This window comes from Phaethon aethereus (assembly GCF_964289735.1).
Source record: "Phaethon aethereus genome assembly, chromosome: 6".
In the NCBI taxonomy this organism is placed as follows: domain Eukaryota; kingdom Metazoa; phylum Chordata; class Aves; order Phaethontiformes; family Phaethontidae; genus Phaethon; species Phaethon aethereus.
Genome location: NC_138580.1, coordinates 7,748,963 through 7,861,391, shown reverse-complemented (window position 1 = coordinate 7,861,391; position 112,429 = coordinate 7,748,963). Strand labels below are relative to the sequence as shown.

The 112,429-nt window shown below is 39.0% G+C and overlaps 3 protein-coding genes across 4 annotated transcripts; 2 read left to right on the top strand and 1 right to left on the bottom strand.

Annotated features, from left to right (window-relative positions):
- Positions 1-12,373: 12,373 nt before the first annotated feature.
- R3HDM1 (R3H domain containing 1) lies at positions 12,374-65,178 on the top strand (the record flags this gene model as incomplete). Of its 2 annotated transcripts, XM_082001444.1 has the most annotated exons (25): positions 13,337-13,587; positions 21,606-21,647; positions 22,097-22,186; positions 27,672-27,786; positions 30,216-30,294; positions 31,852-31,911; positions 31,993-32,133; positions 34,691-34,799; positions 34,896-34,991; positions 36,367-36,404; positions 36,487-36,537; positions 36,687-36,913; positions 39,569-39,823; positions 43,023-43,177; positions 44,607-44,708; positions 48,350-48,610; positions 49,109-49,229; positions 54,077-54,231; positions 54,788-54,936; positions 56,991-57,094; positions 60,949-61,118; positions 61,338-61,482; positions 62,899-62,981; positions 63,777-63,861; positions 64,811-65,178. In XM_082001444.1, 25 exons carry the CDS (start codon positions 13,417-13,419, stop codon positions 65,176-65,178), a joined length of 3,372 nt encoding a protein of 1,123 aa, XP_081857570.1. The 2 variants fall into 2 exon arrangements, with proteins under 2 accessions (XP_081857571.1, XP_081857570.1); XM_082001445.1 differs by lacking the exons at positions 13,337-13,587; positions 21,606-21,647; positions 22,097-22,186; positions 44,607-44,708 and adding an exon at positions 12,374-12,508.
- A 7,914-nt stretch (positions 65,179-73,092) lies between these two features.
- On the top strand, positions 73,093-89,746 carry UBXN4 (UBX domain protein 4). Its single transcript, XM_082001806.1, has 13 exons — positions 73,093-73,177; positions 80,712-80,814; positions 81,672-81,700; positions 82,513-82,631; positions 83,230-83,395; positions 83,843-83,945; positions 85,503-85,557; positions 85,709-85,873; positions 86,674-86,801; positions 87,318-87,420; positions 87,770-87,901; positions 88,247-88,455; positions 89,196-89,746. The coding sequence occupies exons 1-13, from the start codon at positions 73,096-73,098 to the stop codon at positions 89,332-89,334; spliced, it is 1,533 nt and encodes a 510-aa protein (XP_081857932.1). The 5' UTR covers positions 73,093-73,095; the 3' UTR covers positions 89,335-89,746.
- Positions 89,747-90,777: 1,031 nt separating this feature from the next.
- LCT (lactase) lies at positions 90,778-110,495 on the bottom strand (the record flags this gene model as incomplete). The annotated part of the gene is made up of 17 exons (XM_082001165.1): positions 90,778-90,986; positions 91,696-91,932; positions 92,802-93,025; positions 93,434-93,568; positions 95,371-95,480; positions 95,865-96,067; positions 96,796-96,994; positions 98,076-98,366; positions 98,810-99,078; positions 99,413-100,972; positions 102,263-102,908; positions 103,283-103,970; positions 104,739-104,817; positions 105,431-105,533; positions 106,518-106,601; positions 107,852-107,931; positions 109,832-110,495. The coding sequence occupies 17 exons, from the start codon at positions 110,493-110,495 to the stop codon at positions 90,778-90,780; spliced, it is 5,781 nt and encodes a 1,926-aa protein (XP_081857291.1).
- Positions 110,496-112,429: the final 1,934 nt, after the last annotated feature.

The window sequence follows — 112,429 nt, the reverse complement described above, 5'->3', positions numbered from 1 at the left end:
CATTATATGATTTTTTTTTTTAAAGGGAATTTTCTTCCCTAACATGCTGCCAAAGAAGTCTTTACTGTGATGAATAATGCTCTCATTGCAGACCAGATGAAAGAGAAGAGGTGAAACCTCTGTGAAAATATCAAGGGCCTCCCAGAACTATGCCTTTTTTATGTGTTTTATTAGACTTGTTATAGACTTGTCTGTTGGGAGCTAATTGGGTGTGTTGATGGGGCAACATGTGTGAGATGGTGCAGCATTATCTAGACTTAAAGAACTGTGAAGCGATAGCCTGCAGTAGAACGACAGGAATAGCTGGCATGTGTACTAATGTAAGGAGGTAACTGTTGAGCGGAGAAGAGGGATAGCCAGCAGGTACATTGAACCCATCATGCACAAGGGAAAAATGGAACTTCCATCTTCAGCTAAAGGAAAAAGGCTTACTTTTTTCTTTTTTTATATGATCTTGCTGGTCAGGGATGACAGCTGAGATCCATGGAGCATGTGCCACTGCCATTTGCAGACAGTAACAGTAGAGGCTTTAAACATGGAGCACAGAGGTAGCATAAGAGGTGAATAACAAGCAGAGAAAGGTTTAGACCTGTCACAGACTGTAGCAGTCTCAATACCAAAAGATATTTTTATATATTTTTTTGTTTGTATTTACAAAAAGATATTTTGGTACTGAGACTGCAGTCTGTGACAAGTCTAAATCTTCCTATGGTTGTTCTTTGTAACTTATTATTTCCTATGCTTATTAAAGTATAGAAATGTGTGTTTGTGCATGTATATATACAAGTGTATGTAATTTAAAAAAATTTTTTTTAACCTTGTCACTTAAAAATATAGGGTCCTGATCGCCTGTTGGTCAGGCATTCTAGCCTCCCAAGATAACACTTCCCCCCTCTGGAGCCCCCACATTAAATATACTGCTCCATTTGCGTTCCATCCTTACTTGGTATGCAGGATTCTTCAGAGTGGTCACTAGAGAAGTACAGAGAGGGGATTATTCCGCTGTAGTACTACTGAGCACTGTGGTAATGCTACAGATGGGGTATAGACTCCTGGTCTGGATACAGATTTGGGAATTATGATAATTAGCATGTCATAATAGCTGTCTCTTTTTTTTTTTTTGCCCCTCTCTTGAGAAAACGTTTCTCTTCCTTATCTGGGTTCTGCTAGCAGTTCTGTGCCAGTCTAGAAAATTACCGTGGCATTCATACTGACCATGACAACTGCCTTTATCTGTGAACTAACTTACAGTACAAACGTTTTTGTCCTACTTCTGCATCACACCAAAATTTCTTTGTGTGGTATAAACTTTCATTCTGAGAGTAGTCTGACTGTTAGTGGCGAAAGTGATTAAAATCTGTACAGCCATTTTATAGCACATTCACAGCTTCAGAAGGCTTTTGCATCAGTTGCTTCTGAGTTGCTAATGAGGAGCTCAATCTAGGCTCTGCACATTGTGGTGGCTGCCTGGCTGTCACTGACAGCATGGCGCCCAGCTGTTGATTTTCTGTTGTCTCGGAGGCTTCAGCAAGTGCCTCAACAGACTGCTTCGGCGCGCACCGAGGGGCATCGAGCGATCAGCTCAGCGCGTCTGTGCAGTACGTTCCCTAAAGGCGCGTGCAGAGCCTTGTATCAGATATTATGGAAAGCACGTCTTCAGTAACTGCATAATGAAGCAAAATGCCAATATGATGCAGGTATGTGGGTTCTGAAATAGGGTATTTAAACACTGCCTGAAAGGAGAAGAATAAAATGTCTGTAGACAAATTGCAATCTGCATTTGGTTTTCCTTTCTTCCTCACAAAAGCCGTACTAGGCCTAATCAATTAACAGAGATCATCAGTATCCCTAAATCTTTTCTTTCTTTAAACATTGACTTTTAAAAAGACTTTCTTGTATCATCTTGTTTAATGATGGCATTTTTGCTAATTTTTATTTACTGGATACTCTACTTGTGTACTGGGATTGGAAAACCATTATAAATAGCTCTGCTAAAACAAGACAGTTCCCCTAGGTGGCAAAAATGTGGGAGATGTCTTTTGTTTTTTTAAATGTTACTGTTATCTCCATTCTAATGAGGAACTACAATTAAGATGAAAATTTTTATGAAGATAAGTTTTGAACTGAAAAATAAATTTCATATAAAAATAGCGTGTTTTTTTCCTATGCAGGATGTTGATTACTCTCTTTTGTATTGTGGACCAGATCTCATTTTGTTGTGATAACAAGTAATTTTGGGTGGCTATTAAAAATCATGACACTTGTTTCCATGAAGATCAATGGTCATTTGAATTTTTTTCAAGTTTTTGCACCATCAAAGCACACATTAGAACTGGTATGGCTTTGTTATAATCAGAGCAAAACCACACTGCTAAAGGATTAATGTTTGTTAGGTAGAGTGTTTTAAAATTCTGATTTTTTGTTACATGGTGTTTATTATAAACAGATTTTTAAGCTACCAAATGATGTATGTATGTGTCTTGTCGATGTGATGTAGTATTTTGTGAAGCTATGGAAACAATACATAGGTGAGAGTATTGATAGTGGCCCATGGAAAGTTTTGTTGCATTTCTCTTGTTGTTTTCTTTGGTGTTTTTTATCTTTATTTTGCTTTATGGAGGGAGAGACCATAATGGTATGGTAATTCACCAAGTTAGTGGTTCATTCTTGTAATAACGGGGGAAAGAAAGCGCCTGTTGTATTTGAAGCTTTTGCTTCATAATGTTTTTGAAAACCAAGCCCATTTCATAATCTTCAGTATTTAGGGCCCCAAACAGAACCTTTAATCTGGCCGGGTAACTCTAGGAGTCTGTTCCTAGCATCCCCCATTGAAATTCATGTGTCTGTTTTAGAGATCCTTTGTTTCCTGTTGTTATCGATGGAAATACTGAAGGAAAAATGTAAATTTATATGTTGTAAGAATAAAACCTGAATTCTGTATAAAAAAATTGTTAGTTGCTATATGCAGTTCCGGATAGCTGTTCTCTAAATGAAATGAAGAATTGCATCCTTTAAGAAAGTTTCTATTTGAAGGATATCCACTGAAAATAGTCACAAGCAATGCTTTAGTTTAGTTACTTAAAATATCGGGGGGGTGGGGGGGGGGGAACAATCTTTGACCTTTTGAGGTTTTAGTTTGCTAGTGTATCATCTGAGGGCATGTACTTTATTTGATGTTACATGTTTTCTGCATGTACTTCCTTTGTTACGTATTTTCTGTTTAGTGTTTTGAGTAGCAAGATGATTTTTTTGATGTATCTGAACTGAAAATATTTATGTACTCTTCTATCTTGTTTCTAATATACTAATATTAATGCTGAGCTGAAAAGAATTGTGAAGATACCTTCGGTATCTTGAACTTTATATTTGGTAATGTAAAACAGGTCCTTAAGGTGGGTTTTGTGTCCGTTTTTTAAAGCAACCTTAAACAGCTCAGGCTAGGCTTACACTTTTATTGTGCTATAAAACCTCTATGGCATTTAGATAACCGCATAAAGTGTAAACCAGTTATTTTTTCACAAACTAATTGTTCTATTTCCAACGGACACAGGAAAAGCATATTGTGACTTTCTATTCCATTTTATGGTCTTAACATTAGAAATATATCTTCAGGGAATGATCTAAAGACAGTGATTCTTTTTCAGTTTTTAAGAGTTGTTTTTAATAAGACTACTGAATATTTATATTTGATAGTTTAAAATAGGTAGGTGCTTCAGTTTTGGGTCCTTGGTCTGAGTGGCTTTAGGACTTAAAGGCATTAAATAGATACACAACAGTATTATACAGGGATGCAGAGTTGTGTGCTATGTGGTATTACAGAGTGTGTGTCATGGCATTGTTGGAGGGTTTCTAAATATATAGATGAAAATAAGTGAAAATTTTATGGGAAAAATTATGCAAGATGACAAAAGGATGATGAGTGAGCATCCAATGTAAACACAATAAGAATAAAAAGAGAAGAGTTGGGGATTGCTTGAAAGATTAAATGGCTTGAAGTTGGGGGAGGGTGCTGGTGTGGGAACCTGGCTGCAGAACTGTATGTACATCTGCCGTAGAGCTCCCAGCGTAGAATTGGCTTAAGAGACAGGAGGAGTTTTGTGCTGTCAGTTAGGTTTCTCTGAATGATGTAAGCTAAGCCAACAAAATCTTCCGTCAGCATAGTTGTTTCTACAGAGCTTTTGCTGCTACAGCAATGTCATGTGAGAAGGGCATTCATTTTTCACCTCCCAAGCCAACAGAACTATGCTAGCAAAAACTAAAGATATGTCATGTTTTATTTCATAAGCATTTCTGAATAGTTCTTGCCTCATGCCTGTAGACAAGCATGCTCTTTGAGGGAGGAGGGGCTTAGCCATTCAACATACGTCTTTTCCACTAACCTAATGCTTCGTTGTTTCTGAGGTATGTCATTTTTGAAAGCGTAATACTATAATAGTGTTCAGGCTAAAATGTCTTTTGCCAGTGAGACAATGATACTAAAAATAGCTTTAAGTTTACTGTCTTGAAGTCTGTTTCAGAAATTCTTTCCCTCTCTCTCCCTCTTCAGCTAAAAAAAAAAAGTGAGAACCGATCCTAATGGAGCTACAACATTAGTGTGTAAACCATTTAAGATTATTTTAGTTACCCTAATGAGAGTGGACTAGCCACAAAGTTCTATGTTATTACAATATGCATATGCTAGCCAAGTCGGTTTTCATCCAACACAGATTGTTCAATGCGAGAACTGTAATTTCATCTGTAACCCTGCATCTGTTGAAACATGTGGATTGAACATTCCTGATCTGTCAGGAGGAGTTTTGTTGTTCTTCATGTTGTATAGTTCCCCTAGTCAAAACATGGGTTGTACTGGAGCCTTTTTCTTAGGCAGTATGCTAGTGTGCCAGCCCTTTCCTTTTCCTAAAATGGTTAAATGATATGCTTGCTTTTTTTTTCTTTTAATTAAAAGTGCATATTTTGGCCCCATACAAAAGGATAAAGACACCTGAAGACTGCTAGGTTTAATAGTAAAATGGAAGCACCCTAGCAGAACCCCTTTGTCATGTTACGGTGTAGCAGGGGCTGCATCCTGAGGACTGTTTGATTTGCAGTGAGGAAACCAGGCAAAGTTGTTTACTTCCTTTGATGTATTTTGCTCTGATTGTTCGTATCATGAAAGCGCAAAGTGAAGTCCAAGAAGAGAACTTCTAAGAGAACGATGGTGCTCTGTACAGAATGGAATGGCTGACCCTCCTGAGGAGCCAGTGCTCCAAGTTGCTCTGAAGAAACACTGTGTACTGCCAGTGTTTTTTCAAGCTATCAGTTGAACCTATTTAAAGTTTTCTAGGACAGAATTTTTGAGTTTATGGATAACAAATGCCAACAACAAACTCCTACTGATCTACCTCTGTGACTCAGGGATTCAAAGACTTTTAAAATCTACCATGCAACTTTTATAAAAAGTAGCAGCTGATCTTATTCATTTAACAGAGTGAATAGATATAGGTGCCTGTCGGCTTGTCCATCTTTTGTCTCAAGATTCATCTACAGGCTGTCAGTTAATAGATAACTATTTTTTTTCCCCCAAAAAGTAGAAATTTGCGGCTTCACATAGCTTTATTTTCATTAGGCTGGTGCTGTTGAAGAATGTCCTTCAACTACTAGGGCAGAGTAGATACAAAAGTCACCACTGCAAAAAGAGGGAGGTACAGCTGTTTCTTTGTCCCTCTTGTTGCTTACTTCATACTGGCTAGTGCTCGTATAAACTTCCTGTGCACCACCATAGCTCAGTAGCCCAGCAAAGTCTACCCTAGCAAAAGAGCTTTATGGCTCCCAGTCACTTCTTTTTTGAATCACACTATGGAGAAACTCAGCAGGCACCAGAGCTGATGTGAAGGTAGAGGTGGGACCATGCTTCAACAGCCTGGGGCAGAGGCTACAGGGAGAAGCAGCAGCAGCAAGACCTCCCCTTTTTGACAGCAGCGAGGTCTCTGTTGATTTAGCTGTGTGAGGCATCTGTCTCACTTGCCAAAATTAATAGTTTCTGAGAACTGTGTGACTATAGTGGTCCTCAAGAACTAAGCAGTACCTGGATGCAGTAATTCTCTTTTGGTTATACCCATAGTTTTCGTTAATGTAAGAATGAGATAATTTTGATCAAGATCTTTCTGCTTAAGGCGTAAACGCTTTCCTATTTCATCCTAACAAAGAAACATATGTAGCTTTTTGTGACTGATTGGTTGGGAGAGTTGGTGTGTGTTCTAATCACCCTGAGGTTATGATGGTAATAAAAATATGTTTATATTGTGTTTATATGTTTCCTAAAATAATTGAGGTAAAAAATAGCTGGAAAAGCTCTTGTTCTGGCAAGTCTTTTATAGAAGAGTCTCCAAAGATCTCTTTTCCTAGGGAAGGTGCCACCCTTTCTCAAGAAAAACAAACAAACAAAACCACAAAAACAACAACAAAAAAATCAGTGCTTCCACATCCAAGGAAGGCTTGTATCACCAGTATGCTAGGGTGTTCCTGGCAGGACACTGTTCAGAAGAGACTTTGCTGTACTCATCAATCAGTTCTTCCACTTCAACTGTGGAGGCAGTTGCTGCACAAAGCGTATGGCAGTTATGGTAAGAGGCCAGAGTTTGTTGGTTGCTTTTTTCTCATGTAGCTACTTCTGTAACAGAGTTTTTGAAATAATGTGAATAGTATACAAAGCTCAGGTTTCCCAAAAGAAGAACAGGTGAATTTGTAGATTCCTCTTAAGTAGAAAGTACAGCTTCTGATGAGGACAATACTACTGTAGTCTTCTTGTAGTAAAGGCCATTGTGGTTTCGTGCAGAGCATCTTTTTTGCATTTTTTCCCTTCCTGATACTTCCTCTCTAGGGAAGATTATCCTTAGAATCCTGCTTCAAAGAGGATAGCAATAAGTAAACGCAACGTTGATTCTTCTCAGTTTAATGGAATGCAGCATAAATAGTACAGAAAATAACCTACTGCTCTGATTCCTCTGGGCATGTGTACAGAGGTCTTTCTTCTAAGCAGAGGAATGTCAGCTCTGTGATTCTGAGCTAGGAAAACGAAGAAATAAAATGTAGTGAAAGCAAACCAACAGCAAACATGTATAATTGTAGATATCTTTTATTAGCTGAATATAGTCTGTTCTCAACTCTGTCCCACAGTTTTGAGCACATTCCCATCCTCTTCATATAATTTGATCGTGAAGATGGTTCTTGTAGTTGTGAATGGAGGATTCTTGATTGCTGCTCAGAAATCTTCTGTATTATATCCTGTGTTTGTCTTCCCTAGAATTGCTTTTCTGAATGACATGAAAGACTCTGGAAATGCTTACAGGAAATGTAGAGGTACTAGAGAGAATCAGTTTTCATCTATGTCTTTTCACATTTAGCATATGGAAACTATATAACGAGCGGTAAAAAACTATACAGATTTTTCACATGTATGTAAAAATCTTGGGCAAATACCAGACTTTTTACTGCCTGTCTCTGTGCCTTAATAGTTACTTCGTCCTGCCCTGGCCCAGCTGCTTCTTGGTCCTGTATCTCGCCTGTCTTTCCTGTGGGTGCTGGGATAGACAAATGACTCTGCTGCTGCTTCCTGCTTTAAATTTTAATACATTGATTGGTTTTGCTTTCTTTTCTTTAAACTCCAACAAGATACACAGTACAGCAAGTATAGCTTTCTCTGTACTCTTTCACATGAACTTGGTCTCGTCTCAAGGAGATTACAGATGGATAATTAAGTTCCAGCCTTTAGTGTTCAGATAATAAAGTTAAAGCAACTTGTGAAGAGAAGTACAGCTTTATGTGTAACTAGAACAAATGTTGAGAGTTAAGACTAGGTGCTGCATACAATCGAGATTTCTGAATGACTTGCAACAAGCCTCACTGGGAATTCAGCACTGACCGATTTTGGCTGTTAGGGCAGGGGGTAAACTACTTAAAATCGTAGTAAAAGTGAGGTAGGTGGATATTGTCCACAACAAGGGATACTATTTAGACCTGTGCAAGAATTCTGTTGAAATATCTGGTGAACAGAAGCCTGTTTAAGAAATAAATTTTCATTTTACCTTTCTACTTGAGAGCATGTCTACTTTGTGTGTTGAGTGTAGATTTTTCACCCCCACCCTTCTAATCCAATTTCCTGCCCTCAATTTGATTGATACCAGTTATTTTGACATTTGTTCCTGAGATCTTTTTGACAGCAATGATATCAATAATAGCTTTAACAAAGAGCAAAAAAATCACTGTCTTTTACCTTCTCTTTAAAAGAAAAAGAATCGATTTCTTCAGTCATGGGCAGAGCAAAGCTTCCTATCTCCATCTACATTGCCAACAAGGAGATGGAAGTCTTGATGCCTATTAGAGAAATTGGATTAAGTTGAGTAGATCCTGTTCCCAGAAATATACTCGCTCATTACAGGTCAATTTACTGGGTTTGCATATGACGATTTTCAAGTCAGAATCTGAAAGAAAGGACCCAGTGGTTTTCTATGTATCATGATTCAGGAAGCTTCTGTCATAAAACTCAGGAATGGCTTTGCTTGATATTTTCTTTTTTATCATTTTTCCTCTGGGCTGCGCAAAAGAAAGCAATGAGAGCACAGCACTGACGGTTTTTATGATCATCTGACTGAAAAGCATATGCCTGCATAGTACTAGACTTCCATCCCACAGCTGATAATAACAATTTTCCCTCTGAAAAGTGGCAGATTCAGAATAGTTTCCTCGACAAAGTGGTTACCACTTTTCAGAAAGAGGATTAATAGAATTTAGGACGAATGGTGGTGGTATAGCATTACCAATATGATGAAGGGGAAGAGCATACATTTTGACAGTGTTTAGATAGGAACCGCAATCCCAAAGGTTCAAGAAGATTAAAAATGACATGTGATCTTCCACTTCTACATAAAAGTCCTTGTACTTCCTGTCTGTTAAAATAAGTGCCTGTTGTCACCTGTAAAAGACACTAAAATTGGAAGACTTTTTTCATGAGACCTGTTGCTAGCTGTTTGAAGTTTTAAGTGCAAAACCAAGTAATGTTCTACCCTTAATATTCAGTCCTTTCAACTGTTTGGATAATTTTAGGGCAGGGGTATCATGTCCCTCATATTAAAATCTGCTAACCTGTATTGGTCTATATTGCCATCCAGTCTATGGCTGCTGTTGGGACTTGGTGTAAATCAACTTTACCAGTTTGCTTACTAGAACCTGTTTTCTCTCCAAACAGCAGAGCGAGTCCTAAGATCTGCTGTCTTGCTTTCGTCTCCTTTTTCCTGTCCTGCATAGGACACAAGAAATCAACATCCAAGTATATGGGGAGGTGGAAGAGGGTGGGATTCATAAAGATGGACTGTGATCTGTCCCCCCCCAGTCTGCAGCGCATAAAATTCCTTAAGTCTTTTTTAATCTGATCTGTGCAAGTTTAGAAACTACAACCACATTATCTCAGCTATGAAAAATGTCTGAATTAGAGGAAACTTCAGGGATGGAATGTTATCCAAGCATTAGTAACTTGCTATCGTGGGTCACAAACACAAGGTTTCATTACAAATTTCAATGAATCTATGGTTGTTTTTGCTAAAAAAAAAAAAAAAAAAATCAAGTAAGGAAAGATTAATCTTTCTATTATGTGTGTTTTGCTGTTAGCAAAAGGGTTTATCGTTTACTTGTGGGTATGCATATAATGATTCCAGTTGACTGAAAACAGCTACATTCTATAAAACCAGGCTTTAAATAGAGCTGCAGGTGAAAAATCTGTTCATAACAAGTCATAAGCTGATTTGTAGTTAGGTTTTGTAGAAAATATAAGGACTTTTTTCTTGTGCATCAATTTTCTGGATTGGCATAGGTGAGCAAATATGTTTGCAGTGTGAGTTTTGCTAACTGAGTATGCTGATAGCCATTTTTTTTTAAATGGTGTTGCAAAGGGGCAGGAGCTCTTAGTGAATTTGATATAATTAAAGAAAAAACTTCAAGATGTTGATTACAGTTACGATATTTGTAACTCGTGTAGGGAGTAGTAATTAAATTGAGTGTAATTTCCAAGATTAAATTTGCAACGGGACATAAAATTTTTTTTTTATTCAGCCTCTAATCTTTTTTTTTAACATTTCTCTAAATACAGTACAATCATTTGTCAGTCAACAAAAACAGTCAAGTCTTGTTTACAGTAAAGCTTCTTAATCTGAGCTTCTTCAGAAGTCTTAAATCACCATTTGGATTGTCTGGAAAAACTAACTCAACAACCAAACAGTACTGCATATCGTTTGTTCCATTTCTGTATCATCTTAATTCCAATTTGTTCTTTCATCTGTAATCCTTTCCCTTCCATTAGATTCAGTGAATAGGGTCTTTTACAGGCCTGAATCACAGCCCATCTTTTATCCATCTTTTCCATACTTCTTTGCAGTAAGATTTATTAAGTCAAAATGTCTGTAGCGTCTCATATCTCTTGTCAAATTGTACGTTTCTTCAGATCTAAAAACGTAATTGTAGCCAGGCTTTAATCTCACCTGCAAGGAAAGCTGGAAGTTTTGGGGCCATTCTGCTGCTGGTTTATGCCATGCAGTCCTCTCAGTTGTACTGAGAGAGTAGCTCAGCACAGTGAGGTCTTCTCAGAGTTGTAACTATTTATGATGAATACCTTGGTGCTTAAGAAGTGTTAAAAGCTACACACTGTTGAAGAAATAATTTAAAATTCTTCTTACCCAAATTTCTTTTGCAGTGTTTATTTGGGGGCAAGGGGTACATTATTCTTCATTCTGTATGTGCATGTATCTTCTGAAGTTTTGCTTTGTGCTGTTTTTACAGTTGTTTTCCAGGAGGGGATCAAGAGATTGCAGTATAGTTATGTGTATACAAAACAATTTGCACACAAGCTGGTGATACCGTTGTGGAATGTAGATAATATAAAGTATTTGCTTTCTTTTGTTTCATTGTAAATCCTACTTCCTGTCTTCAGTTCTGTAGGTTTTTCTTGAAACAGGATATGCTTTTCTGTCGTTTAAAGTCAGTGTTGTATTTAGCTAGTTTTCTGTTATGTCATTTTATATTAAACTCTGTAGAATTATTACATTGACAAAACATTAAAACAGATAAAAGGCTGGGCACTATCACAGTCTGACTTTGAAATTTTGCTGTTGCTTTCTAGTGACCTCATACTGCAGAATGCTTAAATGCTTTCAGATTCTTTCAGCTAAGATGCAGCTTATTGGAGACATTAAGATCTTGCACACCTTGTCTTTCCATCCTTTCTTCCTGCATGTAGTGCAACTCTTCGCTTTGAAAGAACAGTTTGGTGCAGGTGCTTCAGCTACATCAATTAAATTATTAAATTAAAATCGTGTTTATAACCATTTGTTTCTTAATTTCACTTCAAATGATTCTGATGTTTTTCACTTGTTTGTTTTCCTGAAACAATTCTAATTATTGTGTTACATGGAAATTAAGTAGTTCAACTGAGGTGACAGAAGGTCCTCTTGATGTTTATTATCATTTGTACTGTTTTTAATAAGCCCCTGACTGATCATGAGAAAAGTCTTTGGAGAACGCAGTACAGAGATCCTTTTCAGCTATTTTATTTCAGTGTATCTTTCACAGGTTTGAAAGATAGTTATTTGTGTTCTTTGCTTTAGGATATTTTTGCTGTGTTCATAGGTTACATTTGGTTTGTTATTAGATGTCTCTTGTTGCCTGCCACTTCAGATGCATGCTTCCCTGTGGGTGGTGATACTTATTTCTCAGGAAAGCAAATCTGAAAAAAAGGGAAGATGGAACATTGTCAGTTTTGTAGAAATTTGTAAATCCTCATTCAAGAGCAATTACTTTGACTAAAATAAAATTGTCTTCTGTAATTCAAGTTGCCTAAAATATGGATTATGTATTGTGCTTGTAGATTATTAACTATGACAGAGAGAAAAATGCTGTTACGCTAAGAGGGATTTGTGAGCCGTCATGGCCTATTACTCCTCCATACCTGCTGGGCTGCTTATTTCAAACTGTCTTTTCAGACTCTTCTGGAAGATACTTGCTTGTTTATAGAAACAGAGTTTTGCTAGGAATGCCAACAAAATGTTTATTATGACTACTTGTTAACTTTGTAATACAGAAATATCTTTGAAGTCTTAACAAAAAACATTACTACTGCTAGGAAAGCAAGTTGAATGAATAGATAGAACAAATGCTGATTTCTTATGTGCTTTTTTTCCTTGAAATGACTGTCTTAAGTTTTTGGGTGTCATCGTGTTCTCTCTCCCCTCCCACCCCAAATAAAAATACCATGTATTTCCTTTGTTGGTTTTTAGGCATTTGAAAGGGATGCTCTTGCTGATTCAAGACAACATAGTTCTGTCCAGGACTCTACACTGGGGATAAGGACATGGGACTCCACCTGCCAGATTCCAGATGGTTCATTACAACTGACATCTTGGTTGACAACTGTGAAAAGGAACTTTGGATTATTTTATTGTATTTTTGTGGGAGACCACAATCCCCAAGCTGTAGGAAGTATCAGGTACTAAGTCAGATACTTACTTAGATGTTTCCATCATGTTATTTGATTGTTATTTATTTGTTTTCTGTGAAGGACTTCAAGCATTCCTTTTACTCTTTGTTTCTTTTAAGAAATGTAAAATTCTTGTTTTTACATCTTGCACTGTAGCTGAGTAATGACAAGAAGTTGTATTTCTTAGGGAAAATTGTGGTGGTTCCGTTATAGCTTTAATCATTAGAGTTATCTTTATATTTAAAATTATTATTATAAGTTATAATTACTGTAAGTGGTTTTTATTATTATCTTAATTACCAAAGCTATCTCTTTCTTTCCTTGTTGCTTTTGAGAGAATGCTTAATTTTATTAAGACTAGTTTTGCTATATATAGTAGGTGAGATGGTTCCTGCATTCAGAACTTGTCCAGTTGTTACTGGCAATGGGGAAACTTAAATTTTAATGAAATTTATGATTCTTTACACACTTGCTGCATTATGATTCATCTATTTACTCTCAACCCTTTTAAAATAAATCTATATGTAATTCCTTTCCTTTCAAATGAGAAAAGCTTCCCTTGTTTCTGTGGGAACCTAGTTTGATTTGGAGAATCTGAATGTTCGGTTGTTTATTTTAAAATACAGAAGGGAAAGTCTGCAAGCATTATCCTGTAGTGTAGCTCTTAGTTCTCATTTGTATAGATGTCTGTTATAAGCCTCTTGATAAAAGTGGTTAAAAAGAAAATGATCGCTCTCTCCCTCTTGATACAAGACAGGAAAAAATATAACTGCAGGGGGAATCCTTTTTGCAGCAAAACCACATTTATTTTGGGTAGCTGTTTAGGTATGTAATTTTTTAAAATTACTCAATGATCCACTTTTTCTTTGTCCTAAAGGTTCCATATTTCTTGTAGAATTTTAAAATAACCTTTTCTAATGAGGATGTCTGATATTCTTACTGTAAAAGATGAAGCTGATGCAATGAAGGGTTCAGAAACTGAATTTAAAGATACAGACCCAGTTGAAAACCTTATAAAATCAGGAATCCAGGAGCAAATTCAAGCTGAAAAGGATGAAAATTGTCCTGATAGCAAAAACAATATGCCGGTAAGAATTATTATTTTATTTTTATTATTTTATTTTTTACTATTATATCATAGTAAATAAGTTTGTGTGTTGTTCTTCTCCTTTTCTCATGATCCTCTTATGTGTTTCCTTGGTACAGGTCAGGGAAGCAAGTAGGATGATTACAGCTTCCTCTCCCCTCCTTTGTACCACTTCTCTGTTTATATTCATCTAAATATGAGAGCCAGTCATTTTTAATTGTTTGAAGTAGATGAGCTGTTTTCATGGGAACCAGACAATTTGTCCATATTAATGTTTTCCTGGGTGCACATCTCAAATTAAATCTTTTCATTGTAGCAGAACAAGGGAAAAACTTGCCACTCAAGCTGTTTGCTGTTGCTGAACCCTGACCGAGTTTCAGAGACCGGGCTGTGTTAAGAGTACACTGTATAGTAATACTGTGGTTTGATCAAAACCCTAAAATGTTGAGTGTTGCTTGTATGAACAAAGCATTACAGCACAGCTCAGCATGTCTGCTCTGAGAAGGGGTGACCAATCTAGGGCTCTTGAGCTATGTGCAGCTTACAGGTGGCTTGGGTGCAACTTCTACAGCAGAGCTGTACTGCATAAGGCTAAAGTAATCAGATGTAGGTAATCCAAATCCCCAGGTGTTAGAGGAATCAAGTCAGCAGAGCTCCTGAGGCCAGTGGGTCTGGGTCCTGCCCTAGCTACCAGCAGAAGGTCCAGCCTCTTTCTCCCAGCGGACCAAGCTGGTGTGCTGTCATCCCATCTTGGCTGCTAGCCAGTACTCCCTGTACTCTCTTCTCCTCCATTCTTCACCGCTTGACAATTTTGGTACATGATTTATTAGGTAGAAAAGCTTAAGCAGTCCTTATGCATGCACTGAAGAGCTAATGCATATAAATTAATGGCCTTTGCAAGATGGGAGATGTACCTATAAAGAAATTGTGGCATCAAATTTAAGTGAGAAAGAGTGAGGGGAAATAGTATGAAAATATCTTGTGTTAAAGGAGAACACACCAATGAGATGGGTTAAGAATATAAATTCTTAAAAGTAGATTTAATACCTCTGAGGTTTAGTTGTGCAGTTAGCACTTATGGTCAAGAATCCTGAAAGATGGGTGTCTCTCACATGGGGTAAACTAGCTAACTCCTGAGGCTGCCCACTTGGTCATTGAAGACTGTAAATGTCTTAGATGAGGTGAGGAGTTAAGGAAAGCAACCGAGATTTTGTGGCACAACCTAGAAAATGGGGCAAATTTCGAAGAGAAAACACAGAAGCTTGTGTTAGACAAAAACTAGTTTTCTACAGGAATTTTGTGTCTGGGTTAATAATAAACAATTTTCTGATAAAAGTCCTGATTGGGATGTGGGGTATGGCAGTATTCTCTCGTGGGTTGTGGAAACAGGACAGTACCTTATTAGATTCTTGTTATTGAGAATTGTGTAAAAAAGTTCTTTTGGGAGTAGTTTTGTTCAAGACTCATAATTCAATATTCCACTGAGTGAAGTAAGCTCGATCTGCTATGTTAAATTTCTTCCAAATAAATCTTGTAGGCCACTGTAATAACAATACAGTCTTACACTTTTAATATCTGCTGGCTTTATTAAGCCTGGCATCAGTGTAAATAGATAATTTTATGGAAGGAAAAATTCTTAAAATGAAATACTTCTATAGCTTATGAGAAATAACTGCTACTGAAAAGCTAGTATATGTTACAAATGAGCTGATATTTTCTTTAATCAATGGAATATCCCAGTAGTGAGCCTTAAAATTTAATTTAAGGTTTATTTATTTTCATACAGTTCAGTAAATTGGAAAAATCTCATTCACATTTTCTCATTCAGCAAATCTCATTCAACGAATTTTAGTGTGGAAAGTTCTATGAGACTCAAATGGCAAATCTGCCTTCCTGAAAACAAGTGTTGCTGTATAGTCAGGCCTAGTCTAGAGAAATTAATCTGTTGGTGCTGTCAACGGCTGTGGCAAGGGGCTTGGTTGCTTGGTTTTGTTATTGTACAGGAGTAGTAGCTGGTGGCTGAAATAATTATCTAGCGTATGCACGATGAACTGAATAACTGTGTAATGAAGGCTGTTTGGAGACAGCTTTCCTGTCGTCTTCATTTAGTGTTGATGTGAGTGTTGTGTCCAGGAGTCTCCATCAGAATCAGGACACTGCTGTTCCAGGAGTAGTATAATTAAAACCTGAGTTTGGAGGCTGAGGATGTTGATTTCCAGAGTAGTAGGAAGACACTCAATTACAAAATTAAACCTTGCTAATGTAAGCCCTTCACAACAATTAAAGTCAGTAAAAGTTAATGTCGGTTGTATTGTGTTAGCTGCTAGTGCAAATATATATGTCATATATTTGAGGCTTTTTCACTGAAAGCATGTTTTATGCTAAAATACAGAACAAAAATTTTGGCCTGTCCATAGTAAACAAAACTTCTGGGAACAGTAGTCAGCAAGTTTTTAATTAATAGATGATTAAGTGGTTTGACTAGCGAAGTTTCATTTGATGCACTATTTCTAAGTGCAGGTTAAATGTTACTGTAGTTATGGGAAAAAGAGGAAAGGATTCTCTGAGAAATGTTAGAAAATATTATCAGAAGCTTATTGGAATTTGTTGTGTTCTCTTGTTTACCAAGTATATCAGAGGATGGGTTGGGGGGTGGGAGTTGTATGGAATTTAGTTCTGGCTTTGCCAACTGGTAGCTAATTGCTTAATGGGTTTCATACCTATTGGCAAACGACAATAATATTCTTGAGTACAGTTACCACTTGATTTCTAACTTCTTTACAGCCAAGTAAGAAACGGGTTATGATCTTTCCTCTGTCCAATCTTACCATGGTTTGAATTAAGGTATGTTTCTGGATCTTCACAGTTCCAGAAGCTGGTGATTGTATTTTGAAATGTAACTGTGGCTCTAAATTCCATATTATTTTGAGATGATGTGCATTAGTAACCTTATTTGCTGTTGCGTACACTGTGGAGGTACAACATGAATGGGAAAAATACCTTGTTAGAGTACCTGGCTAGCACTCCCAATTTCTTTAAGCAGTGTAAGAGTAGTATAAGTGACATAGAGATTATTGGGGAGGATTTTTGAATTGTCGTATTTTGAAGTGACCATCAAGTAACATTTAAATGACACTGAAAATAAGCACTTGTATGAAAAACACTTTTACAGAAGTCATGTGCATGTCAGCACTATGGTAGTTTTTGTGATCAAAAAGTTTTTGGTTCACTAAGTCACTGTTGTCTTCCACCTGTTAATCTTATCGAGGTCAGATGACAACATACTAACTTTGTATTAGCTAGAATACAGGGTCTGAAATTTGTTGCCTTTGTCATTGGGTAGTGGGACAGGTGATACTTCAACCATTATAAGGACTGCTGTTACAAAGTTAACATATCAGCAAATATTGGAAAAAAATTAAACAAACAGCCTGGATTTATCTTACAGGATAGTGCCTTTTATTCACTATTAGGAATATTTTGATTTTTTTAAAAACTGTAACAATTCATGTTGGCTTATATATAATCCAGAAAAGGAGCTTTGTTCCTATTTTACAACCTGTGCATTATGGGGGCTGGGGGGAAGAAGAATGTTAGTCTTAAATACTGTTTTCTCTGCACTGAAAAATAGCCATTAATAAGTAGAAGTAAGATTCTTGAGAAGATGATGATTGCCAAGGCAGTAAAGACTGAGGGAAAGCAAGCTGCATATCACTACATGTCAGGAAAAGCACTTGCAAGCTATGGAGAGGAAAACCAAAGTACGATCAACAGAAAAAGCCTCATGGAAGGATGGAGGCTGATGTGTGAATGCAGGAGTTGTATGCCTCCACTGTATGATATAGGCAAGGCAAATGTTGTATTAGGTGAGTATAATTCTGTTTTGGATTTATGCTAATTAAGCAGATATCCCTGTTCTTTGGAGGAATTAGATTAATTTCTTACTTAGCAACTACACATCTCTTCCTACAAGTTTCTTCCCTCCATACTAGCACAAACCTTTGTTTTCTTTGTTCCGCAGCTTGAGCTCTCTGAAACCTTTCTTTGCCTCTTCCCCAGCTGTTTTGGTCCTGTCAGGGTTTACCTGTCTTTGTTTCCAAAACATGTGACTTAAAACTTTTTAATAGATAAATGATATGGCAGATTCTGTTTAGTTACTTCTGAACTGTTGAAAACACCTCTGTGTCCAATGGTGAAACTATTTTTCCATCAGTCGTTCTCTGCTGTGTCATGGAAAATTGCTGTCACTACTCACTAATACAGGACAGCAAGTAACGATAGACAGTGCTGTTCTTTCCTTCAGTATTACAAAGCTATCTGTAGTTGTTAGGACTGTAGCCCTTAACTGGACTTAAAATGAGGACCTAATTTAGTAGAAAGGTGGAAAACTGAATGTCTTTAGAACGCTCTTTGTTCAGGTTGGTCATGTCACGTCTGTCCTCTGAAATATCCAAACAGTACTTCAGAAATACAATGCCTTCTCACAAAACCTTTCATGCTTCTGAGCTTGCTATCTTGTGCCTGACCTGGTTTTATCCAGCTTCTTTAGACAGCATAGCAGTGATAAAGGAAAGCATGTAACAGCTTCAGATCTTTACTTTGTATTTAATATACGTGATCTGTGGAGGTAATTAGGAAAAAATGAAACAGTCAAATACTCCTACTGAAAACCTGAATATGTAAGATTATTTGTTTGGTAAACTCTATCTTAATTCTCTTTTTATTCTGTAGTTGGAAATGAAGCATAGTAGTTAGTCTTAAAAATTGTTGGCCTTTTTTAAAGACAAAAAAACCTAATAATTATTTTCATTATACAGTTGTTTGGAGTACTTGCTTTTAAACACTGTCTTGAAGTCATGCCCATAATGACCTTAAATGGGGCATAAATATATTTTTAATGTTGTTTTCATTAACATAGTGTTTTCTCAAATCAGTAATTAGTTGTTGAGAGGTGCAAATATAAAGAAACTGCTTAACTTGCACTCACTAAGAATTACGTATTCTAAAGTAGCTATAAATTGTTTTTCAAAAATGGGTAACGTAAAGATGCCCTATAGGAGCAAAGCTTAATAAATGCAGAGAAATTAGGACAGATTCACAGACCTGAAAAAAGAGAAAATGTGCATTAACAGCTACAGCATGCACTGACTACTTATTGTCATGGAATTCCATTGGAAATATAGTTAGCCTCAGTCACCATGGCTTTGCCCTAGAAAGAAACTGTGCCCAATCATCTTCAAGTTTTGTGAGTGCAGTTACCACTGATGTCACAGGACCTTCAGGTTTTATATTTCCAGGTGCAAACCTTACATCATAGGCCTTTTCTCACATTAGCTGTTCCTGCAGTCCAGCCATACCAGATTTATTCCAGTACTTTTACCTGCCAAGTGTGTAGTGCTTATTCTTCATAGTTACAGCTGGATGTGGGATCTTGTATTTCAGGTTTTGACATCCTTAAGGATGCAGGAAAACAAGGAATCCATGCCTATCAATGGATTGTTTTACAAGGCAGGTGTTTCTGGATAACAAGTCTTCATATAATGGGTGGGATGATACTTACCTCATGTGTAACTTTGAGGTTTGAGTCATTACAGTCAAGGGAGAACCTCCCTCCTACAGTAGCCCCCCAATGGTATTGGTGTTGGTTTGGTCCCTAAAAATTGTCAGGTGCTCTTGAGATTGAGCTCCATGGTATTCAAATACCTTAGTTTGCTACCCTGTATACCCTATATTGCTTTGATTAACTAAGTTGCAAACGCTTGTCTTTAAAAAAAAAAAATCTTCAAATGCAGCATAATTGACAGTGTTAGTTGAGTTGGCTTTCCAACCTGGAAACAGAACTGTAATTCTGCAAGTTCTGCAAGCAAAATGGAAGATGAGATACAACACATGTAAAACCCTTAAAGGAATGTAACATCAGACTTGTCCTATTGTGACTGAAATCTGAAAACCATGTTAACTTTAAACATTCTTACAAAGAATTCAGATTTGTTACTAGATCCTCTCAATTTTAGTATCTTAAATTTTGAGACACTTGCTTCACTTCATCTGGCATGAACAAACATACTTAAGTTTTGGCTGCAGTGGGTTCCTGAGACTTCACTGAGGTAAGGTGACGAGGAGATACGTGCTTTGTACAGGTTTTAATTAAATTGAATTTTGATATGGTTCCTGCTTCCCAACAACAATCTCTTCTCTTTTTTTTTTATGTCCTGTAACTCAGTTTGAGGGTTTTCTGGTTTGTCATGTCCCATCCCCCCCACCCCCCGCCAAAACGGTGGATCTGGGGTGGTTGCTTCTATATACTCTTTTCAGTAATATATAGGCTTCAAAGCTTCCAAAATTTTGCGAAAGCTAAACAATTGCCTAAGTGTAGGTTCTTTTGCCTGTTGTTTTGACAGTGAACTGAGGACTCCACTGGCAGTGCTGATTTGATTTTAAGTTTACACTACTTACTTTGAACCCACCTGAGATAATGGATGCTGGAGTAACTGATATGAGGCTAGGAAATCATCCAGTTCTTCAAAGTTTTGTAGCTTGGTATAATAGAAACTTGGCCAGGGATATGCAGAGTGCCAGCTTTCAGTATGCAATGTATGCTTTCAGCATAGCTGACTGAAAGAAAAAAAATATTTTGCAGGGAGCAGCAAAACTCAAAGTCTCCATATTGTTCCAGGTATGAGAACATTTGAACTCTTTGCTGCTCAAAACATCAGCAAGCTTCCTTTTAAAAAACTTGTGATGAGTTCAGTTAGTTTTCAGTGCTGTTATTTAAAATGGTGTTATATAGTGAAATGAGCTGAAAAAAGCTCCCCTTCTGCTGCTCTTCAGCGAAGCAGGCATAACATTCAAAAAAGATATTCGGGACTTGAGGAAAATGAGAGAAAGAGCGCTGCTTCTGCCTTTACTTGCTAGAACCCTTTACTTTAGGTTAGGCATTCCTTTTAGCAACATGTATGTCCTGCTAAGAAATTAAGGCACTTGAGACATCTGTACCTATGAGCCTAGGGCAGGGAGGGCTGTCTTCATGTAGTTCTCAAGTAGAGTTTTTGTTTAGTTTCATTCTGAAAGGGTACCCTTTTCATAAAGGATGAAATACTGTCCATTAAACAACATTTGATATTACATTACTAATGTTACTTTTTCCTTACAAGCATTAGGCCTCTGCTCAGTAAAACCAGTTCTGTTAAATGCTTGTCTATTCATCAGTTTTAGTTCTACAGTGAAACCAGTACTTAACGTTAAGCCACTGTAAGTACTTCTATTTCTGTGTAGCTGTCACAGAAGGTTGAGTTAGTTTTAACTATGCTATGCAATTAAGAAATTGTTAAACGCTTTTGTTGATTCAAATGTACCTTTCAATCATGTATACTGTAGCAAGATTCTGGTAATGATTTTTTTAAAAAAATAAACAATAGCAATATAAGAAGGGATCTGGGAGGAGAAAGAGCATATTAATGCATAGTGAGATTCTAAATTAAAGAAAAAAAATTGACCAGTAGCCCATTTTAAAGTTCACTTTCATAGCTCCTAAGATGAAAGCAAGAAACCATGTGTTTTAACCTGCTTATGATAGCTTATCATCTGTTTCCCTGGTAGAGGCAATGCGGGTTTTTTTTCTTTTTTTCATATAACTTTTCCAGGTAGATTTCAGGAATAGGAAGAAAATCTATAAAAACCATGTCATGTTGCCAAGGGAATTAGGACACAAAAATTTAAAATGTAGAAGCTGCTGAGAAAGTAAACTGCTTGAATCTTACTGAACAAAAATAATGCTTGCTTCCTGTTAAATTCCTGTAATATCTATTGTTGATAAATGAAGAAGAGAAATCAAGGACAAGCACAATGAAAATGGGATAACATATAATCCTTCAGCCAAAAGCACCTGCTGTTCCTTTCACAGATTTGACCATCATGTCAGTAATAACCGTTAAAGCTTTCTCTTATACAGACTTTTGCATTAATAAAATTGTACTATTAAGTTTAATATAAACCTTTTCTGTTGTGCCTATCATTCAGCGGCCAGTGCAGTCTTTTGGACAGACAGCAAAAAGGTCGAAGGTACAGTAGACTTGTGTGCTGGCATGCTAAGGAAGCCCTTCATGCTTGATGAAGCTTTGTTTCTTTGTGAAAAGTGCCTTTAGTTTTATTTTTTGGCATTGAAGCTTTGTTTTATTCTGTTGGATTTTTGTCTTGCCTAGTTGTCTGCTTTTGTGGTTTGCCTTTATATTTTTGGTGGCTTTTTATTGTTATGGAGAGAAACATTTTCCCAAAGATTTTATTTACTTTTTGTTAGATGTGCTCGATTATGCTGATAGTGCCTTCAAAAGCTGCAATTGCTTGGGTATTTTCTTCCAAAAGGAAGTTATTTATTCTATTGAAAATAGTAAAAATGCAGTTTTCAGCTATTTTGTTTTACATATAGAATGAATGGAAAAGTAACGGCTTATGGTATATTTATATAATTTCTTTATAAGCCATAGTTTTTAATTTTACATACTTTCCTTTAGTCAAACACAAAGTTAAAGTTAGTTCGGAGCCTTGCTGTATGTGAAGAATATCCACCACTTCCCACAGCTGAAATATCACAGGACCTCCAGGTAAAAATCATGTTACTGAAGTTTCTGAAACAATTTGAAGTAATTTATTGTTGGAAAGAAACCTTTTGGGTACTCTTTAAATACGCAGGCACCATATGATTTTAATTTTTTTTAATACAGCTTTAATAGAGGTGGTAAGACCACATGAAGAATTTCGTGCTTTTGTTTTTCTGAACTATAATAGTTGATATCTGGTGAACAGGAAGAGGAATTTTGTTAGTGGTTTTAACTTTCTAGTGTTACAGTTCAATTGAAGCAGTCTTAAACTGCTTAAGTGCTGTCTGCTATAAGTAAGACAGAAAAATGATGATTAATATGCAGCATAATTTACTGGCTCTCTATATTTGGAAAACTTAAACAGTTGTAAGTTCTGAAACAGTTGTAATTTCTGGTATTTTAACTGAATTCCTGAATATTAGTTGAAAGTGCTAGTAGTTCTATTTACACATGCCTGAGGTATGTCTGAAGACTAATCTATTAAGATGATATAACACACTTTAAAAAGTTCCTAAGTGCTGGAGAAAATATGTAAAAAATACTTTAGAGAATTTAAAACAACATCTAGCTTGCCTGGCTTTACCTTCATACCAGTCTGTATTTTTAGGGCAAAATACTATTACTAGTTTTAGTTCTATGTATGAATGAGGATCATCAAAATGCTTTTCTTTTTTTTACTCCTAACAGAACTGAAACGATTTGTAGTGGCTTACTCATGAAGCATGTTGGCTTATTTTGCTGTTATTTGAATAGCTTCTAAACTGTCTTTTTGTGAAAAGTCTCACATTTTTTTTAACAAGCAGAAGGAACCAGTGGAATAGCAGTGTGTGAGGGGGTTTTGCTGGGGGAGTGGCAATTCCATTTTGGGGAGGGAGGTTGAGAACCTGTAGGTATTTGTTGTCAACCTGATTAAAATTTTTGTAACACTTACTTTGTGGTTCAATGTTACAAAAAATCTAGGTTGTTTTTTTTCCTTGGGAAAACTGAGAAAAATAGTATTTTTCATGGTCCTTCATTAATATACCAATATTTGAAGAGTTGACTAGAGAAACTTTGAAAGTGGGCCTGCTAATTTGATGAAAATCTAAGTCTTAGATTGGTATAGGCTGCAGAGTAAGAGACTAAAAGACAACAGAAAGGTTAATGCTATTTACAATGATTTACAACCCTTTTGTAGTGTTTTGCATAAGATTAAGAAAATTGACTGTGAGATCTAGTTCAGGCTTAGTTGTTTAGTCTGAAGCAGTAAGGTTTAACTTTTTTAGTCACTGTATCTAATTACAGGAAGAGAGAACTCTAATTTGATGGGCTGTTCATCCTCAGTATATTTCAAACATAAGAGATGTTGGGATTTTAAAAACCTCTGGCACTGTATTTAACCTCTACCATGTATTTAATGGTTTAAAAGCAGACATTTATAATAAGCGTTCTCTGCAGATGGCATCTGTTACCATGTCCTCTGGGACTCTATCCTTAGCTGTGTACTGCAGGGTTGTTCTTGAAAGGAATTATTGCAGTAGTAGAAGAGATGTGAAGGCCGGTTCGAGTTGAATTGTGTGATAATCTAAGTCTGTATGAAAGAAATGCCATAAATCAGATTGTACATTAAGAAACAAAATTAGATCTAGCTGTGAGTTTTCTTTAGAAACAGTAATCTAGAAAAAATGGCTTATGAATCCCAGTAACTATGCAAATGATTGAGGGAACAAATATAATTCTTCCCTGCAGAGTGGAGAAATGCATGTTGAAGAGAAGAGTTAGAAGTATGAATTTGTTACAAGTTCTGATGCTGGAGCGCACATCCTATGGGGCACAGATCTTCCATGACCCTCCCTAACAACTCTGAAACAGGCAGTTTCTTCACTCATTTTGCTTTCTTTCCCAAAGAATCTTTGGGAATAGCATGGAAGAGTTCTTCTGTAAGCACGAGTCAGCTTCTGGCTTCCTCAAGCCCCACACGTTGAAGCATGATGTGTATGCATTAATTGTGCTTGGGATGTGTGGGAGGTCCCAGGGACGAGGTGAAGTGAGAGATTGTCTTGCCCAGCCCTCTCTGCAGCATGACAGTAACCTCTGTGCTTCCCCTTGCTGTAAAAGTCACTGCTCTGTTCTATCAGTGATTGCAACTGAAAAATGGCTTCCAGTTTTGTGTTCATACTTAAAATGAATTTTGAGAGTTAGGAAGAATAAAATTCAGGATAAAGTTGCTGATAATACTTGAAGAATCACAGTTTTTAATGATTGGAAAGTGATAGCCTTGACAGGATGAAAAATATACTTGCCCAACTAGAAATTGGTGTGAGTTCTAGGATAACTGTAGTCTTGCCTGTGACTGTTTTATCAGTCACCCCTTCCACACTCATGTGTACAGCAGCTCTTAGCAAGGTAACGCTCCTAGGCGTATGCAGGTGTTGAAGTCACTTAGCAAGTTACTGCTGCCACCGCTAGCTACTGTTCCTCAGAAGGCTATAATGAAAGAGGTTGGCAGTCCGGAGAAATTGTCTCAAGCAGATCAATTTAGTTTCTGATATACTTGTTCATGTTGTCTCGAGCAATTCCAACATGAAAAAAGATACTGTTCCTTACTGAGAAACTTAGGTAGAAGCTCACAGATTTTAAAGCCTTAATTGTTAAAAAACACTGGCAGCCCTTTACTAAAAGGCACTATGAAAGTACAAGCTTATCAGTTTATTGCAGGAGGAAGAATGTAACTGATTTATTTGATCTTTTATCGTTGTAAATACACTAACTCTTTATTCTCTTGCTGTCCTTTGTCTAAATACTAGGTGCTGGGATTGTTCTGATTCTGTATGCTCTAATATGAAGTATGAACACTAGGCAAGGATAATCCATTTCAGCTCTTAAGGTTTTCATATGAATGATAGTTATTATGGGTAACAAGCAAATAAACCTTTAAAAGATTCAACTTTTTCTTCCTTAGCAAAATAAAACAACCCAAAGGAGGGGAGTGGGGAGAGAAGACCAGGATCTTCAGTGTTAGTTTATTCTGACTTGTGTAAATTCAGGTGGTGGTTGGTTTTAAAGATTGCTGGTAAAAAGCCAAGACCCCAGGACATAAGGGCTTTGAGTAATATTCTCTAATGTTTCCCGACTCTCATGTTTTTCTCAAGTGTTTTAAGCTGGAGGAATTTATTCGCTTTTGATGGGTTTTGGGGGGTTTTGCTTTTTGTGACAATTCTGCTACAATGAGGACCTCAGATAGGTGATACGAGTTACAGTGAGGAGTCTGTTAAATCAGTATGCCAGCAGAGACCCGCTACAACAGGGTGGGATTAAAAGAATTTTAAGGGAATAGAAGTTAAAAGATTTTTCAGTAGCTTTCCTGTCAAGCAGGTCATATTTAATTAAATGCTACAGTTTTTATAGCATTAAGTCAGAAGAAAGTATGCTTTGATATACGGTTCTGTTGTACCACAATTTGAAATAGAATTGGTGGTAGTAGTAGAACTGGCTGTTCAGATGACTATTCCTTTTTTAGCTGTCATTGGGGAAAGAAGTATGAACATGATTACTTGCTGAAATCCTTTGAGTAAACGATTGCTGTATGCTTTCACTTTGGATGGGTTTAGAGTATGTAGTCAATCAATTTTCTAGTGAAGGAAAAATCAGGTTATGAAAGCTTCCTTAATTTACTGATAGTTTTTTAGAGTATTATTCTAAAAGGGAGAATAACATATTGGTGGATCCAAGTTAGAAATAATTTCTTAGTAAACCATAAACCATGTTTCTTTCTTTCTTTTTCAAATAACTGTTATGCAGCTACTAGGTGAACAGTAGGTATAATGCACTTTGTAGTGACAAATAAATTGCTCATTTGAATTATGTTCAGGTTGATGAGGTGAGGAATGCAAACATTTGTTTTGGACTTTCTGTAAGGTTTGTAGCCAAGTGAATTCTCAAGACTAAGAAAGAATCATACAAAAGAGTTCATAATTAATGATTGGTAGTGTGTTTTATCAGACTTGGGTATAGATAATCTCATAAAAGCTGAGAAGTCTTCACACTTGTGATGCAGTTTTGCAGGGTGTGTATGAATTAGTAAGTTTAATGTGGGGGGGAAATCGTAATGAGAGAACTGATGAAACTATGAGCTAATTCATTGTTTTTATTTGAAAAAGTTGTTACTCAAAAAATGCATATTGAAACTAGTTTCAAACCATAACCTCATTAGTATAGGGTTCCCATTGCCCAGCTCTGAAGGGACCAAGGGAGATGTGCTAGGGCAGGGAGGAGCATTACTGCAGGTTGTGCAAGGATGTGTTTGCACATGAAAGAGTCGTTAGCCTTCGTGAATCCTGACTATGTTTAACTCTGGCCAGCTTACGTGAGCAAGATCAAGTCTGTGAAGAAGCTTAGAGCATGTGCCTGGATACGGGTTTGAAGGAAGAGTAAGGACTTGGCATGGGATAGGATTAGGTGCAGGACAGAAGAATGATAGGCAAGAATAGATATGGGGCACGTTCTTTGGGTTGGGAAGAATCAGATGCTCTCAGTTAGGTGGGGTAACAGCATCAAGTCAGTTGGTATCTAGGAAAGCAAAATTGATGTTTGAGTGAGTTAAAGATGGAAGGTAATGGGGGGGGGGGTCTTGCTCTTACAGGACTTTGCCACTCCTCTTCTTGGAGCCATTCAGACACATGGTGTCTCCATTTCCCCCTACCTCCTCTGCTTTTGCTGTCTGAAATGTGTTGTTACTTCACTAACAATCTTGTTAAAAAGTAGAGAGGCATGAAAAACAAATTAGTCTTCCACTATTTCAGGGACTATTATGTCACTATAGTTTCAAAGGGAAGCTCTTTTTTTGCTGTAATTGGGAAACAGGTTTTATGATAGATCACCTACTTGTATAAAAACATGGATTTTTGAGATGATTACACACACAAAAATACACCAGAAGTTAAGAATCTAAGCCTAAGATGATAGCAAGGTTTGTGGATTTTGCCTTGATATCTTGTACTGTAAATATTTCCTTTTTTTTGTGGCTCTGGGAATGCTGGTCTCTTAGATTGAAACATTTGTTGGGGTTTTTTTTTTCTTCTTGGTATAAACCAACTGAAAATTGAAACAAGGTTTTATAGTTTAGAACTGTGAAGAATGGGTGGGGGAAGGCATCACGGATGATGCATCACTTCAAGAATTTATAAGCTGTATAAAATTTATACATCTAAAAATGAATATTTTCATATGTGTATCGAATAAGATACTTTGCATTCATGTTGAAATAGCATTCAGGACCTGGAAGTATGTGTAAACAAAGATGTGTATGGTACTTTCTGCGTCTTCTCTATAGTTTTTGATTTGCTGATAAATAATTTTGTGGTTACATAAAATACATGTTGGATCAGAAAGAATATGAAGGCAATTACTTTCATTGTTACTTCCTTATTTTGCAGGTAATAGAGTACAGAACAGTTCTCCTGCAGGTATTGTTTCAATTTCTGTGATGACTGATTTTTACTTTTCACAGGAGAAAATTCAGATCCAGTTGTCACAGTCTTTTGAAAAAGAAGAAAAGCCTGCAAAAGATGAAACGGAAAAGGAAAAATCCAGTGATAAACTGTCCAGAAAAATGTTATCAAGAGGTTTGCTATCAGTCATTGTGCTTTTAAATGTAGTGTGTAGATAAAGAATATTTAGAGAACACGCAGTTTGCTTCCTGGACATCATTGCATAAACACTGCTTTTCTTTTTAGCAAATGAGGCAAATAGATGAGACATCTTTGAGCTGGAGCAGGAATTGGTCCCAGAGGATACAGTGCTTTCGAGGCTTCATCAAACACATGTACTCCAGCAAATGCTTTTCCTTTCTCGCCTATCTAGCTATGCAGATAAGCGTAAGAGCAATTGTTTTGCCTCAGTTGTGTTTAAGCGTTCTTTGGAAAACTGACTTTACTAGTCAGTAGAAGTTACTATCTTATTCCTAGACTTTGTTGTTACAGGTTTTGTGAAACTTAAGTGAGAATGACAACTACCTTTGTACTTGTTCTGATCTTTATTCAACAGCAGTCAGTGTTCTTGTTTTTTTAATTTCTTTTACTTTTGATAATATCTAGAAGCTTTTTATAAAGTTTTGGAGCAAGGGTAGAACTCCATAAGTAAAAATGACAAGTGTTGTATTTTCACTTTAATACTCCTGCATTCTGGATTGAAGATCTATTCTGTCTGTTGAAAATCTTTGGTTTTTAACCTGGAATAGAACTGCAAAATTGATGACATAAGCCTCTCTCTGTCCATGTTTCCTAATGCCTCCTAAAGGTAGAAGACTTTATGCACTTGGCAAATCATTGTACAGCTCTTGCTTTAAATAAAGGATCCAGTATGTTTATCTGGATAAAGTCCCAGCTGGCAGCCAGGTATTTGTGAAATAAAAAGCACTGGGATGGAGAACTTAACTGCATTTATAAATTTCAGTCTTTGAAATAATGCCTTAAACTAGGATATTCTTTCAGAGCTAACTTGCTCAACTGTTAAAGTACATACCCACCTTCTGAAATAAAAAAACAAAGCAACAAACCCAACCCAAGCCCACCCCTCCCACCCCCCGAAATACCTGACATGTTAGGTAATGATGGGGAGTTAAGAGCAAAGTGACAAAATGCCTAAGGTAGGGGTAGCTGTTTTAAATTCACCCAGCATCTCCTCTGGAGGTTAATTACTTACTAGTTTAGGATGTGCCAAAATAGAAAATGATGGAATTTAAGCATCAGTCTTCTAGTAATTATAACTAAATTATTGCTCACTTGCAAATTAAGAAAATTAAAGTAAGTAATTATTCAATCTTACAGTTGTCTTACCAGGCATACCCTTTTTTTTTCCCCTTCCCATCCTCAGATTCAGAAGTAATTCTAAACCACAAGTGCTCAGACTTGCTTGATTTCATTTATACTCTTTTGCTAATATATGGGCACAACTGACAGGGTAGTGAGCTCTGCAGATAAAGGAACTCATTGTCATTCTTCTTTAGGGAACTAGAGATTCCCTGTCCTCTGGTGGACTCCTGGATTCCCTCCAGGAAAAATTGATCTCATTTTTGACAGTTGGACAGTTTGGTCACCCCGTTTCCCACTACGCCAAGAGGCTGCTCTGCCGGCACTGTTGCTTCTAATGAAAAAGCCTGCATAGATTCCGTCTCCACTAAATTCTACTCTTCTTCTGTGCAGTAGTCCCCTCATTGCTAGTAGAAGCTAATTTGCAATGACTGCTTTACATACTGACCACAAAAAGACCTGGAACAGCTAGGATGTAGGCATATGTTTGAGCCATGCTTAACTTGAGAGTAGGTTAACACGTAAGTAGTTCTTGGAAGAAATTCAGTTCCAAAAATATTGTTAAGACACCTCTAGCTTTTACTTCTAAGACCTAGAACTCTGGAAGCCGCTTATGTAAGGGAAGATTGGTGTTAAATCATTTCTTTCCGTGAGAGATTTTAGAAGACAAAATGTAACTTTGAATACTTTGTTTCACTGAAACCAGAAAGGAGACATAAGGTTGTGAGAATTCTTTTTGAAAACTTTGTTTTGAAAACATTATGTTGTAAAAACAAAGTCCAAGAGAATGAAGATTTTTAATAATACAATAACCTTTTTGGAGGTTGAACTTCTACATTTTTGAATGACAGTATTTCTTTGAGCAGCATACAGTAATTCCGTAGGTTGGCTGCTGGTCCACAGAAGTGTACGCAACAGTGCAATGTAGCGTATTGAGTAATGGGTCACTCAAGGTGATATACTGCTTCAAAATACATAGCAATTTGTTAATAGATTGGCAATGTTACTGAAGCTTTTGTTTCTCTATTAGAGTTGGCATAGGGGGTGGGAAAGACGCTGGGTTTTCTGGGGTTTTTTTGTTGTGAGCCTTTTCCTTGGAAACGGGAACTGTTTAATTTTGGGAATAACATGCTTAATAAATATATAGTATTGATCCATAAATACTGTGTTCAGGAATAATTGTAAAAAAATAGTATTAATGTTCTTTCAAAGTGTAATTTTGCTGTCTTCCCCTCCACCCTTAGATTCCAGCCAAGAATACACAGATTCCACTGGTATCGATCTTCATGAATTTTTAGTAAATACATTAAAAAACAATCCCAGGTAAGCATCAGTAATGTCAAATTTCTGATTTTCTTTCTTGTCTTTGCCTAAGGTGTAACACCACCAGGTTTGGTTTTTTTGATGCGGTTTGTTTTGCCCCCGCCCCATCTCTGACCACTGTATGTCAGTTATTTAGGATGAGATTTTGTTACACGGGCTACCTGAAGCACCGATCCACTGTAATTTGTGTGTTACATGGACAAAGGTTCAGGACGTTGAAATTTAAAAGCTTTTAATGTTTAGTAAGCAAATAATGAGTTCTGCCTGTGTGTAATTCTGTCCCTGAAGGGACTCTCATACCCTGTCTCTAAAACTTGTACTCTTTCAGCATCTGCTTGTTAAGAGAATAAACTACTGCCTTTTACTTTAATCTGCTTTGCACTGAATTTATAAACAAAGGAACTTTTTTTAAGCCATAGTTAGAGATACAGATCTTCACTTCGCACGTGAGAAACCAAATCTGATCTGACTCGAGTCCATCATTTGTTAGAAACAGAGTCAACATGGTTCTGTTTGAGGTTTGCAGTACATTGCTGTCTATCTTCTTTTCCTCAGTGGGGTTTCATGATAGGTCCATGGCTGTACATTAACTCGGTGGAATTGTGCTGCTGTCACAAAAGCTATTCCACTACTGTTTGTTATTCATTAATATTATAGTTATGATTTCCAAGGTGATAATGTATTGGGATTCCATTCGATTGGCAAAAAATGTAAAATGAGCTATAATAAGGGTTCAACACCATTTTGTCCTGTAGAGTAAAATGAGAAAGTACAGACCTCTGCTAGACTCTTTCTTTATTCCTGTTTGAAGTCATCAAGTATCCCAATGAAAGTAAGAAACTGTAGTTGGAAGGTCTGCTGTGGGTTTGCAGGTGCAATAACTGGGAAGCTTAGTTATCTGATGCGCACAGATTATGAACTGTGGGACAGTTAATTTCATTACATGTTAATGGGAACTGGCATAAGCATTTTTAAGACTTCTGGTTTATAGTGTTTCAGCTAATGTTGATTTCTATCACCTTGAGTTTTAGCTTTTTCATTTTCTCTTAATATCTCATCACGTTGCAATGCGTGCCAGCTTTTAACTGCTTGGTTGTTGGTATGTTGTAGTAGTGCCTCCGGTTGTCAATGCTCTGTCACTCTGTGTCTCCATGATCCCATGATGCATTTCACAATCCAGGGGCCAGTTCAGGCCTCTGCAAATCTTGCTACCCATGCTAACCAACAAGAAACAACCTAGTCACTGCTTTTCCTTCTTGAGACTGTCTTCTCGATGACTACTTTCTGTTGAGCCTACTGGGCAGAGATTACTTGGAGGATCTTTGTATTCTGATTTCTAAGATGAGAACAGCATGTTACACTAGGGAGGTTCAATAAAATATATTTTAGTGAAAAATGAATACTTTGTCCTAGAAATACTGCATTTGACACCTTGTGGTCCTATTTACAGTCTACCATCATCCCTCAATCACAGATCTTGTCTGTGTATTCTTAAGGTGACTACAGCTGCAGTTATTGGAGTGTCTCATATGTGAGTTGCTGTGTTTTTATTTTCAGGGACAGAATGATGCTGCTGAAATTAGAACAGGAAATTTTAGATTTCATTGGTAATAATGAGTAAGTACTGTACTCTTATAGGAAAAAAGAATTCAAGAGTGTTCCTGTTTACTTAATAAAGCTACTATTCCTTTCTTCCAGAGTTCCAAGAAAAAAGTTTCCCCCAATGACATCTTACCATAGAATGCTGTTGCACAGGGTAGCTGCTTATTTTGGATTAGAGCACAACGTGGACCAAAGTGGGAAGGCAGTCATAGTAAATAAAACTAGCAGTACAAGAATGTAAGTGTAAAAGTCTTGGAAAAAACGTTTTGATGCATAGATTTAACACCTGGGATATATATTATACAATGATGCTGCATCTGTAGCAGGAGAGGCCTATCTACTCATTGGGGACCATGCGTAAAGGAGAGGTAGTTGCAAGATCTTTACTGTTTGTGTTCCAGTGCTGTGTAACAATGTGATCTGTTTCATGATTAAACTCTTTTGAGGGAAAAGGATGTCATCTGTAAATTAAGATTTTGTTGCTTTTCTTGCAGAGATGCCTTGCTGACTTTGTTTCCATGAAATATGAATTTATGTCAACTATTTACCTGTTAAAGCTTGACACCAGGAAAGTGTACAAAGTACATTCTTTGTTTCTTGGAAAGCAGAACCAGCCCTTAACTTAGAACAGGGTCATTTCTGAGTTGGTGAAGGGAGGGGACAAGACTTGCACAACTTTAGCTTTTGTACTGTAAAAATCTACTGGGAAAATTTAGGCATTGTATTTTTTTTCTGGAATAATGTTGCTTACAGATCTCACATGGCCTTACAAAATAAACATAGCAGGCAAGGCATACATCTCATCCGTGGAAATGTCAACCAGGTTAACAAGTCACGGCATACTACTGTACTGTGGGGGCTGGAGACTTCTTGGAGAAATCACTGGGCAAAGCATATTACAAAAAAAGTAGCACTGGGGCCACAGCAACTCCAAGACCCACGCGTAGCTGATGTTTTCATTCCAAGGACCCAGCTGTTCCCTCTGTCCTCTGCACTTGCTCTGTCTCCTCATTCTCTCTCAGAAAGATAAAGGACTAATGTGTTGGTATATTTACGCTACCTAGTTTCTCGTTTTAGCTTAAAGCATTTGCCTGACACCATTTTTTGTTGTGGTGGTGTTTCTGGTTGTGGGTGGTTTGGTTTTTTTTTTTAAGTACTCTATAATTTGAAGAAGAAAATAGGAGTTTACAGCTCCTGCATCCTAATCTCAGTCTTTATGTACACTCTCCATAGCTTTGGGAGAAAAGAAAATCTAATTATCCACCCTAATTTTATAGTCAGTAGAACTGAAATAATAACACTGCATTGAAATGTCACTTAAGTAAACAGTTTCCTCCTCAAAAGTTTCTAGAAAAATGGATAGAGCCTAAATAGATGTTAAGTAACTTATGTATTCGTATATGTGTTTTTGCTTTGGCTATACATTCTCTATCTAAATTGACTTATAAAACTATAGTTTTCAAATCTGTTGCCTTTGCATCTACCAGCATCTCTAGACTGGAGTTTCAGTCTAGCGCTTCAAGTGTGGAATAAGAACTATTAAAAGATTATTTCTTCATATTAATGTTTTGGGTTTTTTTCCTAGACTATTTAAATAGCTTATGGCCTCTGGAAGCCCCTTACAGGTGTAGTTACTAATTAGCAGGCATTTCATCTAACCTGCAGACATTAAGATTCGTAATGTTTTCAGTATTCTTATTTTAAATCACTTTGGATATAAAATAAGAATTTAGAAAGAAAACCTTGGAGACCTGCTCCATGTTGAATAAAACAAAACTTACCTTTTCCTCATAGGCAGATTCCCGGCTCCATCGCTGATCAGTGATGTTACTGACATCAACAACCCAGTGCATACTGGGACGTCTCAGTGGAGTGGGAAGTTGGTGATTGCAGGGCAGTAAATTCAGGGACCTTTAAAAGAAAGAGGTAAGACAGTCTAAAGGTTCTCTGAAATGCCTGCTAATTATGTTTGGGCATCCAGTAACTATTAGTTAGGATTGGGTGTTTTATAGAAAAAGATCTCCTGACTTTATTCAGATGTCCTGGCTAATGAATAAAGAAACAGAAATAGAAAAGAGTATACATATGTTTTGTCTTCTATTAGGCAAATATTTCCTGGCTGCCTGAGAACTTTTTATGATTGTAGTAGTTTTATTGTCTAGGTACTTGATACCTATTTTCAATAACAAGAGTTTGCAAAATATCTTATTTTCTTTCACAAAGTAGATAAAGTACCAAAGCAACGTATATAATCTGTTGCTTCATCCTCTCACTGTGATCTTGTGAAGTTTCTGCTTGCCTGCAATGTACTGTTCTTCTTCTCTTGCTTATTTCTACATAATTTTATTTTAGAAGTTTGTAAGTGTCGATGCTTTCTCCTCTATCTTCTGTTTTCCCTTGAAATGAATTCTGAGGTATTACAGCTGTAGCAGAAAGCACCTATCTTCATTTCCATGCATGTCCAGTATTCATTGCATGGCACCAGTCTGGCTTCAGGAGCACTTCTGATTCCCCAAGGGCATGTGGTTTGCTTGCCACCTTAATTGGAAATTGAAGCAAAAGCTTTGAAGGAGGAAGAGATTTTTAAAAGCAGGTTTGTCATGCCTCAGGAACAGGACTTGTCAGGGGCACACATCATCTTACATTTATGGTACCTTTTCCATTGCCTGAACAACCAAAATCTATCACTTCAGTTAGAATATTAAATATATTTAAGTATATTTCAGTTTGTTCCACTGTGTATGGTATATGTTTACAGAACCATAAATCTTTTCTTTCCAATGACTTTTCATAGACCTGATCAAAAGTTCTGTGAGCATATAAAGGATGAGAAGAGTGATGATTTCCAGAAGCGGTACATCCTTAAAAGAGATAACTCTAGTTTAGACAAGGATGACAACCAGGTAAATACTTATAGAGTATTTCCTTCCACTTGCTGTATTTGACTGTGTATTTACACTGTTTTCCTGTAGAAGTTGACACTGTATCACTTAATTTAGATGAGGATACGACTAAAAGATGACAGAAGAAGTAAATCCATAGAAGAACGTGAAGAAGAGTATCAGAGAGCTAGAGAAAGAATATTTGCACAAGATGTATGTATCAAAGAAAACCTTACGGCATTTTGTATGAATACTTCATATGTACACATGCAGCACACGTGGTTTTTGTTAAAAGATACTTCTTTCCAGGAAACTTTCTGTATCCGAAGGGGACTGAGCAGCTAGGAATCATTAGTATGGCCTGAGTGAGTTGTAAATGGTATTGAAGTTACTGGGAAATTTTCTGGTTTCTCTAATCACTACTGTATGAAACTCCAGCAACCTTGAAGAATTATTTTGGTGCGTTATCTAGCATTACCTCTTGCAATGCATTATTCTGTCCCTTACTGAAATTTAAGTTGCAGTGTTTTGGTACTGGCAATAATTATTTAAAAAACAAACAAACAAAAAACCCAAAAGCAAAACGTTGTTGGGTTTTTTTTAATCACTTGTGTCTATATCAAACACATCTTATGCCTAGTCACAGTAAAATTATTTGAATTCCCATATGTGAAATATCAGTCAGAAGTCTGGACGTCTGAGTCTCTCTTGACTGGAGTTACCAAGGAGGACAATATTGTAAACTATAATTCAATCACAAGTAGTGATTCTATTTAATTATATTGAGTGAAACAGAACAAATGTGTCTTCAAAAATGAGCATTACTTCTAATAATCCACTTTTTCTGACATTTATCTGTAGCTCTTATACATCCAAAACCAGATTCTTGTTCTGAAGAAAGACCAAGGAGCTCTGAGAAGCTAATTTGTTATATCCAAATATTTTCCAAGAGACTTTTTCTTTTTCCTTCACCTTAGTTATGAACAAATGAATAGGTTTATGGATATAAAACTACCTTTTCCTTTTCCGTACTCATTCACTATGTGTTGTACCCTTAGAAGCTTTGTACCAAATGCTAGAAGTCACAGTCAAGGACAGCATAACTGAAGTTAATAATAGCCTTTTTGATTGTATATTCTGTCTGCTCTTTAGCATATGCGTACTTGTACCCAAAGAACTCGGTACAATTACTGCAGTAGCCAGTGTCATCTTCTACTTCACACGTTCAAGCAGAAGACAAGGCAACTCAGGTGGTGTTAACAGACTTGTGAAGTCACACATCAGCTGGAAGTTACATAAGGCAGCGAAGGCCCAGTGGAAGAATTGTAACTTCAGAAAAATACTGCTATAAACAAAATAGTCAGCATTGTAACTATTCTGATGCGAACTTTTATTTTCTGCAGATAGGCCTTTTCTGTTGTCTTTTTTTCACATAACATGGAAATTATCCACCAAAGAGGTTAAGCTTTCAGGCAGCTTAATATAAAAAGGATGCCGTAAGAGTCAAATGCAACATGTTTTGTTACTGCACCGTAGTAGGGGTCCTAGATGCCATTCATATTAATTTCTACACTTCTTTGCCCCTCAGTCCCTGTGTTCCCAAGAGAATTATTTCACTGATAAAAGGTAAGAAAATTTGCAGTTTAATTCTGTTTCATTTTTCTATTTTCTTAATAAATATTAAGCTATCTTATTAAAATGTCAACAGAATCCAGGAGGAAGAAACTAATAGTACACAACAAAGACGACAGATACTTAGGTATTTGATGCTTTCTTTAAAAAAAAAAAAAAAATCCTAAAGTATTCTGCATGTATTTCACCTTTTCTTTTATTTTTTTTCTTTTCTTTTTTCTTTTCCCTTATTTTGCAATTGATGCTTGTGCTAAAAGTTTAGTTTATAACTTACAGAATCAATAAGGAAACATCAGGGAGATCAGCCAACAGCCATCAGAGCAGTACTGAGAATGAGCTGAAGTATTGTGAACCCCGTCCCTGGAGCAGCACCGACTCTGATAGCTCCATCCGCAATCTGAAGCCAGCTGTAACGAAAGCCAGCAGCTTCAGTGGGATATCAGTTCTGACAAGAGGAGATAGCTCTGGAAGCAGCAAAAGCACAGGCAGGCTGTCTAAGACAGGTATAATAAAATCTGTACAAATACATAGTTACATAGCAGTGAAGTACCTGATGGTTTGATACTTGATGCATATTGCAGATGTGTACATATGTAGAGGCCTCAGTCGTGTAGGCGCTCCATGCATATAACTCCCTCTGGATACAGTGGGTGCTGCATCCATAGAATGACTACAGATCTAGCCTGTAGTGCATGGAGAGCTAGAATTCAGGTAACAAATTAAATGAAGACTTTTTTTAAAATGCATTATAGATGTCTTTAAGCTAAATGCATTTTGTCACATACAAAGGATTTGGAAACATTGACATAAGTACTTCAAAATAAAAAATACAGAATTCAACTCTAGTTTCAGTGTGGCAAAGCTGCATTGTGCAGTCTTAGGGAACTGCACTGCTATCCTGTTAGGTAGGAAGAAAAAAGCATTAAAGCCTATGAATTGTTAGTTATATTTGTTATCTTTCAGTGCCATTGTTAAACTTAAGTAAGCTTCGTAGACATATTAATTTAATTTTTAGATTGCTGAAAAATCAGATCAGTGGAACAAAGTATACCGTTTAATTTTAAAATTCAGAACTGTTGGGGGAAAAGATTTGTTTTATAAGATTCTGGGTTTCAAAGATGTGTTAAGTTGTAATTAATATCAAAACAAAATCTCAAAATAGAGATATAAATCTTCTGTGGGTCAAAAATGAAATTTAGTAAATATTTGTATTCCAAATGCCAATATAATTTGGTCCAATAGATAATCTTGGTTGTGGAGAATTTTGAGGCTTGTAATACATGGGTGGGTTACGGGTGCAGTACATCAGAATTTGAAGTAGAACTGTAAAAAAGCAGAATATTATCGCTTGCCTGTATTATGCTTGGCTTTGATCTTATTTATAAAACTTGTTTCTAATGAAGATGTGTTTAAATTTTTTGCTTTCCCCTAAACCACCACTACCTTATAGGTATATCACCACACTTCTACATCTTAATGCAGTAAACGAGTTACAAATTCTGTTTGTCCACTGTATACTTGTATTAAAAAAAAATATTCCAAGGTTGTTCTGCAGATGCCATAAAATTGTGCCATCATATTTCATTTAGCAGTGTAATACTATTTGGCACAGCTTGAAAAGAAACTACAACCTGACGATAGAGTATCTATAAAATACTTTCTTGGAAACCTTTGTTTTCTAAATTTCAAGAACATAAATGGATTCTTAAAATTTGACTGGAAACTTTATTTTGGCATTTTGAGAGTTAACATTCAAAGTTCAGAATGCCTATCTTGATGGTTGTTGCTTCACTGCAGTTACAGGTTGTGGTGATTTTGCATGTGTTGAGGTTGATTTTGTTCATTTTGATCAAGGATGTACTTGGCTTTAATTATGATGGCTTCAGCCTAATTTCTCTACATAATCTAGAAGTGGATACAGTTGTAAACAAATCTACAGGTCAGGAGAAGATTGTTGTAGGCAGCTGGGATATGCTGTTTTGCACAGTTTAAAATTAATAACTTTGTATTTCACTTCAGCTAGCAATAGAAAATAGGTGAATAGTCAGCATCAGCAAATGCTTCAAGCTATACTATCCTTTAACACACACAAGTGAAAGGGATACAATTAGAAATTTTTATGAAGGACTGCAAAGTACCTTCAAACAGTAGATAAATGTCATCACAGCCCTTTTTGAGTCTTTGCTTTCTCTTCTAGATTGTATAGAGGCTGCTAATGAAGAGTTCTTAAACAACTATATTCTGTCTCCAAGTACTGCAAGTAGCATAGCAAAGACTTAATAAAAAGTATGATAAATGATCTAGGAACAGTGCAGTTCTACAGACCGCTCCATATTGGACTTTTGGATTATTGCTTTTAGCTGCATGCATTGGCTTTCAGAACACTCAGGGTCTGGTTCTCTGCTGCCTTGCAATGTTTACAGTCGTTCATATCTGTAAAATTATTATGGCTTTCAGTCAGCTATTTTATACGCCTTTTGAACTTTGAATTGTTGCATACAACTAGGCTAAAGCTACCATATTACCTGGTATTATTCTGGCTGAATTCTTTATTTCAGTCTGAAAATTGTCAGAGGAGGGCGAAAAAAAAATATTTTGGGGGTTTTTTTAGTATTCTGCGATTTGTCCAGCAGATGAGTCAGAGATCTCTGACATCTAGTAGTAAAAAGAAAATGCAGGCTATGTCTACAGAGCATATGAACTTAGCTAGCGTATCTGAAGGGACACTGGGCCCACTGCATCTGCATTACCCCATGGCATGCACATACACAGTTTGTAGGCTGTGTGTTCATCACTTTAGTGCACCCAATGCGTGTGCCTTATTTTGGAGTAAGTGACCAATCACTTAAATGAATTGTGGGTGAACTGAACATTAGCACATGTGCATGTGTACAGGCATGCATTTTCTGTCCAGAAAATCACAGCTAGATATGAAAGCGTCAGTTTACAGTGCAAAGCAGTGCTGAATTGACCCTTGGTTCACAGAAGGAATCTTGTAATGGTATTCCAGGGGAGATGAAGGGGGAGTTAATTGAAAAGGCCACTGTGTAATAATGTACTTAAACGCTGAGCTTTAAGGGTAAGCATTTACAAGTTTATATTTTAAGTGAGCATGTTTCTGTCTCTAGGTAAAAACAATTTCTCATTACTCTTCCTAGGTTCAGAGTCTTCTAGTAGTGTAGGGTCATCCACGGGTTCTCTTTCTCACACCCAGCAGCCTCTTCCAGTGCCAGCTCTAAGTCAGCCTTCTCATGGCACGCCTGCCGTCTATCCAACTGTCAGCACTAGTAACTCTCTTTCCTTTGATGGTGGCGTAAGCGGGCAAGTGGCACCTACTAGCACTAGCTTCTTTTTGCTTCCCTTGGAAGCGGCAGGCATACCGCCTGGCAGTATTCTGATCAACCCTCAAACAGGTTGGTACATGCTTGTGGATGTTTTTGTTACAATTGAGAACTTGGAGAAAAATGCACGAGTGTTTACATAAGACTGAATGTCAGTATTGTCCTTTCTTTTTCCTTTTTTTTTTTGTGTGGTTGTGTTTGTTCAGTGCACTTAATTTTAAAAGAAAGCATGACTAAGGTAGAAGGAATAAGTAAACTCACTTGATTTTCTATAGTAGAGTTTTAACATATTAAAATTTTAATGAGTGACTTACGTAAAATTTTAATGACTAATGAGCACAAAATATGAAAATCCTAGGATTTATTATCCAGAACGCAGAATAACTTATATTAATTGTTTCGGCTTTTTGGGGGAGAGGGAAAAATCTTTCCTATTGCTACTATAAAACAGTTTCAGTCAGGGGAGAGAGCCTGAAAAAGTTTAAAACAGGATTAAATCAATGTTGGCCTAATTGGCCAATACTGAATTTTTAGTAAGTAGTAGGAAATTGATACTTCATAATGTAGATGCAAGGAGACGTGTAACTGCTTGTCTGGATTAAATGAGGAGTTAGCATTCTGTGGGCAAACGTTTACTTTATTGTAGAAGTTAAGAAATCCCCAAAATTTTAATTTACCTTTTATGCAGCGCATCGTAATCTTTGGAAAATTATTACATTTTAATTTTAAAGATTTATTTTCCTTGTAGGAAAGGAAATCCTTCAGGATATATTTCCCATCATTCTGTAGATGGACTTTATTATGTTTAATATAACTTCATGTGATGTTTTAAACTAAATTTTTTCATAGTGGCATTGTTAAAATGATCAGCTACAAAGTTATTTCTCTTCTGTAACTAAAACGTTTAACATTGAAATAGACTAATTTTTCTTTTTCCTTAATATAAATCAGTTGCTGTTGTATACAAAATTTGAGATTTTTAAAAATTATTAATTCTGCATATTGATGCGCTGCCTAAGGTTTCTCTTGAATGCCTTACTGTATGAACAAATAGTTTAAGCCAACCCTGCTAAACAATTGTTTACAAATGGCTGGCTGTAGTATCTAATTTTCATAGATACCCATAGGATGTGGAGGAGGATGTATCTGCCATCTTACGTCTAGGACAACAGCACTATTGACTTAGTTTTTCTAGTTCTAATGTGACGGTTGTACATCTTATATGTAAATTTTCCATTGTGTGTGTTGACCATCTGAAGACAAATAGGATGATTGGTGGTAAAGTTTTGCCAGAAAAATAAGTCGGTTTAGTGTTTGTAGTCCACACTAAATAGGAAGAATGTTGGCTGTCATTTTTCATAGTGTAAGTTTATAGCATGACCATGCTAAAATCTTTTAGAGTTACTGTACAGCAAAACAGATACTGCAGGCACTGAAATGATACCAGCAGCTTGAAAGTGATTTCATGTAAAACCTGATAGAGTTTTTCCATTTAAAAAATTGCAGGTCTTGAGTAATCTTCATTTCAGTTATGTGCTTGTCCATATTTTGCATGTGATTAGTTTCACTTTCTTCCTCCTGTGCTGTTGGTCATTTTCCCTGTTACACTGATGGGACTCCCATATAGCAACAGGGAAGGGCAGAGAAACAGATGTGACTGTGAAAGTTTTTCATCTGAAAAATTTGCATTGTACTTGCACCCCCCTCAGAGAGGGCAGCAGAATTGTAGGCTTTACCCTGTTTAATATCTGTTAAAATTAGCTAGATTTTCAAATTGTGATTCTTCCTACATTTTATCCATTTCTAATGTATTTAACCAGTCATTAATAGTCTTGCATAACAGAAGATTATGTTAATATCTAATGAGTGTCTGATAGAAGATAAACTTTTGACTTATAACGTACTTGCATCATCATATGCGGTAATTGTTCCTTATTGTTCCAAATGACAGAGTTCAAAAAACATAGATTGGTTTCTCAGCATTTCTGACAGAGGATCTCGTGACCTTAGGTCAGAGTCTTTCTTCTCGGTAGTTGAAGATGGTAATTAGTTCTTATTCAGCCAGTACAGGAAACAAGTTAAGCTCCAGTGATTACCAGAAGGTGGTAGAAGGAAATAAGAAAATCTGTTGCCCTACTTATGTGAACATTCACAATTCTTGAGCATTAAAGAGAAATCCGTTAAGTGAAATTGAATATAGCAAGTCTTCTTAGGCTTCTTGTCTATCTCTTGCATTAATTGCCTCAGTCCTCTCTTCAGTAACTTTTACACTTTTATGTTGGCCAGTTACATTTAAATACAATGGGATGAAGAAGTTTAAGAAGCATTAGTCTGCTTTGACAGGACCCTGGCTAGGGTGCAAAGGCTTTAGTCTCAGATTATAGCTTTCTAGAAAGAAAATAATTATATTGGAAGAGAGAAAAATTTATGTCAGCATTTGGACCTTTAAGCATGAAAATAAGCAAATACAAGACACATGTCATTAAGTGGCTAGGCACAGGTCCTTGCTAGCTAATCTGTTCTTCCTTTGATTTGATTTGTTTTGGTTTTTTCCCAACTAAATAAATTCCCAAGTAAATCACTGTTTGTTGATAATTTACTTCCAAGTAGTTTATTATTTAATTCTTTTTCATAAGTCCACTGCTGTAATATTGAAGTTGCAAATTATTAAATAGGAGAATAATACTACATTATTTCATTTGAAAGCTAAAAGTCAGTTCATCTATGAATAGGGGAAGAGAGTCCGTTTACAGTAATCTCATTAGCAGTTATGGGAGTACCACTGCTGCTACTGCTTTATATATTTTTTTTTTAAATATTTGCCTTTAAGCTGTGTTCTGATTGGTGTTCAAATTGATTCAAGGAGATCCATTTAATTGCCTTCTTTTTAAAAGGTCCTTAAAATAGTATTTTTAGTAGGGTTTTCCTTTATTACTCCCGCCCTTTTCAATCCACTTGATTAAAAATGAGTTTTCAAGATAAGCAGCATATACTTATCTGTGTTCACTAAGTAAAGACTGGGATATCTTTGATTACCTTAAATGTTTTGGTTTTTTTAACTGCATGTAGTTTGTTCAGTGAGGCCTGTTTAGTCATTGCTATTGGCAATTTGGCATAAATCTCATATAAAACAGTATGACTTCACTTATTTTAAAATTTTATTGTTTTATTCGTTTTGCATACTGTAAATACTTTTGTCTTTATTTTCTCCAGACTTAGATGATGCAGCTGGCTGTCATTTGGTTGTGTTTGTTCTCTCTCAACTTTTCAGGTCAGCCATTCCTTAATCCAGACGGCACTCCAGTTGTGTACAATCCTCCTATGCCTCAGCAACCTGTTAGGACCCAAGTGCCTGGACCTCCGCCACAGCCACCTCTTCCCGCACCACCGCAGCAACAGCCAGCAGCTAATCACATCCTCTCACAGGTGCACATGTCAAATACGTGATGCTGATACTCTCGTGTTGCTGTCTGATAACAAGGGATCAGTAGGTTGGTTCTGTTGAAGCCTACGTTAAGAAGTAATAGCTACACAGATATGGGTAACAGGATATGGTAGGCAGCCTCTTCATAAAAATATGGAAAATATTTTAGTATGAAAATGTTATGGTATCAAGAACATACCAAGCCTAGATTGCTCAGGAAGAGCTTCTGCCTTCATCAGTAGTCGCACTGTGTGGTTACCCCTGGCATTAACAGCAATACAGTCAGCAGTCTGGGAAGAGAGTTAGTCCAACTGAAATCTTTGTTTCCTTGTCTTGAGGTTATTTTTCAGACAGATGAATTTTTGGGCTGTACGGCACAAGGAGTACTGGTGGCACAAAAGAGGTAGCTTAGGGCTGGTGGAGTATGAACACCTCTTTAACAGCGCTTTGGCCTATTCTACTCACAAAACTATATGCTGAAGAACGGGATATATTTTACCCATCTCCTCTTGTATGAGAGGAATTTAATAAAATAGGCCAGATAAAAGATGACCTCAGCGCTTGAAGAAGAAAAGAAAAGCAAAGAGTGTGTACTAGCAGGAGAAGGGAGGGTTTTACCTCTTTTTACAGCAGCTATTTCAGGCACTACTGGCTGTAGTCTCCTGTGGTATTTTCAAATTGTTCTTAAATTTTATCAGAAAGTTATTTATAGAAATTCATCTAAACCGTTAACCTTGTTCATTTTCCCTGGCGTAAATCTGCTCAGTATACCTGCGTATGCCGCACTAGAGATGGTCTGTTTTGAAAAAGGCCCATTCGTGCTCATTCTCCCCATCTAGTTTATGGAAGCGTCTATGTAGTATTTGCAGTTGTCTTCACAAATGTTATACTACTACTGTGATTGCCTTCTCAACGGATACTGGAGTTGAACCTGCCTGAAATATTATCAGCAATGCCACCTCTCTGATGTTCAAACCACCACAATCTAGCGAAAATATTTTAGTATTGTTGAATAAGTGAAAGTAATATGGTTTAATCTGTGTTTAGTAGTAAATTCATTCTGTCTTTAGATGCTTTGAAACAACTTGTATTTAGAATTCATGTGTAGTTTTTATTTCATAGTTTCCAAAGAATCTCTCTAACAGAAAGAGTAAATGTTAAATCGAAGCAATTTGACTTACAGCCAATATTACGTATAACAAATAAAAGCAAATGTATTTCTTCTGGTAGACTGAGGTATTGAAAATTGCTTTCGTTTTAATTCTACGTAGTCTTTAGCTTAAACAGAGGATTCTACTCTCTTTCTGATAATGGAGCATAGTTGCTTTTCTGGAGTGTAGTTGCTTTTTTTTCTGTTACAAAAGACTTTGACTTTGTTTTCACTCTCTTACTCTGATGTTAACCATGTTTATAAACCTGTTATTTCTTCAGCCTCTGCGGCCTCTGCAGCCTTCTTCCCAGCCTGTTCAGTACTCTGCAGTCTCTTACCCACCCCCGCTCCTGCCAGTCTCCTCTACACAGCAGTATTCTCTGGTATTATACCTTCTGTTCATCTCCTCTCTGCACGGGTTAATCTTTAGTGGATGCTGACCTTTGCTTGGTTGTTTAAGTGGTGTGTGATACCGGTGTAGTGACTGGCTAGCTTTTCAATCACAGTAAAATACTACCCGAGTCAGGGGAAATAGTTCCTGAGACTTTAATGTGTTTGTCTAGAGTTCAGCAGAAATGTATACAATTAAGGCTATATCTCTATATTTAGATTTGTAAAGGAAGAGCTTTCTAATGATATTGTTTTGTTAGCCAGTCAGTACCTCATTATGTCTCTGGATTAACCTCTTTCCACCCTTTCTTGCTGTTTCTTTCTGCTCCTTTTTCTTCTGCTGAACCCTAATACCTTTTGAGGGATCAGCTCTGCTGTTTTTTTGAGGTTACCTTTTTCTAGCCCCTTTGCCAGAACTCTTAACACTCCTACTTCACTAGCATCCCTTGTTTAATAAATAGATGCTGGAAATGGAATACCTTAGTCTTCTGTGTTTAAAAAAACAAAACAAAACAAACAAAAAACCACACACACAAATTGAAACTGAAACCTAGTAAAGGAGAAGTTATCCAAGGCAGGATCTGAACTAGAGTCCAGGTCAAAAATTGAGGCTTCCCAACTCCCTGTACTGCTCTGATAGTCTACTGGATACATGTTTGTGTAGGGTTCATGTGGCAAGGTTCTGGTAGTGGTGGAGGGGGCTGCAGGGATGAATTCTGAGAGAAGAGACCACAACTCGCCCTGTGTCGGACAGAGCCAATTTCAGGCAGCTCCATGACTGACCATGTGCTGCCCAAAGCTGAGTTGGTCATTGATGCTGGTGGTGTCTCTGTGATAATGTATTTGAGAAAGGGTAAAAAAACCACTGTGCCAGCAGCTGTGAGGGAGGGAAGTGAGAAACAGCTCTACAGACACCAAGGTCAGAAGGAAGAAAGGGAGGAGGTGCTCCAGGTGCTGGAGCAGAGGTTCCTCTGCAGCCTGTGAAGACCATTGTGAAGCAGGTTCTCCATCTGCAGCCCACGGAGGACCATGGTGGAGCAGATATCCACCAGCAGCCCATGTAGGATCCCACACCAGAGCAGGTAGAGATGCCCTGAAGGAAGCTGCAGCCTGTGGAGGGCAGGAGCTGTGGCCCATGGAGAGGAGCCCAGGCTGGAGCAAGTTTTCTGGCTGGGCCTATGACCCCATGGGTGATGCACACTGGCGCAGTCCGTGGTGGAAAGGACCCAGGCTGGAGCAGTTTGTGGAGGACTGTCTCCCATGGGAGGGACCCCACACTGGAGCAGGGGAAAAGTGTGAGGAGGAAGGGGAGGCAGAGGCTAAGTGCTATGAACTGATCACAAATCCCATTCCCTGTCCCCCTGTGATGCTCGGGGGAGGAGATAGAAGAGTTGGGAATGAAGTTGAGCCTGGGAAGAAGTGGGGGAGTTGGGGAAAGCTGGTTTTAGTTTTGTGTTTATTTCTTACTATGCTATTCTGTTATTAATTGGCAATGGATTAAACTTGCACAAGTCAGGTCTGTTTTGCCTGTGATGGTAACTGGTGAGCGATCTCCCTGTCCTTTTCTCGACTCATGGGCTTTTCACCTTAGTTTCTTCTCCTGTATTGTTAAGGATGGGAGAGCGGCTTTGGTCGGCACCTGGCAGCCAGCTGAGGTTAACCCACTGCAATGTTATACAATAGCTATTCTAGTATGTATTCAGGGTTTTTATTTTGTTATTACTTTCAACTTTAATCAGAAATGTCTTCTAATAATACATATTTATCTGAATTCAAGAGCCTACACATAATTAAAACTATATTGTGACTGTTACCTGTATTTTAGGTACACAATTCTAAAAGGAATTGCTCTTCATGGAGGGTGGTGGAATTTTTAGCCATGTTGTTTCTCATGTTATTTTAGAGTTTGAATACATGTGAACTGCAGTCAGGATAACTTACCTCATTAGTAACGAAATGAGGATGGTTAATTAACCAGTGTGAGCGTCCTGTGCGAGTTTAGCATATGACTAAATTGCTGTTAGTAGCAGCTAGTTCAGGTGTCTCTGTGCTATGATTCACAGTCATTGTTAGGCGTACGGTTGTTAAAGCAGAGAATTAAACTCTTTCCAGGTTTGTAACAGTTTCAAAGCATTTCACATTCGGGAAATCAAATACTAAATGTGCTGGCGGTTTCAAAAATTTAGTCCTGCCGATGGTAACTTAGTAAGGTAGTGGAAAAGAATTGATGGCCTTGGTTTATAATCTAAATACAACACATCTGTAGTTGGTACCAGGAAAGTTTGCTTTATGTGTTTATTCGGAGTGCCATCTTTCCATGGTTAATCACGCCTGTACTATACATATCACTGTAGGACAAACTGACCAGATCTGAATTTGCTTATATTGGTACTGTAGCAGAAATAAAAATGTGTAAGGCTTGGGTTTAGCCTTTGGACATTTTTAGACATAATGTCACTATCTCCTTGCTAAACTAGGTATTGTGAAAAGCAGAATGTAAAATCCAATGTAGAAAAGCACTATACTTGCATGAATAGGCATCTTTGTGTAAGAAATGCCAAAGGCAAAATTATATTATTGATCTAATGAGAATAACGCTTTTTAAGATGTAAAGGTATTCTAAATAAAGTTTTAGGTGCAAATTCATACTTCCAGTGGTATCAAGGCTATCTTTGGCCTGAGAACTATTAAATTTAATCATAAAATGTGAAGGCAACTAATCGGTGAAAGACAGAGCTTGCACTTACTCTTTCTTGATTAACTCCTGTCTTCTTCAGGATGATCTAAGGGAAGATCAGGTGGTCTTAAAATATTTTTAATGTTCCTCCATGTTTGGAGAGTCCGCTTCTGAAGATTTGGTTCACATTTCCTGTTCAGCTAAAAAAAAAACCCCAATACTAATGACCACTTCTGATTTCCAGGATGTTGATAATTAGGTACTGGATTGCTTGTAAAGAAAAGGATCTTGGGATTACAGTACTAGAAGTTTCAAATTTGACAGGACTCCTGCAGTGCTCAGTGCAATCAGTATCACAGTTTCAGATGTTAATAAAAGTACAGATAGTAGGTAACCACTAGTCTACATTCCTTGCAACTGTTACTTGATTTCAGGCTAGAAAAAATTAATCCTTGCATGTAGTATAATACCAAGTTAGAGGAATGTACCTTGTTATTCAGGATTAGAGCCTCGTTAACGTAAGCTCTTAAAATCAAAAATTACTCTAACAGTACTAATGCTTTCAGCTACTTTAACTGGGGTTAGAAGTTTTCACTCAAACTTTGGAGTCCAATCAGAAAATGTTGTTGACAGAAATTCTGACTTTATTTTTGACAACTGAATTCTTACAATAAGTAGATAGAGGCAGATGTAATCCACAAGTTGAATATTTGCAGTGAAATGAGTGAAGTGTCTGAATACGGATGTTCTCTCCTGCTGTCAGCCCTGAGGATAATTTACTGCTGTGTTCCATCTTGTTCTGTCCTGTTCTTCTTTGGCTGATGTTGCTAATGTGTGGTAATTTGAGACATGCATATCTGAAACTTACAGAGGTATTTGGCTCTTTTATTCTTGTTTTTTTTTCCCTTGAATGTGCATTTGTGAATGTGATTTTATTTTTTTTTTGAACTCTTGCAGCAAGACAACCTAGGATCACAATTTAGCCATATGAGTCTTGCCCGCCAGCCACCTGCTGACCCAGCTGAACCTCATACGGCCATGTTCCAGTCCACTGTAGTCCTGCAGCCCCCGCAGCAGCCTAGCTATATCCTCGCAGCTGCCCCACCTCCACCACCCTCTGGCCAGCCAGTTTCTGCTCCAGGCTACTCGACATCTAGCCACCCTGTCAACCAGCAAGTACTCCAGCAGCAGGGGTACATGCAGCAACCTGTGCCACAGGTATGATGGCTCTGTTTTCATCCTTCCAAAAGCTTTATTTAAACACTGATCATGCTGTTCTGTTAATGAGCTTTCTATGTGGTGTGGGGCTCCCTGTTAAACTGCAGCTCTGTGCATTTATTTTGGGGTTGGGATTTTTTTCTGGCTTGTGTGCTTTGAAATTAATGACTTCAGTTTACTTGAGGAGGACTAATCATCCAGGTTTTCCTATTTACCTGTAGCTGGTAAAACTCATGTTCTGCATCTTTTCCTAGTGTCTCAGATGTTTCTTTGTAGAAATTGGGAATTGTTACTTCTACAGTGAAAGTAGAAGAAATCGGCTGTTAAAGGGGGAGTTTATGTGGTATAAGTATTTTTTAATTTCTAAACCATTTAACATTAGTTGCACCTTTTAATAAGTTTTGCTTCTTTCTTTTATCATGTGATTCTTTGTGCATGTAGATGCCTGCCTTCTATAAACTTGCAGGTAGTGAATCTCTTGCAATTGTTTATTTTTAGATGCCAGCTTGTTACTGTACCCCCAGTCAGTACCCGCACTCCAGTCAACAGTATCGACCCATTTCTGTCCATTACAACACACAGCAAAACCAGCCACTGGCACAGCCTGGGCAGCAGACAGGTGTGTTGAACGTTTTCTGCATTTCATTAAAACGCCTCCTGTGCATTTTCTCTTGAGTTTGCTTTTTAAACTTACTTTGCTGCGAAAGTTCAAGTAGGAGATACAAAGTGTAACTAACCCAAAGTGGAAAAATTTGAGTCAGTTGTTCGTGAAACTTGAGATTTGAGCCATTACTATGAGTGGCTTGTGCTGTAACTTGAATTATAGGATTTTTTTTTTTTTTAAGTTTAGAACTGAATAATTTAAAAAACTTGGAACTTAGTTACTAACTTTCAAGTAACTTCCAAAGAAAGATGTATTAATGCCTTTAAATGTTGTAACATTGCAGAGATGTACCTTAACTGAAAGATCTAAACAAAAGATACTAATTTTAGATGTTGTGGCATGAAAAGAGTGCTATGCAGAAGCACTCTTAAAACACTCTTAAAACAGTGATACTGTTTTAATTTGTCATTCTGTCCTATGATTAAGATATCTGGGTATTGAATAGACTATATAATGAGACTTGAGTCATTAGAATTAGTTTTCTGCTCCTTCTATCTTTAGTAAAGACTTTTCAACTGTTTCTGAGTTACCTTTCTAGGAATGTTATCAAGCTGTGTTTCTGTCTCCTTTCTATTGTCTATTGTAACTTTAGCTACCACTATTCTGATAAGCTGTACTTAAAAATATTGTTGACTTCTTCAGTAACATTTGACTTCCTGAAACCAATTTACTTCTGAGTAATACCTTGCCTCACAGTCAAAACTTTCCGAAGTAACTAGTGATGTTTGGAGGCAGAGATCCTTAAAAATCAGGCTTCTGTACCATGTCTTAGTTGAGTGTGTTAGACTTGGTGTCCTTTTGAGCTTCCTTCAGGACGAAGGATTTCTTTTTAATTCCTCCCCTCAACCCCAACTATGTGTCGCTCTACAGAAATAGGATGAAAGATCAGCTTTTAAAAATACTAACTGGATTTCTTTATAGCTGTATACTATATACTATGAAGTCGCCTGTAAGAGGGATGGCTCCCTTTTCTGTCAGTCTTCTAGGAAGTTGCTCCAATAGCAGCAACACTTGAAGTTCTTATTCACGGTTCAGTTCATGAATTTACAGGAGATTATTTCATTGCAGAATCATCAAGATGTGATGCCCACTTATGGTAGCGTTGTCAGATCATTTTCAAATACTGTTAGTACCTGTTTACTGCAAAATAGATCACCAACTTTTCACTCTTCAGAAGTGAAAGTATATTGACATTTTTTTCAAAGGAAAACAAATTACGCATTTTTGCAACTTGTTTTATCCACTGGTGTTAAAGATGTGTTATCCAACTGTATTACACAACTTGCTTTCCTTCCTCAGAATTTTTAATACCTAGACTATTTAATAGCAAAAAGTCTGAGGCTCAGCTGGGATTAGTTCCCCATTTACGGGGACACCCTGTGTGAATAGCGCACAAACTCTCTAAATCGGAGAGAGCCTAATGTATGTATGGAGCTAAACAAAACAATCTCAATTTGAAAGCATGGGGTGACGGTGCATCAGCACCAAGATGCAAAGGGAGGAATCGGTTGCTATTAGGTAAGTGTGTTTCTTTCTTGTATGTTCTTAGCTCTTTACGTTTTAACTGAATTTTACTGCCTGTAATGTGGACAGGGTGAAAAGCATCAGCAGCTAAAATCTCCCTCAGTGCCCCAGAAAAAATAAAACAAACAAGCTGTGCAGACAGCTACTTTGATAATGTACCTTATACTTGTAACTCTGACATCAAAGGGATCATGTTTAAGGAGTGAAGGGGTGGTCCAGCTGATAATTCCATTCAATCCGCTTTCATTACTTGGTGTTTACTAATGGTAGAGAGAAGTATTTTACTAGAAACTGTCTAATTCGTGTCTTAACTGAAATTCTCCAAATTGCTACCTAGCCATTGCTGGCTCTCACTGCTTTATAGGCAAATTTGAGTGAGCTTTCTAGAGATGGAAAGTTCCACATCATGTTTTCTGTTCTGTAAACTGCTCATGAGATGGTGTGTTTTGAAATTCTCTCTCTTGTAGATTTAATTTAACCCTTAAGTATTTGTATGTTGAAACGAAAGTTGAAATGAAGCTGCATCCGAAATGGTTGATGCGTATGAGCAATGGCTATTTTTGAGACAAAACACAGCATGATGCTTGGCTAATACAGAAATGAGTCTGGTCTAAAATGAGAATTAACAAATCCTGTATCATGTAAAAACTGTGGGTTTTATTCACCTTATAAAGTGGTTGGTAACTGTGAAATAACTGTCCAAACCAAACTTAGATAAAAGATGACAGCTTCTGAGAGCATGGCAACTGAGGCCACTTTTGGTTTAGTATTACGGAGTGGCCTGACTCTATTTATGAGCTGTTGGATTCGGGGCCGTAACACTGTCTGAGAGGTTTACATTTCTCACAGTGAACCGGTCTCTTTTTCAGCTGCTTCCTGGCTTCTTTTTGAAAAGGGTTTCAGGTGAAATGTTAGGGGGGTTCACTTTTAATAAAAACACTTTGGTTGTCCAAAAGATGTCGGGAGAAGAAAACTCTCGTTAAGAAAAAGGCATTTCAGATTGCCCTGATAATGAGGGCCCGGTTACCATGAGACCTAACTGCAGGTTGATGAACAATCTTATCAGAACTACAATTACTGTAGGAACACCAGCTGAAGTTCAGCTAGCTTCTGCCTCACAAGGGCCAGTGATAAAACTATTACAGCTATATTAATAGCTGTAGTTGTAATAGTTGTAATCAACTCATAGCTTGTTAACCAAGTGATTGTACTTGCTTTTCTGTTCTTGAATAAAGGCTATTTCTTGCTCTTAATGAGTGTTACTCAAAAAATATATTTCTGTATTCTCTAAGTTAATTTTTTGTATATTAACAGAGATTACTTTTTCATGTCAATATTAAGAAACATGCTTCTTTTTTTATCTACTGTTTCAGAGTATTTCTGTGTAATGAGACAATCTGCTATGGCAGGTGTGGGTTTTCTGCTGAGTGCTGCATTTCTGTCAGACCACTCTCTATGCAGAGGTGAAATTGGGACGCTAAAAATAGAGCATTCTTTGGAGCGCTGTGGGGAACCTTCTTGGCAGTCAACTTATATTGTTCCAGGCCTCTCTGCATGCAAAATTGATCATATCTGTCTCTGGAAGTGCCAGAAAAAGCTGAAAAATATTTACAGCCTCATTGCAATTTCTGGGAAATTAAGGGTTTAGATTGCAGATTTATTGATTGTATCTGTCATATACTGCAGCTTTGCATTCTGCTGCTTTTTAGGTGCCATAGATCATTTTGTAGCAAAGTACACTTAAGCATTTTGTTTATTACGGATATGAGACCGATTTTTGTGCATGGTTCAGACTTAAGAGTTATTAAAAATTTTAATTACTAATCCTGATTCAAGTATGCATTGTTATGAAGATTTATATAGTACTCTGAAAATATTTATAGTGTGTTGTGTGTTTCTAATGAATAGCTCTGTTTTGACAAACTGAACCTTCTTCCCTTTAATTTTCTGAAGCAATATTTAGTTATATTAACAGTCTTTTCTAGTCTTCATTGTTGCAATTTCTATAGAGACATCCAGCTGAGACTGTTAATTCAAAATGTTCATTGTACCCTGCATGTATGTAATCCATGAACATTGGTGGGGTTTGCTTACAAAAAAAGTGTTTTGTGTTAACTGAATAACTCTTTTCAAAATAGACCATGCAATTTTTTGAACACAATTTTAAAAAAAATATCCAAATGAGTTTTTGCAGCTATATTTGCTTTATTATAGTTCCACACCAAGGTAGAGAGGATGGGGAAAGTGAAGGTCAGTAGAATGTGAATGTGCCCAAGTTAAATACAGACTTCTCTTGCTGTCAGTGCATCTTGACAAGCCCAGTTTTGTTATTCTGGAGCAATAACTGGCTTTGTCTCAGAAACACTGATGGTCATGGGGGTTTTGCTCATGTGGTAAGTAGCACATACCTACGTAATAGGCAAAAAAGAACTTGTGTTGTGCCTGTGTTTCGATCATGGTAGCAGTTACCTACTATACATTTAAAAACAAGTGGGAGTTAAGGTTGGACCTAATAAATGCACAGATTTCCTGCTGGCACTCATGCTTGCTTTTTGGGACTTTTCGGGTTTGGGGGGGGCTGGGGAGTTAAGCCATTTTTGAAAGATAGCAGAGGATACCAGTTTAAGCAATAATAAATTGTTGTAGAGGCATTGTAGAGGGGTGAATATGAACATCTTTCTTTTTTCCTCCCAAGGTAACTTTGAATATAAAATGTCTTCCACTGTATATGAACATGGCTTTTACCTGGAAGATTTTTCTCGGTTCCCAGTTGTTTTTAGCATTACAGATTTCAGTAGAAATTGCCCTTTTTAAAAAGATTTGCACACATGCCTTACACAGATTTTCAAGGTGCTCTCATCCACAGGGTACCTGAGGTACTAGCAAAATTTAGAATATCTAGTATTTCCAAACTAAAGAACTCAGAATGACGTTGTTCTTCATAACAAAGAATTGGATTTAATATTATATAGCATGCTTTGTTCAAATGCTTTAAGCTTTCACCTGTCAAATTAAGGTGTTAATGCATGTAATTCACTAGAGTGTAAATACTGCAAGTGTGTGAGAGCAGCATTGCAAATAGTATTTCATGCTGGATACAAATGAATAAATCCATTAATTTTAATGTTGGCTTCTTTTTATATGCATGATAAGTTCAACTCCTATGAAGTTGCCAGATGCAAGAAGCCATTGGAAAATGCTACACATGTTTTCACATAGCCAGCTGTGTATAAAATGTGTTCATTATTTCAAAATAAGATTTAAATGTGTAATTTCAGGTTACCAGGTTTTGCCTAACCAGCCGCAAAACTACCAGGGTCTAGTTGGAGTTCAGCAGCCTCAGAATCAAAATCTAGTCGGTGGCCAACACAACAATGTCGGGAATCAAATTCAAGGTGTGATTGTTCCATATCCTTCAGTGCCATCTTATCAGGTGGGTAATTTATGCATAAATTTCCAATCACTCTGGTGTGCTTGAGTAATTTTTTTTTGTTGTTTTAAGTGCATTGACTTTGTAAGTGGTAGAAAGCTGCAGGCAGGTGTCAAAGGTCACTTTGGGGACAGAAACTTAAAAAAAAAACCCCCACAGTTGAAGTGAGAAGAAAATCGGTCACAAGTGTAAACGTTCTGGTCCTGTTGAATGTCAAGTGCTGTGTTAATTGTGATTGAGAGGATGGGGAAGAAAGAGCTTGTAAGATTTCCCCTCACCCCCACCCCACTTTCTGTTGTACAGAAAATCTCTTCTGTTAATTCATGGAGTCCCTTGGCACCAACGTTTTTGGTTTTGGGGAAGAAGATGGAAAGGTTTTTTTTTAATGAAGTGCTATTATTTCAACTACTGTTGTAACTAGTCTTCTGGATTTAGAGAACTCCATCAGATCTTTCAGTTTCTGTTTGTTTAAAAAAATCTTATATAAACTAGATGATGTTCAAGAGGCAGAAGGAAATGCTGTTTGCAGTAGAAAATCTTCATGTGTTCTCAATTTCAGGTTTCGGTGCCTCAAGGTTCCCAAGCAGTGCCCCAGCAGACATATCAACAGCCCGTTATAATTCCCAGCCAGTCAAATCAAGGATTGCCCACGACAGGGATGCCGGTTTACTACAGTGTCATTCCATCAGGTCAACAGAATAATTTGAGGTGAGTTTAGCTCAGTTATTTGATTTCTCAGCAACTAGGCTTGGTTGCCCTGTAGTAACTGACAGGATCTGCTATGGTATTGCATATATTGAAATGTATTTTAAAAGCAGGCTTACAGACACTTTACTATCCATTTATTTTTGTTCTTTGCAATTAACTACAACCACCAGTACTGCTTTAATTGGGACATACTTGTTAGACTGGAAAACATTGTTTCCATATCACTTTCAGTAATACTACAGCTCCACACCTTAAGTTTTCTGCATTTCTGTTCTTACATGTGAAACACCAGTGTGTTGAGTAGCAATGCCTTGTTGCAGTAGCGTTTAAGATGACTCTCTGTATTCACTGGTTTAGTCAAAGATACTACTTTAATAAAGTGTAGAGAAAAGAGAACTTGAATCCCAGGAAAAGACTGACTGACTTCCTTTTTTTGGAGCTTTGTCTGGAAGGAAATTAGCTTACTTTGTCGATGTAGCTAAAGAGGCCTGCTGGAACAAAGCTGTCTAGGAACTTTTTCCTATGACTGGGGGTTTTTTGATGAATAACTTTTTTTTTTTAACCTACCTTAGTAACAGCAAATTGGTCTTACGTGTACAGGCCTCCCTGTGTATACATCTGCGTCACCGCATGGCTTCATCTACTTAAATCTCAATTCTTGTTCTTTGTATCTGAAGGTTCTTTTTATCCTTTTCTTTTGTAGTTATATTTGAGGTTCAATGAAGTCTTAAGTAGCCATAATCCTAGACTTTCTTTAAAGTAAGTTTTGTTACTTCATCTTTTGCACCATTTAGGACGTCCGTCTCTTTTGATCGGGGAAACATTTGTTTGGAATTCAGAGCAGACTAGCAGCTAATGATAGCATCTTGCTTTTATCAAAATAGTTGTGTTGCAGCACTTTGACAAGGAAAGCAGAATACGGTTCTGCAGGAACTGAATAGTCTCAAACCTAGAGGTCACTGCTGAAAACTGTAATGAGTAGACAGACGAGAAGCTGTGTGAAAGCACACATCCTATGCAGATATAAACCCATCTGTTTTATTTTTCACTGAGTTTTGTCTGCTTTAATGGAAGGGAATCTTTTAAGTAAAATTATGTAATTGAACTGTGGGACAAAGAATGGAACAAACTTCTTGCAGCGACATAGGAAAAATGGTAAGTCCAACAGGATTATACCTACTTTTTTCCATGACTTAAAGTAATAAATCTTTTTTCTCGTTCCCTCAGAATGTTTACTTTACCTGTTAGTACAGAAATGAAGTACAAGATTCTATAGGCACCATTCTAATTATGGTCCACCAACCTCATGTTCTTGCTCTGGCAGTATGATCAGTTAGCGGTATGATAGAATTTGCCTGTGTCGGTTACTTACCTGTTTTTGCCCTGAATGCCCTGAAGAATACCTGGAATGAATAAAATTCTATAGTTACCCTTTTCCTACATATTACAAACAAATGAAAGGTTGTTATCTCCTTGAGTCATCTTCCATGACTAGTTACTTTTCCTTTTCCCATGCCCTATTTTGGTAAAGCCATGGAAAGGCAATCATCTCTTCACGCTGTGTTACTTCACACTGAAGCAGATGCGCACTCATTTGGTGTGCCAAATAAGCTGGCTTGGCTGCACGGGGCCAGCCTCCAGCTGAGGGACCGCATCTGAAATCCTCATGGCAGGTTCTGTGATGATCATTTAACTGAGATCTAATTCTGGGTAACTGGGCAAGACAACAAATTGTCTTTTTATTATTATTTTTATGTGTCTTTATAACAATATAGCACTATCGACACAAAAATAGCATATCAAAATAGGTGAATTAGTAGAGCTTCTTAACGTTTGCAGGGCATAAATTTTGCCTAGGAAGAGATGTGAAACTTCAGTCTTCTGAAGAATGAGTAGATTCAGGGGGTAGGTAGGAATATTATTGATTTTAAAATTAACAAAATCTTAGTGACTTGCAGTACATATGGACAGCAGATGCAGCAGTCATGATTAAATAAATGAGTGTAGCATAAATGTCTGTTAGTCATGTTCTTTTTTTATTCTTATTGTTACAGTTCATCAGTAGGGTACTTGCAGCCTCCTGGATCAGAGCAGATACAGTTTCCTAGAACATCATCACCATGCAACTCGCAGCAGCTTCAAGGACAGCAGTGTGCAGGTTGGGGGAATACAGTTTTTATTGAAAGACTTCAAAAATGTCTAGCTATTATTATGCTGGGTGATTGGATATGTGCTATTAAGGGTTTGATTTAGAATTAACTACTGTATTGTATTTCCTTCTGTATTCAGTTTTTGAAGTTATACTGGAGGCAGATTACCTTGACATCTGAATTTGTTTATTGCTGAAAGCTCTGAGCCACTTAGAATTCAACAGTGTACATCATAATGCCTTGCATGTCTGCTTGTGAGTTGAGACAGACACGGGAACTATACGTTCTCAGCAGAATGACTTTCATCTTTTCCTGAATAGCTACATAGGTCCGAAAAATTTGAGAATTGGGTTTACAGTTGATAGAACAAGAGCAAGGTACATTTTGGAAGCAAAATGTCCTTGTACTTGGCTCTTCTACTCAAGAAGCATTCTAGATTTTCTTAAGTTCCTGAGAAGAGGGTGAAAAATGTAAGCGTGCTGGGTTTGGGTAGAGAGGAGAGGTAGCTTTTTGACCTGCTGAAAAGCTAAATTAAATCCTCCAAAGCTGTGTGGGGTGTTTGGTTTTGGGTTTTATGGTAGCCTTATTTACTGCTTTTATTTTTATAGCTTATAGCGACCATTCAAGTCAGAAGCCATCACCTCCTACATTATTGCCATCTTCATCAAAGTCAAAGCCACAACAGGCTGCTTCCATTGTGCACTACAGCATAGTGTCTCCACCCTCATCATGTAAAAGCTCGCCCACTGGTCTTTCCATCATGCAGCCAATGAAAGGTATATTTTATTAGGATTTTCATCTAAGCCATTCTGTCTAGAAGCCTGTTGTAAATTATCAGATTGATTTCATGGCTAACTGCTAGAACAACTGCAACGTGAGTGCCATCTCTGCAAATACTTTTTTCACAATTCTTCATCTGAATTGCTATTATTGTTATTTTAAATGTTACAACTTTGAACTTAAGCAAAACAATAGCCAACTTCATGGCGGCAGCCCGCAGACAGCCTACAGCAGATGAGGCACTTAAATCAGCTTCAGAATGTTTTGATCTACAAAATACTTGGGCAATTTTTAGGAGTATAGATAGCAGCCTCAGCAGTGTGTGAAAATAGCAGTGACACAGAGCTTGTCATGTCCATGAAATGTTTGTAAATGTTAATATGCAAATGCTTAAGGACTCTGACTTTCCAGCCATATAACTGATAGGCTGGTCAGGAAACCAAGAGCACTGGGGTTAGCCTGCAAACAAGAGGTGTTAGAACAATCCTGTGATCATAGCGGTACTGTCCTTATTTTACTAATATGGAATTTGATACGTCAGAGGTTTGGTTGGCCAAAAAGGGGTAATCTCAAATACTGCTATCAGTATTTTGCCAGCAAGTGATAGATAAAACAACCCTAGGTCAGTGACCCAGATTCCACTATAGATGTGGTGTTTCTTACGAACGTTTATCTTTTAAGATACTTTTAGAGCCTGTTTATTAGTAAATAGATAACATGCAGTTAAGTGGTAAGATGGCTGGATTAGCAGTGTACTTCAGTTCGTGGGCAGGTTTGGGTTTTGTTCCCATTTTGCTTCAAGTTTGTTTGGCTTTAATTCGGGAAGACTGTAATTTCAGGATGTCTAAAATCTGTCTTGAACTAGTTTGTTCTTCTACCCTCCTAATCTGTCCTGGTAGTGGTGGTTTTACGCGGTTTTGAAGGCTTGATTCAAACCTCTTAAACTACAATTCAAAGAAACTTGGGGAAGGGGGAAGCCCTCTATGAGGTAGGGAGAACAAATTTTGAGAGAATGAAGAAAAGTGTGCATTTCAGAAATTGGTAGTGAGATGATGAATCAAGGCCACTGAGGTAAGGACAATGAGGACATATGCAGGCAAGCAGCAGAGTTGTGCTTCTTTTCACTTAAAGTTATAGAGGACCAGACTGCAAATCCAAGAAGCCTTTCAAGGATTTCTTTTGGGTTTCCCTTCTCATGGGGTTTGACAGGTGATAAAGTGTCTGCAAACTGACTTACACATTCTGTGGCACTTCATTTTGTCACCATCCTTGTTTAGGAAAAGAATTCCATTTATTTTTATTTACTGAAATGCTGTGGAACTAGAAGTAGCAGAAAGAAAAAGCCTTTCTGGATGTACAAAGTTTTCTTTTGCAGTTTAAAGAGCATTTTCAGATTGTGACACTATTTTTTAGAAATGGTGCTGTAGGTGGTTTCAAAAGACAAGCATGTTTTTGCTGAGTGTTCAGTCCTCACAGAGGTAAGTCAAAAATGTTGTATGCTGCTGCGGAACAGAAAACTGTAATGTTACAAAATAATGAGATGTGTATACGCATCATAATATCTATAAATATGTGTAAAATATTAAAATGAAACCAGTTTTCTTGTGTAAAACATAGTGTGTGTATATAGATATTTGTCTGGTATATCTCAGGTTTACGTATAGGGATTACTTAAGTTTATGGCTTTACCATTTGGCAACTGTTGTGTTATATATTATTCTGATTATGTAGTAGATATCCATAACCAGAGCTGTATTTTATTTTGCTGTGTAACAAAACAGAAATATTCACAGTGTGGCTCTTATAGTGACAGAGCAGGGACTCTGAAATTTATATCCTCTGCTGAAGTTAGCTAGATATCTGATGCTTCCACTTCAATCTGTAACATGTGGGTAGAACTTTTTGTGATTAAAAAGAAATTATAGATGTGAAAACATTGCTAATACTACTTCATTTATTTTTATAAATATCAGTAAATATTTCAGAATACCATTTACAAATGCTAATATAGCTTTAATGTTAAGTGTTCATTATTCTACATTGCTTGGTTTGCTTTTCGAAGGAGTCTGTTTCTTTTTGTGGCACCCAGGGGTAGTGAAAACAATAGCCTGTTTTAAAAAATACAGATTATAAAATGCATTCATCTTGTATCTGACTGCTCCTAAGTCATGCTATGACATGGGTAGTTAATAGAGAAGATTGTAGTCTCTCTCTTTAAAGGTGGATGATTAAATTATGTTTAAACCATGTGTTTTAATCATGGTTTCAGAGAAACGCTGTAAACAGTGGGTAGAGCAGAGAAGGAAATTGCAAACAACCATTTACAAGAAAACAGGATGTTCTATAAATTACCTGGGACAGACCCAGGTCAAAGGGGGAAGACAGCTTCTCTCTCGAGCAGCCTCTCGGCACAGCTCCTTGTGCCAAACCTTGTGGAACAGCATTGACTGTTCAGCTGTTCACCCCTGACAGTGGCATTTCTGTAGCTACCACAGTAGCTAAGCGGTGCAAGATGTGGGGATCCATTTCCAGCCTCTGCCCAGAAAAACAGTCCTATATAGAACTTGCAAATGAGGGTAATCTTGGCTTAGACTAAAGACTGATTCCAGGTCTTTCTGATGTATGCAGTCATATCAGAGAAAACATTTTGCAGCTGTATGTAATGTAAAACTAACTAGGTAACTTCTGTTTTTAAATAAAGCCCATTTTTGCTTAATATTACATTCTTCAACACATTGCTCTGAGAGTAACTACAGTGAACGTTGAATACTTTCAACTACTATTAAAGTAGCATGATTTCTTTCATAAATATTCTCAATAATGAGTTTCAGTAATTCCACTTATCTTTTCTAGTTCTGGGAAGCCCACTCTAAGTTAACTATCGCAGACTTAGCTGATAGTGGGAATATAATTGTATACAAGATACTGCTCTAGTTTTCTAGAACTCAGCAGCTTATTTAGGAAAACATTCGTTATTTCCCTGTTCTGTTTTGTTGGTTTTCTAATTCACCTCTGTTCTGCTAAAATGAAAATTGAAATGTATGACAAACTCACTGTATCCTGCTGATTTCTTGTCTTGTAGCGGTAGCACCACCACCAGGTGGAGGAGTAGTAATGATGCAGCTAAATATACCTAACAGTCCTCAGCCTCGGAACCATTCACCTCCACAATGGAAACAGAATAAATACTACTGTGATCATCAAAGGGGGCAGAAGTCCGCAGAACTTAGCACTTTAGACAGTGCTGCACAGGTATGGGGTTTTTCTTTTGTTTTCCAGGATGACTTACCATTTGCATAAATGGCACCTTTGCATGTTTTTTTCAAAAGTTCTTTTTGGGGAATAAAAACCTGCCCTGATAGTACTTAATATGGCTATTTTACCTTCAGTCTTGGAATGCAGTAGGTGTTGTTTAGCTTGTTCAACTAGGTACTTTTTAAAACACTAACTTGTTGTTTATTCCAGTTGCAGCATAGTCCTCAACTAGGTAGTCCTGTCACCTCACCTGCCCAATCACCAGCACCAGCTCAGCTATCAAACATGAAGAACATCCGTCCCACATTAACACCTCTTTCTATCGTGTCCCAGTTTTCTAGACCTTTTGTCCCTGGACAAGGTATATTTTTAGTTAACTAAAATGTGTGTATGGGGGGTTTTTTTAATGTTTTAAAATACAGGTTACGTGAGGATTTTCTGATGAACTGTGTCTCACTTTTAGTAGTAACACTATTGAAGCAGGACCATCAAAATTACCCACTCAAGCACCATGTAAAATTTCATCTTGCTTCTCTGCACTGTCACCGTATTATCAAAAGCTTTTGATCTTCTTATTACTGCGTGAGCTTCTATAAACCACTAGCTTTCTCGTATGTGAAATTCCCCATTTCAACATTGAATGATGTAATTTAGCTTCAAGTTTTAATCCTAAGTCAACAACTTGACACACACGGTCACAAAGGATATAATTTTAGAGCTACAAAAATAAAATAAATTGGGACACTAGCTGATCTTAACATTAGGTGAGCATGTTAACTTTTGGGGGAAAGGATATAGAAATGCAATATTGAGATGAATGTTCTGCCAAACTTGATGATGCACTGAACACAACCACTGCCTAAGCGAGAATTCTTCATTCCTTTGTAGAAAAACTAGCATGATGGGACTAGAGCCTCTAGCCAGTACTGCTGCTACTTCAACTAGTATTTCAGATAGTACCCACCCAAAGACAGAAAAAATTCCTTGTAGAAGAATTTCAGTCCTCTGCTACCATGTTAACAGAAAAACAGAAAATAGGGAGTTTTCACTGAGATGTGATAGTTGATAAAACTTAAAAACCAAATGATTAAAAAAACCCCACCTTTGTCAGTGAGGAAAGATGTCCTGGTATAGTTCCCAAACACAAAATTAATGGGTCTATTTTACAGAAAGATTGACTTTAAAGCAAAACTTAGAGAAAATTCTGTATGTCGTCTTTATGGGTAAATTATTTTCTTGTCTCTCTTAGTCTTACCTGCTGCATAATCTCTATGTCATTGCTTTGTATTGTTGTTGTTGTAAAAGTTCCAGGTTGCCTGTTGTAAAGTACACCTCTCAATCTTCTGTGATTACTAAAAACTTCTACTCCATTGTCCTTGTGGATCCTTGGAGCAAATAGGAATGTTTTCCCAACTAAATCAGGGATATAACCATGAAACTGATTAAATTAGTACACTGAGAGGAGCTTTAGCCTTATTAAGCTTATTTTGAAATGAGAGGATTTAGATAAGACTGCAAGGAAGAAAAACTTTTTAGTGTGTTTTTCAGTGTAATCCTTACGTGCAAGAAAGCTTGTACCTTTTCACCTTGTCATCAGTACGTAACTGATTTACGTTTATTTAATCATACCAAATCCTATTTTGTTAGCCTAGCCAAATATACTACTTTGTGCATAGTTACTCTGTTTTCTCTTCTGTGTAAGATATACATCGTAAGAGGAACTTGGAGGAAGATTTCATATAACAGAAAAACACTTCTAATTACCTTTCTCTTTAAGGAGATGCCAGATACCCATTGCTTGGCCAACCCCTGCAATACAATCCATCATCTTTGTTACGTGGACAAGTAACAAGCCAACAGGTATTAAAGAGAACAATCTCCTGGCAACCCTGGAAAAAACAATTCAGGACTGCCATTATAACCGCCATGGATAGGGAAATAAAACAGTAATTGAGTGGAAGGTGCTTGCTTTCCAATAACTGTTGTACTTTGTGGTGATATTTCCCATTGTTCTCATTTGTTGTATTTTTTAAAAAAAAAAAGTAAAGAAACAAACGTTTTCCGGAAATTTAGCTTTAGGCACAGCATAGAATATGGATTTTTTTTTTTTAAGCAATTTTCCAGCAGTTCCAGAAATCACAGAGAGAATGTTTGCTAAAAGGATTTTATTTGAATAACAATTTTTTAAAAAATAAAAAATACATGTGGGTGTTTCTGAACAAAGAGTGGGTTTGTTTCTTATAAGAAAAACGAAACCAAAATATTAGTGTTAGTTTTGTCATTATTTAATTCTTGGGACAGACACATGGACCCCCTACCTCTACCTTGCTCAGTTCTACCTGAGATCAGCCAGACGATGTGATGGACCGGGGGGGGTGTTCTTCCAAGAAGACTGAAGGTCTCTTCCCATCTGCTTCCCACCCACCCCCACCCCCCCCCATTTCCTACCTTTCTTCTGAAGCCAAGGATTGAATGTGCCTGACTGCAGGATTGCTAAAATCCAAGACTAAAAGTGGACATGAAAATCTTTTCTGTACCATGGTAGCACAGGTTATTTTCCAGACATTCCTCTGCACTTTCACTGAGCTAACCTAGAAATTTTACGGTAACTGGTGTGTTGTCATTAAAGTACATCATTTATGTCAATCTTTCCAGTGTCAACCTGGAAACAGACATGGAAACAGGGGAAAGAAGCCAGCAAAGAAGGCTGCTTCAGCAGATCTTGGTGCAGGAGAACCAGGTATAGCATTGCTGATTCACACTGCCCTCCAGAAAAATGAATTATGGTGATGAGCTGGGAATGTAACAAGAAAAGGGACAGAATGAAGAGTAGTTGGACAGAAGTGGGCATGGCAAACAGTGGAAATGTAAGGCTAGAGAGGAAGACTCGATTTGGAGATAGGGGAAGAGGAGGTTAAATGAGAGAAGTGTAGTTTTGAAGGCTGGAGAAAAGACCGGGGGAGATGAGGATCGGGGATTGGACAGTACTAAAATGAAAAGCAAGTTTGTCAGTTTACTGGACGTAAGTTCTATTATATTGTTACATTAAATATACGTACCCCTGCTTCCTTTTACTTGCGTGAAATGTGAAATCAAACATAAATGATAAATTAGTTTGTGCTTCTTTCTCCCCCCGCCCAGTATAAATAAGCACATGGATTTGGGGGACATAGTGGGAGATCTACAGATTTCCTTGGAGTTGGTAAAGATGTCATGCAAATAAAACCTGACATCATTTATCTTCATATCTTTACTTGAAAGAATTTTTGTTGCAAGTGTTACCTACTACCAACTCTTTGCAGAAAGTTACAGATTATCAGCTTTTTCTAACAATCTACTGGAGAAGACAGACTAGGTTTTTTTATCACGGTGATGTGTGAAGAGTGAACAGGCAAAGCCAGTGAGATGCTGCAGTGAGTTCTCAAACCTGCTGCAAAATTAGGGGTCAGTTATTTTTCCCTCTCTTTCGAGGGGCCTCTTTGTATTCTCAGCTTTTATATGTACGCTTGTGGCTGTAAGCAGTGCTAAATGTGAAAGCAAAAGGCTCTCTAGAACACCAGAAATGGAATGCCTGTGTATGTGGTATCATCCAGCTGGAGACAGAAGTATGAAATAACTCATTTTGCAATGTGTTTGTTGTATCGTTAAGTACAATGACCAATTTAGATTCAATGTTTTTCTTGTTTCAGTTGTGGGAAAAGTTCTAGAAATCACTGAACTGCCCGAAGGCATAACTCGTACAGAAGCAGAAAAACTATTTGGAGAACTTTTAAAAGTTGGTGCCAAGATTCGGTGGCTAAGGGATTCGCAGTGTCTACAAACACAGCAGCAGCACCATCGTCGTTACTGTGGCAGCGGAGATAGTAGTGTGAACACTGAGCCATCCAAACCTAGTGACTTGGCTTCCACTTACACAGTTCTAGCAACGTTCCCTACAATGTCAGCTGCTCAGAATGCATTGAAGAAACAAAGTAGTACCTCAGTGAACAAGTTCAGGCTGAGAACAAGCAAGAAGCACTACGACTTTCGTGTTCTGGAAAGGGCTAGTTCTCAGTAGCAGTTACATCAGTGGACACTCAGCCTTTACTACTTCCATGTCCTCCTCCTCCTTGATTGGCTTGGTGTTACGGGGTTTCTGTTCTCTTCATAGAGATACCTGGGGTGTTTTGTCATATGACATTAGCCATTGAAGAATAAATAACCCAGTGATCCAGCAAGATGAAGAAAAAAAAATACAGAGTTAATCCCAGACAATAGAAAGGAATCATCTTTGAGACAGGCAGCTTTCTACAAGGAATGCTGTTGAAATGCCCCCTACTTTTATAGTAGTTTTGTTTTATATTTTTGAATTCTTGTATCAGATCCAAAGCTCTATTGTACAGCAGACGTTCATAAAAATCCATATTCAGATTTGTATTTTATAATACCTTTTCACAGCCAGCACACAGCTGTCCATTCCAAGGCAGGAACCTAATTGGTGGAGGGGAAAAGAGAACCATTTTCAAGGAATTATACTAATTTTCTAGCAAACTACCCCAAATCTTCAAGTTAACCTGTTCTTTGTCCCTTGTGTTTTTCTTTTTTAAGGGGGGAAAAAAAAAATTTCTAGTAACTAACTCCTTACATAACTATTTTCTTTTGAGATTCATTCAACCAATGTCAAAAGAAGTTACAAGTGGGTTGTACCCTTGAAGGATTTCTTCTGATCCAACAAGTTTAGTAATTATTTAAAGGGGAATATGAATAGGTTACAAAGAATGTTCACTGAATCACACTTTAATATTTCTTATTTTTAGCAAAAGTGTGGAGAAACTAAAAGGTATCTTCACAAGAGACAAAACGTTTGCACTTTAACTGTGTTCCCACCAGTATGGATCTCTCTCTCTTCCTTTTCACGCTAAGATAATTGTGTTTGGTAAGTGCTGGAAACCTTTTTAATGGTTTAAGTTTTCATCATTTGCAGATGCTCACTGGACGTTAATGATTCATTGCACATAAGTGAAAAACTTTTTTCAATTTGTGTAATTTGCAAGGCTGTACAATGTGTGCTGATACAAGCCTTTTTCAGTTCAAGAAAATAAATGTTTACAAACACAAACCTTTTCAGTGCACTTGTTTAAACTTGCAGGAGTCTTCTGAAACCTGGATGAACACATATTAATGGTTTGGGTCCCTTCAAATGTGAGAAAAGAACCTAAAAATAACACAATACTAGAATTTCTTAAAGAACCACCATCACTGTTCCTCATCTTGAAGCATTTATTTACATTATCCTGTCCTTCATTTTTAAATGTTTTCCTCTCTAAGCAAAAAGAGATATAAACTGATCAGAGACCAGAAGGGACTGGCTGCTGTTTTTTTATTTTTAGCACAGGCATCAGTTTGCTGTGTAGATGAGCAACTACTTGTTCCCTTAAGGCTATCACTTGTAAAAGATGTGTTTGCAGCTTCTGTAAGTGAAACTCAAGGTAAACATTTTTAAAAACACATTTTACAGAGGAAGAAGAATTTAGATGCCTAAACCAGCATTAATTTTCATCTTGTATATAAAAAAATCCTATCCCTGAACAACCAGACATAAACATGTGAAGTGGCAAGAACAGTCCTATGCATGTTCAATTCTTAAATCCTTCTTGTGATGAATCAAAATACTTGGAAGAAAACTGACCTGATAAATGAGGTATATGGGACTTGACTGCAAAATGCTGTAGTGACAGGTATTTACATGACTAAAGGTAAACTTGCACACAGATGCTCCCCTAAAACAGAGGGGAAAATTCAAGCCCGTAGCCAAAAGACAAATCTTATCCCTTTGTGCTTTTCTAAAAGGATGGTACTTCTTGGCATTCAAGTTCTTATGCTACTGCTTGGAACGAATACACTTAACTTGAAGGAGGGGATGTATTTCTTCCTCCTCAGGTTGAATTGCTGTAGTTTACTGCACCCAAAACCAAAGATGAAAAGAACACCAGCTTAAGCAGATTATAACATTTCCCTCCTCTGAACAGCACAGAGAAAACGTTTCTAACGCACACGTTCCGTCACTGCCTCTTGCCAATGTCCGGTGCTAGTTTAAGATTATAGTTTTAATCCTGTAAAGTAGTTAACAGATTAAGGGTCTGTAATGACAGGTGTCACAACCCAGAGGTAGCTGCCTCCTGTGGCTAACATGTTCCAGGACAAGATTTTTCACAGATGTAGAAGAGTAGGCAGTAGTAGCTGAGAGCTTCTGCCTATTCTTAACAACCTAAGAACTATATCAAATCAAACCATTTCCAAAGGATGTTGCGTGACTTGCTTCAATCAATGTCCTTCCCCATAGTAACCAAAGAGAAGAAAATGTAATGAGAGAAGTAAGCATGGGGAACACAGGCAATCCAAACAAAAGGAGGGGAGGGATCCACTGATTAGGAACAAGGCCCAGCAAATATTTAATTCTGATCAAGCATGTTGTAAACTTGAGTGCAAATTGCCCTAGAAGAAAAAATTATAACATTTAATAAGCCAGTTGTATTCTAATGCTGTATCTGATACATGCCTACACTTATTCCAGGCAGGTCACCCTTTCTGAGTCTGTTGTGTTAAGGGCAGTTACATTTTTTTTATCTGGACATGCCAATACAAGCTGCGCAGATACAATTAACAGGACTTTGGAAGCGTCAAAGGCCTCTGATGTCTATAGTGGGCACAAAATTAAAATATTTCTGCTTTACGGGCTTGTTCATTCCTGATTTTGTGCTGTTTCATACTGTCCCTAGTAAGTGAACAGGGTGTAAACGCATCTCGCCAAGGCCATTTGTACCTTCCTGGTTTTTACACTTCTGCCCTTTCAGTTCCTTAAAACACGCAAGCCTAGGGACTGTGCACAAAAGCCCTGGCACTAGATTTATTCCATAGATTTGGATCATGTTGTGGAAAGCAAATAAATGCACTTTATGCCGTGAAGCAGATGTACATAAAACTAGCATTCTCAAGTGTTCTCAACGAATCTTATAGTAAGCTAGTATACTTGAGCTTCATGTCATTTAACATGAAAGCCATTTTTAAGGCAAATAGTGGCAAAAGGAATTAAGTGGGGTCTTAAATTATACTGCAGTAATTTAATATATTTCATTTGGTTGGGAACATATCTTATAACTTTTAAAGCTGAGAAAAATAGAATAACCAGAAAAGCCGAACAAATCTGGCTATTGCCTACTCCACCGTAGGCTTCTAGTTCTGGATTTTAATTTTTAATTAATGCAATTATATTACTGTGTAAAAATGCATCCCTGAACTGTGAACAGATTCAGTGTTATTTTTGATATTACAAGGAAAATTATTCACAATTAAGAAAACAAATTTAAGCCCCATACTCTGGGAACACTCGAAACCACACAGCCATGAGCTTGGATTCAAGTAGATCATAACAGCACACCTGAAAATCTACTCACAGCCTCCACACGGCTGCGAAACTACAGCCTTGGGTGCCTCATGTTGCAGTAAGATTGGATGGGTATAAAGTGAAACATTGGTAATAGGTGTCTTGCATCTTACCCGAGACTCCTCCCTGGGCAGATTTAACCTATTATAATCTAAAATCCTTTTCTTTCATTCACATGCCTAACACTTAGAAGATGACATGACCTGGAAAGTAGCAGAACACTACAAAGAAAGAAATCTAGCGCTGCGGCTGAAGTCTGTAGTGCTTGGGTGTTTCTACCTGCAACCATTCCCAGTCCTACTGGCCTTTCGTAGAACATAAGTTATGTTCGAAGATCCAGGTGGTACAGGATGGTGGTACATAGATGGGAGTTCAGTTTTGTCAAAGCACGAGAATTGTTTAGCTTGATAAATAAGGTACTCCAATACACAACATACCTTTCACAGTAAAACCACTCTTTTGTCTGGCGCTATTCAAATAGCTATACCCATTTCCTATCTAGTAATGCAAGCCATTTCCCTCTCAAGGTGGAAAAAATAGTTACATTCTCATGCTACAACACTCATTTGTGCCTTAAAGCTTACATTTGACATGTCTCTTGTGTTGAGTAAATCTTATACTAACTTGTTTGGATGCCTGAAAGGGAGTCGTAATTAAAACTGCAGCTAACTTGTAAGTATCTATTTTAGCTCCATGACATATTTTTTCCCTAGAAAATTGGTGTGGGCTGTAATTTCCTATATTTAGCCCTGAGACAAAGAATGTTTATATGAAGTTTTGAAGAAAACTGATCAGGCCACTTCTATGTTACAGGTCATGAAAAATGATTGTAGCTGGAATTTTTATATATTGCCATCTGAGAAAGGACTTATTTCAATCCCTTCAGTGTTTCTACAGCTCAGTCCTCATGAAAGTTGATGTGCTGCCTCTATTCCATGTCCTGCTCCTATTCACATTTACAGTGTTTTGGGTTTGAGTATTTTTAGTTATTGATGTCAACAAGTATAAACTTAAAGTGCACAATGTCAATGTGACTTCATTTTGTTGGGTGTCAATCAGAACTCTTAAAAGGGCCTAATTTCTAAAACATTCTGAAAATTAAGTCCCTTTAAGCTCTCTTATTCTGGAACCTGAGAGCAAAGTCAAGATTCACATCTGAAAAGTTCAGATGCAAGGTCCAGCGTAAATGAAGTTGCCTTTTGGCTGACTTGAAAATGTATGCAATTATGTTCTTACCACAACATGGTATCAGCCTCCTTTTTGTTCAATGTCTGCCTTGTGTGTTTAGGCTTGTAGGGCTGGAGTTTGGACCTGATTCTGTTTGGCAGCCCCTTATTAGCAAAGTTTATTTTTTATCCTGCTTGTAACTTTTGCAATGTTTGCCGTTTGTCAAAATTTGCCAGGTTGAAAGTGGATCTTGCTTAAGAGATGATTAAGAAGCATTAGAATTTGGTCCAGGGCAGATACACTTTAATGTTTGCTGCTTTTTTTCATTTTTCAGTCTTAACCGGTAAAGCACACAAGCCTAGTCATTATATGGGATGCATGCAACTGTAATGAATTGTTTCTGCACTTCTGAAGAGAAACTTGAATGTCAGATAATAAGACTAGTGCTGTAAACCAAAGAGCTATATAGGAGAATCTGTATGTTGTTGATAGTTGTATGCTTTTAAAACTGATATAAATTATAAAAATAAACTGAGCTGCTGTGGATAATGCTTAACAGTAAGGTTTATTCTTAATTCAGTTCCCATCTCGCAGTTAAGTGAGAATCTGAATTAGACTTAAGGATTGATGATAATATACCATGCTGACAGTAGTGAAATTTTTCAGACACAGGTGCAACAGAGGTGGAAGGCATGCTGGAAGCTGGCTGCAATATGGACAAGCTTCAACTCTAAGTGACCAGTTACATTTGAGTTCCCGAAATTACTTGACAGCTAGCTTTAAAAAAAAAAAAAAAAGCAGCAATATTGCACATCATACTTGAATCAGAGGTCAGAATCACAGGATCATTAAGGTTGGAAAAGACCTTTAAGATCATTAAGTCCAACCATCAACCCAACACCACCAAAGCCCACTAAACCATATCCTGAAGTGCCACATCTACATGTTTTTTGAACACTTCCAGTGATGGTGCCCACCACCTCCCTGAGCAGCCTGTTCCAATGCTTGACCACTTGAGAGGGAAGACACTGGCACTGTTTCTTTCTAGTATCTTGACTTTTGCACTAAGGTTAATTAGGGAGACTGGTATGGAGCACAGCCTTGCCCTTCTTATGGTTTCCAAATTAGTTACTCGAAGAAAAGAGCATTATTAAGTGTGCTTGTAATAGTCTATCACATTGATTTGTTCATACTAGGAAACACACAGAGCTTGTCTCTATGTTTACTCAAATTTGTTGCCTTTTTACTTGGCTTATACTGATACTTTGATTTGTTAATGAACCATTGATTAATATGAAGCAACAGTGCAATTAAAAAAGTAATTCACTAATATTCTCCTTTTTAATGCAAGTAGATCTGTGCTGTTTTCAGCGGGAGGGGAACTGATCTCTTAAAATTACTGTCTTGCATTGTTTCCCATACTGATCGCTGAATTTGGTTTTGTGTTTTCATTTTAACAAACCAGCTGACATTTCCACAAGAGTAGTAGTTTTAATACACATACACACACAAAATTTGCCTAAGTCAGCCAGAGACTTGGCAGCACACCGAGGAACAGAATTCCAGGTAATGCTTCAGCTATCAAATTATTTTTTCTTATTTCTCAATAACACTTTCTACTTACTAGTTACCCCTCCCTTTTCCTAGGCCTACAAATTGAAGATCTCTGCTGTTTTCCAGTGACACCTGCTCTAAGGGCTCTCAGAGCAATTATAGCAGCAGAGGCACATGCAACAGCAACAACTCAGTGACCCTACAGTTAGAGAATTATACTTTTAAAATTGTAATTATTTGAGAATGCAATATAAATAGTTCCTGGTAATGTAAAAGACTATACCCTCACAAAAGTTACCTACCCAGTCATTAGTAAGCCTTTCCACTTTTATGTTTAAAAAAAATTTCTTCCTTGCTTAAAGCGGTGTAGAAATTTTTGAAACTCGTATTTGCAAAATAATTTCAAAAAATTATGGTGTTCAACACTTCATTCACCCTTCTCATGCAACTTGGCTTCCAACTTAAGAGTTTCAAATGAGGTGCAGTAAATGCAAACTACAGCTGTTGCGAATGCCATGAGAATTAGTGCAACACATCCAAACTCTTCATAGAGCTTAAGATACTAATACACATTACAACCTAACCTCTTCCTCTGTGTGCACGTGCATAACAGAGGTGTCTTTTCGTTCATCTCAAAAAAATGTATAGCTTAATTTAGTAACATCCAAACTTTGGCATTGTTCTTAAGTCTATTTTGTACCACGAAGAAAGAAAATTTTGAAAAAATTTCCATCTCAGCAGGAAAGCTATAGTGTTCTTATGGTTACTTCACTAAGAAACTAGCAGAAGCAGAGTTTATGTGTGCAAAGCTTACCCAGCAAGCAGGATTACTGTGACCCGTTTTCCACAAGCTGCATCTTGAGAAAGGTAAAACAATTTTTGTATATTGCTGTTAACATTGATTTGCCTCTTTTCACTATAGCTTTGTAGGTTTTTTTAGTTGTCATTACCCAGTGACTTTTCCAATTAAACTCCAGGTTACACAAAGTACAACAGTGAAAAGCTTTCCAGGCTGAGAGACGTCAAATGTTTGACAGTTCTCTGCCTCAGCAATAGTTACCCAGAATACATAGCCACAGTCATAACTGTCTTTCAGAAAAACTGACGTGCAGCCTTTTTTCCAAAAATCATCAGAGCACTTGAAAGAAATTGCGCTGGCCTCGTTAACTGTGAAACATCCATCAGACACTGTCCGCCCTCACTGGCTGCACCCCTGCTAAGGCTGTGCAGTGAACGCCCTGCTGTCCCAGTCATGGTCCCTCAGGCTGCCTGGCTCACCAAGCAGCATGGAAGATGTCCTGGCCTCACCTCCTGCCACTCATGGAGGATCTGTCCAAGCTGCACTCTCTACTTTTAACACATTTGGCATGGATTTCTGTCAAACAGGTACCTTCTTCATCATTTTTCCCCTCTGTCGCACCCTTAGGTGGATGCTGGGGCCAGGGTTATCCGTGGCCATCCTGTCCCAACAGTCCCTCACCACAGGCCCTGGGGCGCACGAGGCGCATCCTTGCTGCGTGGGCGCCTTTCTCCTGCAGCAGCCCCGTGCCTGCCTCAGCCGTTTATGCGGCGTCACACAGCTCAGGCGCGAGGCACTGTCCTAGCGGGGCGGCGGCGCTGCCGTGGAAACGCGCCAAGATGGCGCCCGGCCGCGGCGATTCTGCCACCGCCCCCCGCGTGGCCGAGGGCAGGCGCGCGCCACGCGCAGACGCCAATCAGAAGGCGACGCTGGGCCGCGGCCTCCGGCGCACGCGCGGGACCCGCCGTTGGTGCGGCGGCGGCGGCGCATGCGCCTGGCGGCGGCTCGCAGCGCCTGGGGCCGGCGGCACCATGATGTGGTTCGGCGGCTCCATTCCGGCCGCCATCGCCGCCGCCAAGCAGCGGAGCTCGGTCTTCGTTGTCTTCGTGTCAGGTACGGCCCGGCCGAGGTGGGGGGAGGGGCCGGTGCTGGGCGCCGGGCCTTGCCCGCCCCCGCACTGACACAGTGCCTGCGGCTGCGTCGCCGCCTGGGTCGGAGGGGGCCGGGAGTAGCCGCCGCTCGGGCAGGCCGCTGGGCTGCCGGCCGGGACAGCCCCAGGCTCCGGCAGCGCCCGAGTCGAGCGCAGTTGCCCGCCCGCTGCCCCGTGGGGTGCCGCTGCCCGCAGCCTGCCCCGTCGGGGGGGGCCCGTCCCGCCCGCGGCCCTGTCAGCCGGCGCTCCTCGTTCGCTCGCCCCGGGCGGAGCTTGCCGGAGGCTCCACACCGCCTTCGCCAGCTGTTGCTTCCCCGCCTCCCCCTCCCGCCGTGCAGCGATTTCTGCTGTGTCAGTAGGAGTGCCGGCCGCCCGGCCCGCGGTGCCTGGCCTGCTGTACGGGTGCCCCGGCCGTGCCCTTGCTGTGGTGTGTCGTGGCCTTACGTACTGCTCTAGGGCAGTGAAACCAGTTGTTTCGATGTTTGATTTTTCCCTGCGTTATATCCTTGCATAAGCCTGCCTTCAGTTCTTTCTCCTGTGACTTTCTTAAATGTTTATGTGCCGTGTCCTTTTTCTTTGCAGTTACCTATGGTGTTTGTTTTGTAACTGAATGGTAATTGAAGCCTACAGGAACTCACATTGTCTTTGTGTACATTGCCTTTCTGTCTGGAAAAATGAGGATAGGTAAAGGGAAAGGAGGACATTAGACAGGCTCTTTAACTTTCTTCTTGTATTTTTAGCTATGTGCTTATGTTGTTTCTTTTGTTTTTACTATTGCCTTAAGTGCTTGTGGCTTGAAGTTTTTCAGATGCCTCATGAAAAAACACCCATGCTAAACGTGTGGCTAGTGTTGTTCCCTTCAGAATTACTGAACTCTGAGGTTCACTTGGCTGCAAGGAGAAATTAATTTCCAAAGGGAATGTGAAGAGAATAGTAAAGTGCAGTTGTTCCTCTGTTGACACAACTCTTCTTATACTTGAACAGCATTTTCTGCTGGATAGTAAACATACTGCTAGAAGTCAAGCCCTTCTCAGCCCACAACATGCTGTGTTGGGGTAAGGGATGGGGTAGCGCATGCAGGCTTTAAGGCAGCACTTTAAAGCCCATGAATCATGATGGCCAGTGGGTGCTATGGTGTGAAAACATTTTATCATTGGATTTTGTAAATTTTTTTTTTTATTAAACATGCTTTAGTGTGTTTACCTACAGCACCTACCTGATAGCTCTCTGCCTTCATAGTCAATGAGATGATCATAGCACGTGACATAAAACTAATTGGAAAGCCACATGCTAAACAACAAGAAACTTCCTGACATAGATCATTTGCAACACTTGCAACAACCTGTGAAACGTAATGTGCTGTGACTTGTGTAAAGGCTGATCTTTCCCCCGACTCGCTACTCAGGGTTGAAAATTTTCTATTAAATTTCTTGGATGTTCAAATGTTCTGTATTGAGTTTGTGTGGCAAGGTTTTAGTAGCTGGGGGGCTGCAGTGATGGCTTCTGACAGAACATGCCAGAAGCTTTCCCTGTGTCCCATAGAGCCAATGCCAGCCGGCTCCAAGATGGACCCGCCACTGGCCAAGGCTGAGCTAGCGACGGTGGCAGCGCCTCTGGAATAATATAGTTAAGAAGGGGAAAATGTTACTGCACAGCTGCGGCTGGAGAGAGGAGTGAGAATATGTGAGAGCAACAACTCTGCAGACATCCAGCTCGGGGCAGGAGGGCTCCAGGCACTGGAGCAGAGGTTCCCTGGCAGCCTGTGAGGAAGCCCATGGTGAGGCCAGCTGGGCCCCTGCAGCCATGGAGCACCACGGGTGAGCAGATCTCCACCCACACCCGGGGAGGGCCCCACGCTGGAGCAGGGGGATGCCCGAAGGAGGCCGTGACCCCGTGGGCAGCCTGCGCTGGGGCTGGCTCCTGGCAGGGCCTGTGGCCCCACGGGGAGAGAGAGGAGCCCCGGCTGGAGCAGGTTTGCTGGCAGGACTTGTGACCCCGCGGGGGCCCAGGCTGGAGCAGCCTGTTCCTGAAGGACGGCACCCGTGGGGGGACCCGGGCTGAAGCAGCCTGTTCCTGAAGGACGGCACCTGTGGGGGAACCCGGGCTGGAGCATTTTGTGAAGAACTGCAGCCTGTGGGAAGGACTCATGTTGGAGACGTTCATGGAGGACTGTCTCCCATAGAGGGACCCCATGCTGGAGCAGGGCAGAGTGTGAGGAGTCGTCCCTGTGAGGAGGAAAGAGCAGCAGAGACCACATGACCTGACCACAACTGATGATCTGACCACAACCCCAATTCCCCATCCCCGTGCACCAACTGGGTGGAGGAGGTAGAGAATTCACGAGTAAAGCTGAACTTGGGAAGAAGGGAGGGGTGAGAGGAAGATGTTTAAAAATTTAGGTTTTATTTCTTACTATTGTGCTCTGACTTGATTGGCAATAAATTAAACTAATTTCCCCAAGTGGAGTCTGTTTTGCCTGTGACAGTAATTGCTGAGTGATCTCCCTGTCCTTATCTTGATCAATGAGCCATTTGTTGTATTTTCTCTCCCCTGCCCAGCTGAGGAGGGCAGTGATAGAGCGGCTTTGGTGGGCACCTGGCATCCAGCCAGGGTCAACCCACCACAAAGCTGGGGGATTTTTAATAGTAATTCAGTACCTATGAGTATTTTGAACTTAATACATATATATCAGGGGTTTAAGTGCACTTTGTAACTTATTTCAGTATTTTTTTATGAAACTAAAATTGTACACAAAAGTGGCCTCTTCTTTTAGATGTGAATGTCGACTGGGTGGATGTAGGAATATGTAGATACAGAGGTAGGAATATATAAATACACAGAGTGGAGATAAATTTGTGATTGCAGGGATGTAACCTAGTTTTGACATTGTAGTATGCTGTAAGGATTTGTTTTGTTTGTTCTTATGAGTCCTGAAAAAGGGGAAGTGTTACTTCAGGCAGCTGTTATCTCCAAAATGAAAGAACTGGAGATTTATGCCAAGTTTTGGCCTACCCTAGGACCAGGAACTGGGCGCAGCTGACCTGTGATCGACCTGGTTGTGGAGCGGTTGTGTTATGCCTGCTGGGAAGGGGACTTGGGAAACCCAAGAACATGCAGAAGCAGTTGTGTTTGAAGGATGCCAAGTGCTGAAAGAATATTCTGTTTTTATGCTAGCAGTGATTGGGTTTGTTGTTTGGGTAGATCCGTGTTTAAAACCACACAGTGGTGATGGTAGCTTTGAGTCTTCACACTACACGCTTGCCCATAGACACGGGAGGCAAGCATAGGAAAGCATGCTTTCAGAAGTGTTCAGTGTTTCTGTTTTGTTTTGTACACTTCATCCAATAATGTATATGGGGACAAAAAATTAATAAAGAGGAAAAAAATAGAGAAAATACAAATTAACTGTAATTTAAGGGTGGTCGCTGTGTAGGACAGCTATTAGATACAGCCTTGACAAAAATTACTGAATTCTGCTGGGTCCATCTCTGTGTGGTTTCTGACACCGTCTGTCTGTCCCTCTCTCCCTCTTTGCTGCACTTCTCTAAACAAGCACTAGAAAATGAAGAACTGGATTATTCTTTCTTAGTCTAGAATATTTTCCAGTCAAGCAAGGAATACTATGGCTGTTTATCTTAACAATGAGGTGGTGTTTGTGTCTGCAATTTCATGTTGTTCAACCAGGTTTTTTTCCTTAACGTTTTTGTTTGCAGCAATAATCCTAGTGTTTTTTTAGTTCAGTCTTTAAAATCTTCACAGTGCGGTTCTGATGAGGCAGTTGTGCGAGCATGTTAAAGATCCCATTGACTTCATGGGAGGTTGAAATAAAAGGGGGTTGCTCCGTACTCTCCAGGGATCATGAGGTGAAGTGTGTTTGCCTTACAAAACTATTTTAAATATTAAAGTGAGATGTTAGAGGCTTCTGCAGACACACACATAAGCAAGGGAATTGTGTTTGGGGAGCAGGAGAGTTACTTTGTGGCATCAAGTAATTGCTGGTAGGTTCTGCTGCTGCACAGGGAAAAAGTATTCCTGATACTGAAACAGGTCTGGCGAATGTCTCCCATATCTTGCTGGTAGCTGTTCTATAGATGGTTTTCTAGCCTGCAGAATTAGAAACATTTCATGTTTTGAGTTACTAATCTAAAGTTATTGTTCATTTGATATGAAACCTACTCAGGTGCAGCCTCTATTCTGACTGAGGTGTTTAAGATTATTCTTTTCAAAAGTTAGAGATGTTCTGATCATGAAAATACCAGGCCACTCATAAAAAGTGCTTTTCAGAAGTGAAAAAGTGATGGCAGGGACACTTCAAGCTAAAATGTTTGTGTTTCTTTTTCAAAATGTTTGTAGAAACACTCCTTCCTTTGTTCATAACCTTATTTTTAGTTTTTTTTTTTAACAAAACACTGATTTGAAATCAACAAGCCATTTGTTAGTGTTTTGTATGCAAGCTGTATCAAAGCACTCCTCAAGTTAAAGATGTGAAATGATGCAAAGGAGGAGATGGTGAAGAGCTTAATTAACGTCCCAGCTTTCTGGCATTTCCAGAATGGGCAATCCTTACTCTGAGTAGTTATGAAATATTGGAAATTGAGAAGTCAGCTGGGTTTATCTCTCTCCTTGCAAGGAAAACTCTCTTTCCCTGATGACTGTGTGCACTGAGGAATAGGGGGATTAAAGTCCTCTGACAACCTGTGATGGTTTTGAATAAGTTCCTCATACAGGGTCTAAGTCATTGCAGAAGTCTCTTCCCGTTATCTGAATTGCTTGAGAAATGATGGATACATTGTCCCCATGTAGATATCTAGGTTTCCCTGACGGAACATAAGAGGTTCGCAAGTGCAACTGAGAATTATGTACAGATCTTTGATTGCTGCGAAGTGAAATAAAGTAATGCTTTTGTTTGAGAAACAGAAGAAATCTTAGAGTCTTGGGAACTAGAATTCTGAGGCAGATGTGATAGTTCAGTGTTTAGCACAATTATGAATTATGTCAAATTCTGTTCAGCTTGACCTCTTGACTTCTCTGATGCTTTTCCTGTAACCTGACAGTTTTCATTTCAGGATTTAATTACTACAAAACTGTAATAAATGAACTTCAACCCCCAAAGGAGATGGGGTTATCAAAACAAAAAGATGTACAAGAACAAGTGACTATTCTATGGGTAGTCACAATATTAAACTGTGCTTCATGGCACAGAACTTCATAAAATGTGAGTTATCAGCATTTTCATTCATGGGTTAGTCACATCTCTCGGAGACGGTACTGTGAACAGTCGCTGACCTGTTTGTGTCCTTCAGCATTCTTTTTCTACAAGCAGTTGTTTGTATGGAAAAGTTAGTGTTAGGCAAGTATTTAGATATTTTTAGTAGTCTAATCGGATGAGCACATGTCCTTTTGAAAAAGTATGTGTGGTGAAGCAGCTGTCTGTCTCTGAGCATTTGGAAATGGGGGAGGAGGCCGAACCACTCTTGGCAGAACAGCTGCATCCATTGACCACAGTTGGAAGCACTGCACTTAAAGGAAGAGGAAAGGTTCCTACATAAAATATCCTAAATACTTACCTGGGGTAGGTAGAATAATAGTAATAGACACGAATGCTTTCTTAATTGCTTCAGTACTTCCAGGGAAAAATGAATACATATGGTTGGAAAACACTTTTCCAAAATTGGTACAGTTCTGATACGTGTCTCTCAGAGCAGCACTGTGGCCAGACAGTCGTGGTGATAAGGCAGCAGTGCTTCGCTCCACATTTGACTCCTGATCTTTAACAAGTGAAAAATCCGGCATGAAATGGCAACTGGGATGAAACAAACAAATGGTTTGTTGTTGCCGCTGAATAATGGACTACTATACTTCTGTGCTTGTGACTCAAATTCTTCATTGAGTAGAATTGATTCCAAGCTGCTAGGAAGTAATACAGATTGAAGATAAACAAATAGTTGCAGGCCAGTTTACTTGTTGAAAGGTGTTTAATATTCATTGGAATCTATTTATTAACCCACATCCTCACTAAACTGGTGCTTTGGAAGATAAATATATGATTGACGTGTTTCTTCTGATTACTATAACACTTCTGAATCTGTGGCCCCAGAGCACTATTTCAGTTTCCCTTACTTAAGTAGCGCCACTTCCAATATTATCCTTGTTCCTCTGTGCTCCTTGCTCCTTTTCCTCCCCTCCTACTATTACTGTTCATGTCAGGAACTGGAATACAAAACTAAGTTACAAATAATCCTGCAAAGAAGTGTTTCTTGGTTTGTGCTTTAACACCATTAAACTGTGAAACCATGTCTGCTGAATTACGTATTTACAAGGAGTGGACAGTATAGTTTTACCTATTGGCAGCTGGTGTACCAACATGTAATAAACTTATAATGAGGGCTAAGCATTGGATAGTTAATAGCATGTTAGCAGGTCAAGCTTAATATTAGGGAGAAGAAATGGTTCCCTCTGTGCTGTGGGATCTTCTTGCGTGTTCTGAGAGTACACTGAAGCAAAATGTTAAAGCACAAGTATACGCTCTTGTCCTGGTTTCAGCCAGGATAGAGCTGGTTTTCTTCACAGAAGCTAGTGTGAGGTTGTGTTTTGGATTTGGGATGAGAAACTGTTGATAATGTGCTGATGTTTTGGGTTGTTGCTGAGCAGTCAAGGACAGTCCAGCTTCTTGTGCTGGGCTGCCAGCGAGCAGGCTGGGGGTGCACGGGGAGCTGGGAGGGGACACAGCCGGGACAGCTGACCCAGGCTGGCCAGAGGGATGTTCCCTACCATACGACGTCATGCCCAGTATATAAACTGGAGTTGGCTGGGGGGCAGGAATCGCTGCTCGGGGACGGGCTGTTGATCACCAGGTGGTGAGCAATCGCTGTATTGGGCATCACTTGTTCTTGTACATTCCTTTGTCGGTATTATTATTGTTGTTATCATTGTTGTTTCTTTCTCTCTTGCTGTCCTATTAAACTGTTTTTATCTCAACCCATGAGTTTTTTCCCAAATTCTCTCCCCGCCCCCCTAGGGGAGGGGGGAGTGAGCGCGTGGCTGTGTGGCGCTTAGTTGCTGGCTGGGGCTAAACTGTGACAAGTCTGTGACATGAAAATGAGGTCCTTCGGTAGTTGTGCAATTGGATAATGCAATCAAGCCAATCTTCGTACTTGCCATCACCTCCAGTTCCTCTCCCTCAGTTCCATCTGTGTGGCCCAGTCCCTTCTGCTCCCTGGGACCAGTTCACCATGCAGCTGAATGACCACAAAAGCTATGTGCTTGCAGGCTTAGAAGGATTTTTGGTATACTAGATTTTTGGCATGTTAGCAAGTCGAATCAGCTGGATTGAATTGTCTCTAGGTTTTCAAAAAAAAAAGAAAGATAAACTGACTTGAAAGTAATCACAAGAGTGTCTTTCAAAGGTGATTTTAAGCAACTGAAGCAAAGCTAAAATCAGACCAGAAAGAGTAATTTGCGGTGGGTTTAGCCTCACACGTGTGCTGTGTCTTGCAGGTGAGGATGAACAATCTACTGAGATGGCTGCAAGGTGGGAAGATGAGAAGGTGACTGAAGCTGCCTCAGATGGTTTTGTTGCTATTAAAATCGACACCAAAAGGTTTGATCCTATTCTAATTCTGTCTTTTATACAATCTTTCATTGATGATGATGAGAGTAAGAGGCTTTTGAAGTCCTTGCTCTGACTTGGAGGTAGTCTAAATACAAGGTTCCAGAGCATAAGCGAATTCAGGACTCCTGAAGCCACTAGAGCCTGAGAAAATTCCAAATTTCAAAATGTACTGTTGTGTTCTGCAGAATATTCATTGCGTATTTTGGACTGTGTTTCAGTACTAGTTAAGGACTGTTTGAGGTTGTCCTTTTTCAACAGGAAGAGACCCAAATTATGTAAAAAAGCTGGAACCAAAATGCAGGTACTCTCAATTTGCCAAGTTATATAATGAATTTAAAAACTCTCATGAATTCAGAAAGATAGAAATCTGTAAAGCCCCAGAGAAAATGTGTTTGTCTCCATTGTAACACATAGAATAGAGAAGCATTGAAGTTCCTGGGTAAACTACTCAGCCATTTTAGTTATGTGTAAGTGTTCTAGTCCATGTGCAGAAAGTACATTGACATTTCTAAAAATGGTATTATTTTGAAATGATCCATAGACATTTTATTAGACTTACTGTATTATTTGCACTCAGTAGACTAGATGTCTTTTTCCTGAGTTGCTGCTTGGCACTGTTTCCAGAGATCTTATGTAGTCGACTGATAACCAGAGATTGTCACCACATCAACACTTATGCAAAATGTTAATGAGAAGATGCGATGCAAATTTGCTTTTACTGCTCTTTCAAGTATTTAAATAGTTTTGTGTGTGGTAGTAGGACAGTTATTTTTATGATGAAAGACTTAATCTGAAGTTGTTGTGAAATGATTGCTCTGCCTAAATGAATCTTTTCTTTTAAACAGTGAAGCATGCCTGCAGTTTTCTCAAATTTGTATCCTTTGAGACCAGTTTAGATGCTACATTATGATTACAGATAATTGCTCTTTACAAGTTAATACTGTTTATAAGACAAATATTTACAAGCAATGGTATTAAAAATACTTCTTATGGCTCAAAAATATGCAATAAACTGTGTAGTTAAAAAGATACTATCTATGTATTCAACTTACTGTCAGCTCTTGGAGAAAGTGAACAAGTTTGATTATTAATTTTTTTAATGTTAATCCTACGTAAGTCTCCAAATAGAGAACTATCCAAAGCTTTATGTAAACAAAATAACGCATTGGTATTATTGGCATTAGAAAACAAGCAAGCAATGAAATTATTAGCTAGAGTTACAGAGGAGGAAGAACAAGTAGTGCACTGGGTTCTATCAAATACACAGGTATGAAGCTAGGTAAACATCTGCCTACCTTAAGTAGGTCACGGCATTATAGCTCAGGAATTCTTTATGATGCTGAGAAAGGGAATTCAGTAGCTTAACTTGGATTTTCTTAGTGCTGTAAAGAATCCATTATTGTCTACATAAGATGATGTCTCACGCTAAAAGGAAATCTTTCAAGTCAAAGCATAATCGGTCGTTGGATATGTGCGTGTTGGAGAAAAATATTTTGGCTTAAACCATTTCAAAGAAAAGAAGAAAGACTTATCAGATGTAATGTTTTCCACCATTTTTGTTAGTGTGGTGACGAGGTGGAGGTAGAATACTGGGCTAGAATCTTCTGTAGGAAGGACTTCTGCTTTACCTTTTAAAGTTACTGTATAAACGTTTGTTGTTTGTGGCCCTTAACTGTTGCTGTGCAGATCCTGTAGTGTGCGTTCCATCCAGTTTTTTTATAGGAGACAATGGAATCCCACTGGAAGTAATTGCTGGCAGTGTTTCTGTTGAAGAGCTTGTTACCAGAATCCATAAAGTTAAACAGGTAACGCTTGCTAACAGCCTGGATTTTTCAGATTGAGTTGGGCATGCTCACATGCTCAAGACAGGAGATGTCCCTGGCCTGTAGCTTGTGCCTTGGGGAAGTATGAATTACTGGTTTTATATCCTTCCAACAACAAAATCTGCAAACTTAAATTCAGTATGCAAATCGAACGGGTTAGAAAGCACTATGCAGAAGGGTTGCATTATTTTTTGTTTCACACATTGTTTTAAATCTTCTGTGTAACACCTACAGTATTGAAGAAGTATGTCAAGAATTCTAAACTGGAATGACATACCGATTACTCTTTCAGTTCATGTGTGGTTTTATATACTGTTTTGTAGGATGAATTTATAAAATTATGCTGTGTGGCATAATATAAATGTGGATTAGTCTTACACTTGAAATCAAAGTGATAAAACTAAATTAGGAAAAAATAAGAAAGTAAGATTGTGTCATACTTGACAATATATGCTAATTTTAGTTTTGTATTTTAAATAGGACTGATTCTCCAAAAATAGTTTAGTCTTGACCCTTGAACCTGTGGAAAATATTCAAAATTCATAGTCTCGTTGTTTGGGTTTTTTTCCTAATTTCTTAGATGCACACAGTAAAAGGGCAACCTTTGGAAAACGGCAGTCAGTCATCTGCTCCCTGTCCCTCCTCTCAATCTAATGGTGCTCCAGAAAATACACAACCCAGAGCAGTAGAGTTCTGTGACTCTTCTGAGTCTGTTACGTCTGAGACAAGACCTTCTGCTGGTAATGGTTAGTATTTTTACACAACTGCTAGCTAATTTGCTTTTGAAATCGTTTATCTTAAGTTGTTTTCTGATGGTACATAAAAGACAATATATTGAGTGGACTTGTTGAGGAAAAACTTGGGTATCCCAGAATGCTTCTTGCAAGTCTAGAGAGAAGAATAACTTGTCATTTTGCTCAGTTTTAGTGAGTGAGAAATCTATGGTTTATAATACAATAAAAATTATGTATGTTTTCTTGAAGTAGGATTCAATTTTAAAAGTTTCTTTGGGTTAGTAGCCTGAAACCAAATTGTTGGCAGGGGTAGGGGGGAGTCTAAATAGGAGAACCGTGCATCTCCTTGAGATATCCTAGTTGCTGCAAATGATAGCTAACAAGGAGCATTGTATTTTTTTATGATAAGAGATATACCTTTTGTTTTTCTGTCATGTATTTCTTGTAAATCGCTTGCAGGTGGAGCAAATTCAGGTCAAGGAAGCCAGGAAGCAACTAATTCTTCAGATGAGCAAGTGAGTGATGCTCAGCCTGTGAATGATCTTACACTCAAAGTAGAAAGGTAGGTTATCTTTTGCAGACTTCCTAATGCATTGTATTTGTTTCTTAAGAGGCAGTTTTGGTTTTCTCTGTGTGTGTGAGGTTTGGAACAAACAGGCTTAATTACAAGATTTTTGGTGCTTATTCTGTTAGCATCTGGCAAACATTTATGTGGTCTTATTTTTGTTTAGATGTCTGTGACAATGCTAGGGTTGATACAAAAACAGCTTTTAAATTAATCTCATTTTTCACATACTGTGGAAGAAAAGCGTAATCTGGAAAACTAAAAATGTTCTCCTTTGTAACTTGCATATAGACAATATGTTTACTGCAAAAGTTTTGAAGGAGTTAAAACATTGAACACTTGAAACTGGGGTAGTAAAGTGCTAACCTACTTTTTGTACAGAGGCCATCTTATTTCTTTTTCTTGTCTATTTGATGATTGTTTGTAGTCCAGGCATATTGAAAAAGCCAGAGGAATCCTATTCTGAGACTCTTCTTCTGTTTTGATCAGTGAACAGTAATGAGGTCTGATGAGCAATCCTAGTTCTAGTATTTTAAAGTATGGTGACCAGAAGCATGGTACAATGCATGGTTCATTCATTAAATTGATTATGTCCAAATACAAGATTTTGGGTATAAACTTGGTTTTTATTATCTGTAAGACTGATCACTATGTGTAATACCCTATCTAAAACCAGTTACACATACTTAGTAAATAGGATTATTTATACTGCTAAGGTATGTTTTAAAACTTTTTCACATTTGATTTCCGTTTTCTTCCAAAGTTGTTGGACAATAAGTATTTTTGCTTACCACTGATGATAAAATGAAGCCAATATCTAAAATATGCATTAATCTTAAATTATGCTGTATTTGCATATATTTATAGCATTTCCTTCAGGGGAAGAAGGAGACAAAGCTCTCTGGTAATCACCATTTTCTTCTTGAAAAAGCAAAACAGCTACCATACAAACAAAATTTTTCTGATGATCTGACTTACGTTGTTTGGTCATGCCTGCCCTTTCGTCAGACTTAAAATATGTTGTAAATAACTACGTTTTTTAAGTCAATCCTTATTCTAAGGCACATTTCTGGATAGATGAGACGGATGCATGTGCATCTATGTCAGTGCTATATAATATTTGCTTTCCATTTTAAGAAGTGATGTGCAGAAGAAACCAGATGGCTTAAATAGCTAAGAAGACATTGAGATTTAGTGCTTCTGTTACCACAGATCGTAAATAGTATTTGCTTATTGTATGTCTTACAAGTTGGTTCAACAGTAAGAATACGTAAGATTCTTCATTTACTCAGTGGAAAAAGACAGAAGGAATATGTTAGAACTCCATTAAATGCTGGCAACAAGGTGGTGAATCACCACCTCATCTTTTTATGGATGGTACACCTGCGTGTTAATGAACCATTACTGTTAGACTAGGTATTAGCACAGTGTTAGAGTTCATGAGTTCATGTGTTCCATTCTTCTGCAAGTGTTTGCAAATGCTTTGTTAACATTTTAAAATGTTGATACCAGATACTGCAATTTTAAGACTTCTCGCTTCATTCTTAAATTTAGAATAACAAAAAAGCTCGAAGAAAGACGAGAAGAGAAAAGGAAAGAAGAAGAACAGGTAACACAAAAATGTGAAACTGCTTGCAATCTTTTTTAATACCCTTATTTGAATAAATGTTTAATTTCTTTTTAAACAAATGTACTTCAATCTTGTCTTTTGTTAAAGGCAATTTTGTGGTCCAATTTTTATGTGTCTGTTGCTTATTCAGAAGGAAATTAAGAAAGAAATTGAACGGAGGAAAACCGGTAAAGAAATGTTGGAGTACAAAAGACGACAGGAAGAAGAATTGACAAAACGTATGTTAGAGGAAAGGAACAGAGAAAAGGCAGAAGAGAAGGCTGCTAGAGAGCGCATAAGACAACAGATTGCAATGGTAAGATTTTCATTTTGGAAGACAGCTTGCTGCATCTCTCTCTCATAAAGGCCACTGCTGCACTAAACGGATAAACTTTCTCATAAGGTGAAACTTTGAAAGATTGTCCATTTTTCTGTTTGGAATCTGTGACCTTGTAACAATTTTATGCACTGGGGTTTGAGTAGCATTTCTGTGTATAAAACAAAGCTTCTGCTTTCATATTCATCATGATCTTTTCTATCTGAACGAACATACCAACTGTTCTGTCATATTGGTGGAGCCCAGTGAAGAGTTATCATTTAAACATAAAAATAATTGCATTTTAAGCATAGTTCTGGAACAGAAGCACAGGGAATATTTAATTGTGGAACACGCAGAAGAACACTGATCTCAAAAAGGGTGTGAGGATTATTTTTTAAGTTTGTATGTGTGTGTATACATATATGGATATGAACAGTTTGTAACAATTGAAATCCCTCCCCATGACTAGGTTTTGGCCTAGAACACCTAGACTGTAGTCATGTAACTTGTCATAAGGTTTTTTCCTTTATCTTCATTGGAGTGTTAAACTTGCATGAGAAGATCATCTATTAACAACTATTTGCATGAAGCGACTCGTGGAAAAGTGTGTCATCTTGGCTGATGACAAGAGATTGTGCAGTTCGGCAGTGAGTAATTCTTTGCAGCACTACTGCCTTTTCTCCATATGGCCTGTTTGTATCTGTGTAGTTGGATGCTGAGTACAGATCATATCTCTCAATCAATATTAAGCTACAATTTATGGTAAAAGTTAAGGTTTCTGTTTGGTCCTTTCACAGGATCGTGCTGAGAGAGCAGCTCGCTTTGCAAAATCGAAGGAAGAAGCAGAAGCTGCAAAAGCTGCAGCTCTTCAGGCTAAACAGGCTGAAATAGAGGCCAGAAAAGAAGCATCTCAGAAGGAGCGAAGGTGAGTTCTGTAGAGAAAGAAGTGTGTATTTTTGGGGAGAGAGGTAAAGAAACTTAAACTTTTAAGAGGGCAAGTACAGGAGTAGCAGCCTGTTGTGTTGGTGTTGAAACTCAACAGTAATGCTGGGACACAGCTAGAAGAATACAGAATTACTTGCCAAGCCAGCTTTAAATGTCTATGCTCTCGTAGTACAACTTCTTGAAAAAAAGAACAAAAGTAATACAGGCTACACAGAAGAAATATGGCTTGCATTTAATTCATTTTTTTGCACAATTAACGTATGTATCTGGTTTGAATGGTGGTGGGTCTTGTGCTCTGATAAAAAAAAGAGGAGATGCATTGTGATATATAAGCAGATGGTTGTCAACTGTGGATACAAACTTAGAACCCATCTGCACTGCCATGAGTAGGATGACTGTCCCTCTCGCCCACATTTCATCACTACCAAGCTAAAGCCCCAGGAGCACTTGTCTGTAACTGTTTATATGCTGACTGACCCTGATACTTGTCCTGCAGTGCAATAGCCAGGATTCAGTTCCGCCTCCCAGATGGATCTTCCTTTACTAACCAGTTCCCATCTGAAGCACGGCTGGAGGAAGCAAGGCAGTTTGCTGCACAGGTGAATTGGCATTTTGTTTTCTTAGCTATGTACTGATTATGACTTGGTGTAGCGTCAACTTGTTGATCGTGGTGGACTTGTCATCAACTGCTTTCCTTTTTGTTTACTTGAAGGGGGTTTTGGCAGCAGCAGTGTCTTCCACTGCCACCAACTGCTTTTGTATTTCTGCAGCATAGCATTAGTAAGAGATAGTAGGGTATGAGAAATGCTTCACTTCTCTACGTGAAGATGATCGATACTTCAATATAGAACTCTTGGGTCAGTATGGCAAGGTATACTCAACTGGTGAATTTGCAGTTGTTTGAAAGTGAACAGTTATAAATAAAATGTTTTCTTTATATTTTCACAGACGGTTGGTAATGCTTATGGCAATTTTTCGCTGGCGACCATGTTTCCCAGAAGGGAGTTTACCAAAGAAGATTATGGAAAGAAGTTACTGGACCTAGAGTTAGCACCCAGTGCTTCAGTAGTGTTGCTGCCAGTAGGTGTTGGTTTTCTGTTTGTTTGCTTTTAATTTCCTCGCAAACAGCAATACTGTAGCTGTATAGCTGCTTTTAGTTGGCTGTGATAATATTTGGCTTGAATTTTGTGGGGTTTTTTCCATGTCGAAGACAGATTGCAGAATTATTTTTATTTTTATCAGGACTGATTGCGAGGAGGATTCTTTTCTGAAGCACATAAATGGTGGCGTAGATACTTGTCTAATGTGTAACTAAAGGAGTTCTCTTGTGTCTACAGAGCTGCTTCTAAATTATGGATGAAATACTCTGTCTACAAGAGCATGACTTTAATATCTAATGAGTTTGCTTTATGTGTTCATGACCAGGCAGGAAGACCTGCTACTTCTGTTGTTCAGGCTTCAGGCAGTGACCTGTGGAAGTTCTTGGGCACAATACTTTATCCCCTCTTAGCAGTTTGGAGATTTATTAGCAACTTCCTGTTTACGAGTCCACCTCCCTCACAGTCTACTGTGAGATCTGCTCATCAGCAAGACCATTCAAATCCTTCAGCATCTAGCAGCATTGAGCAAAGCAGGTAATCAAAACTGTTCAAGGCAGTTATTTCTCAAAACTGCATGCTGGAATTGTTTTTATCTTGTAGTGGGGAACTGAACAACTGTATCTGTCTTATAACTGCTGCCCTCTCCTTGCAATTTCTGGCCACCACCCTTCCATCTGGTTAAAAGGGGTAACCTAGTGGCTGGTAAGCTGCCTGGCAGCTCTGGCTAGGATCTCTTTTACATGTGTGATTTAAGCAAGATCCTTATTGCTTGCTTCAATTTCCAAATACAGAGCAGAAGAAGCATTGTCTTGCAGTCACTTGTGAATAGGGAATTCCAGCTGTAACTACACACGTGGGCTTCCCTTGAGCTGATATTGTTTGGAAGATAAAAACTTTGAAAATTAGATGTCAGATTGCTATGGTATGGTTGTATAAGAAACTCAAGCAACTGAAGTCAGATTGTGACAGTTAAGGTTTTGTTTTGCTGAGAGAATGCAATCTCCCCTGTACCAGGAGAGCTGTTAGGCCGGTTCATGTGAAGCAGCTGTGTACCACCTCAGGGACAGGTGCTTTCCAGGGGAAACAAGGTTGTGTCAGTTTGCAAAATGACAAATTTTCAGCTGGGTATTGCTTCTGAGGGAAACACAGGGCTGAAGAAAACTATTATTGGGGATAAGAGAAGGAAGGATGCATGATTTACACAAGAAGTGAATGCAATAAATGCAATTATTACCAGGGGAAACTGTCAAACCTCACTGTCATTTGTACCCTAGGCAAGCAGTCAGGAAACGAGTAGTGGAAAAGCGGGGGGAAGACTTCAAAAAAGAAGGCAAAATATATAGACTGAGGACTCAAGATGATGGAGAAGATGAAAACAATACTTGGAATGGAAATTCAACACAACAAATGTAGTTTTGAGTAACTGCAGTAATCACTGTCTGGCTTTTTTTTTTTTTCTTCTTTTTTTTCTTATTTGATCTAAGCCAACTAAAGCTTCTGGACAAATGGGGCTTATTTTACACTGACTGAATTACTTAATTCTTATTCCTGCAGTGGAGTATGGAATAAAGTCACCTAAGTCAGAAAAAGCAAGTGGGTGTAGCTGAGGTCTAGAAGCAAAGAGTTAAAAAGACTGAAAATCCCCATCAGCTTTCATAATCATTGCCCTCCTGTCATAGAAAGGCACTTTTTAATCTATAAATAGTCTGCTACATAAATTTAAGGGCCAGATATTAATATAAAGGTCACAATAGGCAATGACTGATTAAAATGAGTTTCAGAAGCACTATAAGTAGCAAATCAGGTAATTAATTTATGTTTAACCTTTTTCTTGCTTCTGCAACTGCAAGCAAAACCTTGTAGTTTTTAATTCCCCAAGCACTCAATAAACTATTTTCCAGAAAACATAATTGTCTTCTCTTGTAAAGTTCCTCTGAAGTACTTGTGTCACAAGGAAGCAGGCAGTTAGGATCATATACTGAAACTTAAAATACAGCAGGCAAACTTTTTGTTCTAGTTTAAATGACCTTACTTTTTTTGCCAGATTTTAGTATGAACACATAGCTGAAATAGTGTTTTGAGTCCAGGCTATGGTCCAGGAAGAAAAAAAGATGGGTCTCTATCACATAAAATGGAAGTGTTAGCAGGAAGCTGCATCACAAGAGCCTGGAAGCTTTTACTTTGGAGGCAGGGTCATAGTCTTCCTGCATGGAAGGCTGTCAACCTCTGCCCCAGCAGGTCCTGTGTGTCTCATTGTTAGAGGCCTAAATACTACGTGTTCCTGTTTATAGGATATTTAATTCAGTATCATACTCTCTTCAAATGTGAAGGCATAGGACTAGAGCCACTTTTTTTTTTTAATAATTTAAAAAATACTGTATATGAAATAAAGGAAAGGCGGCGGGAAACCTGATACATAGCTGCAATAGAACAGTACATGTTCCTAGACCTGTTTTCACTAGGATAGATACTAACTTGTCTTAAAAGCACTAAGAAGCAGTAGAGCATCTAGGGGCTGCTTTCAGATCCCTTGAAGAGACCTGCATCATCCAAGGGGAGATGATGAAGCAAGAACAGATAAAAGTTCAAATTCAGAACCCTTATGCAGACAGGAACAAGGAACTTTACTTTCGTTTTTAAGAAATCAAATTCATAATGCCAGGAGAGAAAAAGAGACAGTTACCATAGAAAAAAAAAATTCCTTTATTTCAAAGTAGTTAAGCAAACAGAATGATGGGGAGCCATCTCTAAGGCAAGACACAGTTGCAGTAGTTCAAGCACTAAGTTTCTTTTCCTGGTGCTGGAGACTTTTTTTTTAATTAAAAAAACAAACAAACACTTTAGCAAGTGGAAACTCTACAGTTTACTAAGTTCCATGTGTGATTGTTTATGGGATCTTTTGGATAGTTTTCCATACCTATACACAAGAAGAGCCAAGCCCAATGTTCCAGCTCCAGAAAGAGCAAAAAGCACATAGAGCGCTATTTCTGCACTTTGTGATGTTAAATCTAACCCCAAAAAGCGCACGCTGTCAGATGGTCCTGGTGTGGTGTCTGTTGGTGTCACTGTCCATGGGAAAACAATAAGAAAGTATTAGTACGCAGCCTGGGGTGAACTTTTGTGTGTGCATGTGCACTGCTGCTTCCTGCCTGTACAGGGCTGTTGCTATTCAGGACTCTGGCAGTAGCTGTAATTATTGGGGATCAGTGATTGACACAATTCTAGCTCAGACTAAAGGTACAACTGAGGCTCACACTGTAATTCTTGAGACTCCAGGAGAGGCAAGTATTCTCTGGCAGCCATGGTCATCCCAAAAAGCTGATAAAAACCATTATTTAAACACACCACACTAACAGAGAACGTAAATGATGAATCAGTGACTTGTATAAAGTATTCAATTGTTGTTTAGAAAAAATGATGTGGGAATTACTGAATGTGTGTGGTTTGGGAAGTGTCTTGGGCAATTCTGCTAACTGGAGAAAAGTAGAATGGAATAATGTTTTTGCTGCATTTTGGAGACAGGCATGTATCGAGGTGCTATTGCACAAAATCTAGTCATAGTTCAGGTTCTGCAGACAGAAATGGTGTAATTCCACATGAATGTCTTCAGTTGTAACAAAGACTGATGACTGGTCAGTGCACTACTGGAGCCCATAAAAAGAATACTGCAGAAGATGGTGGTGTCTTTAATGACTATAGATTATGGAAATCTTTTGGGATTAGACTTGGATGCACACACACAGAGACAAGTACAATTTCTGCTGTATCACTTACCTTCAGGCCCCAGTTCCAGACAGGGATGTGGGCCACTTGCTGGGTCAGGAAACCCATTGCAGTTTATGATCTGCGAGTAATACCTGGCAGAGGCCTTGGGGCGCCGTGGCAAGTCGGGGTCTGTGAAATTCACGTGATAGAACCCAAACCTTTCATCAAAGCCCACTGCCCACTCAAAGTTGTCCATCAGTGTCCACGCAGTGTAGCCTCGTAAGTCGACGCCGTCAAGCACAACAGCTGTTACGAGGACCAGAGAGAACAGGTTAGCTGTGCAGCCAGCTGATGGGAGGCATCGCCACTGGAGCAGCAGTGGCACAAAGATGCTCCAGGACCCTATGCAGCAGCAGAGTGCCAAGCACAGTGAGGTTATTGCCACGTTGGCCTCGCTGCTTATGCCGTCTCCCCTTTCCCACCTCTCACACTTTGCCTTAGGTTTGAGGTAGTTCAGCTGACAAGCCACCAGGGTCAGCCCTGCCAGTACTAGAGACTGCTTTCATATGCTCCAAAAATCAAAGCTTTTGTCCAATAAACAAAGGTTTAGGAACGGAGAAGAAAAGCCATCAAGATGCAACCGTTGCTTAAACAAGTGCTTGTGGGGCAGTAAACGAGCACTTTCTGAACATTGGGCTGGCAGCTCCTAGTATGTCAGAAAAGTATCTGAAAAAGCCCTTCCCTGCTGTTGCTTGACCACTGCTGTAACTGAAACTGGTTTGGGTTTGGTTTTTTTCTGTTTTTTTAAAAAGATGCAGTTTGTAGAGACAGCAGTAGTCAAACTAGAAGTCAAAACAGGTATTCATCAAGTACCTCCTCTTGCCAGATGCAGCTATACAAAGAAGCTGCAGTTACACCACTAAACCCAGGCTTTGTTCTTCCTTTGTATCACCTTTTCCTGCACAGCCGTGGTTATCCATGGCCAGTTCCTGCTAAAGCGAAAGGCTCTCAGAATAGAACACAGAGTAAACCCATGTGAATGTGTAACTTGCAAGTGTGGTGGCAATGGTCTCTCAGCTCTTTGCAGCCCATTGTTTTATACACGTCAGTCTTGTGGCAAGACACTGCTGCTCTCTTAGAGACTTGGATGATCAGATTTAAATAATCATTCCTACCTTTCAGTGCTTCGTTAACATAGCTCCGGTAGTAATGTGTTCGCCAAGTGTCATTGAAGCCTAAGGCTCCCCTTTCCGAGATCCCATTTTCAGTCACATAAATCGGAGGATTGTTGTACTCTTCCTTTATCCATCTCAGGATCTTTCGGAAACCGAAGGGCGTCACCTTTAGCCAGAAGGAACCAGAGTTCAGCCAGCTGCGGTCGGTTACTGATGCTACACCCCTGCAGAGGAGGACACACTGATCAAGGGAGCAGTCCCGCATGCCTGCTGCTGTGCCTAGCACCTCACTGCTGCAGGGCTGAGCGCTGCAGAAAACTGAACCAGAGGTGGTGTGGCAAGCTGTGAGACTCAGAATTGCAGATTTCTTCCTTTACCAGATCTTCTAATTTTCTTTGTTCAGTTTTAAACATTCACTTTTATCATCGGGTTGTAAAAAAAGGGCTGTCACTGGACTTTTGTGAAAACAGCAGCACCACAAGGTACTGTTTGGGGATATTTTCCCTAGTATTGGTTATAACAGCTTAAAATATTTGTCTCAACTTTATCTGCTATCAGTTTACATGGCTCAGTTGGCCCAGGTGCCAGGTGCGCATATTTTACTTGACCAATAATTTACATTCATCTCTCACCTATCGGAGTCATAAGACAGAACACCAGCAGGATAGTTCACGTTGTATGTTAAAACTGTAGTATAATGATTTAGACCAAAGTAGTCATATGTGCCTTTAATTCTTTGCTTTTCACTTTCAGTAAATTCTGGAAGTCTGTAATAGAAAACAGAGAAAAGCATAAACCCCTCAAAATGTAAGTCTTCTCAGGATTTCCCCTTCTTTTGCTTCTACCCCTCCTGAGTCCTGTTATATAAAATAAACTAAGCTTTTGCTAGAATACGCAATTCATGCTGCCTGCTCTAATGTTCTCCAAGAGAGGAACAGACTTTTCACTGACCAGAAAAGAGACACCTGATGTTTAGAGGTCCTGCTCATGGTCAAACAAGATGTTTCACCATTATCCTGCTTTATAAGACAAGAAATAGTACGTGCCCAGTCAGGCCTGTCTCAGGCCACCACCCCGCAAGAGCATGACGAGCTCTGGCTGAGGGAAACACAAAATGATACCACCTAGCAGCCAGTGACATCCAGGGGGTCCTCTCCCTGCTCAGGGGAGCTGTCACAAGCCCCCTCAAAACACTGTACTCCCGCTTGCATGCACTGAAGGTGTAGCCAGCCACCTGTGCTAAGGTGTGCTTCACAGCAGCAGGGGAGCAGGCATCTGCTACAGAGAAGGAGCCCTTCTCTGTGTGGCAGTAGTAGTACTTGGTAAGTCACAGCAGAAGCTAATACTGGGTTATCTCAAACTCTGGCTTCTACACAGAAAACAATAAAAACTTCTGAGCTTTCAGACCAAGATCTACACTTTGACCACACTCCGTGTGTAATGCTGGTATCCCTGGTACTAGTACCGCAAGCACAAGGGGAGGTACCATGATCCTGGGAAAACCCAGGAGGAACTGTGAACTAGGCTGTGTGTGTGGACTCTACCATTTAAACCCAAAGTGCTTGGGTTCCCTTCAAAAGGGAGGCCTCCTCAGAGAAGAGCATCACCCTTTGGGATCTGCAGCCCTACACAGAGTAAGAAATGGAGTGAGGGACATCCAGGGCAGGGAGTAAGGTCTCGGGTCTTTTAGCCAGAAGAGGGAGAGAATCCTGCTGAAAATGCAGCCAGTGTTCCTGGCAATTTGGTGATGCTTGAAAGTTTGTAGTCTTAGACTGAGGAAAGGACTTCTTCCCCAGATTGAGATGCTCGGGCAAGTTATCTATCTCATAAAAGCAACACACAGTGACTTTGTGGTCTTAACGGCAGCAACTGTCAGAGAAGAAATAACACATGAAAAAAAGTGCCCAAGAATACAAGTGTTTTAGGCACATACAAAAGCATAACTCAAATCTTGAAGAGACCTGCCTTTTCTGCAGAGCGTACACCGACTCTGCTACCACCTCCTTCATTTCAAAACAAGTGGTCTTTCACATTTTCAGAGGGAAATGATCAGGAATAGCCCCAGATCTAATATACCCCATCAAATTGCTATTAAAGTGAAGAGGGAAAAAAAGTGCTTTCCTTGTATGTGCCTGAAAAGGCAGAGGAAAGGAAAAACATTCATGGTGGAGCACTGCTAGCACAACAGGGTTCAGAATGGGAATGGAAAACAGGAAACATAATTCAGAGGCATCAAAGAGTTCTCAGTGCTCGAGTTCAGGACATCATTTTAAGAACAGTTAAAACACATTTACCATGGTCGGGTAAAGCACGGTGTCTAATGCAGAGCATTTACTGTATTACTCTGAGCTATCAACTTACTACCCCAAAGATATATTAGTAAACGTAGTTTGAAAGAGAGGTAAAGACAGAACAGGCAAAACATATACTAGAATTTTTCTGTGAGGATACAGTAAGACTTTTACAGTAACATTTCAATAGAATCATTGAAATCTAGTACTTCTTTCAGAAAAGCAGGTTTCAGCACAGCACGTAAGAAAAAAAAGCAAATATGTGCCTGGGCTCTTACCGGGACTTGCTCAGACCCTGAGCCAGACTGCGTTCCCGAATCCTCGTTTTCATCACTTCGTTATAATCGCCGTTTTTGAAAATGGGATGAGCAAACCAACCCAGAAAAAACTAAGCCAGGAAATAAGGGAGAAGGATAAATTATGTATCAAAACAAGGGATTTAACCATTCCTCTTCATGTGCTGCTTTATATATAGTACCTGAATTTATAATGAACATGGAGATATGCAGGAATGCCCATTTAATGGCAGAAAATTTAATAAGCTTTTGGCACTGCAATCATATTTTGTCTCATTTCTGTAGCATACTTGATCAGGCACCAGAAGAGGGTGATACATTTCCTTGCAGTGATGCATGTGGCTCATGCTTTTCTTTCATGCTGTCACAGTGAGATGCTGACCTAGGTTTTGGGCATCTCCAGCACCCAGGATGGGGGTGCCACCATGAACAAACCCAGGAGCAGCAGAGCGAGCTGTGACTGGGTGTCTCTGTACCTGCAAGTATCGTCTGGCAGCATTGATATCCTCCTGGTTGTGTGGGTTCCTTGGTTCTGCCCAGTCAGAGTTGATGGTGATAGAGATTAATCCTCCTTGTTTGGCCCGGTAGGTCTCATTGTAAAGGTGCCAGGCTTCCGCGTGGGCCTTTATTAAGTTGTGCCCCACCACATAAGGGGCTCGTCCTGGCCGAACAGAGATGCCTGCAGAGACAGTGACAGCACAGGCAGTGGAGCAGCACTTCCCAGCTTTTTCCTTGGCTGCTCCCAGGTAAACACAACGCCCAGAACACCCAGAACCATCCGCTGGTCAATGAATAAAGGTGCAGCACCTGGTGCCCTCAGGCCCAGCCCTGGGCTGAGATCACTGCTTCAGCAGAGACAGCTGAAGGTGCAGCCGCAGTGGGCAGGATCGTCCTGCTGTGCGGGATCCGCATCACCCCTTCCTCCCCCAGTGGTGGGACATGGGCTGGCTCAGCTCTCTGCCCATGCAGGGCTGCCACCCCCGGTGACAGGCTGCTGCCACCAGCGTGGAGAGCAGAAAGCTGTGTGCTCAGGCCAGCTCTCATCCCTCCCCTTCCCCTGCTTCTACCCTACAGCTGAGCTTGGCCCTCCTCCAGCCCTAACCCTTCTCCACAGTCACTGGAGCTGCTCTGGAAATGGGGTCTGCTCCAGGCAGCAAGTGGAATCTGGAGGCTGCAAAGGAGGGGTGGGTTAGGAGTGCAAGAAGGAGGGTACGTCTTGGAGGGGACAGGCAAAGAGAAAGAAGGACCTGTTCACCACCCCACAGCAGTCCAAACCCCATTTATACCCGCAACACTGTCTTCCTTGCTCTACCTTTGCAAGTCCCTAGCATCTATTCTGCTGAATCATAAAACAGAGTTGTGCCTACAGTGCTGAGAAGGCTCTGAGGTTATGCCCAGCAGTCTTACCTGGAGCAGCTGTGCCAACGCCATAGCCCATATATGCGGTGTTGTAGGGTTCATTGAGGGTTATCCAAAATTTCACTTTGTCTCCCAGTCTCTGGAAAAGGAGCTCAGCATAGTCCTTAAACCTCTGAACTATAGTATCATTCTCCCACCCACCAAAGTTCTGCAGTGCCTGTGGGAGGTCCCAATGATAGAGCGTTACCTGTGGAAAAAGCAGCAAGAGAAAGGACTCGACCAGTCACTCTTTCACTTTCAGAAATAAGGATGATAACCCAGCCTCATTTATGAACATAAATGAACTTTGCCTTTATCTGAAGCTACCTGTTCCTAATGGTGTTTGACTTTGTAGCGATCACTCGTGCACTCAAATAAAATACCTTTTTGCCAGTGTTTCAGTTTCTTTAGGACATGGGGAAATCACTATCTCTAGGGTCTGGCTGATGGTGAAGATGAAGCTTTTACCAAAAACCACCACAACCTTGTGATAGCAAGAACTTACCAGTAAAGAAAAGAACTGCTGTGCCTGCACTGACTCTCAGATGAAATACAGTCCAACAGAACACCCGTTTGGGCTGGTACATCCACTGGACCAGTCTAGAGCACTGCCATGAAGGCACAGGTTCGCTCAGGCATGATCCGCTTGTGTAGATATTCCCGGAGTGCCCCCTGGATGGCGTGCATACACATGGATTCAGCGTTTGGTGCAGCCATGTACACTTGCTGCATGTAGCAGCATGGTTCAGGGAGGACAGGGCCAGCCAGCAGTGGGGAAATAACAGGTAGAAGCAGAAAAAAAGCTACATGTGTCCAAGTCTCTGGGAACAGGTCAGATTCACCCAACAGTGGTGAAAGAGCTGACTGATGCAGTGGGGAGGTCCCTGTCCATTGTATGTGACAAACCATGTTGATCAGTGCAGTTTCTTGACTCCTGGGAAAAGAGTAACGTTACACCCATCTCCAAGAAAGGCAAGAAGGAAGATCCTGGGAACTATAGGTTGGTTGGCCTCACCTCAGCCTCTGGAAAGATCACCGAGTACATCCTTGCAGAGTCCACTTCCAAGCACACAAGGGACAAGAAGGTAATTGTGATCTTTCTGGGTAGTAATTTCTAACATATTCCCAGTTCATTTGCTTATGCAAAAAAACATGTTTCCTTGCAGAACACAATAAAAAACAATTTCTCTATGAAGCAGGGCGTGGATGGAGACACACACACATGGTCTGAGCATCAGACTTGGGTTCTGCTATTTTTTAGTTACCTGAAAGTTACCGTTTTTAGTTACCTGTGGCATAATGTTAGCTGCCAGAAGAGCATCGATAAGCCTTTCATAGTAGTTCAGTCCCATTTCATTGATGTATCTGGTGGTCCCATCTGGGAGAATGCGGGACCAGGAGATTGAAAAGCGATAGTGAGACACCTTGAGGCTTTTCAGCATTTCCACATCCTCTTCAATTTTGTGGTAGCTGTCACAAGCTGTGTCTCCAGTGTCATCATTGCTGATTTTCAAGGGCGTGTGAGAGAACTGGTCCCAAATACTGAGTCCTTTCCCATCTGCTCTCCATCCTCCCTCAATCTGTAATTGAAGATGGGGAGGGGAATTGTTAGTAAACAGTTTTAGGTCTTGGCCTAGTAAAGAATTCAGCCTGTTAGTCTTTGTGGCATCACACAATATTTTGACATATCAGCTTAAGACAAGAAATAGTAATGTTTTTTCTGTACCTAGTAAGACCTCTTGGGCCTCGAGGCAAGATGTATTAGCAAAGTACAATATCACAGAACAGGTATTGTTTCAGTTCACCTGCCGCTCCATGGTGGCTGACTCTTGTGAAGCCCATGCTGCTGTCTCAATTCCTGTGGTATAACCATGCCCTTAAACATCCCCAAGTTCCACCATTTTACTGCAGTTGTTACACTAACCCTAAATTACAGTAAAGCCTAGTGTTAAAAAAGCCCTAGGTGTCTCATCCAAAATGAATTAACTGTCCACAGATACTTTGTCAGTCTTGGTTTCCTAACCTGATATGCTGATGTTGCTACACTCCACCAAAAGTTCTCTGGAAACTCTCCATATAAAAATTCATCTTCTTTTGGCAATGGGATACCATTACTGCGGATGATTTCTGCATAGTACACAGCAGAGCGCTTTGGCGTTCTTGGCCTGTTGGGATTGTCAAAATCAACCTGGTGCAATCCAAATCTTGGATCATAACCATTCAACCATTCAAAGCTATCCATAAAAGACCAAGCGTTGTATCCTTTCAAATTAACACCATCCAATTTGTAAGCTGAAAGACCAGAAACAAATGGAAGAGCATCAGTGATATAATCACACATTAAATGAACCACAAGGAATTCACATGCAAGCACATACATGCTTCCAGCTTCATAAAGCTGGCACTGAACAGCTAAGATTGTAAGAGACTCTTCATATTTGGAGGATACAAATGGCCATGTAAAGATTACAAAAAGAAACATGTTTCTCTTGTGTTCAGAATATTTAAAGACCTTTGAACCAAAGTTATCAACTGCTTTTAAAAACTACTACTCAGAGGAAGAAAGTAATCAGAAATCTAGGGGGGAGACACACAGCACTAACAGAACAAAAGCAAACACGGGTACCTTTTAAAGCTTCATCAATGTATGTTTTGTAGTAAAATATCCTGGTATTGTCATCAACATCTGATTTGGTCTTTATCCCCACCCCATTCTTAATTATGTATATTGGGGGATTTCCATACTCTTCTTTGATCCAGTTCAGTAGCCTCCTCAGCCCCCAGGCCACAGCCCGATGATCAGTAATAGCTGAGGAAGGCCAGGAGCTGTCAACCCTTGTGAAAACTTCCCGGTCATACTCATAAGAGACGGGCCTCAACCTGGTCGTTGCATGGGTTACAATTTTGGAGGTGTAGGTGTTGAAGCAGAAAACATCTGCCGTGCCCCTGATGTATTCACGCTCCTCCACTGTGAAAACCGGTAGGCGAGATGATGGCAGGTTCTGGAGCTCACTCCTGTTCCCAACTTTCCACTTCATAACCTCGGGGTAGTCCCCATTTTTGAAAACTGGGTGTGTAAACCATCCCACCAAAAACTGCAGGTACCTGTCTGCAGCTTCTATGTCCCTGGGGTCGCTTGGTGTCTTCGGCTCAACCCAGCCAATGTTGGGACACAGAGCGATGACTCCTCCCTGACTCGCTCTGTATTTGTCATCATATGTGTGGTAGACCCTGGCGTGAGCTTTCAGTAAGATGTGAGCAACCCTGTAGGGACCACTGCCAGGGTCATTGACATTGGGTGGAAATGCCCCAACGCCATAGCCAACCCAGGCAATGTCTTGGGGTTCATTGAACGTAATCCAGAACTTCACCCTGTCCCCAAAGGTCTGGAAACTGAAGTCTGCAAAACTGTCAAACAGGTCAATCAGTGCGCTGCTCTCCCAGCCACCAATGTCCTGGAGAGCTTGTGGCAGGTCCCAGTGGTAGAGAGTGACGATTGGAGTGATGTTGTTTGCAACCAGTCCATTAATGAGACGGTTATAGTAGTCAACTCCATGGCTGTTTATTGAGTCGTTCCTTCCGCTGGGGAAAATTCGAGACCAGGACAGGGAGAAATGATAGTTCTTTACCCCTAAGGCTCTCAGCAGGTAAATATCTTCCTCCACCTTGTTGTAGCTATCACAAGCTGTATCACCAGTATCATTATTCTTTATATTCCCTGGGACATGGGTGAAGTTATCCCAAATGCTGGGTCCTTTGCCATCAGCATCCCAACCTCCCTCTACCTGGTAGGCAGAAGATGACACACCCCATGTAAAGTCCTCTGGGAATGTCCCATAAAAGTATATGTCCCTTTCAAAGTCTGTTTGAGATGAAAACTTCTGCCAGACAACCTTTGCCTTGGAGGGAACTTCTGATGCTGGTAAATTTGGTAACTTTGATGGCATGGGTAGGTCAGACACCACTGGTGTAGAAAATCTGTCCAAGACTTTGGATGGGAAACCATTTTTTTCAATAACACTGGAATAGAAATAAGCAGATGCCTTGGGAGTCCTTGGTCTGTTGCTATCTTCAAAATTCACATGATGTAGCCCAAATTTTAGGCTGTACCCCACTGGGCCTTCAAAGCCATCAACCAGGGATCGAGCAATATATGACCGAACATCCACCGTGTCTAGTTTTACAGCTGTCACAGAAACAGTACAAGACACTGTTATTCATTTGAACATTTTCTGAATACAGCTCAGCACAACACAAGCACCACAACTGAGGGTAACAGTGTGATAAGCCAAACATCTACAAACAGTCTTTTAGGAAAAAAAAACCAACCCAAACAAACAATTAGAGTATCTGGCAAACAAAGCAGTCATCACTGTAATAGGAGCTGGTCAAATGCTTAGTGATAAAAAGGTATGAGAAAAGAAATATTAGTCAAGAGATATTTGAGTTCAGGACACTTGTGCCACTGGTATCCCTTTCGCTGTGTTCTTGTTTTCAAGCACAATTCATCCATTTAGGTATGTGGTGCTCTTTTAGAGTTAACACTATAGTTAAACTGAAACATTACATGCATTTAGTGCTTGCCTATCTTCACTGAGCACAAGAGAGTTTCTTTTAGCAGAACAGCACATCCAATACCAGCAGAGGCAAGCCCAGCATCCTTCCTCACATTGCCTACAAAAAAGCACTAAATCTCTCTCCTTCCAGAAAAGTTCACTTCCCATATGCAGTCCATCTTCTTTACTCCTGCTGAGGCGTAACAGCAATGCTAAACTGTGTTTTCCATAGCTCTTTTAACACTTCTATCAGTATGTTGAGAACTAGGTCAAGAAGATCAAATGCTCTATACTAATGACCAACATATTCAATACAGTGTATTTAATAAAGTTTTCCTGACAGTATTGATTTCAGTATCAGTCAAGTATCTATTTGAAACCTCAAATCTCTGTATCTGTCCAGAACTTCAGCTACTAATATTATTTTTATGTCAATTGATAAGCTGTTTCCAAAGATACAGGCATACCTTGAACCTTGCTCAAAATGATTGAGATATAAATATCTCCCTAAAAATTGTAACCTGAAATGGTACAGGATGCTGTCAGTTAGATCTGCTTAATCAGTAAAGACATCGTTCAGTCCTGATCTATGAGATCTCTGTAGACAAGAGCCTGCCTGCAGGCAAATCATCTTCAGGTGAGCTGAAGTATATAAACACTGTTTTCACAGAGGGACTGAGAACATTACATATACATTAATCCGTATATATGAAAAACCTATTCGCACATGTAAACAGAATGGAGAGTTCCATACCTGGACACCAGACAGGCTGAAGTGTATGAAGTTACACTGCATACACAATAGGCAGCTGACCTCATACCAGTACACAAGTGGCGATGTTTTAAAGTTAACCATCGTGGAAGTGATAGAACAACTAGTTGACATTATTTAAAAAGAAAAAAATTAGATTTCTCCATACCTTTTAGAGCCTCATTGATATACCGGCGGAAATAATCCACTCGCAGAGTGTCATTAATAAGATCCCCTGCGCCTTCTGTCGGCATACCATTTCCTGCTATGTAAATTGGGATCTTTGTCCCTGTATACTGCTGGGACACAAACTTCAGCAGCCGCCTTAATCCCCAAGGGACCACATGGATCCAAGAAGAGGCAGTCTGTGTCCAAGAAGGATCTACATGCAAGGAGAAGTTCCCGATGCTCTCATAGCTTGGTGTGCAGGTCCCATTAGTCACAGCACTGACCAGGCGAGAAGTGTAATGGGAAAGACCAAAAAAATCTGCAGTCCCTTTCACCCAGGACTTCTCCTCTTCTGTAAACAGAGGCAGCTGTGCAACTGTTGTGGAGCACTGCTGGTTTACCTCCTGGATCTGAGCCTTCAGGATATCTGGGTAATCACCATTAACAAACACAGGGTGAGCAAACCAGCCAAGCATGAACTGCAAGTACCTCTCAGATGCCCTCACATCCTCAGAGTTGGTTGGAGTCTTGGGTTCAGCCCAATCCGAGTTCAGCACCAGCCCCACCTTTCCCAGTTGCTGAGCACGGTATTTGTCATTATACAGGTGCCAGACCTTGGCATGAGCCTTGAGAATTGTGTGAGCCACCTGGGGGCAGAAAGCAGAGGAATATGTCACACTGCTTTGCACAGGAACTCTTAAGCATTGAGATTACTCCCATGTGAGAATGTCATCTCCATCCAAAAGAAGAAACCTTGACAAAACAAATAATCATAGCCAGAGTATAGCAGGTTTCGGATTAAGCAGAAGAATCTGGCTATCCATCAACACCAGCTTTCAGAACAGAAAAATAAAGACATCTAACACCCATTAACTACCGCATTTTTTGCAAGTATCATAAATCCAACAAGCAAATACTTGTCTCAGAGACCACATTAGGCTTGAACATAAGTACAGAACAATCAGAGGAAAACAACACAACAATGGCAGCTGCAGGATCCTAGTTATTGCTGTGTCCCTACCTTGTAAGATGCTACTCCTGGGTCAGTGATTCCTGGAGGATGCTCTCCGGTGCCATAGCCAGCATAGCTGATAACCCAAGGCTCATGGAAAGTAATCCAGATCTTGACCCGATCCCCAAAAGTGGCAAAGCAGAAATCTGCATAGTTTACAAAAGCATCTATGATACTGTCATTCTGCCAGCCACCAAGAACCTGAAGAGCTTGTGGGAGGTCCCAGTGGAATAGAGTCACCATGGGCTCAATTTTAGAGTCTAGCAACCGGTTAATTAATTGGTTGTAATAATCAACACCCTTGGAGTTGATGGTCTCATTGGTGCCAGCAGGGAAAATTCTAGGCCAGGATACAGAAAATTTGTACAGTTGGGGATGAAGACCCCTAAGTAGGTAAACGTCATAGCTGGTTTTATAGTAGCTGTCACATGCCACATCTGCTGTTTGGTTCATGTAGACATGACCTGCATGCCCAAACTGATCCCAGATGCTCTCTCCTTTCCCATCCTCTTCCCAAGCTCCTTCAATGTTAAAGGCACCTGTGGATGTGCCCCAGAGGAAACCACTTGGGAAAACGTCTTGCAGAAAAGAATCCCTCTCCAATTCAGACTGCTTAGCAAACATTTCCCAAACTGTTTGATAGGAGGAGCGAGGGGCAAGAACAGCATCTGGGTTTTCCTGTAGAGTATTTGTTTTGCTGGAAATAAAATAAAAAGAAGTTACAATCTCCCAGGTGGATGCCAGTGCCACAGAACTTGTGAACACGGAGGTTAGAAGAATCATTTGCTTCCCATTCGGCTGACATAAGCCACTTAGAGTGTAGTTGCTTTGTCATTTGATCAGTCATCCAGCTAGCAGATGAAGGTGGAGTGCAATGAACTAACTGCAGAGCAGCTCAAGAGCTAAATATCTAACGCAGTTCTTTGCAGGTAGATTCTCATAATTCATTACAGCTAGGTCAAAGGGGCAAACAAACTCCTTGCAGCGTGTAGCATTTTCACATGCTACAACTGCTCTCATGAGTTTCCATGGGATAAGCTAAAAGTAATCAATCCTGATTCTGCAATTCTTAGCATCTCCCTACACAATGACATCTATATTTCTGTAGGTACAGTAGGCTTCTCTCCTAGGAAAGTCTATATTTTATTCTTATTTATTTATTTTTAACTGTTTTGCTTTTGAAAAGAACAGAAGCCTTGGAAAATGTAGTTGTTACTATTGGCTTGAAGTTGCAATTTGGGTATCCAAGTATGAGAGAGTAGAAGGTTACGTCACCTGTAACAGTAGTATAGAGGCTTGTCTGTAACAGCAAGAGACTGGGCTCAGCAGAAAGGCATTCCTTTCCAGTCCTTTCAGGAACTAATATCAGACTTTACCACTAAAACTGTCTTGTGTCCGCATACACACAGGTTTCTAGAGGACACCATTTTATTATAGTATCTGATCTAATGGATAAACACTGTACCTTAAAACATGAGATGATGAGAAGTCCAAGAACTCATTAACATCATACCCAATTGTACGTGTCTCTTCTTTATTAATAGCTGAAAACAAACAAATGGTAAGTGATGGACTTAGTCACAACTTAGATGCCATGGACTGCATGACACTACTTGTACATACAATTACATCTTTAGAAACAAGATGATTTTCATAAATAATAACTATTTTTCTCAGATCGAGTATGTTGTGTTCTTATTAGATACTTACAATTTCATGTTAAAAAATGATCATAGAATCATTTAGGTTGGAAACTAGCCCTGCCAAGTCCACCACTAAACCATGTCCCTAAACACCACATCTACATGTCTGTTAAATACCTCCAGGGATAGTGACTCAACCACTTCCCTGGGCAGCCTGTTCCAATGCTTGACAGTCCTTTCAGTGAAGAAATTTTTCCTAATATCCAATCTAAACCTCCCCTGGTGCAACTTGAGGCTGATGATGAAAAGCTTTGGAGAAGATTTCCTGCTTCCCCTCCCTCAACACTCACTGTCCACCCTTAATTTTTCAAGGCGACTATGAAAGAAACCATAAAGAAAGATATGTCATCTAATAGCAGCGGTCTGGACTGGACAATTTTGAATTTCCTCTATAATTTGCCATGAAGGGCTTAGCTAAGAAAACCTCTCCTCCTTCTTGAAATATTTCACTTACCTGCAACAATGGCAGCTACTCGTATGAAAGGATTCTCTTCCATGGAACCACAATCAAGGAACTTTAGACTAAAAATCAAGATCTCCATGTCCTTCCAGACATTCTGCAAAACCAGAAGTCAGAGACTTATAGGAAAAGATGTACCAGCCAGCTAGTAAAACCATGCTCTCAGCATTTGTTGCTTTTAACAGAGAATAGGAAATACCTAGAAGACTGAGAATCTGTGATAAAGTTCTTCAAAGTTAAATTCATAAATCAACAGAGTAAGCATTAAATACCACCCACTATTTTTCTCTGATCCAAAAAAAGCCCAAGGCAAATCAAAGCACAAAACGTTCGGTGTTCTACCTCTCAACCTCTCATTGAAAAGGCACAAGCAATTATGTCCTTTTTGGAAAGTTTACTTGGCAAGAATTTGTTGCCATAAATGGTTGACACACTTCAGATTTTTAGAGTAATTGCAGCATGCTGGGGCCCTAAAAAGAATGAATCACATGGGTAGCTCCTTATTCAGCAACATCCAGTTGCTGGATGACTCTCATTTTATATCTTTTAAGAACGCAGTTCACTACCAGAGGTTTAATATCAGGTACCAGCCTATAGCACCACTCACGTTGTTGCGGCCATGTGATCCAGTCCTTTCACAAACTCATCCTCAACAACATTTCTAGCACTGCCTCTACTGATGAGGAGTTGCAAAGTGTGGTAGTACCACTGCAAAACCCACGCTAGAATAAAATAGTGTCTTTTTGCTTAAAAGTATTAGCCTAACAGCTTATCAAATACTTAAGATGTGAAAGAGAAGGTTTTTCAGTCCTGGAAAAAAGAATTATGCCATTCTAATTGTTAATACATCAATAATGAGCACTGAGCAAGATGATCCTTTCCAGCACTTTCGAACACCTGTTTTTAAGTCAGAATAACAATAGAGAAGCGAGCAGTATGCAGCTGTTTCCTAGTGTAGCTGTTGTCTGAGCTCTCACAGCAAATCAGAACTGTTTAGACATGCATCAACAAACATGAAATTCCCCTTCTATTTATGGTCTGTGGTCTGCTGCTACAATTTTAACACCGTGCATAATATTACCTGGAATTCACTCAATTTCTTGAAGAAATCTGTTTCATTTCCACAACAGTACTGAAGGCTGAGAGACAGAAAGTCTACCGAATCCTGGAAATGAGAAAAGGAAAGGAATCATCCTGAAGTAAAATGGTTTTTTTGCAGGTATTACATTAAAAATATGTGAAATTGTGAAATGTTTGACAAAGATACATTACTGGAGCAAGAAGTCATACAGCTATATGGGATCCGTGAACAATATAATGAATACAAATGGGACATTGCATGGGAAGATGCATTTTGTATCTGTCCTTCTAAACAAATTAAAATATAAACAGCTAAATGAAATTCTAGGAGTATTTTATGAATTTAGTATTAATGATTTACAGTTGATTTTTTAATTAGCAAGACTGAAGAAGTCTACGATTAATCAGACAGAGAAACCTTTGCAACTATGTGGTTCAGGCTGGCCTTATCAATAATCATTTGGGGAAAGTCCACTTCAGAAATCTTTAATCATTCCAAACTACAAGCCTTATCCCCTTAGAAGTCAAGTTCAAGGGAAAAGATTGTATTCTTTTATCAAACCAGCTGATGAAGTTGGAAAAAAAACTGATAAGCTTTCAGTTTATTTTTCAGTCCAAGGTTTTCTTCTAGTTTAGTCAGCTCATCTAATATAACATCTTTCCTCTCCCTACAAACCACACCTTGCTTATATCCTTGAAATGCCATGCCTACAACATTGCTTACCCTATTACTAAATTTCGAAGGCTTATGAATCCAAGCAAAAAACCTGCACTGTCATTTGTTCCTACATCAACATCCTCTAGGTGAAGACAACTGCTAATAGAGGTTTTGGTCTTTACAGAAAAGATGTCATCTTTGTAGAGACTACGGTCTCCTCATGTTGTGCCATCCCTGTGCAACTAGATCACTTTTAGCATAGCTCCATCTGTGTTGTAGCATAATAAGCAGGTATTTTAAATAGCAGTTATTTAAAAGAAAGTATCTATTTCTTTGGTGGTGTTTTAAGTAGACTTGCAAAGAAAATAATAATGGGTATACTTTTTGCAGATGCCTTGTGATTTTAGCATGTATATTGCTAAAATTGCCAATTATGAGAGCAAATATGTCTCCAAATATCTTAATCAGTGCTTACTAGCCAAGAAAGGATGCTGAAGTAATTTTGAAAATCAGCATGCTTCACATGATCAAACTAATCAAATAAAAAAAAATTTACAAAATTAGTTTGCTAAAATTTTATATAACTTGCAATAGGTCACTTGATCCTATATATAAAAATCAAGTTAAAGCAAATGAAATTTATATAATTTTGGAAATAATTTCTATTAAGGAGTTACCTGAAGAGAAACTGAAAGCAATTCTGATGAAGCATTATCTAAGATATGACCTATTCCTAAAGCAATGGACAGCTTTCCACCTTGGGGAAAAAAAAAACAAGAGGCAGTCCATTAGTAGTGTGTTAAGGACAAGTAAAAAATTTCAGTTCATTGCAGTTGCTTTAAAATCAGTTGAAAATTTTTCAAGATGTGGATCATCAGACAGTGCCCTAGGTAGCTGATTTCAGAACACCCACTATGATTTCAACAGAGAGTTGAAGAAGGTAGAAATTCAAAGGCAGAGTTCAAGGAGTCTTTGTCAATAAATCTTGTGTTATCATGACGGTTCATAACCATTTTAGCACTGTTGCTTGCAGGAAGGTGGACCTGAATACACCTATCCAGTGGGTGCCTTTCCACTCCGTGCATAATTGTAAGTAATATCTTTAATTTTCATGCCTTTGTGGTGGTTCACAGTGGTTATTTTTTTAATTCTGTGCCGAATGCTGCTGAGATGCTGGGAGCCCAGGAATTTGGGGGGAAGCTGAGCAACTTCTAAAGTGTGAACTGTACTGCAAAGTATTTCTGACAATTGCAGGAATTAAAAATTAATTAATTAATTAGAAATTTGAAAAAAACAGGACTTAGCCAGTTGTACTGGTTTTTTGCCTGGGACAGATAAATTCCAAGCCCAAAGAAGGCAGACCTGAGGGGACAGTTGCTTAGAAAATCCTGGGTACCCATCATAGAAGAGGTGAAATTCTCTTGCTCTGTGTAACACAGGTAGAGCTAAGATTTAATTACTTAAAAATCCCAGTGTCTGCAATGAGGAAAGTCAAACAGACAGACTTCCTCACACTATTATTATCTCTCAGGAGATTTCTTAAGCCTTGTTTCTTCATGGCTTGAGGTACATTTCAGGAATTTTTTAGTCTTTCCTCTGTGGGTCAGGAAGAGGTACACAAAAATATATTATTATCCACAAAATAGCTTAATTATTATGACTTTGTGATTGTACACAGAAAAAAATAGAGTAAGACTGGATTTGAGTAATTTTAAAGTAATTTGTAATTGATAGAGATAATTAATTTTCATTTTCCGCTAAAAAGTAAATATTTCATGTTAGTTTATATAACTTTTTTAAGTTAAATAAAATAATTTCACTTTGATTAAATGACAAATGTAATTTTAAACCATGATCTGTTTTGTTTAAGTGGATTTTTTAAATACATTCACCAAGATTTCCACCTTCTGGGTGGAAGCCTAATAGTTGAATTTGACCTGATTCTTCAGTTAGATCTGGGCCTTCAAAGCTATATTCCTTGGGAACACATCATGCCTTAATGAAAAAGCCGGCACCCATCACAAGTAAGGGATTATAGCACAGCCACTGACTGATGGCATAATCTTCCTCTCAACTGAAAAGGTAGCAATTGCAATCCCAGTTTTCAATGACATTGAAATGAGGCTTTGAAAACGAGATGAGTGGGCAGGAATCAAAAGATTCTTCGTCTTATTCCCACTTTTATTATACAATACATTTAACATTTGGTATAAGGAACAATATGAGACTACAGTTCATCGGGGGCATCTGGTGGTGTTTAAGAGAACAGGGATAACAGCCCTTAGAGAAAAAGCATGTAAAAGTATTACAACTTATTTTGAAGCACTGGTTTCTGATGCTTAAATTAACCACAGGCTACTTAATACTTCCCTGATGCTTAAGAGACTAAGTATAAATATGCACACATACACATATGTATTATCCCCAACTATTTTGACTATCATTTCAAGTAAAATGTGATTACTAGCAAATTATAAAACAATTATCAAAATAAGGGATTTGAAGGAACCTGTTGCTCAAGGATTTTTGTGCAATTCTGAGAGCACTGATAGGACATTCACAAAGATTACATGTGGCAGCTGCCATTTAATCCCATCACAAAATATTTGTGAAAAAGTCATATAAAAGAAAAAAATCCCTCTCCCCATTCTCCTTACCTGCTGGCGAGTATTTCTCGTGGTAGACAGTGTAAGCTCTTTCATGAGCAGCAGCTAGGGCCTGGGCTCGGTACTGGGGGTCATTGTAAGGCAGGCTTTTAAGGAGCTCTGGCAGGTCGCTGAAGGTGAGCCACACATCGACCAGGTCCCCAAAAACATGGAAACTGAACTCTGCGTATTCCACAAAAAGGTCAGCAAAAGTGTTGGCTTTCCTACCCATGGCCTGCGCAGCCACAGCGCTAGGGACACGCTGGTGATGCAGAACTACCACTGGCCTGAGGTCTGCAGCAAGCAGGGTCTCGAGCAGCTCCTGGTAGCACTGCACTTGAGCTTCATCTGGCTTTGTGGCATCCCCCCTCGGAAGAATGCATGCCCACGGCAGGAAGATTTTGTAATGCGTCACCCCAATCTCACGAAGGTGGGAGAAGTACTGGGGCAGTTCAGAAGCCACAAGATCTTGTTGGCACAGGTAATCACAGGCTTCAGCCATGGCAGGGCCCTGATCTTCCTTGGATAGGACTTGGTTCTGCAGATGCAACCTATTTACTAATGTGCTGGGTAGAGGTCCAGCAACAGCAATAAAATTCCGGGCAAATTCCCAGTCTATCCCAAGGCTGGGAGAGACTAACAGGAGGAAGACAACTGTCTTACAAATCAGCTCCATTTCTGGAACTGCTTCAGAAACAGTTACTCCACAATACTTATATTACGGTAGAAGTAATATTTAACTGAAATTATCTATTACACAGATAAATGTTCCCAGAACTGGCTGACACTAGAATGATAACAGATCAGGACTTTCATCAACAGATGAACAAACAAATGGATGAATACAAAAAACAGTCAAGGAGTTGGAGAAAGGTCATGTGGAAACATTTTCCAAGATGCTCAGGTTCCCCTTTATGCTTACACATCAATTGACATTTGCTGACACTGCCTCCATTTCAGAGGAAGATAAAAGAAGTAGACAACGCTTTTCATCTCCTCTGGGCCTTTTTTTTCTTAAGAAGAATCCCAGCACATCTCTGGATGCAGAAAGTAACAGAAGCGGAGTCCTCTGCCTTGCTGGGGCTGGGTGCCACCACGGCCCAGGGTAGGCAGGCTGGCTAGAGGCATGTTTGTGCTCTAATTCTTGGGTGCATGAAGGAAATCGGAGATGTGGCATCTTACCCACTTGCAAAAGTGGTTGTTATGTGAATTCAGGCGGCAGGAACAATGGGCGTCCTCATGGCCGGTAACATTGAGGAATTTTAACAGTATCATTTTATTGCTTTCCAAAGTACTCCTTCCTTCAGCCTTGAGAACACATGCTTTCTCAGCAGGGTGGACATACAGATCACCTACCTGAACTGACGCAGGGAAGAAATAGCTCAACTCTTCTACATTCAAGTATAGCAAAATTTAAGAGCTGAGAACATTTACCTGAAACTGCTGTCTGTGCTGCCTAAATACAGAACACGTTTAAATCAACTAAACACAAAATGCTACGTAACTATATTGAAAAGTCAGTTCCACTTCCCAGTTTATTTCAATAACCAACTTTTTGTCTAAAACATTCCTGGAATCATCTGGGCAACTTACTGCTCTGTCAAGACATATTATCTTTATGTTCCAGCAGAAAATGTCTCTCAACATTTCCTGTTACTCAAAAAGCCAATCTTATACAGGGATTGTAATTTGTGTACTTTGACCCTCTTTGATTCCCGAGTCACTATTTTTTTGAGGAAACCTTGAAAAGTTTGCTGAAACATTATGCTTGCTGTTGTGAGCAACTAATTACTCCCTAATTACTCATTAAACAAGTTTTTACAGCACCACATGCTCCTTATTTTTCAGTAGAGCAGTGTTGACTTAGAGAACACCCCTCCTACCCTATGAGCATATATAACTGGGGAAAGAGGAGCAGAAAAACTACTTTCTCTATGTGAAAAATATTATGCAACAAAGATTGGGGTGGAAGGAAAGGGAAAACAGAGTGAGGTGCAAGTATCTTCCTGTCCTTATTTTGAAAGTAAATTATGAACAATATAGAATAAAATGAAACTGTTGTTGTAGGTGGGTGACAATTTTTAATGAAATGTAGCATTTGCCAGATGCAGTTTATGAAAGGAATTAGTGGAAAGAAGTTACTGCAGCTAGCCTTCATACCCAGTGGTAGGGTAGTGGTGTTGGTGACAACCATTTATGATTTCTTCCATTCCACAAATGTAACTGTTATCTTTAACAATGTGCTTCATCAATCTTTACAAGATTTGGAAAGACAATCTTTCCAAAGCTGGGAGAGACTAACAGGAAAAAGATGACTGTCTTACAAACCAGCTCCATTACTGGACTTGCTTTAGAAACAGTTACTTCACACTATTTATATTTGAAATACAGAGCTTTGGTATCTTTAATACTATTACAGATGTTTCTTAGGTGCTGGCATCAGGTTGACAAAAAAAAATATTTAGATATTTTAAATTGTTAATAGATTATTTAATAATGCCATAGCATACAGCAAATAATTGAGGGCAACAGAAATTTACGTAAAATTTTCTTATAGAAAAATCTACAAACAAGTTTACAAATATACTCTCAAAAATCCCTCACAAAGGA

Bases quoted from the DNA above. Each gene is read 5' to 3' on its own strand.
- UBXN4 (XM_082001806.1), top strand. From the start codon at position 73,096: ATGATGTGGTTCGGCGGCTCCATTCCGGCCGCCATCGCCGCCGCCAAG. The intron at 86,802-87,317 runs GTGAGTTCTGTA...CTTGTCCTGCAG, and splicing joins GCATCTCAGAAGGAGCGAAG to TGCAATAGCCAGGATTCAGT. The intron at 87,902-88,246 runs GTAGGTGTTGGT...GTTCATGACCAG, and splicing joins CTTCAGTAGTGTTGCTGCCA to GCAGGAAGACCTGCTACTTC.